At 37.3% G+C, this 121,896-nt stretch overlaps 14 protein-coding genes and 1 pseudogene across 24 annotated transcripts; 6 read left to right on the plus strand and 9 right to left on the minus strand.

Annotated features, from left to right (window-relative positions):
* The first annotated feature begins 6,896 nt into the window (after positions 1 to 6,896).
* On the plus strand, positions 6,897 to 10,008 carry LOC103962993 (tudor domain-containing protein 3). The gene is given in 7 exon segments (XM_048577851.1): positions 6,897 to 7,251; positions 7,371 to 7,538; positions 8,220 to 8,357; positions 8,359 to 8,467; positions 8,590 to 8,805; positions 9,224 to 9,495; positions 9,581 to 10,008. Coding segments are annotated over 7 exon segments (1,329 nt in total). The 5' UTR covers positions 6,897 to 6,990; the 3' UTR covers positions 9,746 to 10,008.
* Positions 10,009 to 11,182: 1,174 nt separating this feature from the next.
* LOC103962992 (protein PGR) lies at positions 11,183 to 13,163 on the plus strand. Its single transcript, XM_009375780.3, is given in 5 exon segments — positions 11,183 to 11,456; positions 11,527 to 11,576; positions 11,579 to 11,862; positions 12,521 to 12,769; positions 12,867 to 13,163. Coding segments are annotated over 5 exon segments (861 nt in total). The 5' UTR covers positions 11,183 to 11,310; the 3' UTR covers positions 12,999 to 13,163.
* A 7,845-nt stretch (positions 13,164 to 21,008) lies between these two features.
* Positions 21,009 to 24,381, minus strand: LOC103962991 (serine/threonine protein phosphatase 2A 57 kDa regulatory subunit B' kappa isoform). Its single transcript, XM_009375779.3, has 3 exons — positions 23,862 to 24,381; positions 21,952 to 23,113; positions 21,009 to 21,746 (listed from the first exon to the last, which is right to left on the minus strand). Exons 2-3 carry the CDS (start codon positions 23,101 to 23,103, stop codon positions 21,390 to 21,392), a joined length of 1,509 nt encoding a protein of 502 aa, XP_009374054.1. The 5' UTR covers positions 23,104 to 23,113; positions 23,862 to 24,381; the 3' UTR covers positions 21,009 to 21,389.
* Positions 24,382 to 26,427: 2,046 nt separating this feature from the next.
* On the minus strand, positions 26,428 to 28,834 carry LOC103963015 (auxin-responsive protein IAA15). Its single transcript, XM_018651346.2, has 5 exons — positions 28,283 to 28,834; positions 27,871 to 28,067; positions 27,260 to 27,380; positions 26,639 to 26,700; positions 26,428 to 26,556 (listed from the first exon to the last, which is right to left on the minus strand). The coding sequence occupies exons 1-5, from the start codon at positions 28,756 to 28,758 to the stop codon at positions 26,531 to 26,533; spliced, it is 882 nt and encodes a 293-aa protein (XP_018506862.1). The 5' UTR covers positions 28,759 to 28,834; the 3' UTR covers positions 26,428 to 26,530.
* A 4,048-nt stretch (positions 28,835 to 32,882) lies between these two features.
* On the minus strand, positions 32,883 to 37,281 carry LOC103962990 (palmitoyl-acyl carrier protein thioesterase, chloroplastic). Its single transcript, XM_009375778.3, has 7 exons — positions 36,965 to 37,281; positions 35,453 to 35,982; positions 35,143 to 35,276; positions 34,280 to 34,393; positions 33,955 to 34,126; positions 33,785 to 33,853; positions 32,883 to 33,598 (listed from the first exon to the last, which is right to left on the minus strand). The coding sequence occupies exons 2-7, from the start codon at positions 35,939 to 35,941 to the stop codon at positions 33,329 to 33,331; spliced, it is 1,248 nt and encodes a 415-aa protein (XP_009374053.1). The 5' UTR covers positions 35,942 to 35,982; positions 36,965 to 37,281; the 3' UTR covers positions 32,883 to 33,328.
* Positions 37,282 to 60,777: 23,496 nt separating this feature from the next.
* On the minus strand, positions 60,778 to 62,394 carry LOC103962989 (non-specific lipid transfer protein GPI-anchored 14). The gene is given in 4 exon segments (XM_009375777.3): positions 60,778 to 61,154; positions 61,728 to 62,058; positions 62,060 to 62,107; positions 62,109 to 62,394. Coding segments are annotated over 4 exon segments (696 nt in total). The 5' UTR covers positions 62,157 to 62,394; the 3' UTR covers positions 60,778 to 60,885.
* Positions 62,395 to 62,746: 352 nt separating this feature from the next.
* LOC103962988 (dnaJ homolog subfamily C GRV2-like) lies at positions 62,747 to 76,208 on the minus strand. 7 transcript variants are annotated; one of them, XM_048585814.1, is made up of 22 exons: positions 75,559 to 76,208; positions 74,716 to 74,949; positions 74,444 to 74,531; positions 74,112 to 74,320; positions 73,652 to 73,753; positions 73,516 to 73,578; positions 71,160 to 73,400; positions 70,268 to 70,630; positions 69,665 to 69,805; positions 69,165 to 69,557; positions 68,584 to 69,078; positions 67,859 to 68,082; positions 67,421 to 67,765; positions 66,777 to 67,071; positions 66,124 to 66,582; positions 65,694 to 66,039; positions 65,265 to 65,608; positions 64,725 to 65,189; positions 64,238 to 64,362; positions 63,829 to 63,952; positions 63,408 to 63,476; positions 62,747 to 63,263 (listed from the first exon to the last, which is right to left on the minus strand). In XM_048585814.1, exons 1-22 carry the CDS (start codon positions 75,988 to 75,990, stop codon positions 63,060 to 63,062), a joined length of 7,761 nt encoding a protein of 2,586 aa, XP_048441771.1. In that variant the 5' UTR covers positions 75,991 to 76,208; the 3' UTR covers positions 62,747 to 63,059. The 7 variants fall into 7 exon arrangements, with proteins under 7 accessions (XP_048441771.1, XP_048441767.1, XP_048441774.1 ...); XM_048585810.1 differs by having other exon boundaries at positions 70,268 to 70,678; XM_048585817.1 differs by lacking the exon at positions 70,268 to 70,630.
* Positions 76,209 to 82,313: 6,105 nt separating this feature from the next.
* On the minus strand, positions 82,314 to 83,826 carry LOC103963014 (annotated as a pseudogene).
* A 127-nt stretch (positions 83,827 to 83,953) lies between these two features.
* Positions 83,954 to 88,470, minus strand: LOC103962987 (probable plastidic glucose transporter 2). Of its 3 annotated transcripts, none has more exons than XM_018651331.2 (14): positions 88,298 to 88,470; positions 87,752 to 87,892; positions 87,398 to 87,509; positions 87,220 to 87,287; positions 86,979 to 87,111; positions 86,387 to 86,486; positions 86,189 to 86,301; positions 86,017 to 86,110; positions 85,770 to 85,923; positions 85,473 to 85,616; positions 85,312 to 85,385; positions 85,139 to 85,227; positions 84,695 to 84,809; positions 83,954 to 84,458 (listed from the first exon to the last, which is right to left on the minus strand). In XM_018651331.2, the coding sequence occupies exons 2-14, from the start codon at positions 87,873 to 87,875 to the stop codon at positions 84,276 to 84,278; spliced, it is 1,503 nt and encodes a 500-aa protein (XP_018506847.1). In that variant the 5' UTR covers positions 87,876 to 87,892; positions 88,298 to 88,470; the 3' UTR covers positions 83,954 to 84,275. The 3 variants fall into 3 exon arrangements, with proteins under 3 accessions (XP_018506847.1, XP_009374044.1, XP_009374045.1); XM_009375769.3 differs by having other exon boundaries at positions 87,752 to 87,897; XM_009375770.3 differs by lacking the exon at positions 88,298 to 88,470 and adding an exon at positions 88,212 to 88,232.
* Positions 88,471 to 89,471: 1,001 nt separating this feature from the next.
* On the plus strand, positions 89,472 to 93,445 carry LOC103962986 (RNA-binding protein FUS). 2 transcript variants are annotated; one of them, XM_048585856.1, is made up of 3 exons: positions 89,472 to 89,733; positions 92,014 to 92,314; positions 92,551 to 93,445. In XM_048585856.1, the coding sequence occupies exons 1-3, from the start codon at positions 89,544 to 89,546 to the stop codon at positions 93,164 to 93,166; spliced, it is 1,107 nt and encodes a 368-aa protein (XP_048441813.1). In that variant the 5' UTR covers positions 89,472 to 89,543; the 3' UTR covers positions 93,167 to 93,445. The 2 variants fall into 2 exon arrangements, with proteins under 2 accessions (XP_048441813.1, XP_009374043.2); XM_009375768.3 differs by having other exon boundaries at positions 89,594 to 89,733; positions 90,366 to 92,314.
* A 1,981-nt stretch (positions 93,446 to 95,426) lies between these two features.
* LOC103962985 (protein tesmin/TSO1-like CXC 5) lies at positions 95,427 to 100,495 on the plus strand. Its single transcript, XM_009375766.3, is given in 9 exon segments — positions 95,427 to 96,019; positions 96,824 to 96,931; positions 97,147 to 97,324; positions 97,916 to 98,275; positions 98,595 to 98,695; positions 98,765 to 98,859; positions 99,266 to 99,670; positions 99,843 to 100,061; positions 100,064 to 100,495. Coding segments are annotated over 9 exon segments (1,782 nt in total). The 5' UTR covers positions 95,427 to 95,726; the 3' UTR covers positions 100,087 to 100,495.
* A 588-nt stretch (positions 100,496 to 101,083) lies between these two features.
* On the minus strand, positions 101,084 to 107,039 carry LOC103962984 (peroxisomal fatty acid beta-oxidation multifunctional protein AIM1). Its single transcript, XM_009375765.3, has 18 exons — positions 106,800 to 107,039; positions 106,635 to 106,706; positions 106,197 to 106,259; positions 106,037 to 106,093; positions 105,855 to 105,922; positions 105,656 to 105,737; positions 105,511 to 105,566; positions 104,985 to 105,287; positions 104,786 to 104,872; positions 104,232 to 104,406; positions 103,647 to 103,768; positions 103,226 to 103,389; positions 102,755 to 103,009; positions 102,479 to 102,600; positions 102,263 to 102,384; positions 101,954 to 102,102; positions 101,482 to 101,620; positions 101,084 to 101,357 (listed from the first exon to the last, which is right to left on the minus strand). The coding sequence occupies exons 1-18, from the start codon at positions 106,921 to 106,923 to the stop codon at positions 101,313 to 101,315; spliced, it is 2,205 nt and encodes a 734-aa protein (XP_009374040.1). The 5' UTR covers positions 106,924 to 107,039; the 3' UTR covers positions 101,084 to 101,312.
* A 3,485-nt stretch (positions 107,040 to 110,524) lies between these two features.
* LOC103962983 lies at positions 110,525 to 112,381 on the plus strand. Its single transcript, XM_009375764.3, has 3 exons — positions 110,525 to 110,862; positions 110,975 to 111,084; positions 112,095 to 112,381. The coding sequence occupies exons 1-3, from the start codon at positions 110,705 to 110,707 to the stop codon at positions 112,112 to 112,114; spliced, it is 288 nt and encodes a 95-aa protein (XP_009374039.2). The 5' UTR covers positions 110,525 to 110,704; the 3' UTR covers positions 112,115 to 112,381.
* A 1,406-nt stretch (positions 112,382 to 113,787) lies between these two features.
* Positions 113,788 to 116,317, plus strand: LOC103962982 (probable protein ABIL5). Of its 2 annotated transcripts, none has more exons than XM_048567346.1 (8): positions 113,788 to 114,123; positions 114,894 to 114,976; positions 115,088 to 115,235; positions 115,343 to 115,442; positions 115,528 to 115,564; positions 115,674 to 115,810; positions 115,912 to 115,973; positions 116,051 to 116,317. In XM_048567346.1, exons 1-8 carry the CDS (start codon positions 113,950 to 113,952, stop codon positions 116,165 to 116,167), a joined length of 858 nt encoding a protein of 285 aa, XP_048423303.1. In that variant the 5' UTR covers positions 113,788 to 113,949; the 3' UTR covers positions 116,168 to 116,317. The 2 variants fall into 2 exon arrangements, with proteins under 2 accessions (XP_048423303.1, XP_009374038.2); XM_009375763.3 differs by having other exon boundaries at positions 113,798 to 114,123; positions 116,078 to 116,317.
* Positions 116,318 to 116,706: 389 nt separating this feature from the next.
* On the minus strand, positions 116,707 to 120,233 carry LOC103962981 (rho guanine nucleotide exchange factor 8). The gene is made up of 7 exons (XM_009375762.3): positions 118,962 to 120,233; positions 118,725 to 118,841; positions 118,457 to 118,602; positions 118,280 to 118,354; positions 117,919 to 118,191; positions 117,511 to 117,831; positions 116,707 to 117,418 (listed from the first exon to the last, which is right to left on the minus strand). Exons 1-7 carry the CDS (start codon positions 119,245 to 119,247, stop codon positions 117,035 to 117,037), a joined length of 1,602 nt encoding a protein of 533 aa, XP_009374037.2. The 5' UTR covers positions 119,248 to 120,233; the 3' UTR covers positions 116,707 to 117,034.
* Between the last annotated feature and the right edge of the window lie 1,663 nt (positions 120,234 to 121,896).

Consider the following 121,896-nt stretch of genomic DNA (forward strand, 5'->3'; position numbering starts at 1 on the left):
AGAACCCGAAGCCAGTGAGCTCCCAAAAGGCCTCGTGCTAGGTAAGGATGAGAATATACATATAAGGATCACTCTCTTGGGCGATGTGGAATGTTACAACATTAGTTTAAAAAATATTTTCACCGAAAGCACTTTGAATATTTTAAAAGCACTTTTAAACGAGTCCTAACTCTTTGTTTTTGGTTTTGGTTCCTTTGCTTGAGGCTCTTCAAGAACAATTCGAGCTCATTTCAACATCTTTTAAATATAAATATAACATTTGAGACAAGAGAGATGACTTGACAAACACCTAAGATAAACAGTTGGATCTTTGAATGCAATTACTATAAGGCTGATTAAATCTTTTTACATACAAAAATAGAAAAATCTATGAATAAAAAACAAAAATCCTTTTGGCCCTTTTAAAAAACAGGAGGAGAATTCTCTACCCTTCTATTCTCATTCCCTTCCATCTCCTCCTCTTACACGTTATTTTTTGTCTTATTATCTCTGTAAAAAAATTAATATAAGATGTTGACGTGGCTTAACCATGACCATTCAAATAGAAGGGCATGGAAGGGTAGAGAGATTAGGAAGGTAGAGAATTCTCCTCCGAAAAAACATGTTTCCAACATTCCCAGAAGAACCGTTGGTGGATCATACGTATGGCGCGTGTGTAGTTGGGTTGGCGCTGATGCGTGTGTGGGGTTTTTTGGTGGGAATTTGAATGAAACAGCTGGGAATGTGGGATTTACTGTTTTACTAGTAGAATTTTAATGTGTCAATAACACATGTATACTTAAGTGTAATAGTACAATGAATTGAAAATTAAAAAAAAATCAAATATTTTTATTATAATATATCGAATTATAATCACTCAGTATTACGGTTTGGTGATATTCCTCTTCACTTAACAGTAAAAAATCTTAGGTTTGAATCTCGTGAATGATGAATTTGATTCCAAATTAGGCTGCCAATTATGTGCCTTAACCAAACTCCCCATTCTCTTAGTGTAAAAATATCAATATATTCAAAACATACACACACACAGCGAATCATATTTCTACCATTTTGAAAAAGTTCTCCATGTTATTGACGTGGGGTGATTTGGAGTTGAAAAAAGGCGGGTAGAGGGGAGTTGGTACTGTGACCATTTTCGGGGAAAGGTTTACTAGGCAAAACATGTGACGTTTCATCTCTTCGAAAAGGTGAGGCATTGTCTATTTTGTGGAAGCTTTTCCATTGCCATTGCTCACGATACTCGTATTTTGCGAGAATTGTTACGGTCAGTCGTTTGCAATTTTTAATTTACAATGCCATTGCTCACGATACTCGTGTTTTGCGAGAATTATTATGGTCAGTCGTTTGCAATTTTTAATTTACAATGCATTGTAAGTGAGAATTGTTATATTCAGTAATTCATAATTGTTAATTGTTGATTTATAATCTCGATTAATTCATTCAGTTGTGTACAATTTCTAATTGTTGATGCATGCTAGGTCATTACTGATTCGGTCAATCACCTACTTTTAAATGCATAACATGTCAAGGTTGATTCAGTTGGTCATCAATAGTTTTTAATCGTTGATGTCCAAAATTCTTAATAGTTACTGTATTGTAGGTCATGAATGTTCTAGTAGGCCATAATTCCAAACCATTAGTCCATTTTAGGTGGGAGATGTTTCTATCGATCGCCGACAATTCTTACCTATTAAGGCATTGTGAGTCAAGAACGCTTCCAGCTATCACCTGCAACTCCTCACGGTTGATGCATTGTGTAAACTTACAATGGCACACACGTACGTAAACGACGGATCATAGAACATTTTGTGTTTCAGTCCATAATTATCTATAGAGTAATGTTATTCATACCATGTTTTTGTACCACATTTTCATATCATCTTAGGTAGCATTTGATATGGGTAGCCACATCATTTGAATTAATTAGATTTTTAAATTTAGTTCATTATTTAATAAACTAATAATTAGAAAAACTAGTTAGATTAAATGATGATTGTGGTATACGAGGAGTCTTTCTCCTTTCTTTTCTTGGGTTTTGCAAATTTTTCAAATGATATGGTTGTCCACATCAGATGCTATCTAAAATGGTAAAGAAATGTGATACAAAAACATAGTATGAATATTATTACTCTTATCTAGATATGATAAGATATGTGGAGGGTAAATGCAATATCTTAATTTCATCAAATGGCATGGGAGTTGTTGAGCCTATTGAAAGTGACATTTTCATCATAATAGCGTATTGCATGTACCAAAATCTTGCAATTTCGATGAACAATATTTGACCTACTCAAACCAGAATCTAGGAAAATTAATTTATTACGCTCAACTAATATTTGTGACGCTTAATATAATGCCTTCTAAGATACGAAATGAATTAATTAAGAAACTGGTAGATAATTAAGCTGGATTAGTTCTAACTCCTAACCATAAATATTTTGTTAATTGTATCCTATGGTAACAAGATTGCAGTACATAAATACGTGTGTTGGATGCAACATAATTGAGGGAGTGAGGTGAAGCTGCCTAAAATCTTGTTCTGTCGATTTAAAACTGTTCCTAATTAGTTGAGTTTAGCTACTGGCCTTAACCTAACCGATTGAGACGTATAAAGCAAAATGCACTTCAATAATTTGATTTTGTTAACTAATGCTTGATGAGTAATTTAAGTTATACTAACTTACATTGGCAATGGCATATTTTTCACCTCAAGTCCAGGGTGGGTGCACCGTAAGTAGGTAACTTATAACCAATTGTGTAAAGTTAAACATGGAAGTCAAATCCATATAAGATGTGTGGACCATTAATTTTTCAGGGTTAGTGTAAGGCAGATCAGAATACAAGCATTTTTTAAGTCCGGACCAACAATGCCACCACACTCAGTTGGGCTCCGAAAACAGTAGGCAAAGTCCGCAGGTCTTGTCAAGAACGACCATGCTTGATTCGCAAGACACGGGATACGGTCTAATGACCTAGCTTCCTATTGTCTTGGAGATTCATACAATCTAAGGATTGGCTTAAGCCTCAAGTAATCACAGTCATACAAGGAAAGAATATCTATTGCAATATATCATTTAGAATTCTTCCAATTTTATGAGAATTCGCTATTCTAAAAGGTATCTTTCCCGATCATTATAAATACACTCAGTCTAGGGTTTGTCAAAGGTATTCACATTCTGATATCGTGCACATTGCATGCATATTGCTCTCTTGCTCACTGCTTGAGTTCCATAAACCTTTACTGACTTGACCGTTGGAGGTCCTTTGGCCGGTACTAGACCGATGTCCTAAGGAATTCATAGTTTGTCTGCTCCTTCTTGCAAGTCGCTGTTCAAGCACTCCTCCTTAGATGGTGGTGTGCGAAATTAGTTTCAACAAGATGCAGACCTAGTCAAGTTGATTAAAATAGTGCATAATAAAAACGCAAGTTATAACCCTCATTCATGTAATTTAGATTAATTTATAATGTCGCTTGAATATATGAATACTCAATTGTGGAAGTAAATGAATGGTCAATGAGTGTCAAAAATGCTATCCTATAGAATATTTCCATTGAGTGTCACTTTTACGATTGAGCTAGGAGAAGTCTCTTTTTTCTTATACATTGAATTGATCAATGATTTTACCCTTCTCTTTTAGTCTTCTATGTCTTTAACGTGAATATAAACAAAAATTGTGATGCTCTCAATTTTGATGTACATGAATAGTTAGCAATGTCAAAAAATGCTTTTGAGAGTGAATTTCACATCATAGAAAGGAAGATCTTATATGTATTTATAAATAAGTTCAGCTACTATTTATATTACCAATTAGTTTTATAGCAGAGCCTCAAATTTCTTCAAACACCATCTTTTAGACTTTCTCATTGACTGAGGTTAACCTAGCAGAGAAAAAGTGGTAGCTTTTACCATCGAGCTAGGAAATCATCTCCTACACTACACATATATGATAAATGTACAAGAATGAAAGCTAGGGTTACGGTTAGGTGATTGAAAAGCCAAAAAGATAGCTAGGATTTAAATTCTGCCTCCGTTATGGACGAGAATTTTATTTATACGGAAAAAAGAACAAGTGACAAGTCAAAAAAATTATTCAGACAAAAATCAAACAAATAAAAAACTTAAAATAGCATGCATACGTATGCATATAGGAAAATGAAAGGTTCCAAAATGGAAAACTTTTCCCTGCCAACTGCATATTAATTATTATTCCTTTGCCTTTAGTTGGCAATGACGTTGGGATATTAATGGGAAAACTTAATGCCCAAGGCCCAACATTGGAAATTTTTCTCAGTGAATAAGACCCGAAACACCACAAGTAGTTAAAAATATATTTTTTTAAGTATTCAAAAACTTGTATTGTGACATTTGATGTATCAGAATTAAACTGTGTTTCCAGTACATTAAAAAATCTCATAGCATTGAAATATGTAACAACACCACTGCTGGTTCATATACAGCTGCAAAAATCCAATAATTTCTCTTAATCTACCAAATAAGTGGTGGTGCTACATAGATATTTACATAAGGGTGGTGCTATCAACACATCAATTTTTGCTTCACACACACTCTTTTTACTTTCTGGCCATTGAATTAAATAAATTGAAAAAGATCGATATACAAAAAATAACAAAAGTGTATGGAAACTAAAAAAAGGTATGTGAATGGCACTACCCTTTACATATATAATTGAACATGTTTTTAGAACAATGTGATATTGTACGTAGAAATCATATACCTGGAGTTTAAAAATGCTAACCATAATTGTACGTGAAGAATACCTTAAAAATGTAAAAAATAGCGATGCATGCATGGTTGAGATTATGGCACATGCATGTTTTTGACTCAAATCGACGTGACTTGTAAGTAGTTTAATTACTCCATCCAGAAAACCTAACTTGATTTTCTTCATCTCCTCCTAACGGACTGGAGGACTTCCTTGTCTCGTTGTGTACTGGTTGGTGAGAGTTGCTCACAATATTGGTGAGCGACTGATGAACCATAATAATTAAAAAACCGTAAGCATGTTTATATACATAATCAGCTATATATATATATATATCGATGGTAATCTTCAGGTTAGCTTCTTTTTGGTAATGCTTAAAATATGGGTTATCAATGATTTAGCTACGGCCAACAAATGTCAACATTATATGCGGTTTATATTTGAACCGGAACTTTATGACACGATTGCACACATATTGGTTATATTTGACAAAAGAACAAAAGCGGTTCTTGTACTCTCTTACCATCCACGTGCACTCCTCAATTTTGTTATATTCTTTCTATTGAATACAAAAAAGGAGAACTAATAGATGTAAGCAATATGTGGAGTGTGAAAATCATTACCATAATCCAATTACTTTTTTAGCCTATGAGAATTAATATGTCAATTACCAATTAGGTATCAATAGCAATTGATGTAACAATTGGACTTCATCAGTAGAGATAAGTGTGGTTTAGTTTGATTCGGTTCAAGTCTTAATACATCAATCAAATGTGATAACACAATTCAAATTAGTTTTGATATTACTTATTAGCAGTGTTCTAAAAAGCGGCTTAAGCGGCCGCCTAGACTCTGGGCTTCCGAGATGATTTAGAGCGAAATGTTAGAGAAAATCGGTGATGGCTTAGGTGGGCGCTAGGTGGTCTAGGTGGTTGCCATACCTTTGCCGGCATTGATGGTCCCGAAGAGGAAGGCGATCCACCTCCTTTCTTTGAGCCCTAAACAAAAATTTAAGACAAAACCCTAACTTTACTAAAATAATTAAACAATCAACGAAGAAGGTAGTGGAATTTGGAGCTAACCTTGGCCCTTCTTTTGGCTTTCTTTGGGTTCTTGATGCATCTGACCATTTATGGTTCTGCCGGTTTTGCATAAGTGGCGACTGACGAAGGAAAGAGGAGAAATGGAGAATGCAAAAGTACATAAGGTTTTCGTGGGGCTAGGGAGCATATTGGGCTCCAGCCTTTTATGATCATAACAGGCAATTTTTTTTTGGGCCCAAAATAATATATGATTATAGTTAATGTGTTTTTAAATTGTAAATTTGTTAGATATTTGTAATTTATGTATTCTAATATTTGTATTCTTCTACTTTTATTTTGCAATTTACTATTATTTTGTTCTCAATACAAGTGTGTGTGTGTATATATATATATATTTTTTTTGAAGTGCAAATAGACATTTATTTACAAGATATACAATAAATTAACTTAAATTCGCCTAGACCTCAGCCCGTTGCCCGACTAGCGCCCATCGTTTTTTAGAACCTTGCTTATTAGTAGTTTCTAAATAGGCCAAACCGAACCAAACAAAACTAAATTTAATTTGATTCAATTTAATATAAAGTTGCACCTTTTAATTATAAATGTCAAACCAAATCGTTTAGATTGGTTTATTTATTTATTTTTATTTTAATGTTTTACTTCAAACAAATAATATTATCTACACAAATGGAGATGGGGTGGGTTTACCCTCACAATGAGCTAGCAATAGTATAGTTCAAAATCGCTTTTGGCAAGAATTGAACCTAAGATTTCTCACTTACAAGTGAAGAGGAATACTACTAAACCGTAGTACTAAGTGAAGTTTGAATTGGTTTTTTATACAATGTACATTTACACAAAGAGGTGAAATGAATAAATTAATATCAAACTTACCATTTATGAAATTTGGACTTAAACCTTCTCATTTGTAAGTGAATACTTGCCGCATAAATGATGCGTCATGGAGGATTGGATCATCCTATAGCCATTTGGCCGTAATGGGCCAATTCATGCATTCGGCCCACCCAACCTGCCGTTGTCCGTTACCTTGTAGCCCTTAATCTTGGGCCATTGGCCCTCATTCTCACAAAAGAGGAACCAATATCTTCTACGACGCCGTTTCATGATCCATTGGGGACTGTACCGTACATTTGCCGTTTTTTGTTGCAAAGTTCAGGAAAAGGCCCAAAAATCAAACGCCGCGGCAAACAGGCGCTGAAAAATGGATGGGGGGAGTTCCGGCGCCGCTTCCGACGCTGCAATCGAAACCCTAAGAACCAGAGGATGGTGCTTCGGCGACCTCGAACAAGTGAAGGCGATGATCCTGATCCACTCCGCCTTGTCTGACGACACGCGTACGGTGGTGGATTCGGTGGAATCGGAGCTCACCAACGTGGACCTCAAATCCATCTCCTCCAGGTCCTTGCCCGACCCGCATACACTCCGAAAGTCCTCTCACCTGCTCGGCCCCAAAGTCCTCCAGGTATTGACACCTCTCCGTAATTTCTCTCGTGAATTTTCTGGGTTCTGTTTGGCTGCTGAGAAAATAGATAAACAGAAAGAAAAATGTGAGCTTTCGTTTATTTGTTTGTTTATTATCAGATAGCTTGGGTGAGAGACGTTACCAGAAGTGGTGTGGAGGATTTTGCAAGGAATTCTAATAGTCGGCGTCTTTTGAAACTTGGGCTAACAGACGGCTACAGTGAGGTAGCAGCCGTGGAGTACTCTCATATCCCGGCAATCCCCGACGACGTCGTTCCGGGTACTAAGGTACTCTTTCTTGCTTCGTGCTTGCTCAATTTTCAGCTTGCGTTTTTTATATTATATAAAACTTGGAGGTGCAATTTTTGTTTTTGAACATTGTTTGGATTTTGTATTCAGATTAGTATTAAAACCCATACCGAATTGAGCTACATAATGAAAACCAAGGGGAATATGTTACAGAACTAACACTTATTCAGAAATTAGCGACTAACACTTTCTGCCTCATGGATTCGATAGAGAATTCCATTGGAAAACTAATGATTCGCCAATCTTCGGCTTTTTTTTATTTTTTTGTGGGTATTTTAAATTCTAGGAAAAAAGGCTTAAATTATTGCTCTTGAGCTCATAAATTACCTCTCCCTTATGTTAAGTGCTCAACACTGCAATGGAAGACCCTAGGAACAGTTCATAATTTTACAACTAATTTGTAGGATACCATTGTGGCAGAACATAAGTACTTTTTCATGAGATGTGTGGTGCTCGCTTGAAGAAACTGTCATACTATTGGGAGTTCCCCGTTTGCTACTGCCTATTGTATGTTATGAACCCCGATATAAATTTCACTACAAGTTTTTGGTGTTTCTCTAACCCACTTTCTTAAGTGATTCTTGAAAACTGGTGCATAGATAAGGTTGCATCATGAGTTAACTGAATGTCTTTTGTTTTGTCCTGCTTTTTAATTGGCAGGTCCGTTTGGAAGGTAAAGCTACTATCCGTAGTGGAATAGTATGTTTGAATCCTAAAGTTGTGACTGTGTTAGGAGGTGTTGTTCAATCACTTTACGAAGAATGGCAGATGAATAAAAAATATTCTGGGTTCTCACGTTCAGTCTTTAAGGCTTTCACAGGAAAGTGATGGTAAAGGCCCCCCTCCATTTGAGAAATTGCAAATTGGGGCAGCTAAAAGTCGGTTTCCTCAGCAGGACAAGTCTTCACGTCAGTATTCTTGAGCTATTGATTTCCTAATATTTTATTAGTATGTCTTTTACCATAATGTTCAACCAGTCATTATTTCCTATTGCATGTGTAATTCATGACAAAAATGCAATCATTGGCAGATTTCTTGGATGTTAGCTCCAAGATTAGTGGGCCTATTGCTAGAAATACTGTGGTTAGACCAGTTGGAAGGCAGCAGAACCTTCAATTGAAAGCAAATGATGAGGATAAATCTTATAAAAAAAGTGAGATAGATAACACTTGTAAGGCAGATTTCCTTGATGAAAGAACTCAAGACAAACCTAGTAGCTCTGCAACGACAACGAGGCCAAAAGAAGGTGAATTTTCATTTATGTACAGCTTTCAACTTTTTATTAAATTTTACTTATTATCTTATGCTGCACCCGGGTTTTGTGTAATATTAAGTTTGATTTTATGCCACTTAGTTGTGGGGAAGAGGTTGAGAGGAGACCGATGTTTTGACACTTGGATTTGTTCACTGATTAGTTCTTGTGGTGCATATATAGTTGTAGATAGGACAGGTGTAAGGTGGCAGAGTAAAACTTGAATCATTCGAATCGAGGGAAAACCAAACCAAATTTCTGCTAAATTTTGTCGGTATCAACGATCATGTAAATTAAATAACCTTATACTTGAATCACACAAGAAACACATTTAGTTAACTTATTTATTTATTGTAAATGTGCAACAATTTTTATTTGTAATTTCATATTGATATGTTCATGGCTTCCACAGCAATTGAAGCTGTCCCTGTTCAAAACCAAGCAGCTGCACAAAAACTCCTTCAAACAATGAGTCATCAAAACCGGGATGACAGGCATTCAAGAGGTAGACAGTTTAGGGGAAAGGGAAGGCAAGAGGAAGAACCCGTGGTGTTCACTTTGGATGAATGGGAAAAGATAAAAGCTGGGGCAAAGCCTTCAATAGGAGGTGCCTTTACAAGTAGCAGTCGTGACGAGGAACTTGCACGGCAGCTCCAAACTCAATTTGATTTGGAAGATTATCATGTCAGTATCTCTGCCTCCTCTAAGCATTCTTATTGTTATTGTTGTTGTATTCCAATTCTTTGATGTTAATATGCTGCAACTCCAGGTACAAAAGGGTCCTCCTGACGTGGATGCAGAGAATATTAAAATGAGCATGTTCAGCTACCAAAAAGACGATGACAGGGATTATGAAGGGAGAGGAAGAGGAGGGAGGGGACGAGGAAGGGGACGGGGGAGGAGTAGGGGGAGAGGAAGAGGAGGATTTCGTTGACTTTGTCGTGTCTTTTATTCTCGTCACGCTTTGACTGTGTCAGGTAAAATTTGTTCTTGATATGTATATGGTGATGGTGAAACCGTATCTTCCAATCTTAGAATTTTGGTGCTTTAGCTGCATTTTGCATTGATTGCCGAACAAGAGTGTCGTTGTGTTGTAATAGATACTCCTTTTGCGAGTCCGATAGAGTTTGTTAGCTAGGATCATGCTGCACTTGGTTTTAGTCGTATTTGATGGAATACAGGTTCTAAATTATGGAATACAGGGTCGTATTTGCCCAATTAACTTTATAGTTCGGATTATCGAAGAAAAATTGATTATGTAGAGCTGCAATGCCGGAAATTGAAGCGTAAAGTTTTGGGGAAAATAAGATGATTGGTTGCAAAAATATTATTCTCAAAACCTAACTGGACAAGGTTGGGTGGGATTCGCATGGCTGTTAAAATCAACTTTCTACTCACTCGGCAACACTTGGCGTGCGCCGGCTTTAAACCATTTTTAAGTGAGTGTCGTATATGATCTGACGGTATATCTCCGTTAAAAAAAAGGAATAATGTTTAAGAAATCAAAATTTTAAATTAAATTGGTAAATAATGTAGATCTAATATAAAATAAATACGTTAATTAACATCTAAATAATAATTCAATAATTAACATCTATAGTATTTGGTTTACAAGATTTGATTTAGTTTAAAATTTTAATCTTTTTAACATTATCTTTAAAGAAATAAATGGACTTATTTCGGAAATGAAAGAAACTAATGGAATGAATGGTGCAAGGCAAAAAGCCTGTGTCTTTTTGAACCTAAAGCCACCTTTTTTTAGGTGAGGAACTGACTTACTCCCGGACGCAAATATGGTGGCTTTTTGAATCGATAACGTGTTACTTTGTATTTAATTTTTGTTTATTAGAGCCACTTAGTACTATAGGATGGTAGTATATTTATAAGTAAGATGTTTTAGATCCAACTATTTTGTATTTAACTTTTGTTTATTGGAGTGACTTAGTATTACGATCTAGTAATATTTTTGTTTACTTATAAGTAAGTGGTCTTAGGTTCAATTCTCGTCAAAAATGAATTAGAAACAAATTATTGCTAGCTCATTATGAGGCTTAGCCCACTTTTTCACTAACTTATTGTAAGTAATATCGTTTTTAGAATAAAAAAAAAAAATCTTCATTGGAGTACACTTCCTTTTTAGGAGAAGGAAATAGTATGTTTACTTACATGTGAAGTCGTGATTGAGAGTGATATCTAATTGTTCGGATATAAGATAACATAAAAAATGTTAAGAATAAGAATTATGAAAAATATTCATACCTTGCATAAACAATCCCGGTAAGTCTCTTTCCCCCTACCATGACATTACGTTTATGATAATTTGTGAATTAATCTTAAAATACCGTCACATGGATGTATGATTATAATAGTCTAGGCCACCAAAAAATAGAAGAGAAGCCAAAAATTATTGGGCGCAGTGCACAGTGAACACACATTCTTCCCATTACCTTCCTTCCCACCAAAATCCCGAAAATTAATCCAAAGTTTAGAGCGATAAGCATGGATAAACTCTTAATCCAACCGCTAATCGCGGTCCTAATCTCGTCGTTGATCGCCGCCAGATCCTACCGAAGAAAATCACTCAACCTCTCAGGGACAATCGCGGGTTTTGCCGTCATGACCATCCATATTGCAGTCGGGTACAGGTGAATTTTCTTTCCACTTTCTTTCATTTTCTCGGCATCCAGACAGGCTCACAAAGTTTGCTCATCGAAGGTACGGAGCTTTGCTGCTGATGTTCTTCTTCACATCGTCGAAGCTGACCAAGTCGGGGAAGACAAGAAGCGGCGCGTCGACGCCGATTTCAAAGAGGGTGGCCAGAGAAATTGGGTGCAGGTGTTATCCAACAGTGGGATCGCGTCGATCTTGGTTCTGATTCTGTGGGCAAAATCGGGATTGCAGGAGAAGTGCTTGGACTCGAACGACTCAGTTCTCGTTACGGCGCTCGTTGGTGGGGTTATTGGTCACTATGCTTGCAGCAATGGCGACACCTGGTCTTCTGAGCTCGGAGTTCTCAGCGATGCTCAGCCTCTGTTGATCACGACTCTTAAGGTTCCGTATGACCAGCTCGATTTAGTATTTTCTCACTTGAGTTAAGCTTAGATTTTGCCAAAGTTTCAATTTTTCGAATCTTGTTCTTGCTGCAAAATTGCAAATGCGTGCACTTCTGTATGTATCTTGAGCTGGAGAAAGAACTTCCTTACAAAGGGATGCCATTGTGGCGGTATCCCAATCTAATGACGCATTGCCATGTGGGGAAGTTCAAATGCATTTCGATGCGTGATTAAGTTGGGTTACCTGGCATGCCGGTATAGGTAAATTTCTTATTTGTGGCTAATCATCAAAGTTTGGTCTATAATCTGTGTCCTTAAGCTCGATAACTAGTTCAATTGTCATATGAACACACATAAAAGTATGTATCATTACATTTTCGCAGTTCCGTGCCGTCTCCCATCTTTCTTGTAAAAGCCTAGTTACGTTCATGCTGTTGCTTATGAGTGTTATTTGTGCGTCTTTTCATTCTTTGAACTGTTGTAAAGAATTACTGATCGCCTTATAGACTAAGGATATAAAGTATTTTTTCTGTCTTGATTAACATTTATGGTGTTATGGGGAGTGTATTTGTCTAGCTCAGAAGAAATCAAAATTATCTGGCTGCTTGAATATGTAGATACGGATACTAATTTGGGTCTCTACATTGTGTTGGCAGCCTGTTAGGAAGGGTACCAATGGCGGAGTTACAATAGCAGGACTACTGGCAGCTGCAGCTGCAGGCTCTGTTATCGGACTGACATTTGTGGTTATTGGATTTCTCACTACAAAATGCGCATATGATGTAGCACTGAAGCAGCTGTTGGTGATACCTATTTCTACTCTTGCCGGACTAGGTGGTAGTGCCATCGATTCTCTTTTGGGAGCAACGCTGCAATTCAGTGGATTCTGCACTGTTCGTAACAAGGTGCGCTAAAGGCATATGCGAATCTGATGTTATCATCTTTAAGGCAACAATTGAATCTGCTTAACTAATTTCATTCCAACTTCTGTTGTTTCTCCAGGTTGTTGGAAAGCCGGGGCCAACAGTTAAGCAAATTTCAGGTCTTAACTTTCTTGACAACAATGCTGTGAATGTTGTTTCGATACTGCTGACAACAATTCTCACTTCCATTGCCTGCGTTTACATTTTTTGAGATCGACCTGCTCAACAGAATGATCTTTCCATTATCATCTAAGATGGCGACGTGGTGTAGATGCAATTGAAACTGTTTCATGTACGCTAGCACAATAACGGTAGTCTGTATCATTGTAAACTATGATTTGGATAAAGAGTTTAGTAAATGTTAACCTTCTAATAAGTGTGGTTTGAGGAAATGATACTTGTAGATGGCTCCGCCTTTAGATGCAATGTGTTAGAGCCGGTATTGAGATTTTTGAGGCACTGGACGACGTTAACAAAGATGCTCTATTATTAATGTCACATAAGTATTTTTGTACTAAACTTATGGTTGTAGGGTGTTTTTTATTTTCCTTCTAATTTACTAACCTTTTACCAATTGGAAATATCGATCCTATTTAGAAAAATGTTTTGAGTTTCTTTTTTGTTTTTGTATATAAACAATATATGAATGCCAAATTACAGTAATAATTTTTAAGGTTCTTAATATCCTTTATCCAAAAAAAAAACATATATATATTGCAATAAGACTATGAAATTGTGAAAATTAGTACACAGAAAACTACTATTTTTTTCTTCGATACAACATATTTAATCTTAATTTGTTGCTGGGGAGATTTGAACCTGCGTGGTATTTAAATGAAATGAATATGTGTGCAATTACACTATTACCAATGCCTACATATGAAACTCAAGTTCTTTTTTTGTTAAGTATTAAAACCATTGGTGAAATGAACAAAGCAACGAAAACCAACATTACACTGCTGCTTGTATTATTTTGCTAATTTATTTGAGTTTGAATTATTTTTAACATTACAAAAAATCCAGAGACCAACAAAATGATTTTGGTGCCCTCGGGTCCTTGGGGCCCGTGCGGTCGCTCGGCTAGCCCGGCTTGCCCTATGCCAGGATTGCCTCTGCTATGCGTATCTTTTTTTTTATTACGTGTCTTATCAAGTAAGAAAAACGATAAATACAATAAGATATGCAGCCGGTTGCACTAAAGATTTTACCGGCTTACATAAGTGTAGGGAGATCATCGTCTAGAATACAAAAAGATTACGTTGGAAGTTGATATATAAAATAAACTATGATTTTTACTAGATATCAATCATCTTCGATATACAAAATAAACTAATTGATGTATGATTTTTTCTAGATAACGATGACCTTCGATATACAAAATGAACTTGTGAGATTCCTTTTAATGATCATAAATGGTAGTTCCGCATGGGTGAATGCATGCGCGCATACATATATTATATATACATAAAAATAGATTACATACATCCAAGGCCTACAGTACAAACAAACAATACCAAAGGCAAATATTTCACAAGATCATGACGAAATCTCGGTCTGATCTAATAAACAAACAAGGGGTTACATATATTTCACTAGATCATAAGCATTTGCAGCTATTTAGTAAGAATCGAGATCGAAAATTAAATCATTATGATACTTATCAAGATAATCGTTCGGTTGGGAGGATACTAGGTTAACCTAAACACAGCTTCTCCTAAGAAGATCATGACTTTGGGTTTGCTTGACAACCAAGTAAGAACGATCAGCATAAATAGAGTGAGATAGATGCATTTCTTCTGAGTTCATCATACAAAACCCAATCTTGTTTTAAGCAACGAGCCTGCATTTCGAAGCACCTACGCTACTTCAAAGTTAGTTTTGTTTTTAATCGCTTAGCCTGCCGATCTTCTTAATTCATAACATTTGGTAAACTTTTTGTTTCTTGTTGTTGTGTAGTGTAACTTAATTTCTAGTTATAATTACTGTTTTTTCGACCAAAAAAAGTTATTATCTTTCAATTCTACGGCTGCTGAGTTAATTAATGTGTTATGCATTTGACTGCAGAGTGGCATTCAAGTTATCACTTGAAGATGTTGGAACAATTGTTCATATTTACCAGGGGAGGACTAATCCTGTGGACATATAAAGAGCTTCAAAGTGCTCTTAACGGCCATGGATCCTAAGTAGTTGGAAACTTCATCGAATCCTGTCTTATGGAGGAACTGTCTGGCGCAGCAGCAGCGACGTCATCTTTGGATTATAATCGCCCGGGAGCTGCTTACACACTCAAATGGACCTTCCATGATGAGCTTCGCCTCGTGTTTCTCTCTGTTTATGATCAGAAAACCTTCCATGACGTCTGGTATGTGGATGAACTGCTTTCGATGGCAAAGCATAAGTTCTTGGAGATTTATGATCCGACGAGGAGGGACGTCTACATTGATTTTGACGAACCTTTTAAACAACTTATTAACTACGTTAAAATACCAATTCAGTACCCTTCCCTCGACGAGGAGTTTGAGTCCGTCAAATATCCTATTGAATACCCTCGCCTTAATAAGGAGTTTGATCAGTCCTTTAAAATTCCAATCGAATACACGTCCCCTAAAGAGGGCTACTTTGAGTCAAAACCCGTGCAAAAGGCTGGACCGGAAGGATACAAAAATAACGGGTGGTTTTCGTGTATGTTCCGGAGGTAAGTCATTCTATGTATCCTGATGCTTTATTTTCTTTATCTGTATTCTTACTCTAAGTTGATTAATTACTAATTATGCTGGTAAATTTCTTAAAGAATGCCATTCAAAGAGAAGCTGATCATGGCCAAGAATGTGGTATATATTTTGTTTCTTAATTTAATTAATACCTAATCTTATGCTGCCACCTTGATCATCAAGTTTCTTAATTAATTTATTTGTAATCTGTTTGTGCCTTCTCGTAGGCTGAGGCCGTAGCTGAGGAGCTTTGTGAATCAGTGGCTGCTAGTCTTGAGGGTAAAAAGTTGCTGTGGTTCACAACAATATCTTCTTCTGTGCAGGCGGCAATGGAAGAAGAACTTGTTCGTATTTTAACTCCTACCGTGGACTCTTCTCCTATACTGAATCTGCAGAAGAATGTGCCAAGGAAACGCTGTGTTTTAGCTTACATTGACACCAGGGGAGATTGGAAAGCAATCAGTTCGGTTAAGGTAATTAAGCTGATTGATTTATTTCTTGTGCTCAAGTCAAGCAGGCCTCTAATTTATTAAATGGTTCTGTTTAATCATATATTGTGATCAATTTGCTGCAGGCTGCTTGGCGGCTTCAGAAGGAACGGAAGAACAGCATTATTATGGTGGCTGACCGTAATACATTCCGGTCAGAGACTGTTAAGCAGCTGCGTAGAGATGCCTGGAAACTCCAGGTACTGAGCTATATAGATAGTTTCAATTATATGATTCACATTCACTTAAGAAGATTATATTTCACAGACGTGAGTTAGGTCAGTTTGTTGGGGCAGTGTCCCTCCCCTTACACCTATGTTCGAGTCACCTTACTCGTAAACTAGATCGGTAGATTATTACTTAATGTCTCAGCCTGATAATTAACTTCCGATTATTAAGAAACCACTATTGTTCCATGTCATTTCGAGAAGCGGTATGAGAAAGATCCTGCAATTTCCATGAAGGAAGCAGTCCAGGAGGCCAGAGACGAAGGTTCAGATGTTGTTCATGCAGCCAGTCCAAAGCAGGTATATCGTGTTTTCAAGTTTTTTCTTTTGCTTTCGCTGATGCTATGATCATGTGTTATGTGAACTAATCACTGAATTTGATCATGCATTGTGTAGACTGCAACTGTGCTGGCGACGGCATACTTATCTGGAACTAAGGTTATTTTCCGTGGAGTTGGGAAGCCGTACACAGGAGAGAAGCACACAACCAGAAAAATTGTCAAGAAACTCGTCAAATGACACTCAACTGTGCCGGCTTCTTAATCTCGTTAGTTAATTTGCTTGTCGATTACATAATCCATATCATTATCGTGGATTTTCGAAACTTGAAGGCGAAATAATGAAATTGTTTGGCACTAGTTTAATATCAAATCTAATTAATTTTATGTTGTTGAAGAGCTTCTCTTTCTCTAATGTAATTAACATTCAAGTTTTCAAGCCCATATTGCTCACTTGTCTTCTTGTACATCCTGCATATCTTCCTCGGCCTCTAAACGAGTAATGAATCGAAAACTTGTGAACTATCAAAACAAAATATTTCATCGACATTCAATGATCTGTTAAACATTTAGCAGCAGAGGCATAGACTTGAATCGATTTTGTTCCTCCTCATGATGAATTGTTAGAGAGATTTTTGTCGGGTTCTTTTTGTTTGGATGCATATCTCTACCGGCAAGATAACTAGGCATATAGGTGAAAGTGAAACTAACCAACTTCTCAAGCCTATTTCTCTGTTTCTTGGAAGAAATGTTGTGCCCCTTTAAAGGGAGGGAGGGTCTTGGAGTGAGGAATTTTCAAGCTCTTACGGTTTTTGCACAGAGTTTTTAAACAGTGCCGGTAATTGCGCTCTTAATATAAAGGCCTTCTGTTTGGCCTGGTTTGCGGCCTGATTTACTTTCATTACAACTGTCATCCATAAAATTTGAACTCATAACCTCACAAATTCTAAGTGCAGCAACAACAGAGTGTTGGAATTATATATTATAATATTTAATTTTGTATGAATGAAAAATAACGAATTCAAATTCATGAGTTGCATCTGTTCGTTGGAACTTTAGGCAACATTTATATTGTTTCAAAAAGGGTGGCTTGAGTTCTATATAAACTCAAGCATCCCACCTATCTAATAGAATTAAGAGAAGAGTTTTCTCCAATGTCTTAGTAGATATCCGAGTCGTGTACATTTGCAGAAGACGCGATGTTGCTTATTTGGTAAGCAAGGACAACCAATGAGTTTGTTATATCATGGTTGTTCATGGTAAGAACACGTTTGTGATAACAATACACAATACCATATTCAAATCATAGAGCTTGAACTCATTATGGATGAGTTACTTTCGTTGTAATAAAATGACGATTGAATTAATAATAGAGGAGGCTAAGGTCCAAAGAAGTGCTTTAACATCACAATTATGAGAGAATTGTGGGGTTGCTTAAATATCATTAAGATATAATGGTATTTACTTAACAAGAAAGAATAAAAGAATTTGCTACCTAAACATAATAGTATACAATTTTAAGGTAGAAAGCTTTAGAGATTTTTCTTTAAATACCTTAAATGTGGGGGAAGTCTACTTCCTAGTGTTAGCAAATTACTTACAAAAGCCCCATCATATATATACTTTTGAGGACTTGAAATTGAGAAACAACTACTCTCATATGAAATATAATTTCATCAGATGAATTGTGCACACCATTAAAAATAGTCAACCTAGTAGTGGATCCAATTATTAAAGGTTAGATTAGAGAGTAAGTTGATCATTGAGGGAAATGAGGCTAAAGCCAACGTAACTAATGAATTAGCCGAGCGGAAACCTAATTTAGTTGATTGGAGATCCCCTGGTCTAAGTTCAATAGGCAAAATGGTTGGGCATGATTCAAAGAAGTTAACACACCACATACCTCATTCCTATGATGGAAGAAGTGTGTTGTTTGCAGAAGTTTTAGGGTGTATATTTATACTTAATGACAGTGATATCTTATAAATAAGAGGAATAGAGCAGACTATTCTTAATTAGTGGTCACCTATGTGAGAGTAGAAGTGAGTCGCTTCTATGAGCATAAGATGACTAAATTTTCTAAATCTCTCATGAATCCGGGATTTGTTCAAGACCAAAATGAACACAATCGTATGAACCAAAATATATTAGGATTAGTGATGTGTGTTGCTCATTGTCTCGGTTTACTGCTACGGTGAACAATTCAAGATTTCATATTCATTGCATCACCAAGTAAATCCGATAAGTATTCACTAGGGTAGGTTCAAGTCCAAAAGACATTTTTCCGATGCATCTCTTGTCCTCCTGTACTCTCAAATTCTTCCTAATTTTTCATTCATGTGGGGGATTGTTGGAAATTATAATATTTAATTTTTGTATGAATGAAAAATAACAGTCGTGTGTCATAGTTGAATTCAAATTCATGAGTTGTATCTATTCGTTGAAACTTTTGGCAACAGTCATATTGTTTCAAAAAGGGTGGCTTAAGTTCTATATAAACTCAAGCATCCGACCTGTCTAATAGAATTAAGAGAAGAGTTTTCTCCAATGTCTTAGTAGATATCCGAGTCGTGTTTTGAGAGTACGGAATATATGAAGTTCGTCAGAGTCCGAAGATTGAAGTGCTTTGACTTCGGATTATAGATTGTTGAATCTTGGGAGATGGACGCCTACCGAACTACGAACTACAAGCACAAGAGTAGGGACGAAATTCTGTCTTTAGGACATTGCATTTATGCAAGCCTCAATCTCCAAGTTTGTTAGTTTTTCTAACTTTCTTTCTAGTTGTTTAATTAATCTCATATATAATTGATGTTGTGAATTTATTTATGATTATTATCATTGGAATTATATTGTTATTTTCATATTTCTAATATTGCTCCAACACAAAGTACATCTAAAGAGCACTCATAAGTCATAGAAGCAGAAATGGCAACAAACTGCACCACAATTCACATATCACAAAATTAACGAAATTGAAAGGATAATCGGGTAAATATATATGAGTGAAAACTCTAAAAATTGTTGAGAATGAATCTCACATTGATGAGACTTTGCATAGGCTTATAAGAGGTTAGGTTACTCTCCATATTGCCAATTGATTTTATGGTGGAACCTCAACTTTCTTCATGGTATCAGAGCAGGTTGTCTTACGTGTGAAGCCAAACGGCCATATGTGCTCCAGGTCACCCTGTTGTGTTGTCCAAGTGTTAGGCTTGAAAATTCACCACACGTGAAGAGGCATATTGAGAATGAGTCCCGATGATGGGAGGAGATTCCTTCCTATATTACCAATTGATTTTATGCTGGAACCTCAACTTTCTTCAAAAATTTCTTTCTTACTAACCAAGCATAGAGGCAGCCCTTCTCCTCGTGGCGCCTTCGAACGTGATCAACCGGCGACATTTCTTGGTGCCCCGGTGGTGCAAACATTTTCTCTTCTTCCTCCCATCACAAACTAAGAGAGTGCTGAGTTTTCTGTGCAACTCTTTGCTTTTTTAGGCTTACAAATTTGAATAGAAATACTTAATGATAAAAGCTGCGTGTGTGTATAAGATCATTTAAGCCTGGCACATGTGTGGCGTGGCCGCGTCATTTAAGCCTAGGACGTGACATCATAATTGGGTAACGTGGGAGCACGCGAGTTGTAGCTCAACATGTGGGTAATGTGCTCTGATATTATGAAGAAAGTTGAGGTAAAAAACCAATTGCTAATATTGAGGGTGGCTCAACTTTTATGAGGACATGCAAGATCTTTCAATTCCTTGACATGGAATTTACGTTCTCAACAGCATACATACATACACACATGTTTATGTGCATATATATATATATACGTATAGTAGGTGCATATATACGTATACATATGTGCGTACATACGTGCAGGCCATGTGAGGTCACCGTCCAAATGAAGATGAGAAGTCAAATTCCAATGGCATGAGTCATGGCACCATCATCAGGACTTCCCGTGATTCATATCCTTGTCACTCACAGGAAATCACTTGTTTCTTTATCAATATTAAGACGAGACTGCCAAACCTACCCTCCTTTATTCTTTCAGGTATGACAGTTGTCTGATTCTAACATGGGTTAGTAGATAGAAAAATATGGGTAACGGAGTCTAACCACGTCATCCGCAAAGCACCCCACAAAATATCAATGATGGCGTATGATTTGGTCTTACTCGATCCCAAGTTGATTCTCACCCAATGCGAGAGTTGCCTTGTTAGTCTATCCTACCGAAATTCAGTCGTTTTTATGTGACTACTTCAGCCAAAATCAAAACACCATACCAACATAAAATCCCATATTTTGATCTCATCCGATTTTGCGCTAAATTTGTCAAAACATAAACAAGACCAAAACACTAAAATAAAAAAGAGAGGTAATGTGTGTAGAATACATGAGTCAAATGTTGTTCCAAAAGTCATCATAGCAACAACATTTAGATTTATGAACTTCACCTAGTACATGTGAATCCATACTAGCCAAGGTCAAACATGTTTGTTCCAAAAAAATATTGAAATAGGGAGGAGAGGACATTCATTTAGCTATACAAATCTTCTTTTGACATTACAAAGCCAATGGCTTTGAGCATGATCACCATCTACTTAATAAGGAGAGAGTCAGAAAAAATACAACTTACAAAAGATAGGCCACAGCAAACCAACCTTTCTGTAAAGATACAAGATGTGTCAACAAACATAACATACAGCAAGGAAAACGGTCCCTTAACAAATCTTCTGCGCAGCGGGATCATCCATCAGTACAATTCAAAAGTACAACATCCAATCACTAACATGATCAACCCCGTTTTCTATCTCTGGTTCCGTTCAGAACCAATTTTTGATCTCGATAGAGCTATCACAAATGCATGCCAAGTTCTGTTACTTAAGAAATTAGCAGACAACAGGACACGCAGGAGGCTTTATGGGAGATAAAAAGTTACAGGCTACAGGTTGGACACCAGCAGCAGTTTCCAAGCGTTCCCATGTTAACCTTCGCTTCTCAGCTGCAGCGCTTGACCTTTTATTTTCCTCCTCCAACTTACATTGACAGGCAAGTACCAGCTCCTCATCCATATCGCAAAATGTCTTCTTCACATTGAGGGTCAGGTTCAGCACTGCTTGATTCCAGTGGTTTTGGGTGTTTCGCTCAATAGCTGGGAAGACAAGAGGAAAGATCACCTGGCGGTTATGTGCGATAAGGTTAAGGATGTGTTCATTGTTCCAAAGCAAGTGGGCTCGTTCAGCCACCTGAAACAAAAAGACATGTTATAGAGGGAAAAGAGAGGCCTGAAAATAACATGATTTAGAAGCTTTATCGGTTGAATGATCAAGATCATGCTAATGTATAGTTCTTAGTGTCAAGCAAGCAAATTTCAGTCAAACGTATAATCTGAAAACTCAATATGTACTAAGAATTGCAATTTGGCCGCCAATCTATGCAGTAGAATATTACCTGGTAATGAGAACTATTGAGGCAGCATCTTATGCGCCGGAACAGTGGAACCATGATCCTTTGAAACTCATCCATGCTAGTCATTTCCAAAACCTCTTCTAACTCACTTAGAAACATCAACTCCTTCTGGCTATTGGTTACAGGCCAGAACTTCAACAAACCCTTTATTACAGTACTTGCCAACTTCGGATCCTTATCTATAAACTGTACAACACAATATGTCAATTGCTGATGATAAATACCCACTGACTTTGGTTTGTGTAGAGGAATAAGAGCCCTCCACAAAAATATCTTGTGTTCCTCCTTCAATGGCAAAGCAAACCCACTAATTACACTTCCAAAAATTTCCAACAGCTCAGAAATTCCATTATGCCTTTCAGTTTCGAAAACAAAACGATATATGATATTGCTGACAGCTTTCCGAATAAAGGGTCTGTGTACCATGAACTTTCCATAAATCCTATGCAGAATGGTTTTCAAACAGTCTCTTTCTCTTGGGTCCTCAGAGTCAAAGAGGTCAAGTAATTTTACGATAAAAGAGTGATCCACATGCTTTTTTGCCACCTTTATGTCAAGTGAAGTATAACTGATAAACCGAACCAGAAGATCATACACAATTTGCAGGTATGACCAAGAAGGATCAAACATTGGTTCTTCATCATCTGTTTCACCCCCAGTAAAATTAGATCGGTACTTAGGTGGAAAAACTCTAAACAGGTTGACTGCACACATTTTACACAAGGCAGAAATTGCTGGTTCGGTGAACTTCACAGTCCCAGAAGAAACATAATCAACAAGTTCTATCAATGTTTCACGTTTGAGATCTTGCTTAACTGGATCACTGGAATCAACAAACTCACAGCAAAGGTTCAGCTTACTGATAAATAGACTATGCTTCTGAGGGTTGGAAACCTCCTTGAAGGATAGATGGGGCTCCACTGCCTCAGCTCCAGCTGCAATGCTTGATGGGAAAACTGCTGAAGACACTCGCTTGACAACATTTAATTTGCTTGTAAGAGAACTCCCACCAATTGTACATTGGAACCCACTCCCCAAATTGGGAGTATTGCTGCCAGATTCACTCCCTGCAGAATCTAGCGAATCAGATTTTGACGACTTGCGAGGAAGTTTGCTTAGAATTTGCTTCAGCATGGTGGAAACCCTGCAAATTCCAACCAACATTCAACATGGCAGAATGATGTAGCAATCAAATCACTACATCAATGCATAAAACTTTCACACATAATAGGTCATCATGACTTATGAAGCTAAAAGACAGCAAAACTGCGATGAAGTTGAAGCCTTTGAGCAGACAACTTCGTTAGTCCATGGACTGTTAATCAGTAATATCTACATGACCACATTTCTCCAGTAAAATCCCGAACAAAAGCATAAACAAGTAACCACTGAACTGAATCTTTCAACCCCTTCAGCAGTACAGTTGCCAAAATAACCAATGCCATTCTTCAGCAGATGGTAAATCCAGATCAAACTCAAAAGCAATCAATTCAAAACATGAAGAATTTATACACCAATAAAAATCTAAGAAATACTTCAATCTGACCAAAAAAGAAACACACACTACAGAAAGAAACAATTTAAAAACAAGTCTCTAATTAGCAACAAATCATAAGATAATAAATGCATATGAAGTTATTAGATTTTGCTAAAACAAACAATGGAAACTCAGATCTGGAACAAAAACAGAACTATAACACAGATCTACACCAACCCCAGATCACAATTATCATAAAACCCTCTTAAAAAGGAAAACTTGGGCATGATCTACGCAATGCACAAACAAAATTCATCAAAAACAAGACCCTGACGTCTATCCAAGTTAGCTAAACTGGACACAAACATTCAAGAGGAGAGAGAGAGAGAGAGAGAGAGAGAGAGGAGAGAGAAACCTGTTTTGGAGTTTCTGGGTGTGCTTGTGAAAACAACACAGAGAGACCCTTTTTAGCAAATGAGAGGAGCAGAGGAGGAGCTCATGGTATCCACAAAACTACCCAAAATTACATTTTGGGTGAGAAATGAGAAAGCAATTTACTTTGGAACAAAAAGGAAAGAAAAACATGTAAGGCAGGCAGCACAGAGAGAGAGAGAGAGAGAGAGAGAGAGAAGTAGAGAGAGAAAGGCAGTGTTTGGCGTGAAAAAAGTGATGTATTGATCCACTATTGCCTTTTATGTAGTACTAAAAGCTTAATCTGGGGGGGCCTCCATGGGAGATCAATAAGAGGTACTCGATTGAAGAGAAGAGGCGGTGTGGCATTTTCTGAGAATTGCAGGCACCGGTCTCCACCCAACAAAAATTAAAGTTTAAAACTTTTGGGTTCAGTTGGTAGAGAGAATAAAAGAAAGAAAATAAAATTATATTAAAAAAAAATTGAAAAACAATATGAGAAATATCCTTTAAGGTATGCTTGGCTGAGCTGAATAAGATCTGGATTGGATTTCCATTTGGTGAAAAGCCATATGCTATTATTGTACTTGTGGGGCACCGAAAGGAGCCTTGTTGTGTACCAGGTTGGTTGGCTGGAGCACCAACCCAAACCCTTGTGTGTGTGTTGTTCCCTTTCTTAACTGATTTTTGTTGGCCCATTTGGTTTACTTGTGTTTTATTAGCCCTAAACAAACAAAGGGTAGATGGAGATGACTAATAACCTACCCTAGTTATGTTAACGTGACAGTATTATTCTAAGTTCAAGTCGCAACTTGTGTTGCGGCATCTAGATGTTGAATGTGGCATCGAGACGACAGATTTTTTTACGTTGTCCTCGTGACGAAGGGCTTTGTTCCAATACAATTAGTGAGACGAAGCCTAGTTTGTTGTGCAAATAAGTTTATTTTTTCGTCGCTTAAGGTTTGTTTTCATGACCTTTGCGTGAGGACTTGTGCATGACAAAGATTTCACTGCCTTATTATTATTGCGACGGAAATTCTATTTGCGTGACTAAATGTTGTTTGTCAGGAAAACTGTTAAATGTAGTAGTGCATAGATTAAGTGCAAACATGTGTTATTAAACTTGAGATACCGTTATATTGCTATCCTATGTATAATTTGGTGAGGCATCGTCTAATTCTCCAACATGTTGCATATACCCTAACTTAGTTGGGTTATTTAGGTAACTCGACTTTTATAAAGCGATATCGTAAAAGGGGAGAGTTCAACCCGTAATCTTCAATGCAAATAATAAATTTTAAGGAAAACTAATGAAAAGGGCTTGAAAACTTTGAGTTTTCATGATAATGACAAAATAAATGGTAAAGTGAATAGTACTAGGATTGACTTTTTAGTGTAAAAATATGGTTTTTTGTTAAAGTGAACAATACCGTAGGCTTTTCGTTAAAACTCTCTAAATTTTATTAACCAACTGAGCTATAAGTTCTTTACTTCTTCAATTTCGTAGGAGGTTATTTTGAAAAAGAAAAGATAAAAAATCATAATGCATGTTGGCGAATGTAACTAAAGGTTGATTTGTTCAATTGTTCCCCAAGACAAATGATGGGATCGACATGATAACTAGATGACAAAATATAGTGCCAATCCTTTTTCTACTCCCACAGGCTGCCCATTAATTAGTTGATAAGCATAATCATGTATATTAAACAAACATAAAACAAAATTAAAAGGTCGGAGTTTGCTTATTTGGCTTTGGAGAAGCAAAGAAGACCAAATGATTCACCTAACAATAAGTTTGTTTTCCAATAACTTCGATCTTATCCCTTATACTGAACTTTCTTTGCAGAATTTTGTAAAAGATGGCATTCTAACAACGTAAATACATTTTGGCTCCTTATACGCGATGATTTATTTTTAATATTATAAAGGTCATATTGTGATGTGTACAATGTTTCTTTTATTCGAGTTGTATTTTGATTAATCTAATCTACAATCGAAGGATTCGAATATACATGTAAAGAGAGTATCACACTGATATTCTAACTACACCAAATAAAGGGTAATTAGAGTGAAAGATGTGAGTTACAGCAATTATTCATATCATTGCCCATCTTTTCTGTGTTCAAGTTCGAAAATGTTATATAGTTTTAGATGAAGGTATTGATTTGGGGGAATTTAACAACAAATTACACATGACTTGTGATTTAGCACATGTACTTATCCATGACACGATGATGTTGTCAAAAAACAAAAGAAGAGATCCTCTTCGGATCTCATTATAGCTTTTAAAAGGTTAAAACAGTTAGGCTGTTGAATAAAATTTTAAACGCCCAGATCATTTGATCTGATGATTTTGATGGAAGAGATCATGTGAGAATCTCTTCTCAAAAAACAAAAGCTAGTGCACATTTCTGCCATAAACTAGGGAGCTATTATTACTAACCAAAGGATCAATTTGCAGCAAAAGTTATAGGGCAGAGTTACTTTTACCGGTGCAGCTGTAATTAAAATCAAAGATCCACTGAAAAACATAAGGCTAAAAGCAGAAAAAGGTTAAAAAAAAGGTGCAGTCAGGTTAATTTCTCTCTTATTTTTCCGACTGAAATGGTTTTGACAAGGAAATAGGGACCCCATTTATGTGTACATGATGACCAGTACTATTTGTATTCATGGTCAGGAAGGTATCGGAGCCCTCGGAGCTGCAAAATAATTACATCAAATATTATACGACTACCTTTTAAAGAAATAAATAAAAAAATGAAGGAAATTAATAGTGATTACCTATCCCAACAGCATCTGAACTTTTCATTAACCGAATACGCTTGCATGATTCTATAAACATCCTGCAATTAATTGGAAACAAAAAAAAAAAAAAAAAAACAGTGAAGAAAGTATGGTTATAGGTTTAGGGTTGGGCAAGGCACATGAAAGCAATAGCATAACTAAACATAAATCCCAAGAACAAAAAAACTACGATGAACAAAGAAATAGACCAAACCCTAGTCACCCGAATCATCTCTACGTTAATTTAGGCAACGGTGTTAAATCTTGACTAGCATAGTTGGCGGAACATCGACCAGGTTATGTTTGAATTTACAGTTTATCATATGATCGTCCTACTAATCAAACTTCACTAATGTTCTTTTTAGAGGTTCCGTGGGATTTTTTTTTTCTTTCTTGAAATTGGGTTACTCTCGACAACACTTAATTTTGAGTTGTCAACCCAACTATATATAACCTTGGAGTTTAACATGCACATAGTACTCCAATTAGCTTGCTACATATATATATATATCTAAACACGAATTAGTATTAATTTTATGAAATGTTTTTGCATATATGTGACAACATTTTCACTACATGCATATATATGTAACTACAGTACTGTAGTAATTAACTTACTTCCAAGGGACGTCTCCAACTAACATCCAGTCTCCATCCTTGTCTTCATTTGTCAACATATATTGATCCATTCCTTTCACTGCAGGTTTCATAACCTCATTGCCATCCTCGATACACTTACCTTAAATATTATCAAGATTAATTACACCGTGTATTCATAAATTAGTTCTTGAATCACAAATTTATATTGGTATAACAACTCGTTAATTAACAAGCGCTAGCTAGAGTTTAGCTTAATTATAACTAACTAGGCCTTTTAGCTAAAAGGATCTTTAAGATTGGCATAACTTCCCACTTAGGTCCCCAACAATGAAAATCGATAGGAGTGGTCCCTAAGTTTGTCCACCTTAAATCATTTTGGTCATTCTGTGAAAAATCTGTTAATATCCTCGTTAAATGGTCACGTGACCACATTTTTAAGGGTGTTTTTGTCAAACTAAGCCCTCCACTTAATGATTATATTGACAGATTTTTCACAAAATGACCAAAATGGTTGACAGTCAACAAACTCAAGAACAATTTCTATCATTTTTCGTTGTCATGGACCAAAATAAAAAATTATGCCAATGGGACCATTTTGGCTAAAAAGCATAACTCTATATAACACTGACCACTTATGGTTAAGGAAGGGAACATTTGCTCTAAGGCTCTCAATAGCTCTTGATAACTTTTGTACATCTCCAAGTCGAGTTTACGTAGATAAGGAGCTCCATCTGCGCTCACTTTTACATACTTTCTGCTGCTTTCCACCACCACCAACGACTTCTGTCTCATCGATCTTACCGGCGGCCACCCAGCTATTCTTGCTCTGAATATCAGAACCCCAAATACGCAGTTCGTCAGATAAAGCTGAAATGAAAATGTCGATAAACAAACGGCTAAACAAGTAGTTATGATTTAGTCAAATTTTGACATGGATATATAATTCTCGAAGTACAATTTAAAAACTGAACGATTTGATATCACACTTTTGAACTACCGCATGTGCGAAACAACATATACAAGTTAAAACAAAATCTTAACTTTGCAGCTGCGGCTTTGATGACGGAAGTAGTTGTAGAACTACTGGTACTAGATGATGAGCTGCCACGTGGCTCGCTGGCGGTAGAGCTTTTCTGCAGGCTAATCTGATCAATGGTATCCATGAAACCACGTTTCACCGAGCTGCTATTAGTACTACTTATCTTGAAGTTGAACCCTCCAAAGACACGAGGATGGTTGTAATCTGACGTCGTACCAGGTAACCCTAAGGTGAGCTCAGTGTCCTTAAACTCCATGCTTTCATTTGCTGACATCATCTTTCCGGCCGGCCAGCACTGTGTGAACGTGTGTAGGTTGTTTGCTTTGCTGTTAAATATATAGAGAACAGGAGGGGAGGCGGAGGTAGAAAAATTCAATGGCACGAGGGGTGGCGAAAAAGGAAAGGCCACGAGGGGTGGCGAATAAGGAGAGGCCACGTGGGGTCCGGTGCGGGAGCACTGCTTGCGGTTGACATGCATGGCTTGACAGTAGCGCGCAGCTTAAAAGTTTGTGCCGGCTGTCGGTACATCCAATCGGATTCTGTTTCTGTCACTCTACATGATTACTAAATTTACCATATTGCTTAGCCTGTCTATTTCTTGGTATGGTTATATGGGGAAATTTCACATCATCGATAGTACCTAATTGGAGAAAATTTTGTAGGCAATATAAAGATAAGTTACAAAATCTTGTAGGCAATATAAACGCAAGTTACATGGTGTATTCTTCTCCATATTATAAAGACACGTGTTATAATTTGAGTAAAACAGTAATATTACGTAGTCATATTCTAAGTATTATTCATGCTAATTGTTGTGCAGACATATATAATTCATTAGGATCCTCCAATTAGCATATCCTAATCCTCTTGTTTTTATTTTAGTAGATATAGTACGGTATATCACTAGATTTTGATTCATAGAATCATAGTATTTCTCTAGGGAAAGGTATTTGAATTTGAGACCTGAAACATTCGGAGAAATATGTAACTAGACGAAATGTAAGTTCAATACATAAAATCATATGAATTAGAGGTTTTAACTCTTCTTGGGATCTTGCCAAACTTACGGAATACTTGAGCCAAACCAATATTTATTGAGTACAAGATATTGTTAGATATATCATCTTTTATATATTACATTTATATACCAACTTATGTGACAGTTGATGTGGTGGTTCATGTTATCTACCACATCATAAACTCGTTTTCATTAAGTTTAAATGAACGATCCAATTGTATCGTTTCAAATATTAAAAGAAGAAACTTGAATCCAAGAAGCTGATACATTATTTATGCTAACTGTTCTAAACCAACACCTTTGCCTCCTTTAAAATTTGAACACGACTTATAATATATATGTTCTAAAAACAACAAAACATATATACAGCCGTTTTCACATCCTCTCTCAGAAAAAGCCCATACAATATGTGAGTATCTTGTCAAAAGAAAGATGGTTTAGAAGTCGAGAAAATTATAATGATAACAAAGTAATTAATTAGCCGTTTTATAACCGTTAATCAACTTGGATCCATAAACTCAACCCTCAAAGTGTAAATAAAATTTTAAAACCGTGGGGAAAGTATGGAAGATGACTCATCCACCCGCTAAAGTGTTTCAATTTCAAGTTCCCAAATTAAGGGGTGCAATAAGTCGACAAGCATGTGGCAAAGTGTTGGAATGTCGACTACGTGTTGCCTTCCGATTCGTGGAATCCAAATTCAACAAGTGGCAGCCGCGAAAAGGAAAATGAATATGCTAAATTGCGAAACCAGCACGCAGATTTACACAACCAGCTTTGACTTTAGATTAGTTGTTAATCTTCTTTCTTTTTCTTAATCCAGTTAATATTTAATTAAACATTTACTTAAACCCTTGTTTAATGCAAAAACCTCATTATATAAAATATTGACGAGATTCAAAGGATTAAATATCAATCATCTAATTCATAACGGTGGATTCAGAAAATTTTTCTTCTTTAAAGTAAGATGAAGTTCACACACTACTTTTACAAATTGCTCTTGACTCCCTACCTTGCCTCGGCCTCTTAGAGGCATTTAGTTAAACCGTTTGAGCCATACTCAAAGGATACCATGAAATGAATATTGGACCACTTCATGTATAAGAATAGTGGGAAGTGAGAGCATTTGCATGCTTGGTTTTGATGCATAATTAATGTGTTAAATATATATATATAATTTTTTTACAATCGATATAATCTACACTAAGGGGAGAAAGGTGTGCTTAGCCTCACAATAGGCTAGCAATAATGTAGTTTAAATTCGCCTTTGACGATAATCAAACCTAAGATCTCTCACTTACCAATGAAGAATGAAGAGAAATAATACTAGACTGTAATACTAAGTGGCAAATAATATGAACTATTCATAATTTCTTAGTCATTGTTCATCTATCTTTTGTTCGTCATGGCCTCTTTCCCCTCTTCCTCTACTCCAAATCCCAGCGTCACGAACTTCGTCAAACTATCCGATTCTAACTATAATGAATGTGATGTTATGTTATAATTTATATAATCAATGTACGTGGTTTCAAAGAAGTAATTGGGGATTGGTGCCTAATCATGTGAGGGTCACATGCTGGATTTTGAGCTTTCAACCTATTCATGTGCAATTGTACATGCATGAGTTGTATTAAGAACAAAACACAGCCATTAAGTTTGTGTTTTTTCCTCTTTGGTTTTTAATAATAGCATCTTAATTTGGGGTTAATAGTGTTTTTTTTCATTGTAATATGGACTTTAATCAAACACCAATTTGAAGTTCATAAGAGGCCCATTGGAGAGAGTCTCGGCCACAACTTAGATAGAATACCCAACCCAATAACCTCACTTTCACTATTCAGCTTTCAGCCCAAATGTGAAGTACTTTTCAATTTATTCATTTTCCAGCTGAAAACATCAATAAAAATAAGGGTTTTTATCATAAATAATCTCTGAAATTGAGCCTCATCATCAAGGTGGTCCCTGAAATTGAAAATTAATCAATGCAATCTCTAAAAATAGGTGTCACAAATCAAAGTGGTTATTCTATCACAATTCAGATAAAAATTCTGTTAAGTGCTAATGTGGCATATAAATGGATCTCATAAGTCATTTTTCTCACAAATGGTCCTTGAAATTGACCCGCGACATCAAAATGGTCCATGAAATTGACCCGCGACATTAAAATGGTCCCTAAAATTGAAAATCGATCAATGTAGTCTCGCAAGTAAGTGTCCTAAATCAATGTAGTCATTCCGTCAATATTCTATCAAAACTCTGTTATGTGTTGGTGTGACACATAAATAGGTCAAACAAGTCTAAGTAAATTTGAAAAAAAAATTTACAAATAGGTTTAATAATTTAATAGTTAATAAAAAGTTGTCAACCTAAAAATGTCATGCAGTCACCTCTGATCTCAGTCCACATTCCTCTACCTCCTTCATTGTCCATTCTCTAAAAAAATATATCTCAATACACCCATCTTTACACACTTCGACACACTTCACCGAATTGAACCTAGATCGACATCACCTTTGATGACAGCTTGGCTGATTAATAACGACTTCTGGACTATAACCGTTAACATTTAAGCGATCAACATCCTCACAACCTTAATCTTGGAGAGCTTGTTCGGCGCTTCCCTAGTGGTCTGATGACTCAAAGAACAGTGAGGTTTGTGTTATGATAATGAGGTTATAACCGAGGTGCATCTATTGTTGGTTGAAAACTATTTCCAAACCCCCTCTTAGACCTTGGTGAAGCCTTGTGCTTTTGAAAATTTATGGAATGGATCTCTCTTCAGAGTAGGCGCTACTATAAGAAAAAAAAATTTCATTGTGGCAAAAAGATTATATTGATTTGCGACACCTATTTTCAAGGACTACATTCATCGATTTTCAATTTCAAAGACCATCTTGATAGTGTGTGTTAATTTCAGAGACCATTTGTGATAAAAACTCGTGAATCTTGTGGGGCCTATTTATGTGCCACATCAGCACTTAACGGAATTTTTAACAGAATTGTGACAGAAAGATCACATTGATTTGTAACATCTATTTTCAGGGACTATATTGATTGGTTTTCAATTTCAAGATCCATCTTGATGATGAGAGTCAATTTCAAGAACCATTTGTGATAAAAATCCTAAAAATAAATATCAGCGAAGCCTAGGACATTTTGGGATGGATACAGATCGGTTTGATTCGGTTTTTTTTTTTTTTTTGAAAAAATGCAACTTTTAATTTTCACACCTTTTTGCAGACGCGGTAAGGATAATATTCTAAGTCATTTAGAAACAGTAATACCATTTATTGAGTCAAATGAGTAGTTTTTATTGAATTTTTAACTTGAAAGCTAAAAACTACTAGCAGACAGCCCACCCCTTTCCTCTAACTTTTAGATTGAATAAATCAAATAAAAATCAAGAGACAAACAAACAGAAGCGTACGCAAGAAGAAAATGAGTGTTCGACAATCATCTCCCACCGAAAAACTAGGGCTTCTAGTTTGAGAAATAAAAGAAAAAATTGATGAAGCAAAGAATGCAATACAAAAGAAGGTCATTATTCATTAAGACACCAATCCTCCTACTAAACGATCTAAATGTGAACCAATGAATAAATTTTGCCATATCTAACCAGAAAAGTGACAAAAATATAGTCTTCTTGTCTTTTGCCCTGTTTAACCAAGGCAATTAACCTGGTGTCAGTCTCCCACACAGCGAAAGTTTCCGAGTGGCACAAATCAATAAATTACAGGCAAAAACCACCATGGCCGGGCAAAGCATGACGAGAGAGACTATTAGGGCGGGGAGAGAGAGAGAGAGAGAGAGAGAGAGAGAGAGAGAGAGCAAAAGAGAGAAGAGTACACAAGGGCTAATTACAAAGGGACTACATTTTTATCCTTTTTCCAAAGATGACAGATGGGAGGGAATATATATAGGATGAAGAAACATATATAAATCCGAGAAACATGAGCATGTTTCTACACAAGCAATGGGCACAGGCCGAAGGGACTGATGTAGTCCCAGCCACAACGAACCCAATGTTTTGCTATGCGCTTTCCCCTGGAAGATGACCCACAATCCCAAGATTGTTGGCGTATTTGGGCTTCCACTCAGTCCTTCCCCTCACAATCTCGGCCCCCTCCTCGAGTCGAAGCATGTGCTGGCACTCCACCCCGCCATTACTTCCCAGGTTGCCGATATCAGCACCTGAGACTGCAGTCAGCGACTGAAGCACACTGTCCCTCCCACACTCCCTCCTATACTCCAGAGTCAAAGAAGAGAGCTCATGACTCTCCAGAATTGGTAAGGGAGCACTCTGCATCAACCAAAATCGTCTTTCAGTTAAAAAAAATGATCATTATCCATCCAAAATCTCGATGTAACACACTGACTAATTACTTTCCGGCTTGGTATATAAGTTCAACTTAAACTCAGAATCTGCAAACGTACTGGTACAACTTTGACTAATGAAAAGAAAAAAAATTCACTGACAGAAGCCTACCTCGAGGATCCAGCCAATGTACTTCACGTTATTAACGTGCTGATTGACATCTAAATCACTCCACCTTGGCTACAAATAGAGGGGAAAAGAACATAAAAAGAAAATCCTTCATAGTGAGTAAGCAGCTAAAAGAAACGCATTAGAATTCAGTGCAAAGATGATAGACTTACAGTTAAACCAGAGTGAACAAAGTCCGCTGTTTTGTCGTCAAGTTTTGGCAGTTTCCTGCCATCTTCCTCCACAATAGGAGGAGAATTCATAAAAAAAGACTCTATTTCACCTCGAACTTCATCAGGCATCTTTGATAATCTCCTCGTCACTTTATTCATCATCACCCACACACTGCAAAAGCAACAGCGAAAACAATGGCCGTACCAATCCCAGTCAGTTACTCTTTAAAACACCATTTAATTGTGAAAGAGCGCTAAATTGTTAAATAATATAGAAAACACTTCTTAGATCTAACTGTAACCAAGGAAAAGGCATAACAATTACCTGGAGGCTTTTGTTAGAATTTGGCCAGTTTTCAAATCCTGGATTATCCAATCACGACGCATTCCATTCTTCCCAGAGGCACTAACCCAAGTGTCAACTTGAACAATGTCACCCCTGCAAGAAAGAAACTATTTGAGTCTATAACCATGATATTCCAATCAAATTAATGAAATAACAAATTCTCCCATTCAAGGATAAATATGGTCATCTGCTAAAACAGATGGTATACAACTTGTCAATTTAACCTAGTTGGGCATAGAAATGGTGTATTAGTGCAACTTAATTATGTTCCCAAAATCGTCGATACTTTAACACTCATTCTTGTATTGGGAATTTGAATAGTTAGCTTCTGCCTCTAGCATCTTCCTCTTCTAAAACCAAAAATCAACTTGCCAGAATCGGAATGCAAATGGATATGAATACATCAATAGGCTCATAATACACAATCTTTGTGCCAAAAATCATTACAACATACAAAGACGAGAGAAAATAGGTAGCCTTCAGACGTTGAATGCACAGTGAAGAGAAAAGAAGAATATTAATAGAAATTAGCTCCACATATCTACTAATAACATTTTGAATGAGTGTGATAAATTAATAATGCATCAACAGCGTGCTTGTGCTTTTTACGAATACCAAATTGAATAGTAACCTTTGAAGTGTCCCCACCGCTATTCAAGCTAATCTTAAAATTGTATAGAATTCATACAATACATAATAGCATGGCAGCACCAATAAAAATTCCAAAATATTGTTTAGTTATTAGAGTCAAAATCCATAAATGAACAAGTGACCAGGCAAAATAAAACTTGAATGACATATCTGGTAAAAGAGCAAAATGCATGTGTGATGTTTTGACTTACCAAGTAGGATAGCGGTCTACCACAACCTGCATTTTCGTTACCACCCATATCAGGTTTCTTACAGTCATCTCTGGAGTTGAACCAAAGCCATCTCCCAGAAGCCCAGCAGTCTTAACATGATTAAGTGCTGTTTCCTGCAGCCCGAAAAGAAAAGTAGTTAATGACAAAGCCAGTCAAGAAAAAATGCACTCAACCTCAAGAACGTGAAACCAGTCACAGAACATGCATTTTGTGCTTTAATCTCTTTAGCTACAAACTGAATTTGAATTTGTCAAAAACTATAAACAGAGAAATTGAATTTGTCAAAAACCTGTAAATGATTCATTAACGTCTCTATTGAAGCCGTACGATCAGCACCTATTTCATATGATCTAATTGAGAAGTTCTGGCGAAAGACAAGACCATCCTGAACAATTCGTCCTAGACCAAATGGGTCAATGAGCATGTCAGGCCGCTTGGGTTTCCAATCAAGCATCGTCCATTGCTTCTCTGCAGCCAAGAAGATTGTGGTAATAGCAGCAAGGAGCACACTCCAGTCAGGTAATTGGTTAATGAAAGTCCGTGCAGGAGGGGATGAGATGTCATCCCCATGCTTCCCACTTTCCACAGTTGCCAAACCAACGCTAGTTCCATTTATCTTTGGAGGGGCTTGAGCATTTACCTTTACCTGCAAACCACCTGATGCAGATTTCGATTTGAGTCCTAAATTGGCTGACCCAAGCTTGGCGTTCTTGGCGCTAGAGCCTGAGTTGGGAGAAGAAACCGGAAAGAATGACGAAGTAGCAGCAGTGGCAACCATGATGACAATTGGATCAGAGCAAAGAGTCACCGATCAAAGCACTGTAACAGTAAAATTCCAAATTTGTCAATGTAGTTTCACAAGGGAATACAAAAATAATGAAATCTTCAGAAATACGCTCAGAATGCCAGCATGTTACTACTGCAGTGCAGAACACCATCGACATAAGAACACCGAAGTTAACGTAATTACAACAAAAACTGAGAACAATTTCCTTCCTTGACAAATTAGGCCAAAAACATCACCTGATTCTGTTTCCAGAATGCAACGAAAAATACAAAAGAATTTGTGCTGTGCACTTATCCATTTTTGGTTTGTTTGTTAGGGAAAAGCAGTCTAGAAGACAACCCAATTTTTTCAGAAACATAAAAAAGACTCTACATTCACAATTTGAAAAACATATTCTCCCTTACAGAACCGAAAAACCAAGGAACGAAAAATAAAAAATATTCTAACCCCATAAGATATTAGCAATTAAATTTTCAGCATACGTTTCAATCATCAATGATTGAGTATTACCCAAAACGAAAACACGAAAAATTAACCTAAACTTATGGAGAAAAAAAAGAGGATAAGTAGCTCAAATTATAAAACTTAATCAGAAATTAATCCGTCTCCAAAAAATATAATTTAGAAAGCACAATGATTGATACAGCTAATGCCCACAAAATTGAAGACTTTAGGAATATATGCAGAGAAAATCAAGGCAGATCTGAGCTTTTGCATCAACACACATCCAGTGAGAAATGACACAAACATTTCATATGCCATACAAATGTTTCACAACACGAAAATAGAACCATTTTTCCACTTCGTTTCTTCAAGCAAACAAATTTTCTTCCTTGTCTGTTTGGTTGCCGAGAAAATGCAGAAACGAAAAGAAAAATAATCAAAATTTCAAAACATTTTCATGTAGATCTCCGTTTTTAACGGCCGGAGATAACACCTCCCCCTCAAACCAAACGAAAAAACAGAAATAAACGCAGCAACAAACAACATCCACATTCATTCATTCTGTCTTACCTCAACTGTCTCGGCAACCAAACAGACGCCTCCGGAAAAAATTGAAAGGCTTTCTGGACCTCCTTCTGCCCTCACTTCAACCAAACAAACTCGAATCTAGAGCACAGGGAAGGGCAATTGCGTCATTCCGGATCGTCGAAACCTCTATTTCAGCGTAATTTCTAGGGTTTCCGATTCTCCTTCGTTGGCGGTGGTGGCGTTTCTTTTAGCTTTTGAGAGAGAAAGTGTAGAGCGAGAGAGAGAGAGGAGGGGGATTTTAGGGCCAGCGGTTTTGTGGGTGGTGGGGAACTGGCTTCCAGCGAGGGACTTTAATATATAGTATCCACCTGGCTCTGATTAATCCCGCCTCATGCCAGTTCAACTTCCAAACTTCTTCCCCCAACAACGCTAATTTTCTCCTTTTTATTTACGTCTTTGCCCCTCCCTCCCACCCTTTTTTGGTTTTTTACTTTTGTTTTTGTTAATCGAATTTATTAATTTGCCAACAATTATTGTTGAGTTCGTTTTTGGTTCATCATAATTGTTGTGTCACTGTTATTTGGGGGGGCCAACATTAATATTGTTGGGTTGAGAGCCACCTCTTAAATTTACCAAATTGCACGAATTATCGTTATGATGAGATTTTATGTGAACGTCAGACTTATAAGAATAAAATAAACTCTTGATGATATGCTCGTGGTATCCTTACTATGCATTTAAAGTACAAATTTCTTTTATAGATAAGATAAATTGAAAGTAAAATATTACTTATAAGGCCAGATAAACTTTAATGTCTTAAAATGGCATTTTCACTCTCGCATTTGAAACGTAGATAAATGACGTGTTCGTGAAAGATAACAATTGCAATTCTCTTATTACTTTTTGAAATGCTTCACTTTTACAATAATCGTATAGGAAATAATGGATGCATTAGGTGGTGCTATCTATACACCCATCTTATCTTACATATCTTTCTTAATTTTTGGCTATCAGATTAAATGATATGAAGAAAATCAATGAACAAATTTTAACAAAAATATGTAAAAAGTAAAAAATGATGTGTTAATAGCACTACCCACACATTATTGAGTAGTTTAATATCACCATCACTTTTGTTTAAAATTTGTAACATGTCTTTTTTTCAAGGGTGTAAAAAGAGCAATTTGGTCCCTCCCCTCGAATTCATAATTTGAAACGATAGCCGTCCTTTCACAGTAGAACAACGTTAAACTTGTATGACCAGCCATCTTGTAACTTCCAAAAGTTAACGAGAACATGATCATCATCATAGCCTTGTAGTATAATATTTTTTTATTAAAAAAAAATAAAAAATAAACACTCAGAATTTGTATTTTGGATTATATATTGGTTGAACTACGTATTAGGTCGATGTCAAATTTGAACACTACATCCATGATATCCATCTCCGAAATTGATGGTAGTAGCTCAACCATCAATTGTTTACTAAATTAACACTTGAATTGCCTCCTCAATTTGCCCTTGACCTCCTCGTTTGGTGTGCTAAATGGGAAATGTTGTGATCAATTAAAATGGACTTAAGTTCAATCTGTTGTTTGTAATGTCAAAATGTGAGATGGACATGACTTGACATGATGAGTTATAAATCCACAATAAAGTGAGTTATCTAACTTATTCTTATACGTGAGTTACAAGTGATGTCATACAAGTTTATGCCAATCCAACACTATCCGTAAGGCCCAATCTCTTCAAGCCTACCAAGCGTGCCTCGAAAGTATTGTAAACCAAAGGAATTACATTCACTCTGAAATATGTATATGTGTGTGCGCGCGCGCATATATATATATATATATATATATATATATATATATAAACATGATTTTGACTTGTGATGTGATTATATGTGTCATGTTATTTGAGGTCTTCATAAACCAGTTTAGTTCAAAAAGTAGACCATTTTAATTCTTCCATCGGCCATCCTCCATCAGCCATCCCCTTAACCCAACCACATGACCTTTTTATTTTATTTTGTCATCCTGTCGATAAACTTCAATTTAAAATATGTGTATTGTTGAAAAAAGTTGATGTATTTACGTTTGACAAGCTCAATGAACTTTTCTCGTTGGCTCAAGTTTGACTCTCCAATCTTATTGGCTCTCATTACTTTTTCATGCAACCATATTCTTCAAGAAAGTCGGTTTAAACAAGTTAATCTGGCTCAATATAGCCATATTTGTGACATAGAACTTGATCACAAGAAAACAACTCTTGATTCAACTATAACTTTAGTCATTTAAATTTGAATTCAAGGTTTCTTTCCGATAAGATGGAGCGATTCTATGCACATATGTCACTAAACTAAATGTTCATCCAGTATGCGTGCATGTTGAATAACTTTTAGGCTGCGGGGTTGGCTCTAAGAGCACTTCCAGCGTGTGCTCTACCCCGAGGGACAGGCCTGCGAACAGTGGCAGAGAGCCCGAGCAACCAAGTCCAACGTGTGTTGGCGATGGAGCCCAAGCGGGCCCAAAGGAGAGGCCCTAGCATGAGTTGCCAACCCGAGAGCCTGAAGGCAACGTGACGTGGGCTGACGTCAGCCATAATATAAAATTAATAAAAATATAAAATATTAATAATAAAAAAAGGTAAATTAAAAAAAAAATTAAAAAAATGTAAAACCCAGGCTTCGAACTCAACAGCTCTCGCCGGAGTTCGTCGCCAAGGTTGATGAACACCCACAGACAAATGGCAGAGATCCTCCTCCGCTGCAACTGCCGCCGCACCCCACACCGCCTTTGCCCCCACGCACTCGCGATCCTCCTCCTTCCACTGGCACGCCCAGATCGCACGATTTGGGATTTGTTTTTGGGGGAAAGAGGAGAGAGAGAGAGAGAGAGTTTGGTTAGGGAGCAGGGAAGATCGGGACCATTGATGGAGGCTGAGGTGGGTGAGATGGTGAAGATGGAGGAAGAGAGGCGGCGGTGGGGTGGTGAAGATGGAGGAAGAGAGACGAGGAAGGTTTGGGTGCGTTGGGGGGGGGACACGGGTTGAAAATCTGGGTGTGGGTTGAAAATCAAGTGAGAAAGAGATGCTGAACTTGAAAAAGAAAGAAAGAAAAACACACAAAATCGTGCGTTGGCACCATGTGAAAAGAAGAAGAAAAAAAAAAAAAAGGTTTTGGAATGGCGCATCGATACCATGTGAAAATAACAAAGGTTTTGCACCATGTGAAAAGAAAAAATTAAAAAAATAAAAATAAATTTTTAATAGAAAGTGGTACAACGAGACCGATTAAAAATCTCATCCGAAATTACAAATAAAATGATTTTGTATTATTTAAAATAATAATAATAATAATAATAATAATAATATTTTATTACCTATTGTCAGGGCTATTCAAGTGCAACGGTGGAGATGCAAAATGCGGTTACTATTCATTAAGGGGAGTTACTGTTTATTGGGTGGATTAAATAGTGAATAGCCCTAGTGAGCTTTTAGAGTGGGGTCCTAGAGTTTTCTGACTCTGGCTCTTTTTACATTGATATGTATATAAAAAAAAATCGCTAAATACATGAAAAATCTATTTCTACATAAAAATCATTAAAAAATTAATATCAAAAGAAGAAAGATACACAAACATTACTTAAATCTTATATGTCTCATGTTTTTAGATGCAAATGTACTAATTAAGTTTACATAATCTAATTTTTCAACCAATTATTTTTCAATTGATAAAATAGTTAACCCATTCTACCTTTTTGATGACATAATTAATCGAAGATAAAATTTGATCAACTTTAATTTTGAAAAACTTCTTTCTGCAGAAGCAACTGTAACTTGTATGGTTAACAAAATTTTATAAGCAACCCTTGCATTCGGAAAACAGCCATCCATCTGTCTAGATAGTTCAACACTTTCATTACCCAATTTATTTCATTCAGTAAAGTTTCTCTCAATATTCTTAGCCCAATAAATAAGTCTTACAAACGTTGGGTTTAGCAACTCAACCCAATGGACTATTGTATTTAGACAAAAACTCAAAGTTCGTAAACTTCTTATTTGAACAGACACAAAATTTGTAATATTGATTTATATAATATATATATATATAATAAAATAAAATTAGGGGCCCTTCAAAGTGAAGGCGAGTGGAGGCCCTAGGCGACTAACCTACTCCAAGCACCCTCAGATGACATTGAGATAGTAAATCAAGTGGTGTTACCACTTATCAATCCACCTATGTGAAAGCGCATATATCTATCTTTTGATGCTATACATTACGACTATAGTATAACAATACCATAAACACAAGAATTAGCAACATCGAATGAAATGTACAACATTGAAACTAAAACATTTCTTTTTTACATTATGAACTTAGGTGTAACGATCGATTCCTTGTGCTTGTGTTGTGAATTTTTTTTTTTTTTTTTGTCAAACAATAGATTTTGTTAAATTAAGTGTTATAGTAACCACTAACGGAATTTGAATCTACGTCTTCATGTAAAGACTCAACATCTTTTTATTGTATATATTTGTAAACTTATTTGTGCGTTTTGAAAAGTAAAAAAAAAGAAGCTAATTACACGGGTAAACTACATATATATATATATATATATATGTTGTATTTTCTGCGTTCGTTTTTCGCCGTGAGCGGTAAGACGTTTCCTTGTTTGTAGACTGTGACTTGTGCGAAGCTAGTAAAACCTAGCCGTTTCTTTTCCGCAAGCCAAGGGCGGAGAAAACAAGAGTGTCGACGTGCAACGGACGTGTTGTTAGTGGCAATTTTGTGAACATTAGTGCATGGAAAGGGTAGCTTGGTCAACTCAAAAACAGTTAGCTAGCCGTTACCAAGCGTTTTTAATTCGTTAACTTTCCTCCTCCTTCTTTTTTGTGGTCCCCATCCGTTCACGTTCACAACCTGGCAACCAGCAATTAGGGCTTTCATTTGATAATTACGATAGTGTTTGTAAGACTATTTTACCGAACAATTATAGAGGAAATAAGGAGTGGGGATTCGCGGGAGAGAGAAATTTAATTGTGAGATGTACATTATTTTACCTACTGTGTCTTTATTTATGATGGTAAAAAAATAAAAGATAATATATAATCCTATATTTCTTACCACATTATCACTCTAATAGGATAATACATAATCATAGAAATATGATATAATCTAATAAAGATCTCAAATACTTTAGGATTTACACGATTATATTCCTATATTAAATATGACTGCAACACTCCCTTGAGTGTGTAAATCTTCAAACAAAACATCACATCAGGTCTTCAGTGGATGAAGTAGATTAGTTGACGAAGTTGTGGCACAACAGGCAAAGGCGAGTCTCAAATTAAAGAAAGTATGCATTGGTAGTAAAAATATCCGCCCAATATCTTTTAGGCCTCATCTAGGCACTAGTTGGCTGATCACCACCCATATTAATCTCTAGGCTTTTGAAAATAAGAAAAATAGCGTTTAAACATGTCTAGGCCCCCGCTTAGGTCGTGACTCTACTTATACATAAAATAAATAACTTTTGTTTTATATTTTTTTTCCTTCAATAAATTGTAAGAAACTTATTAAATATTTTAATCATTATGTCACATCCTGACCCCGAATGGATCACTTTTCGGGCCCGCTCCACCACCGTAGCACGATATTGTCCGCTTTGGGCTTACCATTCCCTTACGGTTTTGTTTTTGGGAACTCACGAGCAACTTCCCAGTGGGTCACCCATCATGGGATTGCTCTATCCCCCTTCTCGCTTAACTTCAGAGTTCCTATGGAACCCGAAGCCAGTGAGCTCCCAAAAGGTCTCGTGCTAGGTAAGGATGAGAATATACATTTAAGGATCACTCTCCTAGGCGATGTGGGATGTCACAATTCACCCCCCTTAAGGGCCCGACGTCTTCGTCGGCACATACGCGACCAGGGTTAGGCTCTGATACCAAATTGTCACATCCCGGCTCAAGCGGGACCACTTCCCAGGCCCGACCCCACTACCATAGCACGATATTGTCCGCTTTGGGCTTACCATTCCCTCACGGTTTTGTTTTTGGGAACTCAAGAGCAACTTCCCAGTGGGTCACCCATCATGGAATTGCTCTAGTCCCCTTCTCGCTTAACTTCGGAGTTCCTACGGAACCCGAAGCCAGTGAGCTCCCAAAAGGCCTCGTGCTAAGTAAGGATGGGATATACATATAAGGATCATTCCTCTGGGCGATGTGGGATGTCACAATCCACCCCCCTTAGGGGCCCGACGTCCTCGTCGGCACACCACGACCAGGGTTAGGCTCTAATACCAAATTGTCACATCCTGGCCTGGGCGAGACCACTTCTTGGGCCCGTTCCACTGCCGTAGCACGATATTGTCCGCTTTGGACTTACCATTCTCTCACGGTTTTGTTTTTGGGAACTCACGAGCAACTTCTCAGTGGGTCACCCATCATGGGATTGCTCTAGCCCCCTTCTCGCTTAACTTCGGAGTTCCTATGGAACCCGAAGCCAGTGAGCTCCCAAAAGGCCTCGTGCTAGGTAAGGATGAGAATATACATTTAAGGATCACTCTCCTGGACGAAGTGGGATGTCACAATCCACCCCCCTTAAGGGCTCGACGTCTTCGTCGGCACATACGTGATCAGGGTTAGGCTCTGATACCAAATTATCACATCCCGGCCCAAGCGGGACCACTTCCCGGGCCCGACCCCACTACCATAGCACGATATTGTCCGCTTTGGGCTTACCATTCCCTCACGGTTTTGTTTTTGGGAACTCATGAGCAACTTCTCAGTGGGTCACCCATCATGGGATTGCTCTAGCCCCCTTCTCGCTTAACTTCGGAGTTCCTACGGAATCCGAAGCCAGTGAGCTCCCAAAAGGCCTCGTGCTAAGTAAGGATGGGATATACATATAAGGATCATTCCTCTGGGCGATGTGAGATGTCACACATTATATGTTTATTCCCTATGTATTCAATATTTGTTATAATACTTTATAATTTATATGTCATTTTATTTTGCAATTCATGTATCACAAATACAATTATGTATTTTTTTTTTAAAAAGTAGACATTTATTTATATGTTATTGTTGTAAAATCGACGGTGTGTGTAGTGGAATAAATGAAACAAAACACAAAATTTACGACGTTCCTCTACAGATAGTGTGACTAGAGTACGTCCTCGGGGCAGTAGTGATGCTTTCATTATAATTTGGAATAATAGGAGTACAAAGATAACTCTCCATATTATCTCTCTATTCTTCATCTCTTCTCAGCCATGTTGCTTCTATCCTCATTCTTCACCTTTCATTCATTTTATAAGCAAAGAGAACATTATTTATTTTACAAATTTTTCATAAATGAATAGTGAAAATACTGTGCATAAATTGTAACAAACCATTCATGTGGGCCATCCACATTATTCATAACATTCCCCCTTAGATGGCCACAAGTCTTCGATTGACTGGTTAAAATCTTGATCTATTTTGGATGCTTCCCCTGATGAGTATCTCCTTCTGATTTCAAATCATTTAGACTGATAGTTGATCATTCTGCTTCAGTCTCTTAGCAAGAAGAGTTGCCGAAAGAGGTGTTTTACTTATTGTTAACTTTCCACATGCTTGTTCTTGAACTGGGCTAGAGGGTTTTCTGATTTCCTCCAAAAGTTTGAATTTACTTTATTTATCTGGAGCTGAATTTGATTCAAGGGTGATGGACACTTGATCTTGAATCGGACTTGTGATTTCTTCAAGGGTCTTGGGACTTGTTCTTGAATATAATGGGACCACGAGTGGCTTCATGTGACAAGTGATATTTGGCTCCGTCGAGGATGAATCGGCACGTGTTTTGTTGTGCTTGTCTCCACATGCTTCAATGTATTATTTTCAGTTGCCTTATTTGTTCCCCTTGCATAAGTGGTATTTTCCCTGGTTTTCCCCCATGCATGTGTGACATCTTCTCTTGTAGTATTTGTTCATTGATGCAGGAGTGGATTGCAACCCTTGCATTTGGATGGTTCATCATTTCTTGGTGACTTATTCATGCGTGGCAGCTTCAGTGTAAAGAGCCAACAACGGGCCAATTATTTTGCGATGTTGGTGACTTGAGACCCAGCTCCATCAACAGTTGAAGATGACTACTTTAGAGCAATTCCAGGTAAGCAATCAGGAAAGGTTCCAAGCAGTCGGTTCCTTACCGGAAGTTTGATTGGAGGTTCCGACATATTGCTTTCTTTATCCTTGTCTTTGTAGTTAAGAACAAGGACAAAAGAAAGGACAGGGAGAAAGCATGGTATAAGATACTCTTACTTTCGACCCTGATGATATGAGATACTCTTACTATGGTGTGACTTGTTTGAAGAGGTATTCTCATAGAGGAAGAAAACTGAGTATTTCGAGATGCTTTGTTGAAGATGCATTCTTCAAGATGATGAAAACTTTGTTATAAAGAACGGAGGTTGACATATATAGAGATTTTTCAATAACAAGTAGTGGTGTTGTGCCTTTACTCTTGTCCGCAACTGTGGTATAATTAGAATAGTAAGATCTACGCGTTTTCAACTTTGTCAGAGATCTTTGACAAAGTTGTACGCGATATCCGGAAAAAACTAAGATTGCGTCTGAAAAATGCCAACGAACTTTATTCAGGAACATCTGGCTTTTGAAATTCGGAGAGTATTGTCTCTTCAATTTTTGAACAAGTAGCCACGTTTCCTCTTCTTTTATAGGGACATCAATTGTGTTCAAAATGTTTGCTCGGAAAGCTACCGCATGTAGAATTTTCCCCTTCTTGCACTTCTGAGATTTTATTTGACCTCATTTTTCCTTCATTTCTAAAAATGGCTTGCTCATCTAACATTTACTTAGATTTGAGTCTTAGGAGTGATATAGACAAGCAGCGTCAGGATAATATGTTGTGCCCGTCCTTATCTTCTAATGGTCCTCTTACGGTTGGGGACTCTGTGATGAAAAATAACATAACCTCTACAGTAGTAGCTAGGAATCTTCTCACTCCAAAGGATAATAGAATCTTTTTAAAACGGTCTGATGAATTGGTCGTTCAAGACTCATTGGCTCTCAGTGTTCAGTGTGCTGCCTCTGTTTCCAATATGGACCAACGCCTACCTGCTCGAACTCGCCAAGTTGAATCATTGATAGTTGAGGTGGCAAGTCTTAAACAAGAGATCAGATGGCTCAAGCACGAGAATAGAGTGTTATACATGCTTACAAATAATTACTCAACGAGCATGAAAAAAAAGCTTGACTAGCTGCTGGAATCCGAAAGTCGTACTCAAAGTGACAATCAGATGTTTGAGGCTTTATTCTAATGGCACATATTACCTTCGTCATCCAGAGTTTTACCAAGTATAGAGGCTTCAAATAATCAACCTTCGGTTCTTCCCTTTTCTAGGGTACTTCCGAGTACTGATGCGTCGCATGAGCAACCTTTGTGAAAGCTCCATCTTGTTTGTTTTAACTCATGTGTATGTACATGTCTGTAATTTCTCTGAGATATCAATAAATAAGCTTTATTTCATTCAATGTATTGTGCTAAATATAATAAAGCACATACTTCACTGAGATGTGGTACTTCTGGACCAAATATCAATTTATCTTTACCCTCAGGAAGATAAATGATCATTCTTAGTGTCTAAATCATTTGAATATTCAACTCATAATCTTCAATCCATATAATTCTTTAATATCATAAAGATCATGAATAAAATTCGTGTCGGTAGATTGTTCGATCTTTTCAAGGCTTTCTTCAAGCAATATGAATCCTTCAGGGATTTTCTACACTTCATGACACATTTTCCTTTGGAATTTATATAGAGCAATTTGCTCCCATGTATTATTGAGGGATTTACTTATGGAGATATGATCTGGGCGACACACAACCCTTGGTATATAATTCTCCATTCACATGAACTCCTTTACAACCTTGTGTCATATCATGTAAGTGTATTTCACGGTATTACAAATGCCCATATGTAACCTTCTAGGTTCAACATCTTTTGACTATTTGTATTGTATTCAAGTATATAGGTCTATTTTTTTCCACGTTCTTACAAAATTGTAATGGAATTGCCTTTCTCCATTTTTGGCCAATAATTTTGTTGATGGAAAAAGAACATGACTCAATATCAACACAGCTCATTGATGAATTTAGTAGCTACTTATAAAAACCAAAATTATCATTGGTTATCATCAATCTGTGATCCCATATTCTTATGTGCATGCGCATGCATAAAAACTTTTCATTTCTTTTGGATATCTATTGCCTTTTCAAGGGCATTACACTATCTCTTCCAAGATAGTCATAATTTAGAGAATGCGGATCATAACCTCTTCTTGAGCTTTGTAGAGCTTGGATTTTAATCTCCACTTCCGAGAATTGAGTCATTAGAACCTATACGTCTATCATGCTTCATGCATGAGACATCAACATTCCCATGTCTGCAGATTGTCTTTTTTGGGACGTATATCCATGTGGCGACTGTCATGCTTCTGACATGCAATAGTTATACTTCAGGAATGCAATAGTTTAGTAGTGCCATATTCTTCCTCTTTCGGAAGACTGAGTCTTTTTGAGTCTAAGGGTCTACCACGCTTCAGGTGTGCAACAGATTAATCATTTGCTGCCTCATTATTTTTGTCCAACAAGGGCATCAATTCTTGTAGGCATATTTGCAGCAAATATATGTGATTTCATCACTTTCGTTGCATCATTAAATGCATCTTACTTCATTTTCATGTTGATTACTTTGTAAATCAAAATAAGACAAATTATCTTCGTTCTTCTGGAATGGTCTTTTCTCATCATTCTTCTGGAATGATATTTTCTCATCGTTCTTCTAGAACGATGTTATTTTCTTCACCTAACGGTGGGAAAATTATTTTATCAAAATGACAGTCCGCAAACCACACGGTAAACATATCCCCAGTCAAGGGTTCTAAATATTGAATGATAGATGGTGTTCAAGATCAATGCCCAATCTGCGATGATGCCTCATTTCAGTATGTTGTGGCAGTGCAATAGGCACATAGATAACACAACCAAAAACTCGTAAATGTATAATGTTTGGCTGTGCCCAAACACGAGTTGTACTGAGAAGTATTGATAGTTGGCAACATATCTCAACCGAACTAATACTGCATCATGCAAAATAGCATATACTCATGTAAAAACTGGCAATTTTGTTTTCATGAACAGAACACGGGTAATCAATTTCGTCCGTTTAATAAATGCTTCTGCTAAACCATTTTGAGTATGGATATACGGAACTTCTGGTGTTGACTGAGACTCTTCTGGCCTTTATGATAGTTAAGTTGAGGCACTGTGGCACTTCAAACTTACTGTACTCATTAAGGAACTTCATGTCCTGATCTGAGGATCAAGGGACTTCATGCCCAATCTTTTTGCATGATGGAACTTCGGGTCCAATCATTTTTATATGATGAAGATGAAGAAATTTTGGGTCTTTGTTATACTCATCGTAACAAAAGATAAGTACAATAAATAAATTAAAGCGATAAGCGGTAATTCTAGCCATAATGAATAAATTGCATTTAAGTAAATAAAGCTTGTGACAAGGGTTTTAATTCAGCACCATTCACATAAATCAAAATTTAAAGCAGTAGGCGGTAATACCGTTCATGATAAATAAATTGCTTTAAAGTAAATAGAACTTGTGAAAGAGTTTTAAACCAACACCAATTCACATAAATAACAAGAAGTATCAGACCTCCTTTTATTTATTATTTTTCTTTCTTTTGTCAGCACTTATTCAAACTTTGTTATTATTACTTTTCTTATTTCTACAGCATGGTGCCGTGCACCAACAGAAACCTTTATATTCTTCCTTCTCTGTCAGTCTCGAAGCACATGGCCAGTTGGGTTGTTGTGGAGGTTGCCCAAATTCAATTCAATCTGAAAGGCTACCAGAGATTGGCATTGTTCTTGCATGACCCAGGGAACATGGCATCGCGAAGCAAGAACCTCCATACAGAGACATAGATGACAACGGGGTTGATGGAGGCACAAGAGAGAGAGGCTTAAGTGGAGTCAGTCTTGCCATCACCATCTTAGACAACCGAGGATTCATGGGAGTCCTCGAGATCCGTCAAAAACAACGCGATCTGGGTTTCTAAGTTTGATGGGATTCTTCTAGATCTCTGGAAACCAATTATCAAGTATGAGTTTTCTCATCTCATGACGACTACAGGTCGTAAAATTTCATTTCTCACCGAAATTCGGTGGGACGCTTCTGGCGCAGTGGGAGAGACAGAAAATGGACATACCTTTTATTATGTGAGATTTTAGCTGACGGAAGTGAAGGGTAGATAATGATTTACTTGATTTATGACGTTGTGCTTTCCACTGATATGAGAGATTCTCGTGCTGATAACATGTTGTAAAATCGACGGTGTGCGCAGTGGAATAAATGAAACAAAACACAAAATTTACGAAGTTCCTCTACAGTCAGTGTGACTGGAGTACGTCCCCAGAGCAGCAGTGATGCTTTCATTATAATTTGGAATAATAGGAGTACAAAGATAACTCTTCATATTATCTCTCTATTCTTCCTCTCTTCTCAGCCATGTTGCTTCTATCCTCATTCGTATCTCTCCTCCTTCTTCACCTCTCATTCATTTTATAAGCAAAGAGAACATTATTCATTTTACAAATTTTTCACAAATGAATAGTGAAAATATTGTGTATAAATAGTAACAAACCATTTATGTGGGCCATCCACATATTATTCACAACAGTTATGTAATTTTAGTTTTTTTTTTTAATTAAAAAAACCATCCAACCCCTACCTACCATCCGACTTAGATCTTGATTATAATTGACCAAAAAACTCTGATGTTTGTGTTTATAATTTTAAAAATATTAACAATGACTTTATTTTCATGGAAAAAATATTTTCCTAAACATGGCGATAGATTGATTGGCATGTTTATCCAACAGCCATGTAGGATTGGATAAGGTGGGGTTGTCATCCAATTACTACGTATTAGAGAAAGAATTAGGAATTTGTTTTTTTTTGGGGGCTTTTAGATCCAAGTCCAAAAATATAGATGATTTTTAAGAGTGAGTCCAATTACCTAATTATATGTATTTGTTTTTTTAATGCTCATTTTATATTTTCTAAAAATATTAAAAATCAATTAAAATCTTCTAATATTATGAATTTTCAACCCCAAAAAATATAATTAATATCTTATAACAAAAAAAATATATATATATATATATATTGACATAAATCTATCTGCAAATCATTCTACCCTAACTCAAGTAACAAATATATGAATGTATATCATACCTATAAGTAAGATATGAAACTTAACTAAAAGGTAGAAAAAAACATAATATATCTACAAGCAAGACACATGAATCTTACTTGATTATAAAAAAGAATCTATCATATAGGTAGATAAATATAATTAACCTGTGATATAGGTTGATTATAAAAATAAAAAATAAAATCTATAAATGGGGTTTAAAACAGGATAAAGAACAAGAAAGAACAAAAAAAAATAATAATCAAAGAAATAATTAGGAAGAAATTTGATTTTTATAATAAATCTTATCATTTAAGAGATAATTATTGATAATAAAATAATAAGATTTAAGGAATTGGACTTATTTTAATAAATTGGATTATTCCTACTATTGGCTCAAAAAATTGGACCTATATCAAGTTTCCCTTTTTTTTTTTTTTTTTAAACAAACGATACTTCTACACTAAGACCTACTTCAATTTTTAGAGTAAAACTCAAAATTTAGGTTCTAAAGAGCAAGTATGAGTTAAAACTCAAAACTCATTTATGGGCCAAATTTAGCCTAGGATTCCTCCTTGGGTTACTGGGGCTGACCCACCATATATGTATATATTTTTTGTTTTATATTTATAAATTCATTGAATACAACAGTTAAGATCTAATTTGATCAAATCAAACGGTAAAAAAAATATCGAAAGGTCCAAATTTAAATCTAACGGCTAAAGTAATTAAAAAAAATTATTTATGTGTTTCCACGAGTTTCATGGTGTTGGTTTAGTGATTTTTCAACATTTATCGGAATCTAAATATTTTTAGGTTAAAAATGTTCATAAAATTAAATTATGATAGTCTACATATTTTTTTTTAAATGTTACTTTAGGAAAAAAAATTATCCTAAATTCATTATTTAATAATCTCGGGCTAAAAATTTAACCCAAAAGGGTTGGAGGAAAAAAACTATTTATGGGTTAAAAATTTTATGTTTTAATCCAAGGGTTGGAGATGGTCTAAGGGGGAGGTGATGAGCTTAGCCTCACAATGAGCTAATAATATTGTGGTTCAAATTCGCCTTTGACGAGAATGGAATCTAAAATCTCTCACTTATAAGTGAAGAAGAATACCACTAGACCGTAATACTGAGTGTCAAACCACCAATTCTAGTTAAATTTGAATTTTGAAATTGAAGTTAGAGCAAGGTTAATGCTTTGGTTTCAAAACTTCTTTTTCATACCGATACCTTAACCCTAGTCTAGGTCGGAGAATTTTGAAACCAAAGCCTCAACCCTGGTTTAGGTTTTACTATGATGAGTTTTTATTTTTATTTTTTTAAAAGACGATTAGCTTGTAGCTTCGCAACTCTAGTCTACTGATCACTTTTTTATAGAATTACCAAAGACAGAAGCGTTAACAACCCTAGCCTAGGTCATTCTCTTATCAGAGGTCACTTTCATATATATACTGACTTGCATATATACGCTCCAATACTACAAGAACTCAAAGACAAAATAAACTCAGAAATAAATCGAACTTGGAAGGGAGTGGCTGTGAATATGCGCATGTAAGAGGCTCGATCGGTAGTACTGATCAGACCGCTGGAGTTATGTTAGACCGCACCACCAATCGGTGTGGATTAAATTGTGGGTTGGAGCTTAATTGTACTACTGTCTGCAGGCTATCTACTGCTTCTATGGGCGCTCTAGGTTTTCTGCTAAATAATGTTCCTCCAAAACCCATCATATTGTTTCACATTTTTCCAATATTTTTGTTCCCAAATGTTACCTTTTAGTAAGAGTTTTATATATGCAAATATTAGTATTTTTTTTTTAGAAAAACAAAATGATGGCCAAAATCGACTAAAGCATCAGCATAAAAATTTGCGTCTCTGAAAATGTGTTTAAATAGAATTACATGCAAAAGATTTGGCTAGATGGATAATATCTCCATACAAATTGAGTCCTAATCCTCCGAGGAACTTGGCATTTCCCATTTAAGCAGCTCATAATGATGAAAAAGTCCGCAAGGAAGTTTTTGGAACCTAGCACGCCTAGCTTGGACTAATCCCAGTCTCAAAGCGGCAATTGGTTTTTTTTTTGTGTCGAACATAAGCTTCGTTCATAGAAGAAAATGGTACAATTGATAAACTTATAGAAAAGCTGTTAGTAGGTCAAGTGGACAAAGAAACCTAAGCAAAGGACATGGTGACCTAAGTAGACTTCCTTTGCTTAAGCAAGTAGTCGATTAACCTTACCAATCCGCCGTTCGGGTCATCTGATATGCGGTCAACACCAACAAAACACAAGGTGTTCTGATTGCTTAGCGCAAGCAATAGCCATTAGGATAAAAATATTTGTAGTGTAGGTACCATTTATTGATATTTTCATTCAAAAATCAAAAGTAGATATAATCAATGGAATTATATAGTAAAATTGGATCATAATATACAACTTTGTCTAATTTTTGGATAGGGGAGGGGAGCTTTGCTCAAGGTTGAGCTTAGCTTTAGTTAATACAACTACCTATACTTACCTTTAATCAAATCCAAGAGACTCGGATGTTGTTTTATTCTTGTGAAACAATTTGAGCCAGCCACGCACAGTGCATATGCTCCACAATTATTGAGAGATGAAAGCCACATTACACTAAATTCAATTAATGTCACATTAAACATATTATGTCACATTAATGTGTATATATACGTCATCTTTTGAGTGATGAATCATAAACAAGAATAGTGCTTGTGTTCCCCATGATGGTATCTATGTGGTGCCCCACTTAGTATTAACGTATCCTCGACGTACGAATATTATAATCAAAACTGTTCAATTCTTTATCATCATTTAAAAATCATATCAGCAAAAAACTATTCATTTTAATAACGTTTAGCCATCTATATGTGTCAATCCCATAATTATATATTTAAAACAAGATTTATATATATAAACAAGATCATTCGCGTGTCTAAGTCATTTTTTTTTAACAAACGATGTTATCTTCGCTAAGGGGAAGGGGGTGGGCTAAGCCTCACAATGAGCTAGCAATAATATGGTTCTGTTGACCCTAAAAACTACCAAGCCTACGTGGCGCGCAAACCGAGTAATTAATAAGCTAACTACGTCCTTCGGTTATGTGCGGGGCATGCCAACTCATCGGCCCAGTTCGGCCGGGAAGTAAAATATGTTGATGTGGCGTTGGGTGCGCTGCTGACTTCTTGATCTTGTGACCGCGGCCGAGGAAAGAACACGTCTCAGCCTTCGAGTTCTAGAGCCTGAAGACAATGCTGCTAGTTCTGCGAAGTTCAATATCAAATTCGGTTTTCAATGTGCCGAATGTAGTAACCTGGCAACACCTCACTTCGCCGAGAAGGCTGATGACTGATAAGATGACCTCTACAAACAAGGACTAAAAAATCCTTGTTGACCGAGACTTGGATAGGTAATCAATCGGCCTCGACTCAGTGCTGTTTATCCAAACTAAAAGTGCTCTGCGGTCGGCTGATTCTATGGCAACAGTGCTGTTTATCCAAATTGAAGATGTCATCGATTGCCTTCGCAGTGCTATTTATCCAAACTGAAGATGTGTTGGCAAAAAAAGAAAATAAAATCTCAAGGTTGTTAAGAGGTTTCGCATAGAGCGAGAGTTTGCACATGGCAGTTTGTGTGTTGAATTGGAAGGGCTCTGAATATTGCCTGCGACTTTGTATTTATAGTACCCATATTTTTTGCTTAGCACGGCTTGATAGTGTAGAAACCGACTGAAACTTAACTCATAGAATGACTGATCCACGGCATAGGTGCTAAAGCTATCTTCAAATGGCTGACTTTTCAAAGATAATAAAAGCCCATCCTAACTTATCCCATCATGACCAAAAGCCTAGCCTACTAGGCTTTCTTATCTTATCATAATTCCATCACTCACCCATGCATCCTGATCCCCATTTAATAAATTTCAAATTTGTTTTAAATTCATTTTTGGCTACTTGTCCATTTGTCACCACCACCTCACACCATCCCAAATTAATTTGAACTGAACCGCTTGCTTGGGGATATATTCTGCATCATATCCCGTTTAAGAATATGCCAAGATAATTCATATTAAAAAATAATTATTATGATAAAATCATAATATTATCCTTCAATAATAACAAATTATCTTCACTCTTCAATCCAACGATTGGTAGCTATGTCTACTCAACGGCCTTAATTGCACAGACCGATGATGTAATTTTGGGTCCAAATAGGTTCAAATTCACTTTTGATGAGAATCAAACTTAAGATTTCTCACTTACAAATGAATGAAAATACTATTAGATCGTAGTACTACGTGACATGTCTAGGTCATTTGTTTTGTTTCTAAAGATCGAAATGCAACACGAACTTGTCGGCTCATCTTAGCAACATTGCCGTTAACCAATCACCCAATCACGACTATGACTTCAATAAGAGAGTTTCGGACATTCAATTAAAGTATTTATTTAAGTAAAAATCACGAGAAGTGAAAGGAATTGTATTAATTAACCAAAAGCATATATTCGTATTTTGTATAACCGTGGGTCAAATCACTTGAATTATACAAAATCGTCGACAATCATAGGGCAAGACCAAATCAGAGGGAAACATATATAAATGTTAATAGTAAATTGTATCAAAGCTCTTGACATGATTAGAAGTTTAGAACGTAGAATCGAGTTCCAAGTTATGAGTTCAGAATGATACAAGCCATATAACTTTATAAAATCCTCGCAGCATCACATCACCATCATGGTCATCATCACATCGTTGTGGACTCGCACCGAATAAGAGGAAAGCGTCCCCGAAGCTCATGGGAAATTTGTTTCACATGCGAATTATCATTCTTCTTTCTTCGTTCATTGTGCCTTTTTACTTTAACTTTTATTTTTCTAGAGAGACAATTCATGAATCTGTATTAATAGTAATACTGGATGCAGAGATAATTTGCAAGTTAGGGTTTGCATGCTGTTGGCCCATGAATTTTTTATTTTTTCAGTTAGTCTATGACACTCTCTAGAAAGAAAAAAAGGTACCGGTACTTTTTAATTTGAACGATGATTTTGTAACGTAATCACGTCAATGAAAAAAAGTTTACTTTAACAATGTAAAAGGACATCCACAACGTAAACACTAACCTTATTATAGTCGTTCTAAATTATTTAACTAACATTTTAGACTGTGAACTTTGATGATTAATATAGTGTAAAATTATATTTTTGTAATTCAAGCGTTGAACTCTTAACTTTATGTTGTGATGCTGTTAAACGTGAAAGTAGAGAATTCAAAAATAAATAACAATAAAAGATAATTATATTATAATCACTAATAATTTTATTAAACAAAAAGTACCATTACTTTTTGTAAAAGGTACCGTAGCGTTTTTTTTCTTTTTTTTGTTGTTAAAGAAAGAGGAAGGCAAGGCTCGTTATGGTTTTTGCATTGATTCCAACCAGTTGAGAGTTGCAAACAAATAATACAAACTAAACCACCAAAATGATCATGACTTATGTGGTGCATGGCAAAGTGACATGTCAATGTTGCACAACTAACACATATAATAAAACAAATTTTGACGAGGAAATCCAAACTTTTCCATAGATGCCGTGCATTAGGGTAAATGTGGGTAGGTTTGAGTTTGTTCGGCTATGTATATATTAATTCTCTTCTATATATCTAACAATGCACACACAATTATATTATTTATAGTGCCCAAATGCCAAAGGACCTGCCTCAGCTGCCTGCCCTGCCTGGCCTCATGGCCGCGTGGTCCAAATATTAATCCACCGCCTCTCTCAAATCATGTTTCATTTGGTATCCGCCGACATTACAGTTTTCATAGCCTACCCATATATACGTAGAATGAACTAAGTGAGCCCTCAATAATCTCGAGAGCTAGTTGTGATCAATTACCTGGTTATCATTGATCATGAAAAAATGGATTAGAATCTCATGATTACCGTTCACATTTCGTCCAAATCACAAGAAACAAACATTTTACCTTTTCGAATCAGTGTGAACAAATTGGATTAATTTTGATCCAATTCCATATAAGTGTAATTTAAGCCCTTTTTAGCTTTATTTTGATCAACAATTGTCTTTTATGATATATTTAAACTTAGTATCAACAATTGTCCATAAAAAAAACTTGATTGTTAAATCAACCAATCATTTGTAGTTCGGTTAGTTTTGAATTACGTACCCTAACTAAATTATGTATCCCATCTAGATCTAGTATATACCTACGTCCCAAAACCTAATGATGAATAACTACATGAAAAAGGAAGAAGCATATTGAATTGATATATAATTATTCATGAACGTAGTGCGTACTTATAGGCTTAATTATAATCATACATCTAAACTTGGTTGGTTCCTTCTAGTTTTGGAGATGCCCAACAAGGGTTAAGGGATGATCTAGTTGTACTCCAAAGTGTTTGGGACACAGGATGTGCACGATCCTCGCAAGAGAAGATGGAAAGTGAAATCCAAAAACAAACTCAATTATCCACCATCAACATGTGCTGAATTAATTAATGAATAGACTTTTGTCTAAATAATATTGTCATTTGCATGTTGTTTGGCAAGCATATATATGTATTGTTGCTTTATCCATTTCTATATCATAGACAGGCTGTATGAAAAAAATGTGCCCCTTCCCCCGACTGCCCTCAAGGTTGGCCCTTCAATACAAGGGTGTAATATTGAGATTATAAGTCTGTATACAAGGGCGTCATAACCATATCCTTTGTTTGGAGATATTGTTCCTCATCTTGTACAAGTGTAATTTATCAACTCTTTCATTCATCCATATCAAAATAAAAAGAATAATACACCTCGTAAAATGTGTTCTTCATACCCCATAAAATTCTCCGTTTGGCTAGGGAGCTATCCCGAACTCTAAAGCCATCTCCAACCGAAGGGTCTAGAAGGTCAGAGGGTCAAAAATAGCCCAAAAACCGTCTCTAACCGAAGACCAGGCCAAATGGCTCGTGGGCCCCACTGGACAAAAAAAGACCAAAGGGCCAACTGACTAGCCCAACCCAGCCAGTCCCGGGCCGAGCCAAAAATTTGAATGCAACTGCTAGCTGACGTCAGCTAGCCGTTATACGTGAATTTTTTTTTTTTTTTTTATAATTTTTTGGGCCAAATTTTTTTTAAAAAATATTTAATTATTGGCCCGAAGGTGTTTTGTTCAAAGCTGGGCGTTAGGATGTGGTTTTTATAAGCATGTTTGGTTACTCAAATCTCTCCCTCTCCCACCCACTTCCTTTTTTTTTTTTTTTTTTTTACTTCGTCTCCCACAGCCGATGTGGGACTCTCCCACCCACTTCCCCCTTTTATTTTATTATTTTTTTATAAGTTGTATTTTTTAAATTGTAGTTATAGTTTTTAAATTTAAGTTGTAGTTTTTAAATTTAAGTTGTTGTAGTTTTTAAATTTAAATAATAAATTATGTTTGGCCCCCGGTTAGAGATGATTTTTTATGACAGAGCTAAAACGAGTTCTATGGCCCATTAGCCCTCGGTTTTGTGACAAGGCTAAAACGAGCCCTATGGACGTTTGGCCCTCGGTTTGAGATGATAAGAAATATGGCCATACACTGTTCATTAAAATATTAATTTATTGGAGGGTCAGAGGGCTAAAACGAGCCCTCTGGCCAACATTCGGTTAGAGATGGCCTAAATAGATAGATAAATTGAAAAGTCCATGTTTGGCAAAGTTTATTTTTTATTTTTTTTATTTTAAAGAATTAAAGTTAAGGGTAGTGTAAAATAAATTTTGGGTATAAAATTCATAATCGGGGGGAATTCGAACACAAAACTTTAAATGCATAGACAAACCCTCCTAACCTCTTAAATTACAAAACCAATTTAAATACAAATTTGGGTATAACCATCCGACTTGCTAATAAAACTTGAAAAAAATAAGATAAGATTAGGGTGACACAGAAGACTACTGGAGATGCTGCAAAAGTTAAAAAATCCACTAAACAATGGTCCAATACATTGCATGGTTTTTAACAAACAGTTATATTTTGTGACAGTAATTGACTTCATTAGACTCGAACAATTAATGTTGAGCTAATATTTTGTAAAAGATTTGTAAGCAGCCAGGAATGGATTACGGAATGTAAAACTAAAAGGAAGGAGCAGGAAAGGCTCATACGAATTTGCCGGAATCCTGTCCTCTAAATTCTAATGCGTTACATTAGGGCTGTTAACATGCAATATCATCTACAAGTTCGGCACAATTAATGGTAATTACAATCATTTGATGTTTATTTTGTTAAATAAACGATGACAGATATTGACTACACAGAAGCGAGAGAGAGAGAGAGAGAGATTTGATGTTTATTTTGTTAAATAAACAATGACAGATATTGACGACACAGAAGCGAGAGAGAGAGAGAGAGAGAGAGAGAGAGAGAGAGAGGAGCCTTGGATGGAAGGGAAGGGATGATCGATGTATAATTTATTAATTTGTTAGGGCAACAATGGCCATAGTGTTATAGCCTCATAGGACATATGACCATACGAGTGTTGTCACATAGGTCTCATACCAAACATAAATTAACACCAAGTTTTAAACTACATGATTTATACCTTTATTATTCTAACAGTTAGATTTCATCTAAATAATTCAGAATGTGATACGCAAGTAGTTTGACGATTGTTGTTATTAAATATACTCCTCTTATGAAGCAAAAACTTATAACTCACCTAATTGAATAAGAATGTTGATCCATGCGTCGTAAAGTCTTATATTTGAATTCTCACTCTCCCACTATCACTTCCACATTAGAAACAAAAAATCTTCTTTATGAAAAAAAAATAAAAAAAGAAGTATTTTCACAAATTTGATGATATAAGCAAGCATAGACACAAGAATAAAACAAATTTAAATGACATATTATGTGATGTTATTAATTTACACCTTATAATGTCAATGAAACGAAATTTTATATTTAAAAATAAGTGGACCAATAACATCACAAAACAGTGCTTATCCTAGAAGACAGCCTAATAAACCATGTTTAGGAGGGATAAAGTTTGGTAAATGGGTTAGGCTTCAGTTAAGCACATCTCATGGACCCAATATTACCCATATTTGAAAATATTTGAGGCCATCATCAGTCCGCTCGTGCAAATTTTTTTTTTGAATTACGGTATGGTACGCGCGACTTACACATTTTAGATATATTTATATGCATAAATTAACAAAAGGAAAGTCAAATATTTGAAATAAATGAATAATAATCTTAGATCATGCTAGAAGAAACCTCTCATAAACCAATTAAAGCAGCTGAATTTACATAATAAAATCGATCTCTATTGAATTTATATTAAGAATAGATTAAATAATATTTAATAAACAACTGATTGAATCACATTATTGCTAACCATTGTGAGGCTAAGCCCACCCCCTCCTCCTTAGTATAGATAATATCGTTTGTTCAAAAAAAAAAAAATCATTTGACAACTAATTTAATCACATTATTATCCGCATGCGAAAGACTTTTTTTATAACCTGCATTACACGCCTCTTAAGATGTTTTAAACGTGTTTAAAAATAGAGAAAATAATATTTAATAAACAACTAATTGAATCACATTATTAATAACCTATTGTGAGGTACTAATTATTAAAAAAAAATGTACAAAAAAATTAATTATTAAAAAACATTGTTAAAATGACGAAAATACCCTTGTCACATTTGTTGCATTATTATGAGTTGCTTTTGAAGTTTTTTTGTTCGAGGGACATTTTTGTCCAATTACTTTTTTTGTGAAGCTTGTGACACTAAAAAACATTGTTCATTGAGCTCTTTGTTTTATATATAAAGATTAATAATAAATTGGGTTTGGATGGAAACATAATTTGTAATTTGATAGTACTTGACTCATGTACTTGGAACTTAGGAAGCAGGTATGCCTAATCTTTTTTAACGAATTTGATACGTGCGTATATAATTTTCTTTCTATTAGATTTTTCTGCAGACATTGCTTGGCTCTCTCTGAGGTTAGAGTTATTCCTCATTTCTACAAATCATATGACACGTCAAAATAACTAATTAAAAAGACAAAATGAAATTTTTTTATGTATATACGTCAAACTGTAATTGGCATGAACGTAAATATACTTACGTTTTAAAGGAATGAGCCAAATATTATCAATTTCTAAATATACGTTAAATTATGATTTGCCAAAAAGAGAGATAGTCAACCCAGTTTCTTATCTAATTTCTCATACATTACTAATTACCTTTAATTTTCACCTTTACCGAGCAATTGCACAACTAGAACTAGGGCTCATTTGATGATGTTTTTGTGGAAGTGATTTTTTATTTTTTATTTTAACAAACTATATTATCTCCTCTAAGGGAGAGAGAGTGGGTTTAGTCTCACAATGGGCTATCAACAATGTGGTTCAAATTCGCATTCGGCGAGAATCGAACCTAAGATTCACTTACGAATGAAGAGGGATACCACTAGACTGTAATACTAAGTAGCTGTATAAATAATTTTACTTATTAGTAATTTACTAGAGAGCCCCATAAATATTATTGTTGTTATTCAATTTGTTATGATAAAATCGTAAAGGGAAGCATAGGTGTTATAAACCAGCCGATACCAAACCAAAATATGTTTCCTTACAGACCCTCTAATGATCAGTTGAACATCAATGCCATGGAAACCAATGTCACCACCGACAAAAATCCAGTGTCAGTCGACTTCATTAATCCTGCTCCATTGTTGGTGCTGCTTGGAGTCGCTTTCGAGTCTGATGACTTTGAATCGGACGTGGAAGAAGAAGCAGCAGCAGAAGCTGAAGTGGGTGTAGACTCATGACCATTACTTGTAGGGGATGTGCTAGAATTTGAATCTGCTTCTTTGAAAAACTTTGCATCGGGGGAATTTGGTGGCAGATTCAATATACCTGCAAACATGCAAACACAAAAAAATAAAACAAAAATCGCTAAACTTCGTATTCAGATAGCCTAAGGTTCAAATATTTTCATCATATTCGGATTTCTTGGGGTTCATATTCTGATATCGTAAGATTTCATGTTATAGGTATAATAAAACGTTCTAGGACTCACATTCCAGTATCATAAGGTTTCATTTATGGTCACAAGTTCTTTGTTCTTTGGTTACATTGGAGCGTTTCGTACCCTGAACTTAGCATACTCTTATCCATCATTCTACCTACTCTCACCACTAGGGATAACCCCATTGGCTAATGATATCATGTTGTAGGTATCGAGCCATAACTTTGGAGACGGCTAATCACATATAATTTCATAAGAAACTCATATTCAAGAATTGCACGTATGCGCATAAACAAGTTGGCTAAGGCACTGTGCATCCTCGTCTGCATCCAACTTCAAATCTTCATCCATAATTTAGATTTCATCAAAGCTAAGATTAGACTATCACTTGAATTAAAAAAATTGGAGACTTAAGATTCATATGAAAGAGTAGGTAAAATATTGGATGAGACATTATTTACTTGGGCAATCAGAGATTTTGCCATCAATGTCACAAGCTGAGGGCATCTGGAGAGCCAAAGTGGTATTGACAGGAAGCCCCATGGAAGGGTCAGTGCTTTCTTTGATGAGAACACACAAGCACTTTGGTTTGTTGGCCTTCAATTTCTTGGTGTTTTCACAGCACTCGGGCGTTGGTTTCTTGGACGTTCCACTCACAAATGGAATGCAAGCCACAAGGTCCGCCATCTGGTCTGCACACTCCTTCTCATCATCCTCCATTGTTGCCATTGTTGCCACGGCCAGTGAGGCCACCACAATGCAAAACAATCTCAGTTTCTTGCTTCCCATTTTTCTGTGTGTTGTGGATGGTTTTTTTTTTGGGTTTTGATGCTGTTGCCTTCTTCTTTTTGGTGTGCTTTTGCTTTTGGCTTTTGGGGTGGGAAGTGCATGTAGAGCAAGCTAGGTATTTATCAGCTTCCTGTAGTATTCATGGTTTGAAGTGTGACATTGAATACAGGAGATGGATAATGGCTGAGTTAATATTCTGGGGTGCCTTGAGAAGTGGGATTCCTTACCCCAAAGTAGGAAGAAATTGCCATTCCCAATGACATATTTACATTTGCATTTCAGGTATCTGCAGAATCATCGAAATCTAATCTCTTTAAAATTTACGGAACATGAGATTCGAGCTTGTATGCGTGCACACCTAACTTCCATTGCCCTGTAACAAAATCTTTTCTATTCCAACTAACAAAAAATAGACTCGAAGTTGAATGTTAACACAGCGTACGTACTTTGCCTTCACTAAGAAGCGAAAGGCAAACACGTGCATCCGTCTTAAGCATCTAAAAATGGGATCTATCAAAATCAGAGTAAAATTGGGATGAAATTATGACGACTTTTTTGGTTCTTTTGATCGTTTGAGAATCAGCTATACTAGTTTGCAAGTACCCAAAAATCAACCGTCACTGAGTAGTAAGCGCCACTCAAACATCCAATGCAATATATAAGCCAAATGAGCAAAGAAAACGAAGAAACGAAGAAAAACGAAGAAACCTTCTATTAAGAAATCAAGAACACGAAGAAACAAGAGTTTATAGGAGGATAAAATCAACATAAAACATGGAGGAAAATTGCCCAAGATGATGAGATCACACAAAAATCAGCTCAGCTCTATATACAGGTGGGCAATTCCTCTTTACAGAATTTTTCTCACCATTCGTTGGGAAAATCGCAAAAGCTACCAATTAACATGTGGACGGTAAAAAAAAAAAAGTGTTAAAACTGTACAGTGTGCTATACAGAAAAGTACCGAGTCTTTACTCTTTGGTAAATGCGCAGTGTTTCCGGTACTATGAAAGGTGATTCCGTCTTCCATTTAAGTCGGATGAAGTTGAAGCAGGTCTGGATGGAGCAGGTTGTGGTGGGGGAGCTGTAAGGGCATAAGTGAGTCTCGATGATGAACTCTCAATTAGCCCAGCAATTCCGGCAGCAGCGGATTGAGCATTTGAAGGGAGGAAAAGATCATGTTTCTGATCCTTATAAGCACCCCAAACCTGAAAAACGAGCAATTGTCATTGCAAGAGCAACATCAGTATTGGCAGTCTCACTAAAACTCAGTGATGAACGATCAAGATTTTGTAATTCAGATTTCAAAATCTGAAAAAGTGCATCAGATACAGATAAGAGCGAGGACTTACATCTGAGGAATTTAACAAGTCACGTACTTTAGTACAATGCGCCCCCTCCGTTGCAAATGCATGCAAAACCTGGATCGCAGTAAGCCAAAATTTTCAAACATGCCAAGAAAAAGGGAATGAAAAACAGCTAAAATAAAACAATTGAAATGTGATAAAATGGATTCCAAGGACCAAAACCACCTTCAAGCTTTGAACAAATTACCATTTAAACGAATTCAAATGTTGAAACCTTCATGAGACCTAATCGGTGAAATATATAGCATTTCCTAATCCCTAATGAAATGAATATTATAGTCGAACAAGCAGAGAGAATTTTCCTTCACCTTTAAAACAGGCAATGAGAAATATTTTGAAAACAAAGAGGGAACAAGAACTCGGACAAAGTAATCTGTGAACATATCTTTGATGAAAATGTTCCAACCTCAATCGCGAGCACCCTGCCAATAGATGCTTCGGATTCATTCCACTTCATCTGAGAGCAAGGCCCATTCCTTCCTCCAGCTCTCCAATCAAGAAGGCCCAGAAGTACTTCAACAAGACCAACCCTACATTATTCATAGAACTTATGTCAATACCAAAATGAGCAGAAGACAAATCTTCCTTTGAAATCAGAACATCAGCCGTTCCAAATCTGAACATAATCTACAAATATAGCCTGCCAACAAGCGTGTATGGGCAAAATGTGTCAGGGATAAGTTTGCATGGTTAGAGGTTTAGTTGGCATTGCTAAGTGTGGACAATGCAACCATGGAATGTTATATGAATCACGTACCAAGTCTAGACTACGATCGGTCGAAATATAATAAATCAAGACTACAAAAGTTACTCACTTAAGTCCTTGTGCAACAAGTGCATCCCTAGCTCGGTTTCCAGCAACCACAACACGCTTCAGTGTCTCAAGAGCTAGTATGCTTCCACCTAGCCATCCTATTGCTTTCATTAGAAGGGGAACGACCTGTAAAATTGAATAGTGGTAAACATGAGGGGATTAAAAAAATGTGATAGCACCCATACATGACAAAGTGACAAGATATAACTAGAGGAATTCCTGCATGGAATTCCCTATGCTCTCCTCAATAACCGTATTGAATATGGACCAGTAACCGTCTCCCTCAATTCAAAGTAATATGCATTCTAAAGAAGAGGTCAAAGTTGAAGTACTCACTACTACAAATCGACATCTCCCAGAAATATAAGAGAAAATTGCAAATGAAGTCCTTTATGAAAACTTGATAGTCATGGTTTTACGATAGAAATAGAATACATGACTTTTAGATGTAAAACGAATAAGTACATCAAATAAATAGTTTGACGCACCTGAGGAGTTCCTACACTAGTCGCTGCCATAGCTTCAGCACATGTGGTGCTAGCTGCCAGTTGATGTAGAACACGTAAACAACTAAGGCGCACACGTTCTTGGGGAGTTTGAGTGGGCTGTGTGGATCCGTCATCAGATTCATCTGTTTTGTCCACATAATTGCCATTGTTTACCTCCTCTGATGCCATTGTTTCTCGTCTTCCTTCATAAGCCACAGCAGCCACGAGTTTGGGCACATATCCAAGATATCCAACATGATCTGCAAGTGCAGGGTGCACTCGTAATAACGAAACCAACGTAGCAGACAGAAGCAAAGGAAGTTCAGGGTCAACAGCTAGTGTATCGTAATGTGTGGCAGCAATAGATGTCAAATACTGATCTAGCAGTCCTTCCAAGAATCTCTTGGGATTTCTGAGAGGAAACTTGGGATCTTTTAGGAATAATCTAACATAGATTCCGCCAACCTGCATGAGCTGGAAACTGTGAGTTTTCCAAACAATAAGACACTTACATGTTAATACGGCATAACCATGTCCTACCTGTGGCTCATCTCTCATTTCTTGCTGTCCAGATGCCTGCTCAGGTACATCCCAATCAACCACACGACCTTTCATCTGTTCGCGATACAGATCTGATGCCATAGTTGAAATCTGTGCAGACAATGAAGTAGCCATTGCTGGTGTCCATACAAGTTCTGGGGTCTCAGTAGTCTGTTCAAGGGCAACTACAACAGCCTCACCAGGTCCATCCCTAATAACTGAAACCAAGCCATCTGGAAGAAACCTTGCTAATGTTATAACAACTCTAGGCCCATGCATTGGCTGGCCAACAAGCTTCCCCAACAAAGAGGCTGCTGCTGCTCTTTGTTGTAAGGAAATTTCTTCTGCAAATTATGATTCATATCATAAAAAAATGTTAATCTTCTAAGTTAATTTTAAAAAATAGGAAAAGATACAAAAAGTATTTACCCTGCAAAGGCAAAAGAAGTTCAAGGATGTAGACAACTCCCCCATGCTTGGCAGCTGCCCAAGCAAGTTCAGGTGTGCTGGCCAGAGCATAAAGAACATGAAGAACCCCTTCGCGACAAGTTGGGGCTGAGTGAAGCATTTGTAATAAAAGAAGAAGGCTTGATCCATCTGCAACCATAGCCTCCAAGCAGGAAGCATATGTAGTCAAGAGTGACAACACACTCAGGCAAAGTTGAGGAATGTTGCTTTCTGATGCAACAGGCACAGAAAAGCACCCGAAAAGAGGCAATAACTTATCTTTTGTAGAAAAAATTGACGCCAAATTTGGACTGCTTGTCAGTAAGTTCTGCAAAGAAAAAAAGGGAAAAAAGGTCAGATACATAAACAAATTTTTAAGTTTGGAACTTAACACAACAAGAGAGCAAGATACCTTAAGTGAATTCAATGCAAATTTAAGGTTCTTAGCAGCTTCAAATTCTTCCTTATCTACTACTTGTCCATTAGATAGTGCAGAATCTTCAGCCGGAGTATTCTGTTCATCAGTTGATCCAATAGCCGCATCATTAGAATCCTCAGGTGTCTCAAGGGACGAGCCATTCTGATTTGGTACATCCTTAATTTCAGAATCAGTAGCACATTGATTGTGCACAAGATATGCTATAAAATCAACTAATGCAACACAGAAAGCCTCTGGTTCACTGATCTCAGAATCTGGTTGATTGTTATAGACCCTCAAGTAAACATTGCCAACATATAGTTCTTTTGATAGTGCCTTATACCCAAACAGATGTGAATCTTTCATATCATATGAACCATCAGGACCCTGACTTGCACGTTGCTGATCCACAAATTTCAGTAGTTCTGCTCGGGTTGAGGAGTTCCAGATAATCTAGTACACAAATAAATAATACAATCAACCATAAAGAAACTAACATTGCAACGCAACCAAGTGACCCAGATACGGATGTTACAAACTATGTATTGCATTATTTTTTTGTTAAGTAGAAGAGAGTATGCTATATGAAAGCATGCATAAAAATTTACCGTCATAAAAACTATAAATACAGAAACTAGAGCAATTACCTCTGGTGACTCCAAGTTATTGTTTAGTTTAGATAGTAGGTCTTTCGGTGCTTCATCTTTTAACATACTGGCAAGCTTAGGTGTCAACAAAGCTCTGAGGGCAGCAGCTGCAGTCTGATTATAGGGTGTTGTACTCTCATCACTACACAAGCCACTAAGCCTTGATAGTGCCTGCGAGGCACGTACAGCATGCATATTTTTGGCAATTTGTACACTAGCACCAACTCCATGTGATTCTGTTGCATCAGATTCCTCTGCAGTGGAGTCATACTGAAGAAGCAAGGGCAAAAGGTACCTAAAAGCAAGCACACACAATGGAACACAACGAAGATGAAGATTAATTGCTCTTTTTACATAAAAACATAGCATAACAATCAGTTCTACCAAGTATCACTAAGAAACTACAAGTTTGAGACACAGTGAGATAAAGTGACAGTCAATGGATTCACAATGAAACACCATTGACACCAAGAATTAATAAGCAATTGTATTCTCCCATATCCAACCTTAGAAGTCACTCATAACTAAATGCAGATAAAATCAACTAATGGAGATGGCAGACTAATTTGACATTTAACTGAGCAATGAGCAATGAGCAATCTTGCATTTAATATTTAAAGTAACATTTGGGTAAGCTGACTTACCATAAGACACCAGCCTTCAGCAAAGCATCCTGCAATTCAGTGGACACAGACACATGTGCAATAGTCTGGACAGCAGCATCGACAGCAGAAGGTACAAGCTCAAGTTCAGTGCAATGCACAATGTCATCAACTAGTCCAGAATATTCAAGGATCTCAGCCCAGGCACTCTCAAATTTACTCAAAACACAAAAGGTTCGCATCACATTTGTAACAATTATGGCAGATGGTTCACTTGCAGCAGTGCTCGGCTGAACTACGCACATGCAACGCGAAAGAAGATTTGCAAGAAGTTGTATGCCACCATCCCTCACAAGCTCTTCTCCATTCAATGAAGAAGATGCACACCTAATCATGGAAATATAAAAACATATGATATCTTCCTGTCCACATCAGTTTGAATAATAAAACATATGAAAAAGTGGATTAAAGGGTGTTTACGTCAGCCAAATAAGCTCTGATGCCACAACCAGGAGGGGTGCTCTATCTGAGGAAAGAAAATTGTTATCATCCTTGTCCACAGTAACTGCATTGAGCAACATTGGATAACCAGCATATTTAAATGGCTCCAGAATGACTCCATAGCGTCTGTACAAGATACACTGTCCTTTCAATAAAAGCAACAGTCGCCAAGGCTGAGGGCCTTGCAAGCCTTGCATAGTGGCCTACAAACAATAATACAGAGTTATCAAATATCTTAACAGAAGGAAGAATACCTATCATCGTCTGTCCACACACAATAAAATAAAATTAGATACCTACGGCTACATAGAACTTTGTATAGCTCCAATACACATTAACAAGATTACAAATGCACTCTGAAAAGATGCATATCCAAAGGCTTAAAAGGATGCATCAAAGAAAAATACTCAAATACACAGGCACTGAGGTGCACAACCAATATTTACAGAATATAGAATACTAAGCCGGAAAAATGGCATCCACTACATACATAAAAGACTTAGATGCCCAGTACAAGTCTAGAAAAGAAATAGGTTCGTTCAGGTAATTTTCATGGTCATCTTTGACATACCGAAAATGACCAACATCCAACTGCAATGAATTTCTAGAGATTTTGGAGCAAAATGAATTTTGGACATGTGCACATAACCAATATTTTAAGCATGCTCGTTAAACAAAGACCAGTTCTGTGGGGCAGTATGTACCTGCAGGCGCTCATAAGCTTTCTGTACAGAAAGAAACTTATCCCTTCCTTCAGGATTTTTGTCTGGATGGTATCTCATGGCAAGTTTCCTATATTGCCGTTTAAGCTTTTCTTCATCAATGTTCTCAATCTGCTTGGATATGCTAGGCATCTCCTCACCCATCTCAAAAGAATGCCTTGTGTTGGCATCATCATTTGATACATCTTCCAAGGAAATCTCTAATATTTTGCAAGCTTCTTCTTCAGAAAGATCCATTGGCCGTCTTGTCAACTCCTCACGCCACATTACTAATAATGATTGTAGGAACTCAACATGTTCAACAATTGGCCAATTTGGAAATCGAATCTCGTCACACAAGTTCCGGAGGTAATAACAGTGACACCACATTTCATCTCTTAACTCTGGGTATGTCACTGGTGGCATTGGAGCATATTCATATAAAGAATGGCAGTGCTGAGACAATTTCTGAGGAAAGTCACCAAGATGCTGCAAAATCTGGACGAAGAAAATATTTTGAGATAATTAATACTCTCTATACATAATAGTAACAAAACACATTACTCATTTAAAGCTTCAAATACCTGACGAATCAGATTTTCCGCTCGCATCTTGTGTGTCCATATAATCTCTGGAGTATCAGAGTCCGATACCATTGCAGCTGCAAATGCAGCTGGACCACTACGTTCCAATACATACAACAAAGATGCAGGAAGAAGCCCACCCAATACACTGCGTTTCGCCAGAGGCAAGGAAGAGGAAACTGCAGCGTCTTCACCACCATGAAATGCTTGATGAACATGAGTCAATGAGAAGAGTTGGGAGATTGAAAGGAGATTAGATCCAGGATATGCCAGGGCAAAATAAAATACCCCTGTGCTGTATAGTCGAATCATGGGCTTGGGATTTCTAGTTACAACGGCCTTAAGTAAAGCAGCAGCACCCTCTACAATACTTGGCTCTCCAGAAAGCATAGCCTAAATAAATTTGGAAAAATACATAGTGATATAATAATGCTTTTCACGATACTTCTTAATAAGGGCCACATAAAAAAAAAATTGAAAATGAACTATGCTAGAATCACCTGAGCAATATGTGGAAGGCAGCGTGGACTTGACAAGATCCATTTTACTGTAGGAGTTGGGGTAACTATCTCTCCAGCATCATCTAAATCTGAATGTGCAGATACCATGCTATGTAATATGGACAATGCTGCCTCACCAATCTGAATACAGAAACCATATGCTAGAACATGTCAAGCATATAAAATGAGAAGAGACAAGAAAATGGCAACTTTTCTACAATATAGTAGACAAAAGATATAAAAGAGACTTAATCAAAAAGCATTCACCCCGATTATTTTAAAATGTTTTGATAGATGTATCCTTATGTATTCAATTAACTGAGGTAATATTCAGATGTACCTTACCATGAAATTCAATGAAAATCTATGATAAACCAATTTTAGGAGATCAATAAATTGAACATTAACACGTCTAGGAGATAACAAATAGAAAAAAGCATTTGATATTTTATCTACAAGTTTAGCACCCATTATAATTACTTGAAACTAGAGCTACAAGTGCAGCAAAGATTTGCAGAGACCAAACTGCTTCTAGAAACAAAAAGTACACAATTGTTACAACATAGACCAACTTTTTAAGTCCCATGCATATTAAAACTACACCTGAGTTGGCGTGAGAACAGGGACTCGAACAGCTAAAGCCCAACGAAGTTCACGGATATCCCGCAATCTCTTCCAGTCCAACATCCCAGAAGCCCAGCATCTCGTTGTCCAGTTAATATCCTTCTTTGACCAAAATCTCCTAATGGCATCCTTTTCAACAGGTCCAACCTGTGCTCCTTCCTTGTCAATAAACATCCATTCCTTGAGCGGTTCCATAAAAGCAGTAGCAGCAATCAAATTAGATTGCAAAGGAATAGCTGTCCTTTCAGAAGCCTCATGAGCTACTGTTAGCATATCAACAGCTAACACACATCCTCCCACCAAAACACACACCTCCACATTTGACAAAACCTTCATTAACGCCTTCACAAACAGTAAACTATAGAAAGTTATCACCTTCCCCATACTGAACTGAAAATGAAAATGAAAAGGCCATTTCCATTTACAAGGATGACAAGTGGTTAACCTACAAAACAAAAGGGTGGCAAAACTTGGAACCCTGGTGCATAGTAAAGGCAATGAGAATGTCTCGATGCCTTGTTGGTGAACTCTCAGCAGTTTGTCACACACATCCAGAAAGGAAGCATATCAATAAATGCATACAGCTTTTATTTATGAATATATATATATATGAGAAAGAGAGAAAACCAATCTGAATTACAACCTACATATGTATTTGTCGGATGTTATTCCTGATTACACAATGGAGAGGTAACTAGCGAGTGAAAGGACAGCAAAGATTTTGCATAGACAAAACAAATTTAAAGAATTTTCATACCCAACTTTTTTGTAAGTGTTCCCAACCTATCTTCGCAAACTACCCCTACTGAAACCCAAACTGATGTCAAGCCAATTTGTATTTCTAGAGAAATAAAGAATAAAAGACTTGTACCTTCAAGAGCAAAAGAAGGCGGTGCCTTAAAGCCCTATCATCTGTCCTATCCAAAAGGACTGTGATGTGAGCAGTGCCCTCAAAGGGACCCACTGTCATGTAATGCTGTTCATACACAATTGCCATCGCTCTTGCACAGAGCTCTCTCACTGAATATCCTCCTCCACCTCCAAAACCATCTAGTCTTCCCATGTCACACCAATCATCAGATGCACCCATTTCATCTGGAACAGCACCATCTACGGTAAGTCCTATGTCTGCATCACATAAGAACCGATGGTAGAGTGCTCTAAAGAATGCAACTGGATCGCGCAATGGAAATTTTTTTGCCCTGCCAACACTGCCACTCTCAAGCAGTAAACGCAGATAATACTGACCCACACAAACTTCTTTGGACAAGCTTAGATATCTAACAGAGAACTCAGAGTAGTTCCAAGATATTTGTGGCACGCTATCTTGACCAGTCGCAGTCTCTACCATAGCACCTCCTGGAACAATATCTTCAGTACGCTCCTTCTCAACATCTAACTTATGAACCTCAGCCTGCAAAGTCTCCCTCAACTCTTGCCGGGTACGCTCATTCCAGATCAAATCTGCACGATTGTGATCAAGGCTAAATGCTCGCCAGAATTCAGGCCAATTACAAAGTAGCCTGCCAGATCCCACCGGAGTGTTTTCAACAACAACCTGAGCAGGAGCAGGGAGGCCTGTGCTCTGGAAACCAGTAGTATTGGAATCAGAATCAGATGAGATTGAAGTATTTGCTTCCACTGCCTCATGAATGCTCGTTGACTGAATATCAGCTGACGCCACAAGTGCTGAATGATTCTTTTGTGGAACACCTGAAAAGACTTCAGCCATCAAATTTTCACCGGTTTGACTTTGAGCAACAGAAGATTGAAGAATAGAAGCCTGTCCAGAACTCGAAACCAGTGCAGACCTTTGATTGCTATCAGCCTTAAAAGCACCACCACCTGTCTGTGTCATGGGATCACCAACTTCAGAATTGTTTATATTAGGTAAGGAATGCTCTTGAGATGTTGGTCCTCTCCCTGCACGACCTTTCCTCAATTGGAGTAAGCGTCTCTGCCTTCTGCTGGTCAAGGATCCTTCTTGATTCGCATCTTCCAATTGAGTTCCATCAGAACGTGTGTGCAAATAAGCAACAAGCCCAGGAGGCAGAACTCTAGACAATAAATCCAGAGCTGGCTGATAAGAATCTGCCCAAAGAGCAACAAGCTGTCGACTAACTTCACGTCGCTCACCAGGAGGAAGGAAGAACGCATGCAATAAATGCCTCAGTAGAGCACCATCGCGCAATGCAGCATCACGCATTGACTCTGCTGCAATTGCATCTTCTTCCGCAATTGTACGCATGATCACAGCCACTGTTTCCCTAACACTTTCAGCCGGATGTCCAAACAATGCAAACAAACGACGCTTCAAACCAGCTACTTGGCGTAACAGCTCAACAAACACTGTGTATTGTGTTGTCTCACCATGTGGTTCACATATCATAGCCTCAAGAACCTCAACAACAGCCATTGACAATAATGGTGATACAGACATAGGCTTAAGTCTGTTGGAGAGTATAATAGCATAACCATGATTGGCAAACAACACTGACTTTGTGTGCATAATTGTGGCATGCTGCTCTCCTTTAGAATCCATTAGTATATTTGTATCCCCGGGACCACCACCAATAAGTACTGCGACAAGGCCTGCTGCTTCAGCAGCTACACCCTCTGAACCATTTCTGAGTAAGCCCATTATTCTTCCAACAGCAGCAGGAAAAGACAAGACATGTGAAGCAGCAGTTCTTGAAGCTAGTAATCTATGTAAGCATGCAATAAAGCCCATCACCGTCGCAGCCGCTTTAGGTGAAGGTGGAGGTAAGGGAGGGGACTCTGGAGGAAGATTTGGCGTAGATGGAAGCATTGTTATTAAAGCCATCAAAGTCACCTCAGGTACTTCTATGTTCGGGGGAACTCCACTATATGGTATACATGCATTGAACTCTCTTATTCTACGCCATAGCTTAGCTCTTGATCCAGGAATAGAACCACCTTCAGAAACTGCATCCTTGGCAGCTGCTGCGAAGTGTTTCAAATGCATAGATGCACTCTCCATATCTGCAACAGCCTGCTGGAGTCCAAATTGTAATTGGACCCTCCCGCAAGGTGGATCAATGCGATGCCCAGGCATTGTCAGTCTTGGTAACACAGTCACAGCACATTGGCCCTGCACAAATTAAACCAAACGCTCAACCCAGGCCCATGAAGAGAAATCATTGCATTATGGAAGAAATTCATGGGTAAAACCTGATCGATATTTACAAGAGCACGGATCTACCTACTTCTGTTTGCAATAGATCCCGAACTGCTGCCAGTAGGCTATCACGAGACGTGCTTGCGTAAACCTACAATCCATCATACACATCAGAAACATGACCTCGTGATAAACCTGGAATTCAAAAGGAAGGTTATGCTCACATGGATGGGACACCCATCATTGAACTCAATTGCAAACATTTGGGGCTCCTCAGCAAATCGAACAAGTGCGTATACTGCAGATAAAGGTCGAACAATAACAGCCTGCACACATCTAGTGACTATTCTCAACATTTGATATAATTCCATGAAATGCTAGTATATACAGAAGTAAAAGCCAAAAAAGTTTTAAAGAATTTAAATTTTCATTATTCCATTCTTATAATTTGTTTATGTACAAAAATTGCATGGGCTTTGGGTCCTGGGCAAAAGGGGTCCTTTATTTTGTTAAGAGTTTATTCATTCATCTGAAATGTAGCACTTGTTTTCTTATTCATTCCAGGGACGGCGAGGTAAATGCTTAAATTTAGACATCTTTTATAAAGGAAGCCTAGTTCAAGACTAATGCCCCGACCTTCATGTCACCAACCTAAAGTTTGTTTCAGTAAATTCATCAGCTTACTTCATAGTTCTCTGGGCGTCTTTCAACAAGAGAAACTTTTGTAAGAATCAGTTGACGAGATACAGCATCACCATTCTCCCCAAGTCCACCTTTTGGGCCAACACTCAAACTCAACCCTGGAACATTTAAAGTTCCACGAGCAGCAGAGCGCAACCTTGTCACAGACCAACCTCCGCATGGAGTTTCTTCTGCTCCAACTGCCTCTTTTGCTGCATTACCAGATAAATTGATTAATGAACAGCCAAATAGACAATGTTGCTGGAACACAGAAAGAACAAGAAAAGAAGATAACTACTACAAAGAGCCCCTAGAAAAGGGTTATAAAGTGCTACCCCTTCGCTTTATGTACTCTGGTATAGTGAGAGACTGAGAAGTGTCCACAATTAGTGACAACCCCACCATAGATTTTGCTGTTTTGGTCTGCATGAAATGCATTACAATAAGTACTGATTCAAGAGGCTTATTAAAAAATAATCCCTCAGCACAAAAGGGTTTTTTAGGGGGGCACTTCATACATAAAGTTGAACTTACAGTAAATGAGCATTGACATAAAGTTTAAAAGAAATGTTCAAAAAAAAAATTGATAGCTCACGGTTAGTCGTACCAAACTTGCAATGATAACTGAATTCGTGGTTCCAGAAGCAGCTTGAAAAGCTTTAGATTTTCTTCCATATAAAGGACAAAGAACAAAACTTCCATGTTCACCGCCTTTCTTCCCATAAGCATCAGAAAGGAAAACAATGGCAGGCGAATCAAAATCTCTGAAATCCAAGCACCAACGGAGGTCTCCACTTTTTAAATCAATAAGTTCAACCCCAACATAAGTAACTTTTAATTTCTGCAAGGCCATCAATCGTTACAAAAAATCAGTCTAATACTTATAAAGAGCAAAACGAACATGTCCGTCAACATAACAGACCACTCAAATATTATCAACATTCAAATAAACATCAGTTTAGTAAAAATCATTAACGACATATACTTGCAAGCAACATACATTCATCCAAAATTCAAGACAGCAGTGTTCAAGTCTACTTTTTTCTTTTGTACAAGTAGTAACGGCATGAAAAGTAAACCCATTTCTGATTATTCTCCCCAGTTCCATAACTTCTATGCTAAAACTATTCGGTAAAGAAGCAAACTACCAGTCTCCCGAATTCCATAAATTCAATGCTAAAACTATTCGGTAAAGAAGCATACTACTAGTCTCCCAATTTCATAAATTCGATACTAAAGCCTAAAACTATTCGGTAAAGAAGCATACTTTGCACTAAAACTCTACTCTTCCAAGGCAAATTTGCTCATGGGTTTGAAGCAATCAGATTATTACCATCGAATCTTCGACTAACAAAGTTGTGAACTGCCTACTGATTCTTCTACTATCAAATTGGCACAGTAAAACGACATTGCACAAACACTAACAAGCATTGGAAGAGAAGTAACTTACGAATGGGACCCACTCGGCATTCCGGCGCCGGAGATGAAGCACCGGAAACTCAGCGACGGCGCCCAACCGATTCCTCCTAATCCTGTGCAACTCGGTCAGTATACTCGCTCTGTACCTAGACGAGAACTTAATGCCTTTGAATTTCCCCCGTCCGTCCGTCCGAACACTCAAATTGAACTCGTTGGAGTTCTGGTCGCGGCTGATGATCGGCGCGGCGGAGTCAAAATCGGTGGCGACGTCGTAGGAATTGGTGACGGAGAGCGTGGCGGGGTCCAAGGTGGTTATGGCCACGTTCGAGAGGCAGAGAATTCGCTTGTAGCGGCCACGCCACGAGTGCTTGATGACCAAGTAGCGGGCGAGGTACTCCGGCTCCTCGACGACGGCGGGGGCAGAACGGGAAGAAGAATTGGAGGAGTTATTGGAGCTGTCCATCAGCGCGGGTGCGGGTGCCGGTGCGGGTGAGGGGCTTTGATCGGGTGCCTGGCGGCTCACGGATTCTACGTGCGGGAGGAAGTGGAGGGTGTGGGTGCGAGGTGCATTGTGGTGGCGAAGAAAGAACCAGAGTCCGGAGCCGGGTCGACCCGGTGGAGGCACAGAGGCCGCGGCCTGAGACCGAGACTGAATCGCCCCCAGCTCTGACGGTTATTTACGGGCTCTGCCACAGCGCCCAGTTTTTCTTCTATTTCCGATCGATCAAACCCTAGCTGAACCGGATTGAATCATCGGACATCGTAAGGCCGCGTTTGGATTGAAAGAATTGGAATAATCAATTGAATGGAAGAAAGAAGAAAGAAGAAGAGCTTTGCCTCGCTGTGTACAATACTGTCAAAAGCACATCCTAACTTTTGCATCGACACATTTTGCCCAAAATATCATTGTCACCTGACTGTGACCTATCTTTAAATAAGAAACGGTGCCGTATTGCAGTCAAACCTTTTTGAAAGTTCATTTATTTTTTTTTTGGAAAGTGTTGTTAGCAGTTGACAAATTTTATTATACGCCTGTCACAATCTTTCTATTTATTAAAAGAATTTAGAATGCAAAATAAGATTTTTGAAGTGCTAATAATAATTCTTGTATTTTTTATCCGAAGTCCTATAAAAAATGGACAATCATAATTTAATTGAATGAATACCTTTTTATAAAGGAAACTTTAACGAAAACCTTCCGATACTGTTTACTTTAACAAAAAATTATATTTGTACACTCAAAAATCAATCTTTGTACTATTCACTTTGCCTTTTATCTTGTCTTTATCGTTAAAACATAAAATTTTTAAATTTTTTTACATTAGTTTTCCTTTTTATTAAACATGTCAATCTAACTGATAAAAAAACGAGCTACTCACTTGTCCATACTAGGATACCATTGAAGATAACGCCCTTTTTATAAAATAATTCACTCATTTTTAATATTTCACCCGACTTTTGTTTCATGAAAAGAAAAAGTATTAAAATCATCTAATACTATTATGCACAAGAATCTTTAACACTCAAATTTGACGTCAAAAGTTATGTATAAGTAGTCAAAGGTAGACCTCTCACTTCAAATACATCCCACAAGGGATTAATTTAGTTAGAAATTGGGTAAAGTACAAAAAAACTATCTCAATTATTGGTGTCACGACACTTTCATATCTCATCTTTTAAAATTGACAATATCATATCTCATCTTACGAATTTGTGTCAATGTTATACCTTCCGTTAGCTTGGTGTGAATTTCTCAGTTAAATGCTGACGTGGCTTGATTCAGAGCCCACTTTCTATTAAAAAAAATTGATAAAATATTATTAAAAACTAGAAAAAAAAATCATTTAATATTTTTTAAATATTTAAATAATAAAGAAAAGTAAAAAACAAAAAACAAAACAAAACAAAACATTTCGTCCCTTTCCCCCTTCCCTCCCTCATCTACCTGTTGCAAGCCTGCAACCCAGAAAACAAAAGAAGAAAAAAAAAAAAAAAAACTTCATCCCTTCCCACCCTTCCCCCACCCCCACGTCCTTCTTTATTCTTCCCATCCCCCCACCCCACCCCTCTTCTCTCCCACCCAAGCCCTTACCTGCAACCCAGAAAAATCCCAGTTCGTCTTCCCCTCGCATCCACCCTCCACACCCACCCAACCTTGCACCCATCTCTCATGGAATTGGTCTGGCGAACAAGATATGAGTTTTTTTATGGGGTTTTTTCTTCTTCTTCTTCTTCTTCTTCTTCCTCCTCCTTATTTTTCTTTGTTGCAAGGGGTTGGATTTGTTTTGGAGGGGACGAACTGGGTTGGGGTTTTTTTTTTCTTCTTCTTCTTCTTGTTTTGGAGGGACGAACTGGGTTGGGTTTTTTCTTCTTCTTCTTCTTCTTCTTCCTCCTTTTTCTCCTTCTTATTCTTCTTCTTCTTCTTCGGGGCCGGGGGGGGGGGGGCGGGGGTGGGGTTGATGGGTTTTCAAATTTTTTATTTTTATTTTTTTTTGGTTGAAGATTACGCAAGGATTCTTATTCTTCTTCTTCTTCTTCGGGGCCGGGGGGGGGTGGGGTTGATGGGTTTTCAAATTTTTTATTTTTATTTTTTTTTGGTTGAAGATTACGCAAGGAAGAAAAAGATGGGGAGAGAGAAGGGGGGAGGGGGTGGATGGGACGAAAGGTTTTGACTTTTTTTTTTTTAACTTTTCTTTATTATTTTAATATTTAGAAATATTAAACGAATTTTTTTTTAGTTTTTTTAAATATTTTATTATTTTTTTAATAGAAAGTGAGGTCTGGATCAAGCCACATCAGTATTTAACTAACAAATTAACGGCAGGCTAACGGTAGGTATAACATTGGCACAAATTCGTAAAATGAGGTATGACATTGTCAATTTTAAAAGATGAGGTATGAAAGTGTCGTGACACCAATAGTTGAGGTAGTTTTTTGTACTTTACCCTTAGAAATTTCACATCTTTTACTTAAGATGTGAACTTGAATTGTATGGGAAGAAATATCAATTTCGAGAGATTTTTAATACCTTTTTCGTAGTGTCATGTGGTATATATACATAAAAAAATTTATAACAAAATTATCGCATGAATAGATTAAGAAAATATTGAATTTTTCTATACATGTATAATAACTCATAAGCTAATAACACCACGTAACTATGCTATAGTCATGTGATGGTGACATTAAAAATTTCTCTTTGCGAAGAGCATACTATGAATTAATAACATTTCACGAAATTTGGACTTATTGAAGATTATTTGGATGGAGACCCAAATTATGAGTTATATGACTTGGATTGGAGATCCCCTCCAGATCTCTCCAACCAAGTCCTAGGGATCCGAAGATCCGAACAATTAAAATTTGATCAAACGGTTACAATTATTATATCTTTTAGAGAGACTCCTTATTTATAGCCGTTTGATCAAATTTCAAGGGTCCGGATCTTCGGATCCTTAGGATTTGGTGGGAGAAATCCAAAGGGGATCTCTTCCCTTTTTGGAGGGACATAGAAATCTCAAATTATGTTGTTTCCGTGCACGTCTTAGTTTCGTCTCAGTGAGATAAAAGTTTAAAAAAATCTCAATAGATTGTTTAATAATGACATAAAAAATAACAATAGATTCAATTTTGTCATCTTCAATTATATTTATCGCATGAGTTTATTGTTTCTTCACATGTCTACACAATAAAAGTAAACAACTAATGAGAAAATTCATCAATTTACCCTAGAATTTGCACAATTCCCTTTCTCTAGTTCTCAATTGTTCTCCCTTGCATCCCTCATGGACTCGCCTACACCAACATGGGATTCATTCGAGTAGATGGGACTACGTGAAAAGGTAGATTAATTCTTACTATTTCCCTTGTACACGTACATTATTACTACGTACTCACTCTCAACATGCATGCATAACTTCCTCTCTCTTTATGTTATTTTAACATGATATCGTAAATGGTCATTTACCACAATGGTAAAAAGGTGTTGATTCCTTACATAACGACGTGGGTTTAAACTTCGTCGATGACTAATCTAACATTTAATCTAACAAAAAAAAAAAAAACATGATATCGAATGGCTTGTTACTCTCCCCCTCTAATAATTTAATTGTTTTGTTTTTGGGCCGTACGTAGGAAATCTTGAGCAAGGAATTCTTTGACCTCTCAATGAAAACCATTAATCTGTCTCCGAATATAGGTCAATAGTCTCTGAATTCGTCGATGATGGTTTGCAACTTCTATCTGGCTAGCATGAACCCTACTTATCTTGCAGAGTTGAGTACGCAAAGGTCAACGATGACGCCAAGAATCTTAAGAAAATCTGCAGAGAATTTGGAGCTGTGGGGATGGAAAAAGAGCATATGCTGAGCTGCAGAAACTACCAAGATAAAAGATATTGAACGTTGTGGTCTCTCCTTCAAGAATTTGCGCGCGGAACATGATCGCCTATTCACCTTGTTAAGAATCTAGGCATTTTTCTACAGGCTTTTTTTTTCTACGGGTAAATCTCCCATTTTTATTCATCATATGATTTCAGTTGTTTATTTATTTAAAATTCACTTTGGTTGTGCGAATAATCTTTTTCTAATACAATAGACAGTGACGGAGTCAAATAACGAGATCAGGATGGACCTTTAAGTCATAGAAAGATTAGCCTTTGAAATATAATTAATGTGAAAAATTAAAGGTTTTGTTTTTCGTATTGGCATGGAAACTTTTAATCAAACAAGAGTAGTGGAGCTTTAAATTTGGTATGAAAAGCCTAGTATTGAAATGAATTTATCCTAAAAACAAAACTTGTTAATGAGCTTTGATAAAAAAAAAATCAACACATTAGAGTCGTATAAAAATTTAAAATCACGACTTAAAATTAGATTTTGTTCTAGACTGTATATGCATTTTTTTATATCGACTAGCCAAAAAAGAGGGTATGGTTTTTACATGTTAAAAAATAAGGGTTAGTTTTAATATGGTAAAAAATAAGGCAAATTACAAGAATTTTTTTTTTCTTTCAGTTTAAAAGAATCTAATAAAATAGGGAATTTTAACGAAAAGCTTCAGGTACTGTTTACTTTAACGAAAAACCACATTTTTACACTAAAAAGTGAATTCTAATACTAATCACTTTACCTTTTATTTTGTCTTTATCGTTAAAATTTAAAATTTCAAACCATTTTCATTAGTTTTCCTAATAAAATACTAAAACATTAGGAAGTCTCGAACCCAAGTCATTTGGAGTTGCAAAATCCCAGTGGCCAATGAGCCACATGCTCATTTTGATAAGGGGGTGTGCTTTCCACACACCCCTTTTTACTTCTCCCACACCCTTGTTAATTTCTGTTATTTGATCTTCTTCAATTCATCCGATCCGACGGTCAAAAATTAAAAGGGTGTGAAAGAAGTAAAAAGGGGTGTGTGGCTATCACACCCCTTTGATAAGCCTTGCTGAGAGTACATAGATAAGCTGAATTTTCAGGGTAGGCCATTGGCCTCCATGTGACTCCATCACTTCTAAGAGATAAGGGTGAAAGAAATTGAGTTAAGTCGCACAATGAATTTTCATAAAATTTGATATGAACTCGCCATGTATATCTATGAGGTTGAACTAAGACCTCTCACTTATAAATTGAGAGAATGTCATTAGACTCTAGTGCTAATTAAGTGACACTTTTAGAGTAATGTAGTTTAGACACACAAAACTAACATCGATGCTGATTTAGTCTCTAATACAAGTGGGCTTCACATATAATGGTAGGGCTCACCTCTATTACACTAGTAGAAAACCTATCTATTTACACTGATTTCGTAAGTGTCATTTAGGGAGTGTGTTAACAACGATGTGAATGTTGTGCGTCTAACTTGTACTTTGCCGTGACTAGTACTAGAGTCTAATGATACATATTTCTCTTCACTTGTAAACAGCAGGCCTTAAGTTCAACAACGTAAAATGACAAGTTCAATACCAATTTATTATGTTCCATTGTGTGTGGGTCGGCCAAAATTCTCACCCCTTTACCCATTTTGGTTACCTACAGTTTTACACAAAAGATTGCCAAATAAACTAGTCTCAACAACATTCCAAAATTTCACAATTCAACTTTATTACTTCCTCTGTAATCCAGCTCGAACTAAACAACCTTTTGGTTTCGAGTAAAGCCCCTTTTCTCGATATATGTCTGCCCTCATTTTTTTTGGACGCAGATGCGAGGGATTTTTCCAAATCAACCCTGACGAGCAAATCCAGCGGGCTGCCGAGGATTTTTCGACGGAGTTGACAACATAGAAGAGCACATTGCTAGTGCAGATAACAGTGTCCAAAGGGCTTGTCAAGCAAAAGCAGCTGCTGATGAAACAGCACGTGAGCGTGAAAGTCAGCTTCAAAAAGCAGAGGCAAGGCCAGAAAGGGTCAGAGGTGATAACCCTTCATCCGGCGTCAAGGTCAAATGTTTTAGTTGCTGAGGACCCTAGCTCTTAGTTGTTGTTTTTGCACTACTTTTTCCTCTCAATGTCGTAAGAGTTCGCAAGCTTGAATTCCCGACTTTTGATGACAAATAATTGGGAGAATTCATAAAAATAAAGGAAAACTAATGAAAAGATCTTCAAAACTTTGAGTTTTAACGATAAGGACAAAATAAAGCGTAAAGTGAATAGTACCAGGATTGACTTTTTAATGTAAAAATATGATTTTTCGTTAAAGTGAACAGTGGCAGAAACTTTTCGTTAAAATTCCCTAAAAATAATTCATGTATTTCCGGAAAATTAAGTGGTATGTGAGATGCATATTAGCATTTTCTCTTGTTGTGTAAAACTTTTATCATACATGATTTCAAGGTTTTATTTTTTTATAATCACAATGCCAAGTGTTTAATCAATTTCGTTTAGCTACCACTTTGGTCACCCGGAATCTCTTTGAGAGAGAAGTTGTGTGAAACTTTTCGTGGCAGATTCCGGCAAGCAAATGCACACAAGCTTGTCCCGCTCTGATCAACCTCGGCTTCCGGCAAGAAAACACAAACTTGTGGCGTCGGAGTGAGGTCTATAGCCTGCGTATATTGGCCTTCCCGTCCAAAATCAGCAGTCGTAGATTGAAAACCTAGTCCATTGAGTTATTGTCAATTTGCCTACAAATTCCAGCCTCGTTGGCCTGTCCCCTTCGACATAATCCACCGTTGATCTCAGGTATTCTTTGGAGATGCCAAGCCGCGCTTCGTGAACCAAACGTGTTGTGTCCGAAAGCCTTCCATACACAAGCTTTCTCACAGTGCTTGTGACACAAGCAAGGCACACCACATTTCCGTAACACCCTTCTTTTACCGGCAGGTTCTTAAGCTTCTTCTGCGCATTGACGGAGAATGTAAGCCTCAGCTCGTAGTTTAACGGCTTCACATCGAGTGCTTTCACCGATGATCTCCATATGTGAGCAGATATAGCATCAAAAGTGCTGCAAGTGCTCAACATGTCATCATTTCGTTGTGCCGAAGTTTTCAGCCAGGTTTGAAATTCACGGCTTATTCTATAGCACCTTTGAACAGCTTTGGTTTGTCAGAGACTCGTTGTGAGATTTGATCCGTCATCAATTCTCATGTACTCAATGTTTGGGAATTTAACCAGCAGCAGATCGCGAGGTTGCAAAATTTCCCTGTCTCAACACGGCGCCGGGGTTGAGATCAATGCGCCGGCTTTTGCGGTGGCAGCCCAGGAGCTGAGAAATTGTATAGCACCAATCCCGTCGACAATACAGTGGCAGATTCTCAAGCCAAGGCTAAACCCACCGCAGCGAAAAAGAGTCACCTGAGCTATCAGCAATGGCATGTCAAGCACTTTGTATGGCTCTTCGTGGGGAAACCTAAATATCAGCGGCGTCCATGCCGGGTTTGGCACTTTGAGGTCTCCGAGATCGGCCAAGGACCTTTTCGCAATGCGCCTGCACCATGAGAGCTCCTTGGTCTTGCCCAGAAAACACTTCTAGCTTTCCATTTCCAATCTCTCTCAGCCTACCGGGAGCTGCGGGAGTAGGCCCCGAGGGCATGACGGGAACCATATGATCGATGGTGATGGGGGAATGTGGAGGTGAGGGAAATGGAGCTCTTGAACCCACGAAGGAGCCACGAGAGGGGATGCAATCCATGCCGAAAAGCTGCATTTGTAGGAAGATCACTATTCTCTTCGACATGCAAAAATGCTTGACCGAAATAGATGAAGAATTTGAAGTTCTTGGTGTAGAACAGTTGGTGCTGATCTTATTCATGCTAAAAAAATATCAGTTCTTGATAGAATTAACAATTCTGTATATAGTTTCAGGCTGAAATTTTCAGCAGATGAAGAAAAACGTATGCTCTAATTGATATAAAATTATATCGTGCGATGTGACGTGCCGAGAAGCTGTCCCGAGGAACCGTGCCTTGAGCTACGGTGAGTAAAACTGATTATAGTTGAACGATTCCTCAAATTTATCATTCATTTTCAAGGTACATTTATAGTTTAAACAGATACAGATACGTAATTGTGCATATAGAATCACACTACCGCCTATACGACTATGATCGTCTAAGTCATACCTGGATAAAGACACGAGTTCACCAAAATTTCACTGACGAGAATCTAAACGAATTAGCTTGTTTGGTTTTTACTCTTTCCCCCTTCCATTGAAAGTACTAATCTATTCTAAATAGTACCATTTTCGGCAGTCACTCGAAACTGGTAGGGTTCCAGCAGCAAACACTGCTCTCATATCATAAGCATCTATCTCTATTCTTGTGGAAGGAGTGCTATCTCGATTTCTTGGAGCGATTTTCCTTTTGTTTCGATCACATTTCGCTTCACGAAAACCACAGCCATCATGCAAAAGGTGCCAAATATAGAATACAGAAGCTGCGGACCAAGTTGTTCCAGCAGTTGCAAGAACAGCAATCCCACAAAGAAATTTATCACCTGAAAATACCAGTCACGGAATAAATGAAACCATAAGATAACTAAGCAACATTGATTGATTCAGAATCCACAGAGGAAGAAGCTAATCACAAATTACTAGAACGCTGAACCTGAGAACAACTAGGAATGTAGCCTAAACAAGATGCTGCTCAGACCACCCGAACAGGAAGCCTTTCACCACAGGAGACATACATAAAAGAAGATGACATGGAATTCGGACAGAGAAAGAGAGTTACCCAATATACCGACATACAGACGGCCATTGCTTTCGCTCTAATACGGCTGGGGAATATTTCTGGTAAAAGGAGACCTGGAACTGGACCAGCTCCTAGAGCAAATGTTAAGACGAACCTGCACAAGTTTTGGGGTAGATGATTGAATATTAAAAGTTTGATTTAATTCGTGTTATTGTGTAATGTGATTATTCACCAAGGTGAGGTGCCAAACCGGTGAATATAATTTTCTAAAAAGCTTCATAAGCATCATAAAATATCACGATATGGCAACAATCATATTATTGTCACATATGCAGGGGCTATGGACACAACCTCAGCATGTACAATATGTATAAGAAGACTATCGTTTGAAAATTTTGCATGCAGATAAATTTATTTGATGCGGCTATGATCATACAACATACGATTAATCTTCAAGATGTAAAATTCAAAATTATTACTCACATCAGCATTCCACCAACAGATAGGTACAGTGATCCAGACCCTGATGAATTAAAGCTTGCTGCAGCAACTTGAAGACCCATTGACACCGCCTGAGCGGATAAAATGCATCACATAATTGCCTAGCAAGATAATGAATTCCGTGAACCAAAAAATGATATGCAACTTCAACTTACCATGCCAAAGAAGCTCCATAAGAGTAGCAGCTTCCTTCCTACTTTATCCATCAAAAGCATTGCAACAGTAGATCCTGGAAATTATAAAAATCCATCCAGTCAAGAGACAGAATGCAATAGTTGTGGGTAAGTGAATATGCAACCAAGAATCTAAAGTATACCAGACAAATTTGCGATTCCTACAAAGGCATTTGCAAGGCCTGATGATACTCCGGCACTTTTAAATACAGCCGAGGAGAAATAAAAGACGGCATTTATACCAGATAGCTGTTGTAAAGCATATAGCGTTGACCCAATAAAAACAACTGCAAAACAAATACGTGAATAACCAAGCACTTTCAGAAAGCCGAAAGATCACAAGAAAGAGGAAAGAAATACACCATAGATGGATGGAGAGGGATAGAGGAGCCTAAATATACACAGAGCCCATAGGAAACACCAGAACGTATCATATATACCTCTAAAATGGCGTCCATAAAACAACTCCGAAAGGCTTACAGCATCTGTCTCATCTCCCCTGTCCAACTTGGCTAAATCTGCCATGGCAGTTTTGACATGTGATCCACCAAGAAGCTTCTCAAATTGAGCTTCTGCCTCAGAAGTTCTTCCTTGCTAAATCATATGAAACAGAGATTGTTAACATTTGTTTTAAGAGGTGTGCTCAATTTTTCTATTCAACTAAAGACAAGTGTGATGCAAGCATACCTTATGTAGCCAATGTGGACTCTCTGCACAGAATACCATGGCAAGTGCCAGTATTACAGCTGGAATTATCGATACCCAAAAACAAACACGCCACCTGACACATAATTTAAAATAGTAAGTTTGAAAGGTTAAATGTGAATCAAAGATATTGTGAAGCCTATCACATTCTTACCAGCCAGCGATTTCTTTAACAGGAATTCCAACAAAAAGAGCTCCCATAATCCCCAGGCATGTTGCAATCTGGATGAGACTGCCATAAGTACCCCTCACAAAAGCAGGAGAAACCTGCTCAAGTTAACGAAAAAACATTAGATGAGATAAGAAGCACAATATATAATAACAAATTAAAAAAAGATTTAAGCTAGATTACCTCCGTCACATAAAGAGAAGCAACAGGAGGGGCCAGACCCATACCAGTCCCAACAAATAATCTTCCTATAAGCATACCAGCAAGAGTTTTGGTTGATGCACTGAAAAATCAGGTAGTAATTTTAGCCAGATGTACTTCAATATGTATTACAAGAGGGCCTTGGGAGATACGAGCATGTGAGTATTGAGGGCTACTTGTAGACTTATAGTTAAATATAAACGAGTGCAGTTACATCGGGATACTGACAGATCATATATCTACATTACAGAAACCAGACTAATCTTAACTGATTTTGTGATAAAGAAATCAGATAAAAGAGAAAAAGTAAAACCCGTTTTTAGCTATCATATTACAGTACCATGAGGATAAAAAAAATCTACACAGGTACATATAAGTGGGCACCGTCAAAATGTTATATCACAAGTTCACAACCCAAAAGCTTCCATGGATATAGCTACTAAACTGAAAGACAAATTACATATTATGAAAATATGAAGAGAGTGAAAACCAATCTCACAATATAAAGATCCATGTACTTCTTAATCAAATGATGATACTGTGACAGAGTTGCCTCTCAAAGTAAATATATCACCTCATAACAGCACCAATTATCATAGGCAATGCACACAGTTGAAAAGTCTTACGACGTCCTACTCCATCGGCTAACCATCCACTGAATAAAGATCCAACCAAGGCACCTCCCAAACAAGTACTCACCACCAGACCTTCATTTCATATAAAATGACAGAAACCCATCAGTACAAAAAGTCAAATGCAAAAGTCAGACATTAGATTACAACAAACAAAGAAAGTAAACATCTACTTAATACCACCTTCTGCCAAGGTATTCCCTTTGAAACCAAGATCTTTAGAAATGCTTTCGAGCGGTTCATTAACTACCCTGCACAAAGCAAGTGTTAGAACAAAAAATCAAAAAGGTATATTATTCTCTTAAGCTTCAACATAAACAAACTATGGAAAAGAGAGGGGAAGCGGACGGTAAGCACCAACCCGAGATGGTAGCCAAACAAGAATGCAGATAGAGTTGCCACAAGTACATGGGGGAAAGATCGCTTCCATGAGGGGTTTGAAAGTTCTGGAACTGTACTTTTCTGTACAAGAGCTAAAACGGATACAAGGATTAAACCCTTAGTTGAACGATATACATGTTATAAGCATATACTTACTGCCGAAACAAGACCTTAGAATCAATTAACTCCTCACTATAATTTCCAAGAAAAGTGCGGTCTTTACAAGTATCTCTGACGTTATCCTTTTAATATGTGCTTTAATTCATCATAAGGAAGTACAAAACAATAGATTATGTGCATAAATATGCTTCAGACGCTCAATAAACCGAGTTACCTGAGTTTTCTTCCATGTCAAGAGGATCCATCAACTCTTTCGTATCCAGGTCAATGGTATTCGAATAGTCTCTCGATGACAACCGCTTGTACATCGAGAAAGCTTCGCGATGGCGACCCCGCATGCCAAGCTGCAACCAGCCTTCCCTTGCAAATTAGAACAATTTAGAATCATACTTTCGAAATATGCATTATTTCAACTGCAAACAAGCACTAACTTAACCGATTGCAAAGGAAACGCCGAAGACATGAAATTTATATAATTTTCCTTTCCTCATTTTCTCGGGAACCGAACAGATAATAACTATCAAATAATTCCGCAAAGAAAACAAAGCATTCACAAAAACAGAGCCTCCGCCAAACAATTCCACAACAAAACCAAATTAAGAATGAAACTTTCAACCAAAATCTAAAATCAAGTAAGAAAATACGGAAATCAAGAATTAAAAATCACAACCAACCAAAAAAATGGAACCAAAACGAGAGCTGCAAGTTGCGATTCAGAAAACACTCAAACTTCACAGAAATCCATACGAAGCTGGAATACCTTCTCTACGCTCCGATCATCCAACGGATCTGAAGTTCGATCAGCGAATCAGAGACGTGGGGGAAAAGGATTTCGGTGAGGTTTGGGAGCCTCTCACTCTCGAAGTCCTTTCCTTTACGGCTCTGAGCTGTACGAACGTTCGAGAACGAAGGTTTGAAGCAGCTTTGTTTACGCGCCAGTGAGAAATTGGCGGGTGCTGCGGTGGTGGTGGTGGGCCGGGTGCGGTGGTTGCTGGTGTGATAAATGACTGGTCAGGAAGGAAAGGAAGGTGTTGCAGATTGATTACGGAAAAAGCTATGGAAGCAACCTCTCGTTTTGCTTTTCCGAGTGTAAACAAGAGAAACAGACAAAACTTTTTTTTCTTTTTTTATTTAACAAAAAAAGAGTGAATTGCAATTTAGTTCATAAATTATCATTTAAAAGAAAATCAGGTCTAATTATTTTTTTCCAGAAAAATCAGTCTATAAATTATAAAAATCTGTCAGTTACATCCTAATGTTAGATTCAAAGATACAATATTTATTTTTCCGTTAATTTAAGTCACATTACTTGCATGTGATACATATTGGAGGGTAAACTGGTAAGTTTTCATCAAGAAATAATGTGTGTAGTTAACTTTAGATAGTAAAATAGACGTTAGATTTGTAACTTATATAAAATTTTAAGGGCTTATAGGTAAGAAAAAGATCAGAGTGACACTCTAAAGTGTGTAAAGTGGTAAAGTGACTTAAGTTGACGAAAAATTAGATTACATAACTTTGAATATAATTGTAGGAATGAAATTATCAATTTTTATGAAATTAGCAATTTTTACTGAATTTAAAAACTTATTTTAACAAAAAAATAATTCAAAACCCAAATTTTTAGTGAAGTGATTATTTAGAGACATAAACATCACATCATCATTTAAAAAATAAAAAAAAATTGTCGTATGGCCAAGTAACTTTAATTATCTTTATGACGTCAAATTGAATTCCTTATTGAAAAAGGAATTGCTGGTGGTCGGTCTTTGTTAACGGTGGAACTTCCATCTGAACCTTTGAGAATTTTATTTTTGCATTTCCGTCCTTGTAGTTTGGATAAATTTCTAGTAAGCCATGTAACTTACTAAATTGTAAAAAGCAGAAAAAGTGCCGCCCTTTTCCATAATTTCACAAAAATTCTCACACCAAATTTAGGGCATTGCATTACGCTCGCACCTTTTTCTCGCGTCTCATCGCTATCGAACAGCGAAGCGCACAGGACGATGGGGTCAAGGGACAAAGACCCAAAGGCACCGCATCATCAGCCTCTTCTCAGCAGCCTCGTCGTGCGGCCCTCCACCAGCGACGGCGCTGGTGGTGGAGGCGGTGGACGTAGCAGCGATTACGAGCCCGGCGAGGTTCGCCACGAGCCTCCTCCCTACACTCGTTCGGATCGTTACTCTGATGACCCTGGTTTGTCTCTATAATTCTCCACTTTTTATTTTCATGGATTTTATTCGTTGTTTGACGGTGATTTATGCTCAAATCTTAATATTTGATTTGTATTTTGTACTTAAATCTTAATTTGATTAGTATTTATCATTTTATCTTCTAGATTCCATACTCATGATTTTTTATTTTATTACTTTTTTTTTCTTGAGTTTCTGTAAGCCTTTTGATGCAGAAGTAAATCTAAATATATGTTGGAGGATTTTATCATATGTTGTGTGTTTGAAGTGAAACTTGTAGAACAAAGAGGTTAATATGTTGGAATTAGTTTTCGACCTTCTGTGAGCATAAATTTGAACTGTATATTATCGTGTTGAAATAGTTTATGAGCAGTTGATTTTCAAGGTTAGTTTCGTGTTTATGATTAAAGTTTAGTTTGTGCTTGATCGTGTTTACGATTATCATAAGTGCTTGATCGTGTTTACGATTATCATAAGTGTTTGATAGTGTTTACGACTGTCCTATGAATTTGTGCCAACAAATATGGGTTTCTTGAACCTATTGATTGTTTGCACTGCGTGTCGAACATGTGGATCTATGACCAATTATCGAGTGTCAAACTGTGAATAAATGAATTCTGCTATTGTGTCTTACAGCTCTGAATGTGCCCGCAAGAACATGAATCTTGAGGAACGCATGTTGGTGTGAGTGCCGTCTTGGATCATGGTCTGGGGCAATTGTTTTTTCATATTGTGGGTATTGATGGGAAATGTATATGATGCGTAAACTCGTGGGTTGCTGCATCAATGAATATGGGTTTCTAGGCCTCATTTTGTTGTATTGACTATGGTTGTGGTTTTTGTCTGCTTTTTTATGGGATTGGTGATTATGGTGTCCGGTTCATATCAAATAAGATTTGTATAGAAATGCCAATCAAAAATGGAAGTTTGAGAGGGTCTTAAGAATATCTGGGCACAGGACATGGTGCGAGCTTGCACAGAACTTATCACCACTAAAAGTATCATTTTTGTTATTCTGAATTGCAATTTTGCAACCAACATTAAGGATGCCGTACTGGAAATGCTGCTGGAAGATGGAAAGTTTGTTACAATTGCCAGATGGTGGGAAATTCCGTTTGGTCAAGTGGTAATGAATTTACCATGTTAGTAAAATTAAGGACGGTGTTATTTGCTGGGTAATGTTGAGCTTTTCTAGTTTTCTCGGTTTCACTGGTTTAACTTGTGCTTGGGAATTGTATTGATAAGTGGTTTGTTTGCGGTTTCATTTCCAACTTTTCTTGTTTTTTGGGGTTTCAGTTGGATGGTTATATAGTAACTAATTCTCAGCATTGCTGAATTGGGTGTAGAGTGCAAGGACCTTCAGGAACTTCTTTTAGCATGTCAATTCTAGGTTCTGTATTTTTTTTGTAGGATTTTATGAATTATATTTGTTGGAAGGTGAACTGGTAAATGGAGGCAACAAATTAATGGGAATTACTTATTTGGGTTGGACATGCATCAGTTGTTTCATTCTTCGTACTGTAATATTCAGAATGGTTATGCAGCGGTTAGTAAACTCTGGGGTTTTGATTTCTTTGAAAGATGTGAAGAGGTCTCTGAAGAAATAAACATATTGGGAGTGGATAAATTGTAGAGTTATTTGGAGGCTTGAAGTTCGGTATGGGTTCTTTTTGGGCAGTTCATTTCCTGTGGCCGTGCACTTTGGTTTCACTGCTCTTTGTTGCAGGCATGCTTCAACTGAAGGTTCTGGAACTACTTTGCACTGGGACTATTGTTCTCTGTGCTGGTTTGTATCAAATATTAGTTAGGTGTATCTGCATCTTCTTTATCTGTAGGTTGCAGATATGGTTGAAATTTTCTTCCTTATCACCGAGAAGGCCATACATGGTTATGGGTACACCAGATTCATGATTATGGGGGTTTTCAGATATGTAGGTTAAAGGCTTGTAATGGTTATGTGTTCAGCACTGTGAGGTTGAGTAATCATGGTCTGACATGCTCATTGCTGTATTTACTGGTATTATGCGCCAATTGTTTGAGAAGTAACCAGGGCAGTTATCATCTGAACTTCTTATTATCTTCCACATTTATATGATGTTTCTTTTTAACAACCACAATGAAGAGTTCCCGAGTGATGGTAACAGTCCTTACAAACTTTGAAATGATGGTATTGAAGTTTCAGGGTCACAAGTGCCAATTCCTCAGCTACTTAAAATATACTCCCATTGTCTTTGTTTCTGTGCAATTGGTAGTTACTTATCTTACAATTCACTACCTTTTCCAGGACATAGAATGCATGCAGGTTCTGCTTCCCCTGTACACCGCAGGGATGCAGAAAATCGCTACAGCTCTGAGTATAATCAATCAGGGGGTCCCCCCCGTGGGCGTGATTTTGGCGGTGCACGTGATTCTGGTAGATATCGAGACCGCTCACCGCATTTTGCTCGAGGAAGAGGTGTTGGCAGGCCATTTGGTAGAGGTTTAGATGGGCCGGGGCTCGTTCCTGGGCCATTCAGAGGTGAAGGGAGTAGAAATAATCCGAATGTGCAGCAGAGAATCGGAGACTGGATTTGCCCAGATCCTTTGTAAGTTCATTTCCCGTCTTTCTTTTGGTTTTTCATATTACTTTTCCTTATTTTTGCGGTTTTCCTCTTTGGAACTTGTCACTACTATGATTGCATAGAGGGTTCTGATTCCTATGATTAGGTAGAGGTTTTCCTCTTTGCCTTCCAGTTTTACTTTCATTTTTCTTTTATGTGAGTAAGTGCTTGTAAATATGCATTCAGCATGTCCCAATCCTTGTATTCTTTACGTGTCTCAGATGTGGCAACCTGAACTTTGCAAGGCGAGAATACTGTAACAACTGCAACAAGTCACGTCATGGACATGGGGGAAGTCCTCGAAGGGGTTATTCTGGGCCACCACCTCCAAGTGCTCCTCATAGACGCTTCCCTGGTCCTCCAATTGATCCTCCTCCCTTTGGAAGGAGCTTAACTGGTGGCTATAGGTCTCCACCTGATGGCTGGGCCAGAAATGGCCCTCGAGATTTTGGCCCTGGGCTGCCACCTCCAAAACACGAAGGCAGGTTTCCTGACCACCAGTTGCGAAGAGATCGGTTGGATTACTCTGATAACTACAGAGGAAGAAGCAAGTTTGATAGGCCAGTGCCTATGGATTGGGGTAACAGAGATCGGGGAAGGGATAGCTTCTTTAATGAAAGGAAACCATTTGACAGGCGACTGCCCTCTCCTCCACCACCACCGCATCTACCTCCTCACCGTGGCCGATGGGCACATGATGCTAGAGAGAGAAGCTGGTCCCCATTAAGAGGTGGCCCACCACAAAAAGACTACAACAGGCCTCTGTACACGGGTCGGGGTCGGGGACGAGAGGATCGTCGTGGCATGGGGCGAGACCGAGTTGGAGATGCATATTGACAATGAGGCCACAGGGTGATTTTTTTTTTTTTTTTTTTTTTTTTTCTGGTGTAATGTTGTCTCTCAGTAGATATCCGTTTTGCATGTAGAGTGTAAGGAAGAATGCATATAGCTTGCTTAGCACTAGTTTGAAATCAGGTGGGGTCGTTGCTGCTTCGGTTGTTAAATCGAACTTGCACTTCTCCATGGCTGAAGCAATAGCCAATTGTAGTGTATAATATCCCGGATTTGTCACGTTTTGAAGTCGAATTAAAATTTGCCATGTGGTTGGTTGCCTCATACGTATTTTTTCCATCGTTTAAAATATGTTCTTCGTCGCATGAACGAAAAACTAATCATGACTTACGGTGAGCGTTTGACAATAAATATTGGTCGTACCCCGAAGGCGTTATCTTTGGGAATGAATGTTAATTGAGTTATTTATAGTTTTCTTTTGGAGAAATATTGGTCCAATATTATTGGAAAACTGTTATAATTAATACAAAAGGTTTAGTGCATTTAATTTCCCATTGCACGTATGGAGAAATTTTTCCATGTGATTGGAACACACACCTCAACATTACAGGTGGTGTTCCCCACTAATGACCTGTTGACACCTGTATTCTTATAGCATAAATACAATTAATTAAACAAAACAAAATTAAACCGACTCCCTGTATTCCTAGTCTCCAAATCACCTCCCACACCCTTCTCCCCCCATACCTCCCCCATTGGCCGATGCCTTGCCAGAGACCTGCATCGTCCACCCCACCCCACATCCCTTCCCCACACGTTTCTCTCTTCCTTTCTTTTTCATCTCAATATTTTGTCCTCCTTCTTGTGCTCTTTCTGAGATGGACATAAGAGATGCTGAAAGAAAGATCTTAAATCAGAGGTCGAAGACGGAAAATTTGGGTCGATGGAGGTGGGTGGTTTTTGATAGGGTGGGGGAGAACGAGAGAGAAGGGGGAAAGAAAAAGAGGAAGAGAGAATATATGGAGTGTCGCCTGTGGAATCATAGAGCGGCGATGGAGGTGGTTGGTTTCTGATAGAATGGGTGGTTGGTGTGGAAAAGGATAGTCGGAGAGTTTTTTGACTTCTTTCTCTTTGAACTATAAGGGTATATTAGGAATTTTGTTTATTAATGCTTATCATAAATATCAAAACATAGCAATCTTTTTATTTCAATAATAAAATAGGCACATGTTAAAATTGTATTAATTGAAAATTCCAAGTGATCTAACGTGCCGATCTATCTAAAAAAATTTCTCGCAAGTATGGAATCAAAGATCTCCAATTATTTCAATAGTAAAACGTTTCGTAATTAATTTGGAACTTTAGAAACACAAGTTCAAATTATTCACATTATTTATTTCTTCTAGTTGTTGGTGTTTGCACGCTCTTTGTTTCTTCGGTCGAGGATTCTTATTCTTGTCTTTCACATCCTGTCCGTCCATTTCGTGCATCGTACCAAACTAAAAATAATCCACCAATCACAAATCAAAGATCACACAGACATGTTAACCCTGGACCCCACCAATTTTCCAATCCCAATTAACCACCTCGAAGTCAGCAAATTCTTTTTTAGCGCCAAAACTCCATAATTTCGTTACTTTTTACTTTTCACCGTTTATCGGACCGAATCTTTTTCAAATTTACCCGTCTTTTCACCACCCACGCGATCTCTCCAACTACGCACTCCACGCTCCGAAGTAATTTTTTATTATGACGAAAACATGGGTACATTACGTGTTTTTATGTAAGGGATAATAAATTTTATTTTTTAAGTTATTAGTTTTTTAACACATATATCCTACTATTTGTAGAATGACACGTAGTGTAACACTTCGTTTGCCCGGTCATATTGAAAAATCTCTTTACCCTCCATGATGACCTTTTTGACAGGTGTCACAATCCCAACCGTGAACATGTTATTATTCCTTGGTGCTGCGTGCACCTGATATTTATTTTCCTAAGACGCCTCCGCTCAGAGTCTCACACAATTTTCACTTTGGTGGAAAATTTGCATCTCACTAAATCGGACGGTTAACTGCCGACCTTATTCTCATCTATGAATTCACACCGTCGATCGTTGATTTCAACAGGCACCGTCGGATCATACCTAGTGTCCCGATCTCACCGTCAAAAAATCGCAGAAATTGAAATTTCAAAAGCCTGGAAGAGAGAGGGAGGAGAGACGAAGTAGAAAGAAGAAGAACAGAAGAAAGCCCCCTTTGCTCCCTTCACTCTTCTCAATTCCTCTCTCGAAAGCCTCGATTTTTCTCTCTCTACATTCTCTCTCTAGAATTTTTCGGTTTTGCGGACGCCTCTGTTTCGCAATTCGACGCCGTTTGGATTGCCGGTGGCCAATGGCGGAGCTTTGCCGCGAATCTTGAGCTGCGGGGCCGAGCAGTTTCGGAGTGTTTGAATTCTTCTGGAGGAATCTGATTGTGTTTCGGATCTGAAAGCGGGTAAATTTGAGGAATTATCGGAGAGTGATCAGTGGATTGAGTTTTTTTGTGGAAGAAGAAAAATTCGAAACTTTTGGGAGAAATTTTGGAAATTTGAATTTTTGGATTTCATGGGGGAAGGCGACGGGGCCGATTCGGCTCCGAAGAAGGCTCAATCGGATGCGGCAGCGGGCACTGCCACGACGTCGTCCTCGTCCTCGATGAACGATGTCCCGGCGAAGAAGCTTGCGAGGCAGCTCGATTTCACCGGGGTTGGTAGCGCTCCGGCGAGTGTGGCGGTGCCGGAGCTCCCTAAGCCACCACTGCCAACCGAGGCGGTGCCGCCGAGTCTGCCAAAGCCCCCCGTGGTGTCCGTGCCGGTGCCGGTGTTGGTGCCGCAGCAGCCGCATACACTGAAGCTTGTGTAAGTTTGTAGCTTTTCGAGGGGATATGCGAATAAGTTTAATTTGTTTGGAATTGGAAAATTCTGCTGCTTGTTAATTTTATGGCTTCGTAGTTGAATTTCGGTTGAGAATTTGGATTTTGGATTGTGAGGTAATGTGGGAATAGTTCTCAAAATTGGAGGTGATTTGATTGGTTTTTTTTTTTTTTTTTTTTTTGAGGTGATTTGATTGGTTTTCTATGGAGGGTAGTTTCGGAGCTGGTGTGTTTTCGGCTGTAAGAAACAATGTTTCAATCTTTGTTTGACGGATTGATTTTGGGTAAGTTTTAATGGGATTTTTGCCATTGGCTTTGCTAAAGTTCGGTTTGTTTAACGTGGGCATTTGTAAACGAATGGGAGAATTGCATTTGCATTTCTGGAATAATTGAATTTGATGAATTGACATTGTTCTGATAGTTCAGTTTTATTGCAAATGTTTTAGTTTGATATCAAGGATCTCTCTTCATCTGAATTTCGATTTACAAAAGCTCATAACCTTACTGATTTGAGTATGACTTTTGTTTTATGCAACATTCATTGAACTGAGTTCGAGATTTTGGAATTTGAGTTGTGATTCTGGCTTTGGTGATAATAAGGCTCTGATCGATGATCTGCCTTTGTCCTTCAATTCATTTACTAAACTTTGTAAAGCTTGAGTTTTGTTGTTGTTATTGCACATATACATCTGAACAGACCAGTGTGCCTAAGAGTGAGAATCCACGTGTGCAACCTCAAGCTGTTTTATTTATATTGTAAGCACTAAACACTATTATTTTGCTTTCTTAGGAAACCAGAATCCCCAAAATCGAGACCAAGACCCAATGTTGATGCAAAAGATGGTACTCCTAAGAAGCAAAAACAGTGTAACTGTAAACACTCTCGCTGCTTAAAGCTGTAAGTGCATATCATCTCTGCACTCAGTTGGTTAGTATGAAAACCATTCCTTCCAGGATTTGATGATTTGTTACAGATTTCATGGTTCATTTGATTTTCTCTGGTAGTTCTCAGTTGTCATGCAAGAATTGCCAATTTACATGACTTTTGTGCATCAAAAGGTTTAGGTTGCAACTCTGTAAACTGTTGCAATAACGTTGTTATTTTATGACCAGGTATTGTGAGTGTTTTGCATCTGGAATTTACTGTGACGGGTGCAACTGCGTAAACTGTTGCAATAATGTTGAAAATGAAGGTGCTAGGAATGATGCAATTGAAGCTACTTTGGAGCGTAATCCAAATGCATTCAGGCCTAAAATTGCGAGTAGCCCTCATGGAGCAAAGGATACTCGGGTATGTATCTCTTAGTTTGATGGCCTAGTTTCAGACATGATGCATCTTTTGATATTGTATTATTTGTTCAACAAACTGAAGTTCAACTGTTTGCCTTTTGCGAGTTGCAGTTGTCAATGTTACAGAAAGAGATCTCTTTAATATGCGTGCTGTCGTTGTAGTGTTTTCTATTTTTACCTTTTATGATGGTTCTAAAGTCACGAGAGCATTCAAGATGTATACTTTCCCTTCATTTTGCTGGTTTCATCTAATATGGAATTTTGGTCTGCCTGTCGCCTTCATTTTGAAAGTGATGTCGCGGTTTAGGAGTGTATGAAATATCATTACATGTCCAATTTCTTTTGAATGATTTATGAGCTTGTGGTGTATATTGCCTTTCCATTTATGGTGAATCATGTATGGTTTTTATTTTTTTGCCGTCACAAGAAATGGCCTGGATGGAAGTGAATTACTGGTTTTACTTTGGTACAGCATTAAATTCAACACCTTCTAATTAGAATTATATTAAATATTTCTGCTATTGGTGTTTCTAATTATAGTACCCTACATTAGACATTGTTGACAAGAATGTGTCTGGTCTGGAAACATTAGGAGGAAGCAGGAGAGGTTTTGATTTTGGGGAAGCACAACAAAGGATGCCATTGCAAGAAATCAGGGTGTCTGAAGAAATACTGTGAATGCTTCCAAGCCAACATTCTCTGCTCGGAGAACTGCAAGTGCATGGACTGCAAGAACTTTGAAGGAAGTGAAGAGAGACAAGCACTATTCCATGGAGACCATGGCAACAACATGGTATATCTTCAACAGGCAGCAAATGCTGCCATTACTGGAGCTATTGGATCCTCTGGCTATGCTTCATCACCCCCAGTATCCAAAAAAAGAAGAGGTCAGGAATTCTTTGGACCAACAGCAAAGGATCCATCAATACACCGGATCGGACAGTTTCAACAGGTGAATTTAGTCTCATGGTATAAGAATAACTTTTGACAAATTAGTTGGTTCTGATCAAACAGACAAATGTTCCTATTAAGATGATGATTTTTGATGAACTCACCAATGTTCCTGTTAAGATGATGATTTTTTATGAACCTACCAGACCTAATTTCAGATCAGTTGTTGGAAAAGCATGAGTAAAAATCATGTTTAGTGAGATCGCATACTTTTTGTTTCTTCTTGTGACACTGAATGATTTTTGATAATTCTTTCTATCTATTTTTTTAATTCTAGTTTGGGGAATTATCACTAAGTGCATGTTTCATGTAATTTTCAGGGAAACAATATCAGAGCCCCTGCACCCTCTCCGCAGTCTTCAGTCCCTGTTAATCGCCTTGGTGGTACTGCAGGATTAGGCCCTTCTAAGTTTACATACAGGTATAATCAGTTTCATGTTATAAACTGAATCGACGTGGTTCAAAACTAATTTATGTATGATCGTTGAAGGTCTCTCCTAGCAGACATCATCCAACCACAGGACTTGAAGGAACTCTGTTCAGTTTTGGTTGTAGTAGCAGAAGAAGCTGCAAAGACACTTGCAGGTAGTTTATTGATTCACATATGACGAATTACTATCTTTCAGATTTCATTGTTTTTCATGAGTGTTTGCACTTATAAGACTTGTGTTTAAAATGATATATATTTTCTTCATTAAACAAAAAAATCATCTTAGCATGAAGCACTACAAATAATGTTTACAAAAATTTTAGACGTCGGAGATGCTTAGAACCTTGGTTTGTATATTTTATAGTTGATTTTTTTATACTGATTTGTCTCCGTCTTTGTCTTAGTAATGACACATTTTAACTACTAATTGGGCATTATAGGGAGAATTCAATTATAAACCATCTATTATTATGATGCTTCGAGTAGTCACTTTTCAAGTAGTTTTAGTAGAAATGAGGTTTGTCTACAAATTCTGTACATTAATCTGTCCAATCTGTACAGACCAAAGAAATACAGCAGAGAAGCCTACAGAAACTTCCCTTGCTTCAACGACACAAGACATGTTGCATGGTCAAAAGGAATCTGATGCTCAGAATGCTGTGGCTGATGATCGTTCTAGTGCAAATGACACTGATAAAATCAGCCCTGAAGATTCCAATTCAGACAGTGCTGATGTAACGAGGGGGAGGCCGATGTCTCCTGGAACTTTGGCATTGATGTGTGATGAACAAGATACAATGTTCATGTCAGCGGCTTCTCCTAATGGGTTAATGGGGGATGGTAACACATCTTCACAGTTGCCTAATGGACAAGGAATGACAGAAGTCTACGCAGAACAGGAAAGGATTGTCTTAACGAAATTCCGGGACTGTCTTAATAGGCTCATCACTTTCGGGGAAATAAAAGGCAAGTAGATCACTTTTCTTATCTGGACTAGTTACAGTATAAAGTTAAAAGCTTTCCATAAATTATACCCAAGCCCTTTATCACTGCTCAGGCAAAAAAACTGTCAGCATAGTTCATTTATGTTGAGATTTGGTTATTCTTCTTTCATCGATTCTTCCATTTAACACTGCAGAAACAAAGTGCTCATCTTTAGCCAGAAGGGAAGCGGAAACTCAAAAAGACCAACACAGCAATAGCAGTACAAACGCAAGAATAGATTCGTGGAATCCGCAGGGGCCAATTAGCAATGGTGTTGCAAGAACTGCTGTTCCACTCGCACCCAAGACAACGACATCACAGACGGTTACTGCAGCAGTATCAGCCCTCAGTAAAACTCCCTCCCATCCGGAAACCGAGATGGGAGACCAAAAGCTTAAATTAGAGATGTAAAAAGATTTCAGCACACAAGATTTGCCAAAGGTATTGTCTCGCTTTGATTTCTCTCCGTTGCAGCATCAAGCCGGTAATTAGGAAGTTATTAACCACTCTTAGGAGTATCTAATTTTTCTTAATTTTAAGGTTATTAATATATTTAGAGATTAGTTTTTCCTTAGCTCGTTAACCATAGTTTTTCGGTCGAAGTTATGTAAAATGCAGAGCCTTGTAATTGTGCAAGATATCGGTTTTAGATCGTGACATACAAATTAACATCACAGCTTGTATTTGCTACATGCTAGGATAAATTTATTTTTCCTTCCCCTTTTTGATCTTTTCACATGTGGAGAAAGAAACAACGAGCATTTACCACTAAGGGTGGAAATAGTATGTAACTAGGTTTTTCCTTGATGGAATAATGTGGTTATGCGCCTTGTGTTTAAACAATTAACCCTTGTTGAAACCACTGACAATTTCTGATGAAAAATGATTTTTATAAGATCTTTTGCGTATTTATTGAGTCATCGTACTATTTATTAAGTTACATTAATATTTCATTGAATTTTTTTCTTTTTAACAAACAATATTATCTGCCATAAGAGGGTGAGGAGTAGGCTTAGCTTCACAATAGACTAACAATAATACGGTTCAATTTTGTTTTTGGCGAGAATTAAACTTAAGAAATCTCACTCACAAGTGAAAAAGAACACCACTATACTGTAATACTAAGTGACAAAATTTCATTGAATTTTGAAGCTGGAAAACAAGCGGGATATAAATTTAGACATTCTGAAATGTACTTATTTTAAGAAATGGATTTTGTTGAGCCTTTAAGCCTGAAATTAAATGCTAGCGAAAAAAAAAAAAAAGTTGTTTGAACGGAAAATTTTCAAGTATACTTTCGGCAAAGAGTAATGCTAGGCATAATGTTAGGGATGCTAAATATGTGCACCGAATTTAAGTGCGAATTTAATCAACAATTTGTCACGCCATCACCCAAAGTTCAATAGGCGATTAATTTCTCAAGGAAAAAGTCTTGACCGAAAACTCGTTCAGCGCCTCGCCATTTCGAAGCGTTATTGCTATTCACTCAAAGAAAGAGGAGTAAAGAAAAGGTGACAACTTAACATTTTATTTTGCAAACCAGCTGCTAATCGATTAACTCGAATCTTATTTCCCTGAATACTGAATGTGCTCGAAAACCGGTTGAAAATAAGCTTTTTTCTGCTTACATGCGTGACCTTGAAGATGCAGATGACGACACGGGTGCACTCTGCAGGACAAGAACAAAAAAATTATGCATGTTTACCAGCGGCAACCCTCTTGTTGCTCTTTCTTCTCATTCAAATCCCAAAAGGGGAAAAGTTCAAGACGAAAATAAGAATCGATGTTCTTACCAGCGGCAACCCTCTTGTTGCTCTTTCTTCCAAAAACCTTGATGGTTTGAAAAAGTCGCCATATACTCCGGACCATTTCTTGAGACTAGCGTATATATGCTTCGGCCCGACCATATCTGCCCAAAAGACAATACCCCCGCTGCCACATAACAAACAGACGATGTGAAATCAAGCATGTACATTAACTAACAACATCATTACTGTCAACCAACTGTGAAATCAAGCATTCACATTAACTAACAACGTCATTACTCTCAACCAAGTGAAAACACCAATAGTACACAACTGCAACGAGATTGTACAAAAAGAAGAGGGGTGTTCAAGTCCGGACAATTAATCCCGCAAGGGATCCATTGCCCTGCACCTCGGATGTCCAGATCAAACAATCAGACCTCTCCATTAGCTGCAAAAGTAGAGGCGCATATTTGCACATGACAGTTCAAGCAGACACACAGGTCAATATAGAACTCACCGGTAAGATGGGAAACTCATCCCAAGAACAGATGCGATGTCAAGGTCTGCTGCTCGAATAACTATTCCTTCGTCTAGAATACGGCATGCCTCATTTACTACAGGAAACAGTATCACCTCCAGAATATCTTGGTCTGTAACAGTTAAAGGCTGCCAGACATAACCAGCAAACAAGATGAGCATGACAGCCTCATAAAGCATGCATTATTTAAAGCAACTACTGAGCCTGTAACAGCAATACAGAGTGTTCCCTTTAAGGTACTGCTGTGCATAAATGAGAAATGTATTTTCTGATGTAAAGCAAAAGTACCTTTCCACCAGGCATGATGTTGGTAACTCGTCGAGATTCCTCAATGAGTGATAGGACAGAAGGATCAGGTTTTGGCTTGCTACCCTTCTCATAAATGTAATATCCTTTTCCATTGTTTTTACCTGAAATGCCAAAAGCATAAAGTAGTTAGAATAAAGAACATGTTACAATACCCTCCTACGAAGACCTAATAAAATTAGTGAAGTTCAAGATTACCATTTCGTCCATTTTTTATCAAGATCTCAACCAATGGCGATCTAAATGTGCGATCAGGGAAAGCAGCAGAAAACTCCTTTCCAACTGCAAGGGCTACTCCATAGCCTGCCAAGTCCTGAAGCCTGCAAGTCAAGAGCAGTAGATATAATTAACAATGTAGTTCTTAATTCTATGATCAGTAGGCGAAAACATTTCTAAAAAAATCCCAGATCCTACGTTAAAATGTACAAAATAAAACATGAAAAATCTAGGTATGGTGAAAGGGAAGAAAGTTACTGGAAAGGACCCATAGGTAGGCCAAAATCGCTGATGACCCTGTCAATTCTGAATACATCCACACCTGAATTGACCAATATATGGGCACCTTGTGTGTAAGGAAAGAATGCTCGATTGACTGCAAAGCCTGTGCAGTTACCAACCACAACTGGAACTTTCTTTATCATTTTTCCAACAGTCAAAAGATCAAGAATTACTTGTGCCGAAGTCTTCTCTGTCCGTACTATTTCAAGAAGAGGCATCACATGAGCAGGACTGTCCATCAAAGAACAATGTGAAATTAAGTACAAAGTACAAACAAAAAGCATTCCACCATAATTATAAGTGCATATATAAAAATTGATAAACAATAAAATGGTTTTAGGTGAGTAAGACATTTGTTAAACACGACGTTTTCAAGTGACAAATAAGCATGTTTCTTCGAGTGGTAAAAAGATGTGTGCAGCTGGGAAGAAAAATGCATAAAATAACCTGAAAAAATGTGCCCCCACAATGCGATCATGGGAGTTTGTCTTTTCCCCAACAACATTGAGGTCAATAGTGGATGTATTTGTAGCCAAGACGCAGTGAGATGGGCAAACTTTCTCGAGTTCACTAAAAATTTTCTGTTTGAGAGGAACACTCTCAATGACAGCCTGCAAACAAGGAATAATTATATCAAATAACTTTCAAATAGAAATCCAAGAGGTAATACGTAGATTTAACAATTTCATTACAACAGAAATATTAAGTAGACAGTAGATGCTCAGGCTTTCAGGCCCCGAAAAGGTGGTTAATACAGATGAGCACTAGAAACCATCTCTAACATAACGACGAAGTTTTAATAAAATTATCCTAATATAGGAAAGAAAAAATAGAAATTGAAGATAGCTGGCCTTTTATAATTCCCCACCTCTATGACCATGTCCGCATCTTTGAAGTCAGAGTAGTCCAAACTACCTTTCAGCAATGAGAGAGCCTTTTGTGCCTTGTCCTGTGTCAGCCTCCTTCTAGTTACTAAGCCTTTAACATTTCCTGTTGAAACAAAAAACGAAGAGAAGATTTCAGGTTTCTAATATCACCAGTGCATACATATAAAACCATGCCAGAGTATTACTTTATTAGTTATCTGGACACAAGTGAATTGCCAATCTGCAACAAAACTCAGCAGAGACTGTTATTCCCAGTTAATTTAAACATGATCCAATGCTTAGTTAACAGTCAAATAAAAAAATTACTAAAACCACAAATAAGTACAATGTTATCTAGGTCCCTAATATGCTATTAAAATATTGCACATAATAAAACACTACCATTCTATTAGATTAATGACAATTATCTTTCACTATATTCATTGCTCACCTAAAACTATAAATGCCATAGTAAACTTAAGAGCAAAAAAAATTATACGCTGTACTACAGCCTGAATACTGAAGCCTCATTCTTTAACTCATAGAAGAATGCTAAATCTCAAGAATTCTGCCAATGAGGTAACCACCTTCTATCGATTTTATGCCCTTCTGAAGATATTCAGAGTTGACTTCCTTTAGAACCACAGATATATTGCTCACAAGAAGGGCCGTAGCAATGCCAGAACCCATCAGACCTCCACCAATAACAGCAACTTTCTTTATTTGCCTTGGTTTAAGGCCAACATCAGTAACGTTGGGCACCTGCATAAGTTAAAATTTAAGTAGATACAACAAGAAAGAAAAGGAGGGTAGAATGCAGAAACTGCTTCCAAGCAACAGAAGATAATCAACACCCTTCACCACATTAAATAATTAGCAGATATATTCCATAAAAGCATCAACACAAATTTAATTACTCAAGGATGCATGGCGAAAACTGGATTTAGAAAGCCAAGCAGAACCATTTACAACAGACAGAAGAACATAAAACAAACGGGCAAAAATCTCATTAAGAAGCCACGAGACGGTTGGTTTAAGGCCAATTCTGACAATAGATATCATCAACTCAAAGACAGAGGACTGGCAAAAAAGAACAACTACAAAAAGAAGTAAAGAAGCTACTTGTGTATCATGATCGTACCTTAGATGTTGCGCGTTGAGCAAAAAATACATGGACAAGACCTTTTGAAGTGTCCGCTAGAACTAACTCCCTAAAAACTTTAGTCTCCTGAAATAACAATTTCATTTGTTAGAACATATGTGCACCGGTGCATGCCATTACACATATAAAAGACGATTAAACATGCATAACAAACAATGCCAATGATATAAAAAATTACCGTTAAAACACCACTGTATCCTCCATGAATAATGCCATCCTCAATCACATTGAGGCATGCTTGGTGCTGAGGCATATTGGGAGCAGTCTTCTTGGCTTGTTGTCGGGCAACTTTCAGTATCTCTCGTGCCTCAGACAGGGATCCAATTTTATCTGTCCTGTGAAGAGAGCGCAACCACGGTTTGCGCCTATCTGCAATTTCCAAAGCCCAAGAGCGAGATACTTTCAGCAACTCTTGAGGAGACACAATAGCATCTATAAGACCCAGCTTCTCCCCTTCTTCAGACAGGATTGTCTTCGATGACTAAAATGTACCACATACTATACTAAATTAGAATCAATGCAAGATGAGCTTATAATGCAAAATAATTTTGAGTAAAGCTTTTAAGCTGTTCAAAACAAGTGAACAACTACGTGGGTTCAGCATACAGACCTAAATAAGTAGTTATAAGATCGAACATGAAAAATTATTTCATAACATTTGGGTATGAAGCTCTAACACAAAAATGAGCAGAGGAGCCAATTACCAGCATCAATTCAATTGCCTTCTGAAGCCCTACAAGCCTTGGAAGACGTTGTGTGCCTTACATAGCAAAAGCATTTTCACATTTCAGTACAACAATCAATATATTTTGGTGTCCAATTTACACCTGTGTAGAATAAAAGTTATACCTCCAAATCCAGGAATCACTCCAAGTGACAACTCCGGAAGGCCAAGTTGTGTTTTTGGAGCAGCAATACGTGCGTGGCACCCCTGCACGAAATTTACTAATAAGATGCAATTGCACAACAGTTCCGACAGCAAATTTATCCACCAAACGTATGAAATCTAAAAGCTAGAAATTGTCCACTCGGAAGTAAGAGCACAAACCAATGCCAACTCCAAGCCACCTCCTAGTGCAAGTCCTTGGACGGCAGCAACAACAGGCTTTTTCGAATCTGTTATACACGTTACACACAAACAGTATTAACGAGATTGTTAATGTTAACTCTGCGTAGCAAAAATGGAGGCCAGTAATTGACGTTTTTCGAAAAGAACATTGGGGATAATACCTTCAAGCGTGTTGACCACAAAGTCAACAGATACATCAGGCAAGATCGAAACATCCCCTGCGTCGCCACACAGCAATACAACGGTGAGTTCTCAACCCATTCACCAAGTAACTCAATGCTACAAATGGAGAGATATCTACATAGTTCATTTCAATCATACCAGACTCGTGAACCTTCTCGAAAACATTGATATCGAAACCACCCGAAAACCTTCCTCCACTGCCTTCATCAACCAAAAAAACAAGAAAATAAAATTACAAAACATCCACAAAGCGAAGAAAGTGAATACAAAAATTCAAGCTTTCGATTATCTAAAATCAGATTTTCCAATTGGCTGAACTGGATCGAACAAAACGAATCGTAGCAAAACTCGATTAAGTTCTGATTTGAGGTGCTTTTATAAAAAATGGGTATCAAAAACAGCTGAGCTCAAAAACATGTTTAGTAAACACTTAAAAACAGCTTATTTTCACAGATTTGGACGAAAAAATGCTGAAACGTGAAGTGAGCTTATTCTCACATCACTGCAAATGCAGTTTTCTTTCAAAGCACAGCAATACCAAACCAGCCCAGAGAGTAGGGATCCAAGCTGAATTACCAGTCAAAACGATAGCTTTCACGTCGTTTCGCCTCCCAGCCTCCTCGAACTTCTCATTCAAGCCAGCTATAACTGCATAATCACCAAAAAAGAACCCAAAAAATCAAAAAACAAATTACGAATCGTTGAATTTTGACAAAGAAGGAGCGAAGCTAGCTGGATTACTGGGTATGGCCAAGGCGTTGACAGGGGGATTGAAGATGGTGATAACTGCAACGCCGTCGTTTCCGACCTCCAAGGTGACCTTGACCTTCGCCATGGATCCACTAACCAGAGTCCCCCTCGCCATGGATTCACGAACCAGAGTCCCCTAGGGCAGCGTGATGAAGATAAGGAGAATTACAGGGGAGAGAGAGAGAGAGAGGATGACGAGATCAGAGAGCATGGGTGCTTTTATGGAGGAGGATTCTGCCTCCAATTCTCATCCACTTCTCTCACCTATCTCACTTACAATTTTTTATCTTATTATTTTTATAAAAAAATTAATATAAGCATGACTAAATCATAACCGTTGATATAGTTAAATTGTAATCGTTCAAATAAAAAGAAGAAGGGTTAGAAAGAGACTATTCTCATCATCTTATTCTCATCCACTTCTCTTACCTCATCTCACTTATTATTTTTTATCTTATTATTTTTATAAAAAAATCAATATAAGTATGACTAAATTGTAACCGTTGATATGGCTCAATTGTAACTATTCAAATAAAAAGAAGTGAAGGATTAGATGGAGTGAGAATAGTACTCCTGCTTTCAAATTCTTTCGGGGGTGTCGTGTCTTGATTAAAATAATAGTGTCGGTCGGGGCGATGAATGTGAACAGTTACCCAGTGGCACTGTGGCAGGTAGAAAATTAATCCTTTGGTTGTTGAATTCGAAACCACATCTTCTCCAAATCTTTTCTATAAGGATCATTAGATCAAATAATACGGATTTTTAAAATTTTATTCAATGGTCTATCTATTTTAATTTTTTAGATCATCGTCAAACGCATCTTCAAAGGAGATGTTAAATTTTGACAGCTTATGTAGTACTTTGACATCTTTTTAAAGTTTTGTTCTCCAATCGATATGTCAAATTAAAATATTATTTTATTATTTATAAAATAAATTATTAAACTAATTAAAATTTAATAAAGAACATTTAAAGTTTAATCAGTAATCTGTTCACATTCCTTGATTGAAAATAAGAAAAAAGTGTGATAATTGCATCGATCAACTCAATATTAATTATAATAAATGATTAAACTAATTAAAAATTAATAATAAAAAAACATTTGAAGCTACTGTCAAATTTGACAGTAACCTCTTTTGCTGCTATTCCATATCATCGCCACATAGGATTTAACACTTCAGTTAGAGAATATTAGTGTGGTCTTTTTTTACTATTATAAATTTTGTGTACATTTTTGCATCTCCTTCAAATATGCTCTTAAAAGTTATAATAATTTTTGGTTGTTGGATGAAATTTCAAAAACCCAGATCACTTGATCCGATAACCTTGCTGAAAGAGATTCAGAGATGATCTCTTTCCGTTGAATTGTGTCGGCAATCGTTTAATTTGATTTTATTAAATTAATTTAATTTTAATACCTATTTATTAACAAGGGAAACGTTGAGAAAACTCTCTAGTAGAATTATCTATTGGGCTAAAGTAGGATTGTTTATTATTGGACTAAAGTAGGATTGTTTATTATTGGACTATAGTGAGAATAGAATCTAAGACATTTTATTTATAAATGAATATAAATACTATTAAACGTAATCAAAATACGAGGATTATGCCGAAAAATAAGATAGCAAAGAGCTCATACAAAGTTTTATTTTTAAGAAAATCTCATGCGCACAAGGTTGAAGTCAAGTGGTTGTTGCATTTTTCAGGCAGCCCGGTAGCTTTCATTCGCCCACCTACCTTTCTCGGGCGGATTTATGGGTACATACAAAATAAGAGGGCTGGGGAGGCCCGGAACATGTGCTCAGGGTTTTGCCCAAATTGTCAGTTTACATGTAAAAAAATTAAAAACATGGTCAAATCATAAGTTTGAGCATGACCATTTTGCAAGATGACAATGAGATTTAGGAATAAAATTGATTTGATGGCAAATGAAGTAGTGATTGGGAATTTGAACTTGATAAGACACCATACTTCTAATTTCTATGTAAGACTATGAAAATCTCGACTTTTTTTTTTTAAATAAATAAATTAGACCTAAAACTTCTAAGTTAGACTATAAGTTAGATATTTTTTACTCACCTAATTTTATAAATAAAAAAAAAGAAGAGTTTTATGTGCAATGAACTAATGGTGCGTTTATTACATACATCAGACTATCTCAGATTGAATTAGCATTAGGACTAAACTGAACTGGCTTGGTATGAACTAAGTAGTATAAGAATTATGAAACGTTTAGTGTAGTGCTGGATTAGGTAGGATTAAATTTTTACTTTTAATTATAAGAACTTCCACTTCATTGTCTAAAAAGGTAGAATACACTCTATAAACATAAATAAATAAAAAGCCAAAGATCAGATATCATGCCGAATACCGAAGAATCAAAATATTGAATTTTCTATCTTTCCCGTCAAAGAGTTGAGTTACACCAATATACAAGGCCAAATTGACAAATAATTGCAGTGAAAACAAAATAAAAAAAATCCAGAGACGGTGCTACATCCCATAAAAAAAAAAAAAATATGATCGAAGAAGTTGCAGAAGAAGAAGAAGAAGAAAAAGAAGAAACTTGGAAAGGATGGAGCAATTTTCTTGATGGATTTGATCAGAAAAAAATTGTTTAGGCGTGTTAAAAATGGTGGGGGAGACCAAATTGGGAGTGGGTATTGGAGGCCTTGATGCGTTGTGGGTTGAAGCATTAGGAATTGAAGCTTGCAAGAGCTTGGCATCCATGGTGGTCACGGCGACAACCGAAGCAAATAGTTGCCCCGATGCCTGTTTCCTCCCAACAATATGCAAATCCAACGCGAATCCCATCTGAGATTCAAAAACAACAAAGCCTAGAACTCGCAGGGGGTGAAGCAGGGAGGAGGAAGAAGCCAGTTTCGAAAATGGATGTGGAAGTGGGGAAGAAGAAGTAAATGTGAGGGGTGAAGCAGAAGCGAAGCAGAGAACCATATATGGTCTAAGCAAGTCCCATGGTTTTGGGGAGGATCTCGCTAATAACTTCTAGCGAGGCCTCTAGTCTAAGCGAGTCCTATTTAGTCTCATTTAAGTTAGTCCTAGCATGGAGCAAACATGTGACTACATTAGTATATAGTCCAGTCCAGTTCAGTCTAGTCCCACTTAGTAAGTCCAAACAACCACACCAATTTTAAGTCACATCAAATTTTAAAAATTATATTAATTTTTTTATTCACTTTCAAGTTTTTGTTTTTGCTCATTATTTTTGTTTCTTTCATGCCCTTCCGCCACCTTTTTTTCATCATCTTATTTTTATATTTTTTCTTGTACCGCAAGCTTAAAAAAATGAAAACTAACAATATGCTTCTAATTCAAATAATTAAGAAAACCTTTAAAAATAAAATAAAGTGTTAGTTTCGATTCTCGTTAAAATTAAATTTAAATCACATTATTACTAATTCATTATGAGGCTCAGTCTACTTCCTTATTTTGATGTATATAATATTAATTATTAAAAAATAATAACAACTACCTTTTTATTAAAATAAAAATGTAAAACATAAGAAATGAAAACGACATAATTCAATAGCTTTTAATTTATTTATTTTTGGGTAAAAACTTTTAATTTTTTTAATAGACCAACAACCATTGGGTCAAGCTGAGATAATAAAATATGACTAGAAATCTTGGTCAAAGGTCTTCAAGGTTGTTGGGAATCAATGGATCATATCAAATTCCCAACGGATCATACCAAATATTGATCCATCAATCAGTAGCGGGTCGACCCATGGGCCCAATGGATCATAACCACAACGCCCTAAACAAAACAAAACGAACTCCGACGTCGTTTCCTGCGGCAGTCCCCCATAAACCTTCCCGTCGTCGAGCACAGTGACCGAGTGACCAAAACCCCCAAAAGCCCGAAGGTTTCACCAATGGCGTCCTGCAAAGTTATCTCTAGGTTGTCCTCCCGATTACAGCCCTTCGCGCGCAATCTGACCAAGACGTTGCCGGCATCCGAGCTCTCTCAGCTCAAATCGAGCTTTCTCTCTCCGGCCTCCGCTCCCATGCGACGCATTTCTGGCCTTTCCAGGTATATTAGCTCCTCCAATACTCATTTCTCGTCTTCGTTTTCTTACGACCTGTTTGGCGTCCGAGAAAGTGTAGGCAATATTTGAATCTCAGAAAGATTTTGTCTTTGTTAGGTTACCACTGGAGTTGGGATCAATGATGCCGTTGCACAGCGCGGTGGCTTCGGCGCGGTTGATATCGAGCTTGTCGATTGACTCCCAGAGCTGGGGATTAGTTCCTCAAGGTGAGTTTTTTTTTACTTTAATTTGATGATTTACGTGCTCTGTAGCTTGTACTTGATATGATGTTAACTAGAAAATGCACACCATCTGCTTGTTTATTTGCCAACTTAATCTAATTGTTAATTGTCGGTGTTTAGCTTCGCGGACTGTCGGATCAGTCTGCCACGAACAAGTTAAATTGTTTGAGCTATGTTGCTTCATGATAAAAGAAGCTGTCAGCTGCATTGTTGAATAGTTGTTCAATTGTCCTCGAGCAATCATCTTAAGTGAAAGTGTGGTTTTGAACTACTCAGGGGACGAAGTTACATAACAAAGTTCAAATTCTGTTTGAAACAAATGAAGTTTTCTTGTTTTGGATGCTCGGCGATGTGGGGTGTTTGAGCTTAGCATTTGCTTTGAATATAAACTCTCTCTATTTGATTGAGTTTTAGTGTTCTAAGTTTCGGATTTAGGTATATATGTGGACTGCATTGGCTATCCGTTGCCTGCCTTCTTATGAGCCTCTGAGTGAGCTTGTGTGGTTAAGCCGAAAGATAACTATCCAGGGGCACACTGTGGTTATTTTCGTTTTTTAAATGGAAATTTTTGGAGCTAGATATATCCTATTGACCAAGAATTTTTCGGAGCCTCAATTCGCTGCCCACTAGTAGTTTATACAAAAATTTTAGGGTGCTCCGTATTTATAAAGAAAAAGAAAAACAGACAAATCATTTTTAAGTCGGAACTGGCATGCCACTCTCTTTGTTCTTAAAACTGGACATGCGCATATATTCACACCTGCACACTCTACCGAGTTGTAACAATGAATTCTTGTCATCTTTATGTATAACTATATCAATCAAACGATATACAACACTTAATGAAGCAATGGGTTAATTGCAAGTAAGAACTTCCTTGTTTTGCTAACCGTAAGTTCGCCTTACATCAGCCTCGATATAATCACGTTTGGCCATTTTCATGTGATAATATCAAGTACGAACTCTTAACACTTTCTTCTTTCCACATATTTCAGGGATTTCAATGCCTTTATGACAGTGTCTCCCTGCATCAAGTGGTCTCAGATACACTTCGTTCACGTTAGTGACATAAGATGTTGAACAGTTTATCGGATACCCGTGACTGTCGATTTTCATCCTTTTGTTTGAATGTCTGCAATGAGGCTGGATGCTTTTTTGTTTATATATAATGCAAGATGTGCCCGATATTGTGTACTTATTTTATCCACGAGGCCGGATGCTTTCTTTCTTTTCGGTATTCGAATTACAAAGTTATACATGACAATATGGCATTGTAAGGTGATTCAAGTTCCATTTCAAAGCTGTTCGAAAAAGTTGCCTATCTACAGAACCCTTCTCTCCCAGTCAGTTACTTGTGGGACAAACTTTGAGAGGATAAGATAAGGAGGCCCACAGTACCTTGCCATTTGCTGATAAGCCGGTGTTTTTGACGTTTAAGCTTGTAAGAAATAAATTGGATAAAAGATAGCTAGTTATTTCGTTAGCCTCAGGGAATTTGCCACTTTACCATCGCACTGGTAAGCAGCCCTGTTCAGGAACTTCGTTGAGGCATTAGGGTAGCGACCAGTGAGCCCCAAACTTATTCAACAACTGAGAGGTTTCCCTTTGCACGCGTGGATGGTGGGGTTGGCTGATAGGGTGGTCATCCTCTTAAGGCCACAAACCTTCCCCGTTTGTTTATGGTTGCAATTTATGGTGAAACGTGATGGGTACATGATATTTGATTTAAGTAAACTCAATTTGATGCTCGGGGCTTGTAGTTTACGTAGTTATGATAATTTAACTCTGCTTTCGAGAGCACATGTTTGATTCGTCTCTTATCAATGTTGGATATTCAATTTGATACATTGACCCTTTGAATGAGAAAGTGTAACATATTTACTTGGACATTGGAATGGGTATCAAAATTATTTTAATTCTTGACACTGCCCTTCATTCTTGTTCCCTCTCAGCTGTATTCAGGACTTCTTTGATTTATGACTTCTCTCTTACAAGTGAGTGGATTAGAGGCAATTGATCTCATCATCATTTCTTTTCTCTCAGGTTTCTGACTTTCTTAATTCATGACTTTCATTCTAAATGGTAACGTATGCGACTAGTTTAAGGTAATCCAGATCAAATCCAACTACATTGGGAATCCAATAAACCTTGTAAATTGGCTTTAATCATCTTATAATTATCTTACAATTAGCTTGTAATTATTCCTGATAGAAAATCATTTTGTCATAATCTCATATAAAGAATGTTAACAATCATACCATGCAAATAATACAGCCGCTGAAATCAAATATTTTAAACATATTTAAATGTAGGGGGTATTCTTCTCATACACTCGAGCGATGATAATGCTCAGCATTCTATTTATCAACGTTGAATGAGTTTAAACATTGAGATTTGTATCTATTGACTACACATATTTTAAAATTTAAACTTATCTAACAGTAATAAATAAGTTGATGAACATCATCATCACTTAAAGATGATGAGCAAAAATATTCTCTTAAATATAAAGCACATGGCAATCGTACCTTTGATTCACTTGTCAGTCACTAACACCTTTTTAGCTTTTTCATTTTAAACACAAGATAAACAGAAGAAAAAGGCAAACCAACACAATCACGGGCTGAAAACTGAGCTTTTGTCATATTTCCCTTTCTCGATAACATGCTGATGCTGCTGATCGTGCCTTCGAGAATCTCTATCTCTCTCTCTCTCTCTCTCTCTCTCTCTCTCTCTCTCATCATCTCTACATATCACGAGCCTGAATAGTCACAATTCTCCGCTTCTCCTTCTTTTGCTCAAAACAAAACCAACCCCCACCACCATCCTCTAAGTTTTCAAGTTCCAGGCATGGAGGAGAAGATGCAGAACAACTCTAAACCCTCCTCGGAGCAAGATGCAGAAGCAGAGTCTAAGGACGTTCCAAACATGGAGGAGAACATGCAGAACATCTCTAAACCCTCCTCAGGGCAAGATGCAGAAGCAAAGTCTAAGGACATTGGAAGCTTTCGTAACTCTCTTCAGGTACGTTTTCTGAACTCAACTTTAAAACTATAACCATTTCGTATTTTGTTTCAGGTTTTTAGCGGCGGAGGAAGAATGATGTCGGGGATGTGGAAGAAATGTTTGTGAAATAGTACACAAAACAAAAACTAAAAACCGAAAACAATTTTAAGTTGTATTCACTCCCAAGATTTTCTTTAATGCATTCTCTTTTGTTTTTCAGACGAAAAACAAAATGTTTATCAAATATGACCTATAATTAATGTTATTCATACCATATTTTTGTACCACATTTTCATACCATCTTATGTGGCATTTGATATGTACAACCACATCATTTAAATTAATCAGATTTTTAAATTTAGTTTATTATTTAATAAACTAAAATTAAGAAAAATTAGTTAATTAAATGATGATTGTGGTATAGAAGGAGTCTTTCTCCTTCATTTCCTTGGGTTTTGCATATTTTTCAAATGATGTGGCTGTCCACATCAGATGCCACATAATGTGGTATAAAATTGTAGGTATAAAAACATAATACGAATAACATTACTCTTGTCGATATTTCTTTTTTGCTTTTGTATTATTTTATTTCTTATTAAAGTGTCAAATTCCTTCGAGTTGTTCACATGTAAGCTTTTGATAACATTGAACTTCAGAGATAAACTACGTCAAACTCAAGTACTTTAGAAAATCAAAAACCGACTTTGTAACGAGAGAAGGGCACCAACTTATCGGTTGTCGGGGTGTTTTTTCAAATTTACTGAATTGTTTTTGTTTGTGTGTTGAAGGAACTGAGAGACCTGCGCTCTCAACTTCACTATGCTGCAGACTACTGCGAATCAACCTTCTTGAACACCAAAGAAAAGAAAGTGTGAGTCCTCTAAACAAACCTAAATTCCAAATATCTCCATATAATGACCATTTTAGCCCTCACCCCATGAACAAGAATTCAACATTTTATCTACTTATTTTAATTTTCCAGAGTGATGGAAAACACCAAAGAGTACATATGCAGAGCTGTGGTGACTGTTGTTGATCATCTCGGATGCGTCTCCGCCAACCTTAACGGCATCGTTTCCGAAACTAACGCATTTTCGGAGGCTGAGATTCGAATTGATTGCCTCAAACAAGTTGTTATTACCACCTTATTACATTAATCAAGCCAGCTTATGTTAGTTAATACATTAATTTACGTAATTGCATGAACCACTAACAGTAAACTTTGCTTTGTGGTCAGAGGATGTTCTTATGTGAACAATACACCCACAAGTTTGCTCTGCCTAGAGTCCGATGGAGGGAGATTATCCCGCGGCATAATGCACGTTTTTTATCGGCAGGTAAAATCCGAAACTGCTGTGCTACTTGCAAACATGTTCATAAACTCCACTTTTCCCACTTTCTAATTCTTTGTTTTGCGATCAGCTACCAGAGAAGCTGAGAAACCCAATGAAGATTCGAGGTAAAGTTTTTTGTCTTTATAATTTCATAGAATTTTTTTTAGATTATTTGGCTGCAGGATATTGTGCATTCAAAAGAAATTTTGAATTTTATGAATTTGATCCATGCAGGGATATTCCTAGAAACCCAGCCTCTCATAAAACCACTGACAAGCAAGAATCTGACAGAGATGTAGCAATGCCGCTTTTCTTGTCCACATCGTCTCACAAACCGTCTTTGTCCAAGGGCGAAAACAATTCAGCTTTAGGTAACATGATCCATATAGTTTTATGAACTATATATATTTAACATAAATTAGCATATTTAATGAGCCATTCTCAATGTTTAACATCGATTTGTTTTCTGTAGTGCCGGTTCATGATGGCCTCTCAATCCTGTCTAGGGGTCCAAACCTTACCTTTCACTTCCAGGTGGGTTCTACACATACATAATGTGTATTACATGATAAGTTCTAAAACTAATTTGTCTCCCATTCCTTCCATTATAGTATGTCTCTTCTTGTGTTGTCTTGCAGGAATCTCGGAAGATTAATGGACGCCTCAAGAAATCTGGGCACGGTAATGACATCTTGTCGCTCATCAGACGAGCCAAAAGAAGAGTATGAAAAAGAGAAGAAGCTATTTTGTTCCGCATTGTAGATCTCATCTCTTGCTAATAGCAGTAGATTATCCCGAAGCTTCTTTGTTTCTTTCTTTTTCAGTGGTTAGGGATGATTGTTATGGTTATGCAAATGAAATTGCATTTTACGTGGTGAGTTGTATCTTCAAAGTTTGTGTCCCTTCGGTTGCATAAAACTTAAACTGAGTGCAAACCAAGCACCAATATCCGGAAGTATGTTTTCAATACGATTAACTCCAACATTGCCAATTTCGCATAGAAGAGTGCATTGGTTGGTAAGTATTCGGCATTTCAATCTCACAAGGTTTTTCTCCACCGGGAGACTCTGTCTGACTCTTGCCACCAACCAGAAAAGGGTTGGCAGCAAAAGAGGGGCGGTTCTTGTGGTGATGGTTTTATTTTTATGGTCTAGTTGAGACATTTTAAAGTTTTATTCGAGTGATAGTCTAATCTAAACTACAGGAATAAGGATTCAAACTTGGTTGCAGAGGGGGAGGCACACTGACTTAGCCAACAAAAACTGTGATCTAGTTGAGACCCGCGAACAAAACTTTTCGGATGAAAAAAAGGAAAGAAGATCATAGAACCTTTGAGAAAAACTAGAATACATGTATTGTTGTTCCTAAAAACCAGCAAAGATCAGAAAAAGCACATCCCAAATCTCAAATGCATCAAAACCCCACTAATTACAAACACTCCAAGAGACTTCCCAATCCTTCAATAGGATGGAAGCACAAGCACACTACTTAGAAATACTGACAAGTTAGTATCCTAGGAAGTATTTCTGTATTTCTCTCTGTCTATCTGCCCCTCTCTCTCCTTTTTCGTCTCTACATTCTTCAATATTTTCCGATCAATGCCGAGCCGTTGGACTTCTTAGACCGCTTAACTTCTCAAGCTTCTCCAAGTATGAAAATCTCTTGGTGTTTATGCTAGCAGGAGGTTTGCTCATAATCTTTTCACTGTCTTCTTTGAAGTAGCTCTGCTTGTTGCCCACTGAGCTATCCTTCTCCATGTCATTCTCTTCCGTTTCAGCATTCCACCCCATGAACTCAAACAGTGTCTTTGTTGGTGTTGTGTCTCCGTCTTCCCTAGAATCCATTGAATGTGTCATGTTTGATAATGATTTTCGAGCTTGAGTATCAGCGTAAAGCACATCTTCAATCATGGACATGATTTTGAAGGCCAAGCTTTCGATCACCCTCGAATAGCTCTCTAGGATAGCGTACCCTACATCCTGCATAGAAATGAAAGAATCGCGGTTATTAGATCTGAAAACAAGTTAACAAACACAAGAAGCAAATATATGTTTGGAGTTTAGCTCTTTACCATATTGAATTGAATTTTGCTTATGTCAAGTGCAGATTGTGGGATTCCTGGGAATTTCTGCTTCAATAGGAGCAAGATCGTCTCTACTCTCTCTTCAAAGAGCTCTCTCTTCTCGAAGCTTACGGCTGAACCCCACGAAGACTTTCCACTCTTGTGGTTCATCTTTTGCTTCCAAATCACAATAGAGGCCTCGATCCTGTCTTTCAGGTCGAGAACTTTGTGCTCTGTGGACAAGTCCATGGAGTCAAAGAACTCCACAGGATCAAAGTGGTCCACTGTTATGCTCTTATAGATCGAATCACCGAGGCTAGCCCTACCGTTCTGTCAAAAGAAAATATAGTCAACCGCCCTGTTCATAAGAAAAACAAAATCTTCGAGACTAATTAGTGAGAGTGCTATGTGTAATACCTTGGGAAGAGATTCAATGTAGTTTTCGGGGATATCCATTTCGGCTAGTACTTGCGCATTGATGGCCATCGCTGCTTTTAGTACTTGGTTCATAGAGTCCTTCTGAGATTGCATCCACCTTCGGCATTCATCTGAAAGCCCTTCGGGGGGAACTTTAACATTGGGTTTCCACCATTTCTCATCATTTCTCTGGGAATTATCCTTTTCAGAATCTTGGGCACCTTTTTTCACATACCAGAACTCACTTGGGGTTCCAAAGCTATCCAGGTGACCCTGTTTTGTATAACCGATTAGCAAAAGGTGTATAATTCTGATATTCTCTAGCTAAACCAGAAAGTCTGTAAGGAATGAAGGTACTTACAAGAAGCATTGCATCGAGCTTGCGCAGGGCAGGAACGTTCATGTGCAGATCATTTCTTTGCCGGGTCACCATTATCTATCAGATTAGAAAGAAAGAAAAATTAGAATCCTGCAAGTTTTGGAATTTTGAACTATGAGAAAATTTATGGCACAGACAAAAGTGAGAAGGAGTTAAAACCTCCATGTTTGTTCCATTCTGCTGCGAAGGGACGAATTCAACGATGTGATCTGTCACAGACAAAAGCCAGCCTATTTCATTCATCCACCGTGCTTTTGCATCCGAAGACATAGGCTCTAGTTTCCTTTGTTCTCCGAAAACAGATGCTGCATTGTCATAGAAACAAAGGAGAAAGCAAAGAACACGGAATCAGAATTACCCTCATTTGGATTTCGTATTTTAATTCGTAAAATCATTAATGCAATTGCGGTGAGGCACAAAGTTATACCTGCTAGGTTAGTTATGGCATTTGATAAAGCCAACGCGGAAGAGACGCCCTTTCCACCACCCGACATATCTTCCCCCAAAAGCAACTTAGAGAACCTTTCCTTCATCATTTCCATATCTAAACACACAAAAATATTCAGACAAATTATTAAAATGATCTTTCATCTAGCTAGCATTGTGACAACTGACAAGAAATATATATAGCACGTAAAAATTATATATGCAGCAAAATATTTACCTGAAGGCCTCTTGGATTTAGGACTCTTCATCTTTTCGCCTTCATCTGCACCGGAAGCTACACCCTTATCGCGATTAGGTCCCCACATTCCTTGTGTCTCCACCGGGCCGCCTTCTGGTGTGGTCTTGGGACTCAGTAACTGAGCGGTATCCCTATCTCCCTCGCCGTCCTGCCCATTCTCAAAGGTCGAATTCTGAAGGTGTCTCGGAATCTCAAACATTCGTTTCAACTGGAAAGATCTTGTCTTCTGCATTGTTTGTTGTTGGGATGTAAAAGCTCGGACCATTGTGGAACTCGAAGACCTTAGATTATACAATCTAAAGTTACAGCAAAAATCTTAAAAGTCCGATGAGATTATTGGGAAGAAAATATAACAAAGTTTGAAATATTTCTTCACCTTCCTTTCTTGGGAAACAAACAACAACGGTGTTGTTGTGTGGGAGAAAGGAGGAGAGGTTTTGAGGGGAGATAGTTTGTTTTTCTTCTCTCCCAACAGAGAGGGATCGAGAGATGTTAGAAGATATGAAAAGGGTTTTTTGGAACTTTTGTTTTTCGACTTCGAAATGTTTGTTGAGATCGGGAAAAAGAAGCAGAGGTGATTAGTGCAGTTTTCTGTTTCTGCAGCTAAAGAACGTGGGGTGCATAAGTTTTGGAGAAACCAAAACAAAATGTAGGGTTGACGTAATTAAGGTGAATTAATTAAGATTAATGGTGTTTGTGTTTCTTGGGGTTGACTTAATTAAGATTAGTGCTTTTTTTTGGTGGGGTTGATTGTGTTTCTTGGATGAAGGGTGGTTAATTAATTTTTTTTTGTTTTTTTGAAGTTTGTTTTTATAGAGGGATTGGTGAGAATTTTGATTAACACTTTCTATACTCTCAATCTACGCGTTTTGACGGTAAAAATGGATAGCCGGTGGTTGTACATTACTATTTTTGACAAGCAATGGTCATCGCTAATTCTAAGCTAATTTGACTGGTTTTTGCTAATCATGATTAGTTTACTCCCAAGTATCAAGTATTACGGCAAATCTCTTATGTGCTCTTTGGTATTTTCCAATCACCCTGTGACAGAATAGTGTAACGTTAATGTTATGTGATGTTACTAATTGACGGGTTGTTAATATGGGTGGACAAGTTTATATTGTAGAACATGGTATAGCTAGATAAATTAAGCATATGTTACAATATCTGTGAATTGATAATACAATGCGCGAAGGTGACAGTTACATTGAAAAAATCTCATTTGTGTCATCCCATGTGGTTTTGGAATCATATTTTTATGTTCGTTCTGACTCACATATGATTATTTAGTTTAGCGGCACTCAGTCTCTACTTTGTTGAAGTAGATTCTAAGTTTACGAATCACGAATAACAATTACCTTAAAAGAAAAACAAAACGCTCAACATCACTTCTTTAAAGCCTACGACCAAGTTAATCAAGTGGCATCGATTTGCACTTTGTTGGAAAAAAGTACGAGTTCAAATCTCTCGAACGATTAATGTTTAGTAATAGAAAACCTTGCAGTTATGGTATCATGATTCATGTGTAAACACATGATTATTGCTTCATTTGCTTCTTGTAATCATTTGGTTCTGCAGTGCTTTGCACGCAAAGATTAGTGTGCGTAAAATTATGAAAGTGTTCTGACCGTTTGTTTCTGGTTTTTTTTTATTTAAAAGTTGAAAGACGTGATGGCCACAACACGAACCGCCATTTTAATTTCGATGTCTAAAGGAGCCTCACCAGAAGAACAACTGGCGGCAGGCGTCTAATCTAACAAAGTCAAGCATTAGGACTCTTCTGGGTCGCCAAAGTTGAAGCCAAGGAATTAAAATTTGTTTAAATAATGGTGAAACTCTGTTCCAATTGCTCCACCAAATAATTTAGCATTCTATATTCCATTAATTAAGAACGTGAACACAAGAAAAACATTCCACTAATTAAGTCCAATTATCAAAAAAAAAAAAATCCAGAATCAAGCCCAACAAACCCTAACAAAGGGCCAAAAAACTGGGGATAACATCCAAATTTCATCTTCGGACACATTTAATCTGGCACATCTTCACCTGAATTTTCAAGTTTCTTTGGACATCCAACTAAAATTTAAAATGTTCCTAAATAACCTAAAGCTACAAATTATTTAGGGAAAAGGAAAAACAATCAAACCTAAACGATCTTCAGTAACTCAGTCAGACTCTGGAAGGAAGAGGGGAAGGGAGGGAAAATTGGATGTTATGGTGGTAGTGTAATTAAGAAAAAGAAATTATAGGTGTAAACAATATTTCTCGCAATTAACTAATCCAAACCCAAGCAAAGGAGCCCAACGAAGACAACCCATTTTTCAGTTAGGGCCTTTTTTCATGTAATTGAAGGGCAGTCGAAACCCACTTAGAAACAAGGTTTCGTAGTCACTTTCATTCTTTTATGGCAGCAATATCACCTTAAACTTGAAAATGTTGTGTTGGCTTGCATGCTTCATGTGAAGATACTTGGGTTGAAGGGTTCTAATCATTATAAAATTAAAAGAAAATTAACGAAAAAGATTTGAAAATTATGAGTTTTAACCATAAGGACAAAATAAATGGTAAAGTGAATAGTACCCATATTGATTTTTTAGTGTAAAAATATGGTTTTTCGTTAAAATGAACAACACCGAAAGTTTTTCATTAAAGTTCCTCAAAATTAATTGGAACTATACTATGAACTTAAAATCCATCTCCCCATTGAATTCTCAAGAGTCTTCAAGTATTATACCGTCACACGAAAGTATTGTGCAGTACTAAAACACAATAAATTCAATATAACCATGGATCCATAGCTCAAACTTTTTTCAAAAACTTTGGATGGAAAGCTGACTTTAACTCGCCTTTTCAATTTTGCCCCATGAAAGTGCCAGTGATGCCTATTTAAAATGTTCAGTTTCCCAGAAAGTGA

The sequence above is a fragment of a genome, unplaced genomic scaffold, assembly GCF_019419815.1.
Source record: "Pyrus x bretschneideri cultivar Hongxiangsu unplaced genomic scaffold, Pyrus_bretschneideri_v1 Contig1, whole genome shotgun sequence".
Taxonomy (NCBI): Eukaryota; Viridiplantae; Streptophyta; class Magnoliopsida; order Rosales; family Rosaceae; genus Pyrus; species Pyrus x bretschneideri.

What these genes read in the sequence shown, in the direction of transcription:
- LOC103962991 (XM_009375779.3), bottom strand. Translation starts at nt 23,103, where the DNA reads ATGCTGAAGCAAATTCTAAGCAAACTTCCTCGCAAGTCGTCAAAATCT. An exon ending in TCAATAGTTCTCATTACCAG is followed by an intron (nt 21,747 to 21,951) that starts GTAATATTCTAC and finishes TTTTTGTTTCAG; the next exon opens with GTGGCTGAACGAGCCCACTT.
- LOC103963015 (XM_018651346.2), bottom strand. Translation starts at nt 28,758, where the DNA reads ATGCATGTCAACCGCAAGCAGTGCTCCCGCACCGGACCCCACGTGGCC. An exon ending in CCCTTCCTTAACCATAAGTG is followed by an intron (nt 27,381 to 27,870) that starts GTCAGTGTTATA and finishes ATAATATTTAAG; the next exon opens with GTAAGTGTATCGAGGATGGC. An exon ending in TTCAGATGCTGTTGGGATAG is followed by an intron (nt 26,557 to 26,638) that starts GTAATCACTATT and finishes ATTATTTTGCAG; the next exon opens with CTCCGAGGGCTCCGATACCT.
- LOC103962990 (XM_009375778.3), bottom strand. Translation starts at nt 35,941, where the DNA reads ATGGTTGCCACTGCTGCTACTTCGTCATTCTTTCCGGTTTCTTCTCCC. An exon ending in GTAGACCGCTATCCTACTTG is followed by an intron (nt 34,394 to 35,142) that starts GTAAGTCAAAAC and finishes TCTTTCTTGCAG; the next exon opens with GGGTGACATTGTTCAAGTTG. An exon ending in ATTCTAACAAAAGCCTCCAG is followed by an intron (nt 34,127 to 34,279) that starts GTAATTGTTATG and finishes TTGCTTTTGCAG; the next exon opens with TGTGTGGGTGATGATGAATA.
- LOC103962988 (XM_048585810.1), bottom strand. Translation starts at nt 75,990, where the DNA reads ATGGACAGCTCCAATAACTCCTCCAATTCTTCTTCCCGTTCTGCCCCC. An exon ending in CAGTTATCATTGCAAGTTTG is followed by an intron (nt 74,532 to 74,715) that starts GTACGACTAACC and finishes CATTTCATGCAG; the next exon opens with ACCAAAACAGCAAAATCTAT. An exon ending in AAATGAGAGATGAGCCACAG is followed by an intron (nt 65,190 to 65,264) that starts GTAGGACATGGT and finishes CAGCTCATGCAG; the next exon opens with GTTGGCGGAATCTATGTTAG.
- LOC103962987 (XM_018651331.2), bottom strand. Translation starts at nt 87,875, where the DNA reads ATGCGGGGTCGCCATCGCGAAGCTTTCTCGATGTACAAGCGGTTGTCA. An exon ending in TGACATGGAAGAAAACTCAG is followed by an intron (nt 87,510 to 87,751) that starts GTAACTCGGTTT and finishes TATCCGTTTTAG; the next exon opens with CTCTTGTACAGAAAAGTACA. An exon ending in ATAATTGGTGCTGTTATGAG is followed by an intron (nt 86,487 to 86,978) that starts GTGATATATTTA and finishes CTGATTTTTCAG; the next exon opens with TGCATCAACCAAAACTCTTG.
- LOC103962986 (XM_048585856.1), top strand. Translation starts at nt 89,544, where the DNA reads ATGGGGTCAAGGGACAAAGACCCAAAGGCACCGCATCATCAGCCTCTT. An exon ending in TCGTTACTCTGATGACCCTG is followed by an intron (nt 89,734 to 92,013) that starts GTTTGTCTCTAT and finishes TACCTTTTCCAG; the next exon opens with GACATAGAATGCATGCAGGT. An exon ending in TGGATTTGCCCAGATCCTTT is followed by an intron (nt 92,315 to 92,550) that starts GTAAGTTCATTT and finishes TACGTGTCTCAG; the next exon opens with ATGTGGCAACCTGAACTTTG.
- LOC103962984 (XM_009375765.3), bottom strand. Translation starts at nt 106,923, where the DNA reads ATGGCGAGGGGGACTCTGGTTAGTGGATCCATGGCGAAGGTCAAGGTC. An exon ending in CAACGCCTTGGCCATACCCA is followed by an intron (nt 106,707 to 106,799) that starts GTAATCCAGCTA and finishes GTGATTATGCAG; the next exon opens with TTATAGCTGGCTTGAATGAG. An exon ending in CAACAAGAGGGTTGCCGCTG is followed by an intron (nt 101,358 to 101,481) that starts GTAAGAACATCG and finishes CTTGTCCTGCAG; the next exon opens with AGTGCACCCGTGTCGTCATC.
- LOC103962983 (XM_009375764.3), top strand. Translation starts at nt 110,705, where the DNA reads ATGGCGTCCTGCAAAGTTATCTCTAGGTTGTCCTCCCGATTACAGCCC. An exon ending in CGCATTTCTGGCCTTTCCAG is followed by an intron (nt 110,863 to 110,974) that starts GTATATTAGCTC and finishes TGTCTTTGTTAG; the next exon opens with GTTACCACTGGAGTTGGGAT. An exon ending in CTGGGGATTAGTTCCTCAAG is followed by an intron (nt 111,085 to 112,094) that starts GTGAGTTTTTTT and finishes CACATATTTCAG; the next exon opens with GGATTTCAATGCCTTTATGA.
- LOC103962982 (XM_048567346.1), top strand. Translation starts at nt 113,950, where the DNA reads ATGGAGGAGAAGATGCAGAACAACTCTAAACCCTCCTCGGAGCAAGAT. An exon ending in AACACCAAAGAAAAGAAAGT is followed by an intron (nt 114,977 to 115,087) that starts GTGAGTCCTCTA and finishes TTAATTTTCCAG; the next exon opens with AGTGATGGAAAACACCAAAG. An exon ending in ACCTTACCTTTCACTTCCAG is followed by an intron (nt 115,974 to 116,050) that starts GTGGGTTCTACA and finishes CTTCCATTATAG; the next exon opens with TATGTCTCTTCTTGTGTTGT.
- LOC103962981 (XM_009375762.3), bottom strand. Translation starts at nt 119,247, where the DNA reads ATGGTCCGAGCTTTTACATCCCAACAACAAACAATGCAGAAGACAAGA. An exon ending in ACATTGAATCTCTTCCCAAG is followed by an intron (nt 117,832 to 117,918) that starts GTATTACACATA and finishes TTCTTTTGACAG; the next exon opens with AACGGTAGGGCTAGCCTCGG. An exon ending in GCAAAATTCAATTCAATATG is followed by an intron (nt 117,419 to 117,510) that starts GTAAAGAGCTAA and finishes ATTTCTATGCAG; the next exon opens with GATGTAGGGTACGCTATCCT.